This window comes from Bos javanicus, chromosome 8 (genome assembly GCF_032452875.1).
Source record: "Bos javanicus breed banteng chromosome 8, ARS-OSU_banteng_1.0, whole genome shotgun sequence".
NCBI lineage: Eukaryota > Metazoa > Chordata > Mammalia > Artiodactyla > Bovidae > Bos > Bos javanicus.
In genome coordinates, this window is record NC_083875.1 from 22,471,746 (window position 1) to 22,615,924 (window position 144,179).

General features: G+C 39.1%; 1 long non-coding RNA gene across 1 annotated transcript; it reads right to left on the reverse strand.

The window, feature by feature from the left end:
* Positions 1-23,045: 23,045 nt before the first annotated feature.
* Positions 23,046-96,281, reverse strand: LOC133252496 (uncharacterized). The gene is made up of 3 exons (XR_009737954.1): positions 95,257-96,281; positions 47,298-47,419; positions 23,046-23,382 (listed from the first exon to the last, which is right to left on the reverse strand). It is a non-coding gene; the product is annotated as an uncharacterized LOC133252496 (long non-coding RNA).
* Positions 96,282-144,179: the final 47,898 nt, after the last annotated feature.

Consider the following 144,179-nt stretch of genomic DNA (forward strand, 5'->3'; position numbering starts at 1 on the left):
CAACACCTGGAGAGATAAAACTGACCGAGAAAACAGTCTCTCATTCCACATTAGCCTTTCAAGGTGAGTAGGGGAATTTTCAGCATTTATTTTCATTTTGTTCACCAAAGACTCACAGGCTTTAATCTTGATTTCAGACATAGTTGTGTCTGACAGTCGAAAACAATTTCCAAATTAAGTGATAAAGTGGCATGGACCAAAGCTTTCTTCTGCCTGGGGAGGGAAATTAAAATGAGTCAAAGATGACTTTATTTGGGGCCAGCAAGAACTGAGGTTTCTGTGGTGGGCATACCCTGTCTGCTGGCAGAAGTTTGCCCCTTGCCCCTCAGACCACCCCTCCGCTCATACACCTAACCGGGCCCCAGTTGCCTTTCAGGGACTTGTCTTCTTCTCTGTCTCTCTCAAGGATAACTGAGATGATTTTTGTGATTAAAGTCTTTCTGAAGGCAAGCAATCAGGGAAAGAAAAAGTATGGTCCACAGAGTCTAATCCATAACCTACATGTTAACTAAACCCGTAGAAATGATCATATACCAGCACACCTCTTCTTTTTGTATGAGAATCAGAAGGGAAAATGAACCAAGAAAATACTTTTCTGAAATTCTGGAGTCCTGAATTTAGAAACCCTAGAAGTAGAAGAAAACTGTACACACAAAGAAATAACCACCTGTTCAACTCTTATGTCTAAGAGAACAGCTACCATTAATCAAGCACTTAAAATATCCCTGGCTTGGTGCTAGGACCTCCACAAACTTTAATTAATTTCATGATCTCAACAGCCCTACAAGATATATATCAATTTTTAAACTGAGACATAGTTGACAACTTTGTATAAATTTATGGTGTACAACATATATAAATACACATTTATATATTGCAATGTGATTACCATTGTGTATCATTATTATCTCCATTGACAAGAAAATTTTTGCTCAGAGAGATTTAAAAAAAATTTTTTAAGTAGACAGCAATTTCTTCTGACAAAATTTGAGATCCTCACACTGTCTGAGAGCCTTGAGAAACGGGAATTAGGAGAAACTCAGCATTTAGATGGGAGATTAGGCCATTCATTAATTTTTGAATCTTCAAAAATGGAAATGGTATTTCTCAATATACAATGGGGGGAAACATACTCTCACATCCCCTGTCTTTGTCTTTCTCTTTTTTAGAATTGTATCCATATTCTTTCTCAGTAGCCCCCACTTACCACTCAATGGCACAGAGCTAGTGGATTTGAATCCAGGAAGATTCAGTTCAGAACCTGGACTCCTGTTTACTTTGCTCAGCTGACTCAGCCTGTTGGCAGCTCACTGTGTCCCCTCCCATGCCACTGCTACTGAGACTAAGTTGAAGGGTAGAGGACTGACACTTTTAGAAATAACTGTGCTCTTGTGTGAATGAAGAGGAACAACTGTGAAATGACAAAAGAATGGAGCAAGACTCACTCCCATAGCCAACTTCCATTAGAAACTAGCTTGTCTGTAGCACTATATCCCATTTGAAACACATTCCCTGAGTTTGGTGTAACTCAGTGTGTGCCAGGGTTCTGAATGAAAAAAGAACAAAAATTCGGTAGTACCACATCATCCAACCAAAAGATTCTAGATTTTCAAAATTATCTGTCTGCCACTGATTGGAAATGGAAACAATTGGTCCTTCAAGACAAACAGTTTAAGAAACATTAATTTCATTAGGATCTTTGTAGGTGTCTCCAGGTCTCCCTTACAAGGCCTATGAATCATTCAGCAAAACCTAAGTTTGTTGTCTGCCTCTCCAACTAGAATCTAAGTTCCCCAAGGATGAGACTTTGTTTTATTCACTGCTCTACCCCTAATTCCTGATGTTCAATCAACCTTGGTTTAATGACTAAAAAACACTCATTTCCCAGTAAGAAATGCCCAAAGTCTTGTTTAAGAGTTGCTCTGGATCACTTTGAGAATGGGTCACAGGACCCAGGTGATGGCAGTCCTCTGTCCCCAGCCTGCCTCCTCACCTTCCTGTCATCTATGTCTTGTCACTCAGCCCAGACCTTCACCTCCCCAGGAGGACAGGTAGGAGAAATTATTTCCATTTCTTTTCCCCAGATGAGCTTCAGAATCATTTGGGCATATTTTCCACAGAGTTCCATTGAGATTTTGATTGACATTACTCTTCATATACAGATTAAAGATACACATCTTTAGAACATTGAGTCTTCTCACATGAGCATGATATGTCCCTTTTCTTGTCTTCTTTTATAAATCATAGTAACATTTTATAGTTTTTGTATCATTTCTACATATTTATTGACAAGCTAATTTTAGGATGCTTTATTTTTATAGCTGCTATGGTATATGGGCATCTCCCCATAACCTTTTATTTCCTAATTATTGGTATAAAAGAAGAAAGGAATCATTTTGTGAATATTTACTTTGTATTAATTCAGTTTAAACTTTTACTAATTCTAAGAACTTTTCATTTATTATCTTCGGCATAATATCAGTATCATGTTATCAGCAACTGATCACTTTATCTTCTTCGGTTTCTTTCCTCTAGTTGTATCTCTTTTTCAGCTCTTTTTTTTTTTTATGCACTCAGCTGAGTGAATTCTTCTTAAATAAACCTTATAAAATAAAGGAAAAATAGAAAGCAACCTATTTTCACCTGGATAAAAATTCAGAAAGTGAGTCATATGTCACAGCAATTTTTTTTCCCCCTTTGGTCATGCTGCACTGCATGACAGATCTTAGTTTCCTGAAAGTGAAAGTGAAAGTCACTCAGTTGTGTCCGACTCTTTGTGACCCCATGGACTATACAGTCCATGGAATTCTCCAGACCAGAATACTGGAGTGGTTTACCTTTCCCTTCTCCAGGGGATCTTCCCAACCCAGGGATTGAACCCAGGTCTCCCACAATGCAGGCAGATTCTTTGCCAGCTGAGCCACAAGAGAAGCCCAAGAATACTGGAATGGGTGGCCTATCCCTTCTCCAGTGGTTCTTCCCGACCCAGGAATGGAACCAGGGTCTCCTGCATTGCAGGTGGATTCTTTACCAACTGAGCTATCAGGGAAGCCCTGACCAGGGATCAAACCCGTGCCCCCTGCAGTGGAAGCACAGAGTCCTAACCACTGGGCCACAGGGAATTTCCATGTCATAGCAGTTTAAATGGCATGGAAATGCTATATTAAGTCAAATCCCCCACTGTACACCTAAGACAAATGAGGATCAGAGACAGTAATTTTCTTTCCCAGGTTATTAAGTCTACTTAAGGAAAAGGACTCATTTCCTGTTTCCACTAATTTGTAGCTATACCATGTCTACACAGCGTGTCTTCCACACAATTGCTGCTTTATCTCATCAAATCTTTCCCCAAGTAGGCCCTGAAGAACTTGATCTGAGAATATAAATAACAATTATAGTAATTTACAGGAATTTCTTATTATGTACACCTCATTAAATTATGGCAAAATTGTGTATATCCCTAAACAATTCTCAGCCAAACACTGCTATAAGTTGTATTTTATCACAAAATGATATTGTCTTTGTGTACTTATTCTTCATAATTTCTACCATTTTTATCTGCTTTCAAGGAAATATTGATGCAACTATTCCTGAACTGCCTACCTACATGGTAATTGTTGTTGTCCATTCACTCAGTCATGTCTGACTCTTTGCAACCCCATGAATCGCAGCACGCCAGGCTTCCCTGTCCTTCACCATCTCCCAGAGCTTGCTCAAACTCATGTCCATTGAGTCAGTGATGCCATCCAACCATCTCATCCTCTGTCACCCCTTTCTCCTCCTGCCCTCAATCTTTCCCAGCATCTGGGTCTGTTCCAGTGAGTTGCTCTTCACATCAGGTGGTCAGAGTATTGGAGTTTCAGCATCTGTCCTTCCAGTGACTATTCAGGCTTGATTTCCTTTAGGATTGACTGGTTTGATCTCCTTGCTTCTCCAGCACCCCAATTTGAAAGTATCAGTTCTTTGGCACTCAGCCTTCTTTGTAGTCCAATTCTCACATTCATACATGAATACTGGAAAAACCACAGCTTTGACTATATGAACCTTTGTCAGCAAAGTGATGTCTCTGCATTTTAATACACTAGGTTTGTCATAGTTTTTCTTCCAAGGAGCAGGTGTCTTTTAATTTCATGGCTGCAGTCACCATGTGCAGTGATTTTGGAGCCCAAGAAAATAAAATCCGCCACTGTTTCCACTTTCCCCCTTCTATTTGCCATTAAGTGATGGAACCAGATGCCATGATCTTAGTTTTTTGAATGTTGAGTTTTAAGCCAACTTTTTCCCTCTCCTCTTTCACCCTTATCGTGAGGCTCTTTAGTTCCTCTTTGCTTTCTGCCTTTAGAGTGGTATCATCTGCATATCTGAGGTTGTTGCTATTTCTCCTGGCAATCTCAATTCCAGCTTGTGATTCATCAGCTCAGCATTTCACATGCTGTACCTATATGGTCAGAAGAGGAAATTGGATACCAGAACTAGGTAATGATCATTTATCCTAACTGAGTACGTCTAAAGTCCAAGGCATTGCATTGAATAATGTTTTTCCAAATTTTTTTACAAAGATTTGTAGTTACACTGTGAGATATGACATGCAACATACATTCAACACGTCTCCAAAGCTCATATTCAAAGCCATCGGTCCTGTTCTCCTGCCCAATTTAGAAGTGCCTCTGTGAACTTGCAGTTAGAATTCAGAAAGACTCTTCAGGAGTCCATTTGTTTATGGATAAGACATTTTCTAAGGAACAGGAGAGGTGCTGCCTTTCAAGAATCTGAGCCTTCAACATGTTAGAAAAATTCTTTTTGGACTGGAAAAGTGATTTCATTGTCAAATTTTTTCACATTATTTTTTAAATATATCTTTTTCGTAAGTTTTTAAAATCTATTTATATTCAAAAAAATCTAAATTTTAGAACTTTACTTTGAGAACTTTTAGCTGTCACCAACTACCTATAGCTACCTGGGTAACTCAGTTGGTAAAAAATCTGCCTGTAATGCAGGAGACTCTGGTTTGATTCCTGGGTCGGGAAGTTCCCTTGGAGAAGGGATAGGCTACCTACTCCAGTGTTCTTGGGCTTTCCTGGTAGCTCAAATGGTAAAGAATCCGCCTGCAGTGTGGGAGACCTGGGTTAGATTCCTAGGATGGGAATCCCCTGCAGGAGGGCGTGGCAACCCACTCTTGCCTGTAGAATCTCCAAGGACAGAGGAGTCTGGAGCGCTGTAGTCCATGCGGTCACACAGAGTTGGACACAACTGAGCAACTACACACAATTACCTATGACTAAAAGTCCCCATCTTTATTCTTTAAGAAATTAACATTTTCTGTCTGGGGACATTTTAGTATTTGCAGCCTGTAGCACAATCAACGGAGAAGGCAGTGGCATCCCACTCCAGTACTCTTGCCTGGAAAATCCCATGGATGGAGGAGCCTGGAAGGCTGCAGTCCATGGGGTTGCTGAGGGTCGGACACGACTGAGCAACTTCACTTTCACTTTTCACTCTCATGCATTGGAGAAGGAAATGGCAACCACTCCAGTGTTCTTGCCTGGAGAATCCCAGGGATGGTGAAGCCTGGTGGGCTGCCGTCTATGGGGTCGCCCAGAGTTGGACACGACTGAAGTGACTTAGCAGCAGCAGCAGCACAATCAAATACAAACTAAATCCATCACAGTGATGCATTTGAAATTATTTTACTGTATCTAACTAAACTCTGAAAAAGTGATATCTGTATACTTAACTAATACCCACATTGATCATGAGTCAGCCTTAGTTATTTTATGTTTACTTAGAACTATATGCTTCAAAAAATTTGTTTGAGATTTTTATTTCTCCTATCAACAGCATTTAGTTGATTGTTTTAAATGTGTCTCTTTAATTCAAAATGAGTATTTAAAATAAAGTTGGCTCAATTTTCTAATGATAAACCTTATAGATAAAAAGTGACTTGATTTTAAAATAATGAATTAATATAGACTGAAAAAAATTTTTTTAATAAATTAGCATTTCCCAACTACAGACTGACAGGAAGTAGCTTTTGGTATCTGAATTTACTTCATTATTAAGACCCTAATGCTCCCCAAATCAAATCATTTTTAATACATTTTAGTACATATATGATTACAACATAGTGAGAAAAAAAGAACTTTTAAATAGTTGTCTTCATAACAGGAGAGGACTATATGATATGACTATTATAGCAATGTAGATTATAAGAAGTTATTTCAACCTCTGATTTTAATACAGTCAACTAACTCGGGCTTCCCAGTGGCTCAGCAGTAAAGAATCTGCCTGCAATGCAAGAGCCACAGGAGATGTGGGTTTGATCCTTGGGTTGGGAAGATTCCCTGAAGGAGGACATGGCAACCCACTCCAGTTACCTTGCCTGGAGAATCCCATGGACAGAGGAGTCTGGTGGGCTACAGTCCATAGGGTCACAAAGAGTCAGACCTGACTGAAGCGACTGGGCATGCGTGCACACAACTAACTTTAGAGAAAAAAATCCTGCTCCTGGGAGTCACAGTCATTTTCCAGTTTTATGAATTAATTGACTCATCTTTTGTGTACCCATTTCTTCATTTTTAAGCATATGTATTAAGCACTCATTGGGTAGGATGTAGGCCCACAGCTAGGTACTAAAGAAAAAGAGCTGTAAACAGCATGAAGTCCTTCTCATACTACCCATCCCCCACCGTCCCATGGGGTTCACATTCTAACAGCAAAGAAAAACCATAAATAGAAATGTGTAAGGTAGTTTCCAGTTTTATGAAGAAAATAACAACAGAGCTACAGTGGGGAGAGTGATACTGGTGTATAAGGTGGCAGGGTAAGGAATCTTTAAGGCAGTGACTTGTGAAAGGAAGCCTGAAAGAACTGAACACACAAGCCAGAGCAAAATCTGAGAGAAAGACTTCAGACGGAAGGAATAAGCACAAAGGCCCTGAAACAGGAGTACTGAAGGAGGAGTCCCACTTTTTTTTAGGGGACTCAATCCTTTCTCTTTTTCACAATATTTTTTGTCTATATAATCATACATTTTTAACCCAGGATTGGTGCACACAGTCAAAAGATTGTCACCAAGCACCTACTATGCCAGAACCAGGCTGATTACTCTAGAGATGCAGCCCCTGTTTGAAAGAACTTAAGTGCAGCCTCTGTAAATAGGATGACATAGAACTTGAGTTTCACCAATCAGCCAGAATCTCTGAAACTGGAGGAAAATGTGCTCTTTTTTGCTTTGTGTAATCTATGTTTAATTTTTTTTTTAAGGGGGGATATCACTTGCAAAACAGAAATTGAGGTTTATCTTTCACAGTCTAAAGTAGTCCAGTAGGTCATAAATCAACTGGTCGTTTCTCCATTTAATGATTTACCACCTTATCAAAGGAATCTCCTTGTTAACTTTTTATGAGGCTTATCATCTAGAGCCAACCTCCAAAATTAGAGGCTAACAAATGAATAGTTACATGTCTAGATGTGCAACAGCTGATTGAGGAGTAATAAAAGATCCTTCCCCCATTACCTTTCAGCTGGGTGACTTGTCTGTGTCCACTGGCACCATCCTGAAAAAATCTGAAAATTACTCTGCTAATGTGTTCATAGGCAGCTACAGGCATAGGCCTCTTCAAAGTGGCTGTGGGGGAATCTCAGCAATCTCATTTGACTGCTTATGCTAATCACATTTTGAAGTCTCAAATTTCCACCTCCCTCTGCTATCTGTCTATAGACAGAGGCAGATATTGATATTTTTATTTCTATTTATAATTTCCAAAGTATGGGCTTTTCAAATGTGCTGTCAAACTTCACCCAGCTTGATTAAGATTCCACTAATTTTGGAAGTCCAAGTAATGCTGACAATAGCTGCAAAAAGATCATCTTTTAAAAGCCAAGCTTTTCTTTCCTGGTAAATTCACAAGCAGATTATATAAAAATATTTGTAAGGGGCAAAAATGTTTTATATTCCATTAGAAAGCAAAAGTTTTCATGTACTTCAGAAGTATCTTTTCTATCCCAATCTAGATATGTAGGTATGTCCTGCCTCGAAGGATGATGGATGGATGGATAGATACATAGATAGATAGGTAATGGATGGAAGGAAAGGAGGGAGGGAGGAAGAAAAGGGAGGAAAGAAAAGAAGGAATATACACATCACTAGGCCCAGGGACCTACTGCTCAGGTTTGCAAATGTAGAAACTTGATATGCTTGATTTTCTTAAGATTTATGAGCCTTTTGGAAGCTGACTCAGTCTAACAATCTCATACAAAAATATTTATTTAAAAAATTTTATTGAAAATCATTTTAAAAAAAATTCCCTAGAAGAAATCTCCCTGACCAAGATCTAAGGCCAACCACCTGCCTTCTTATGGATGCAAAGGATGTATTCAACAGTAAAGTTTGGTTGGTGGAGAGAGAATCGGAACCTAAGGAAATGGTATTCTCTCACAGAGGTCACTATTGTTATTGTAGAAAGAACAGAAAACAGAACTGCTAGAGTAAGTGAGCGGATGGCTGAGGCCAAGGATACAAATGACCCTCCCTTTATAAGGTCATCACATGCAAGATTTGGTCCTCAGATCTGAAAGTGCCATACCTCAATGCAGATGACACAATCACCGAAGATCAAAGACAGAATAACTCTTGTTAATGTAATTCACAATAGATGAGTGTATATGCTGGTAATCAGCACTCCTCACAAAATATTCCTGGCTCTTCACTTTTCTGATACGTGGTAGGACTGTTTCCCACCCTACTGATATTAGCCATGCTCAGTATTTCAGCTTAAAAAAAAAAAAATGAAGTGAAATGTGTCACTGTCATGCTGAAGGTCTAAGAAACAGAGTGTGATTTGCCACTTCCTCTGCTTGGTTACTGTGGATGTACAGGTTTTGGTGACTTGCAATGACCATGCCCTATAACAACCTTTGTTGAGTGCATGTGTGTGAAAGAAAAAAAAAAAAACATAATTGCTGGATCAAGCCACTGAGATAGTGAGGTTGTTTATTACAGAAACATAATCCAACCTATCCTATCTGTTGTGGTATACAGCCCAGAATTTTACATTAATCCTACTTGAATTCAGTGTATATTGACAACCCAACTAATATGCAGAAGTTGTCTTGGTGTTTCTATAATCAGAACAAAAGGAACTAGAGGGCGTTGTACAATGCCTAAAAAAGCACAATGAAATAGGACTGCATTTTAATCGAGCATACTCTGGTGATTCCATTAGACCTGCCTGCAAAACACCACAGCTCATTCACTCATTCATTCATTCACCAAATATACAGAGAGTGCTCACTATTAATATATACCAGAACCTGTTCTGGACCCTGGGGATACAACCATGGAAAGATTGAGACAGTCCTATACCTTTCAGATGTACTTATTATGTCAGCCTCTGTACTCCAATTCCAGATTCCATGACAATTATGTACATTTCACCAACACATAGTCCTTTATCATAATTGCTTAGGCTGCCACTTACTTGTTCTAAACATATCTTCTCATCAGTGCTTCTCAAACTATTGGGTTTCTTTTCTAGTCCATTCCAGACTAATACTTTTGTAAAATACATGGAAAATATAATAAAATGCAATAAAAATAAGTTACTAGAAAATAGGTCATGCAGTTGGATGTCAATGTAATGTCAGTAAGCTATAAAAGTTTCTAAATGATTACTTGCAATTTCTGTACTTATCTCTTCCAGGTGAACAAAATGTTCTCAGTCACTGATCTATGGACCACACTTTGAGGAGGACTACTGTGGACCAGCAGGGGAGGACTTAAGCAAGCTATGTGTTCTGTATTCATTTGTGAAACCATCTGCCTCTTATCAAAGTTATAAAGTTTTATATGCTGTGTAACCTCTTCAGGTCAATTCCCCATTGCCCATTCAGCTCACCATATGTATTATTATTTAGCTAATATTTTTAAAATCAACTCACTCTTTCATATGGATAAATTTTAAACTTCTCCATGTATATGAAAAAAGCAATTTCACTTGCCATAAATAAAATGTAACTGTACAAAGAAGTGCTTGGAGTAAGTAGTTATTCACGTCTAGGGAAGTGTGGTTGCCTACTCTGAGACTTCAAATCTCACTAATGTCAAAATGAAATTTCCTATTTGATGTAATCAGAAAAGTGAGAGGAAATTAAAAAGAAGGCCTTACTCATCATGTGTTTCAATGCTGTGTAATACACTACTTATGTTCCATCTAAACCATTTTAAGGATCAAATAGTGGTCTCATAATCAAATGGGTAACTGTGATTGAGCATGGGTGTCAAATATCACCGCTTCCTGTCCTGGTGCCTGTCCTACAGACAACTAATGCTGTGGACCATAGGCTCACTTCAACTTCTGAAAATAATATTTTTCCCCAGATATAAATAATATTTCTGAGGCTGGGAAGTCCTATTGCAGCATCTGGCACACCATAAGTATCAAACCAACTTGTATTTCCTTCCTTCTTCCATTAATAATCAGTTTCTTTTCCTGGTTTAAAAAAAAAATGTGTTTCTGCTATATTTAAAATGGATAAGCAACAAAGACCTACTTTACAGCACATGAAACTCTGCTCAGTGTTATGTGGCAGCCTGAATGGGAGGGAAGTTTGGGGGAGAATGGATACATGTTTATGTACGGCTGAGCCCCTTTGCTGTTCACCTGAAACCATCACAACATTGTTAGTCAGCTATACTCCAACACCCAACAAACAGTTAAAAAAAATAAAATACGTTTATCAACTTTTAAAAAAAGAGAAAAAAAGTGTTTAATGACTAAAATTCCCCCTTGGGCTCCCTCATAGCTACAAGGAGAAAAACTAATTCCTTCCCACTTTTTTTTTTTTTACTGTTGTAATTATTTAATCATAATCCACAACTATAATATTGGTGATATTATTATCCAACAGACCAGAGATTTAGCTTGCTCTCTATTTTCACATGGCTACAATTCTATCCAGTTTAGAGCCTTACTTTAGCATTAGGAAGCAGAGACTCCCCGGGACAGAAGAAGAGTCATTTAACCAGTTGTTTACTCTCTGTGTATTACTCCCAACTAAATGCGAGGTCAGGGCGTCTGCATGCGCTAGGTTAAGCTGTGAATACGCACAGGCTAAAGAATATGATTTATATTTCCAGAGACATGGCTATGAGCTGAATCTTCATAACAAAACAAAGTCCTTCCACATGTATTTCTTACCTAACACTGAACTTTTATCAAAGAATTATTTTTTTTCCAACTAGCTGTTTCAAATAAATGCTAACCATACAGTGTCTCTTCTCTCCGTTCAGGATATACAAACCACAGAATTCCGATGACTCACCCCAAAATAGCTTATGAATATGCCAGGGGCGGAAGGGCATGCTGTTTAGTTCTTTAAAACTTCCTGCCAAACTGAAGAAACTGAACATACACAGATATTTGGGGACTAACTATGAGTAATAATGAGAATTTAATCCCTTTTAGTCTTCTGGGTTAGCAACAGCTTGCCTAACATGTCCGGCAACATCCTGTTTGCTACATGTGACTTCTCAAAAAATAATAATATAATATTAATAGCACAGTGTTTCATTGTTAAGACTGCTGTTATCTATGTCAGTGGTTCCCAAACATTTGCAACCATTTGTAGATAAAGGCTGTATCTTGGAAGAACTGTCACTAACTGCTTTATAGAACAAACATGTTATCAGTTTAACTTTGAAATTTAAAACAAAGGACTTAATGCATAGAATTTTAAGTCTGCACCAGCCCTTAAAATGGGTTTGAATCTCAGATATGCCACCTGTAGCAGTTACTTGAACCCTAATTGAAATTCTAATTTCCCTATATGTAAGGTGAGGATGATAATGTTATTGTTAGACGTGTATGTAAACAAAGAGTACTGCTAAGTGAATAAGTTATCTAGTGCTAATAAGGAATCTGAAGTCCACAACCATTAACTGACCTAAGAAGGGTCACACACTCATCAGTCAAGGGCCGGACAGAGCGTTTTATAAAGCTGTGGTTAAACACAGTCTCCGGAGCCAATCAGCCCAAGTTCAAGCCTCAGTTTTCCTATCTGCTAGCTGCATCACCTTGAGCAGATCACTTTTCTGTGCTTCAATATTCTTCTCTATAATATTAAGATAATAATAGTTCTTTTTATCACTGGATTGTTGTGACAGCTTAAAAAGAATACATGTAGCAGTGCCTGGCACATAATAATTAATCAACAAATACTACCACCCCCAAATTGGAAAGTTCTGGTTCTTCCAAAAAAAATTTTTAAGTAAAATAAACATCAACAATGACAGACTTTTTTTTAACAGTGACAGTTTCTAAAAACTTGATCCAGAAAAGCAACCCAAACTTGAAACACACACACACACACACACACACACACACACACTTACTTAAGACAGTTTATAAAGCGATCAGAATATTTGCAGATGTCTTTACAGGTCAAGGTACTTGTGCTCTGCAGCCGTGTTGATGTGTCATCTTTCCCTTTTCCTGTAGAGGAAGGATACAAAGCAAATAAAAATATTACACACAATAACCCCAATTACTAAAGAGTCACCTTGATTAGAGTTTGAAAAGAATGCCATCATCCAGCTGCACTTGACATTCGTGGAAGAAGCTTAGTGCAATGGGAGGAGCATCAGACTCCCCTTTTCAGTCCAGGCTCTGCCACTTGACTAGCTATAGTAAGTTGCTCAGACTCTGAGTTGCCATCTGTAAAATGGGGACAGTAAACAGAGAGCACCTTATTATAAATACTATAAATTCTCTTGATACAAATTAGCACTAACCCCCGCCCCATATACACACACACAGAATAACTGCTAACGACATATTTGTTTAAATAATAAATAAGATACAAATTAAAGATTTTAGGATTTATTGTGTCCAGTCCCTAACTGACACCACTATATCCCTGCTCCCACCCAAATAGTACCTAATTTGAAAATCACAGATCTAGGCCCCGCCATTGATGGCCTCCAAGAGTTAAATGACTATAATCACTAGCTCCTTAATAAGAAGCTTGAAAAGAATAAATAACTTCTTCCCAACTCATCATTTGTTTTTCAAATAATAGACATTTGCATTATCTTAAAAGTTCTGTGAGTGATTTCAACCCCAATTTGAAACCAAGTGGTCAAAGGACCTAAGAAACCATACTCCCCACCCTCAATAGACATCATTTCCAAAAACGAGAGAAAAAAATACCCACATGGCCTTTGTACTCCATTTGTCTCTTGAAGCACCATAAGAAATAAATGGGAATGTTTTGTGATTCGGGAATAGGTTGTGGGTTTGGACAGGTGTGGGCTCTTATAGCTCCTTACACCTTCAAGGAGAAAACTTGCTGAACAGAACTCTGCTTAAAAACTTTGGGGATCACCACTGTTCAGACTACTTACTCTGATCATGTCACAAACAAAGATCAGACGGAGACCGCCCTTCAGGGTTGCACATGTTTGCTGGCACGGCATTCTTACTGCGTCAAAGCCTCACCTGACACTGACTCATTATTGGATGAAAAGCCAATGCCTGATAGTGTTGGTCATGTGTAACTTGCCATGTCCAGGCCAAGTATCCCGGGCCCTTTCAAAAATAGTCCACCAACTTGCTTCCCCACTATACCCTGAGATATTTCTATGACTGTAGCCATCACAGACTCCTAAAATCTCTTGTCACTATGAGCTTACTCCTGTCTCTTCTGATGGTTCTTTTCCTCCATTACAGCCAGTTTTTATATCAGACCTAATGCAGACACTGGGAGACTCTTCTCTGTGGGCTTTCAATAAATATTTATTCAACTCTATTTTGTCATACTCAGAGATAATAGGAAGCAAGGATTATTATATTTCCTAAATGCATCTGGAAACTCATTGCCTGGGGTCAGGATGATAGCCGGTTGTTTCCTTACAGAAAAACCAATTTTCTCAAATGCACTGCCTTCATCAGCCTCAATGCAGATACTGTATATTATTCAAGGTTTATAAAAAAAATTCAACATCTGCCATAACAGCTTAAGGTTCCAAAGCAGAAAATCTGAATCAGTAACAAAATTCTCCCCAAGTAATACATGGTTCCTAAATGTCAAATAGAGTCAAACCTGTCATGAAATATGTATTGGACAAAAACAGCATAGAACCAGCTCTTGTTTCTGGATATTTCAAACAGTATGCCCTCCCGTTTTCCATGGTGGATTCCCTGTCTTATTCCTTTGTATACACTCTGTGCTTGCAAAGTGCTGGGAGCATAGATACATATCTGGGGGCTTTTGTTACAGAAATAAAAAAGAATTAATATGGGCTTGCAAGAGAACCAAGAAAGGAAGTGAAAACGGAAGCAAAAAAAAAAAAAAACCCAAACCTGTGACTAATTAGCAATCTGTTCCTTTAATATAAACACTTAGGTATCGTTTTTTGTCTGTATTAACATCTTAAATTTAAAAGGAGCCTGTGAAGCTCAATTCTGTGTCCAGCCTGGACAAAGCTAAACTCTTATCTGTCCTCTGCACCTGTAACCATTTTGACTTATACATAGTTTGCCCTTTTACTTTGCTTCACGGTCAGCTGCACAGCAGAAGGAATGCCTGGGATCACGTTGCTTTTGTGACTAATCTCTACAAAGAATAGTGCAGGAGATGAAAGGGAAACCACCTCCAGAGCCCTCAAAACCAAGAGCAGGGAGCCCACCAGCCCAAGGTGGAGAGTCACAGTGCAGAGATGTTGTGATGTGACTTGCTGGGAAAAGAAAAGAAAATAAAGCAAAGGAAAAAACACTTAAAAGGATTTGAGCAATATAGGACAGAGGTGGTAAAAAGAAAATAATTGGCCAGTCCTGAGCATTTTTGCACTTTGAGGACAGATAGTACAATATCTTAGTATAAAGTTTAAAAGGCACTGTCCCAATTCAATCCCCTCATTAGAAAGTTACACAGCCTCAAAAATCATCATTATGAATTTTATGTGCTTAGTCGTTCAGTCATGTCCGATTCTTTGAGACTGTTTGTACTGTAGCCTTTCTCCAGACCTTCCCGACCCAGGGATCGAACCTATAGCTCCTTCCATAATGGACCTAACATTCTAATATAATGCTATGTCAAGGCACAGGATAAAATCCAGGGCAGCAAAAAGGAAAGAACATGAATTTTGGTGGTCTGGCAGATACAGTTTTTAATCTCAGTTCTGCCACTGACTTGCTGTATTGATGTAGAAGGTTAGCCTGCTCATGTTGCTTCTGTTTTCTACATTTATAACAAAGGGGCACATAAGCGCTATCTCACTGTATTATTGTAAAGATTAAATAAGATTAAAACCTGGATTTTTGGCAGTACTAAATCTGATGATACAGGGTCAGTGTCCAGAGAAATCCTCTCTATGTAGAGTATCTCACAGACACAGACACAGTCACACATGTGCACCTGCACACAGGCTTATTTTTTTTTTTTTTAACGAATGTATTTCTGCGTTAGGTGGTGCTAGGGGTAAAGAACCTGACTGCCAATGCAGTAGACTCAAGAGACGTGGGTTCAATCCCTGGGTTGGGAAGATACCCTGGAGAAGGAAATGGCAACCCACTGCAGTATTCTTGCCTGAGAAATCCCACGGACAGAGGAGCCTGGCAGGCTACAGTCCTTCACGTTGCAAAGAGTGGGACACGACTGAACAAACACACACAATGCATTTCTGAATATGCAAAAAAGCCAGGGAAATCCTCAGAGGCCAGAAACGATGAGAAAACATATATGCAAAGAGGGACGCAGGTGTTTGAGACAGCATTTGTATTCTGGGCATCTTTTTCTCTGATCCACCATCAAAGAACCAGCAAGGTGGGGGCAAAAACCTAAATCCAAGATTCTCAAAATCACCTTCAGAGGGGCATTAAGATATTTCCTGTGTTACCGTTAAATCTGAGTGATAAAATATGTATCTACCCAGAAGGTTACTAGCCATAATCTTGCACTCACAAAGGTTCACAATATTGTTTGAAGCTTAAAAATAAAAATAAAACTGAATATTTAATTTATGAGATTTCTGGATTGGTGATACCTCTCCTCAATCCTCCCCATCCACCCACACCTGACAGAAGTAAATATAAATTCTTTCTAGGGGAAAGTACTTTAAATTCAGGCCTCAAAACATTCCCACAAATAAGATAGCAAGGCATATGGTGTTTGCACACAGTAAAACCAGGCACTACAAATAAAAGTCAGTAGAAATAATAAATTTTAATTTAACAAGTAGTCAAAATATGTGTGATAAACACTTTAAAGAAATAAATAAGTACAAAAATATATAAAAGGAAATGAGACTTTAATTACCAGGCAGATTTTTGAAAAATAAAATTCTTAGAAATGAAAAATATAATCATTTAAAAATTAGAAATGCACTGGGGGACATGAACAGGCAACATATGGGAACATGTTTAGCTTTAAGCTTGTATCATTGATCCACATTTTTCTAGAATTATTCTTTTCAACAGCTTTATTAAGATATAATCTATATACAAAGAACTGCACATGTTTAATGTTATACAGTTTGAGGAGTTTGGAGATGGGCAACACCCATGACTTCATCACCACAATCAAGAGAATAGATACATCCAACATCTCCTAAAATTTTCTTGTGTGCTTTTTTACTCATCTTTTTTCTTTTTTTGTGGTAAGAACTCTTAACACGTGCTCCACCCTCTTACCTAATTTTGAAGGGCATAATGCTGTCTTGTTAGCTACAGTTACTATGTTATGGGGCTTCCCAGGTAGGGCTGTGGTCAAGAATCCACCTGCCACTGCAGGAGACACAAGAGACACTGGTTCCATCCCTGGGTCAGGAAGATCCCCTGGAGAAGAGAGTGGAAACCCACTCCCATATTCTTGCCTGGAAAATCCCATGGACAGAGGAACCTGATGGGCCGCAGTCCAAGGAGTTGTAAAGAGTCGGACATGACTGAGCGCACACACACTATGTTGCACAGCAGATTTTTAGAACTTTCACAACTTTCTTAACTGAAACTTGCTACACATTGAACAGTAGCTGCCCATTTTCCCCATCCCAGCCCCTGTCCCTGGAAACCACTATTGTATTTTCTGCTTCTATGCATTTGACTTTTAGATTCCTCATGTAAGTGGAATCCAATAGTATTTGTCTTTCTGTGACAAGCTAATTTCAGTCAGCATAATTCCTCCAGATTCATCCATGTTATCCTAGATGGCAGGATTTCTCCCTCTTTTTTATGACTGAGTAATATTTTAAGCATGTATATTTATGTATATAAAATGTATATTTATGTATGTATATCCATTCATCTGTTGATAGACATATTGTTTATTTCTGTATCTTGACTATTTTGAATAATACTGCAGTGAATGTGGAAGTGTGATCCATACATTTTTCATTGAGAAATGAAATATAATGATTTTTTAGAGCAAGGGTTCTTTTTCAACCTATTTATTTTTAGTTGGAGGATAATTGCTTTATAATATTGTGTTGGTTTCTGCCATACATCAGCATAGGTATTTTAATACATATGTCCCCCTGCTTGAGCCTCCCTCTCACCTCCCACCCCTTCCCACCCCTCTAGGTTGTCACAGAGCACCAAGTCCGAGCTCCCTGTGTCATACAGCAGATTCCCGCTGGCTCTCTGTTTTACATATGGTGACGTGTATGTTTCAGTGCTGCTCTCTCCATTCGTCCCACCCTCTCCTTCCCCTACTGTGTCTGCAAGTTTGTTCTCTGTGTCTGCGTCTCCATTGCCACCCTGCAAAATGTTCATCAGTACCGTCTTTCTAGATTCCATTATATGCATTAATATACAATATTTGTTTTTCTCTTTCTGACTTACTTCACTCTGTATAATGGACTTAGAGCAAGGTTCTTAACTGGGGTCATAACTCAGAGAATTCAGGGAGTCTGCAAACTTGAATTAGAAAGAATTTACATATTTATTTTCATTAACTGATTTAGCATGGCTTTCAGAGTGTAAACAACAAACCATAGTATCAATAGTAATAACTTTGACTTTTTTTATCAATATAAATCTCAGATACTTTTATATCACACAATCACTATTTCATATATCACAAAATATTATTTATTTTCATCTCACAGAATCATATTACTCATTGTGATAGATCTATATATTTCCCTGTTACTTAATGTATTAATTTTAAAATGTATATATTACTATATCATAATTTTTATATTTTTGAGAATTAAATTTTAATAGAATTGGGTTCTTTTATAGTCTATTGTATATTATCCTACCTGCTTTTAAAAAATCACTATTTAGAGAAGTCCCTAGGCTTCATGTGACAGCCAAAGGTGTCAGTGGCATAAGCAAGGTTAGAATAATACCACAAAAACAAACTCAGAAAAAAAAAATCTTATGACCATCTGCAAATTTAAATTAAAATGAATTCCCTTTATATTTTTTAACTCTAAAATTGCCCCTTAAATATAGTTCTTGAACAAATTTTACTAAGTATATTTTTGTTTGGGCTTTCAAGTTTTAATGTAAATGTTTGTCACAGTTTTAATAGTGAAAGAGGAAAGGAGTGAAGAAAGAAGAAGTGAAAGATTTATTTTGCAATTTATCAAGCTGTGTGCACTTACCTCCTATCTTACTAAAAAAGAAAAAAAGAATATTTGAATGTCTCTACTTTCTTTTAGTTGTTTTCAAATCACTCGTCTAAGAATTTATACCAGAAATAAAGCAAATTTTCAACCTCTTGAGGAAGTAAATCATTAGCATTTACTACCTGACATTTAAAATATTATCTAGTTTTCAGAAGTTTCAACATAAAACTCTGAGTTTATATATAATATAAAGGTATCTTATAATTTGACAAGGTTGCTTTATCTCATTCCATCTTAGATTCTTCATAAAATATAAAGTTCAAATATTTTATCTTCACTCTGATATTTTACCCACTTCAGCTCCCTCTGTGGACCTTTCTATGGATTCTGTCGTAGTCATCGGAGTTCTTCATGTTTGTGTCTCAGGTTCAGTAAACACCCCAACCAGAACTTCAAAAGAAGCTATGAGCAGCAGCACTTGTTCTAACTGGAAGATCATCCTGAGTCATGCCCACCCCCTCCAGCCCCTCCAACCCCACACCCTTTACTCTTGAAAGGTTTGGGCCTCCTTTCATCTCCAGTTCTCAGATTCTGGCATAATAACCCAGCCCTGACATCAACATCTAACCCTCTGAATCCCAGGCCCTTACCAAAATATGTATGCTTTGCTGTTCTGACTGCAGCTCTGCTCACTTAGCTAATACTGTCTGGGATGAGCCTTCAAATTCCCAGAGCACAGGGCTCAGGTCTTGAAGGATCTATGCCATTAGCCACAGTTGAAATAGGACTTTTAAATGACCCCCTGTATAATATCATTAATCCTCTCCTGAAACTCAAATAAAATTAACCTCTTGTTACACTTTCAAAGGTATTTTAGCAAAATGACATATCCAGTAAAACAGTAAAGTGACCTTTTCTGAAAATTTTCTTGGAGGATAGAGAAATGCAGTGAATTACACCTCACAGCTCCAGCTCCCCTCATAGTTCAGTTGGCAAAGAATCCTCCTGCAATGCTGGAGACCGGGGTTCGATTCCTGGGTTGGGAAGATCACCTGGAGAAGGAAATGGTAACCCACTCCAGTATTCTTGCCTGGAGTATGCCATGAACAGAGGAGCCTGGCAGGCTATAGTCCCTGGGGTCACAAAGAGTCAGGTATGACTTAGGGAATAAACCACCACCACCACCACCACACCTCACAACCCAGAGAAATACTTCCAAAAAATGTTCTCTATACATCTCTCTCTCCCGTGTCTGTATACCATACAGCAGTACCCCTGTCTCTCTCTTTTTCTCTCTCTCTCCCTCTTTATTTCTCTCTAAATCTCTGGCTCATTGCTACTTTCTGAATTGCATGAAGCCATAAAAAAGATCTCTGTGAACTCATGTGAAGCAATCGCCCAAAGATATTGTGAAGTGACTGACAGTATAAAGTATTAGAGGATATATAGTATGCTACTTTGGTGTAATAAAAGACAAGGATGCAAGAAATGGTACATATGCCTGCATACTTCACAAACAGAAACAAAAAGGAGAAACCTAAAAATAAGGAAGTTGGTTACCTACAAGGGGTGAGGGAAACAGTGGAAGGGATATGCAAGGCAGTGACATTTCCCAGTGAATTTCTGTGGTTTTTTTTTTAGTTTTGACTTGAAATTACATTAATATTCTACATACTCAAAGAATGAACATACATATTTTTAAAAGGATAAGGAGAAAAAAACTAAAACAAGTGAACTCCATTATTCAAAAAAAACACATAACACTATAAGGATGAGATGGCAAGAAAAGAACTTTTAGTTATGATCACAGTATTAGGCATATTATTATTTGACACTTGACATGATCACAGTCTTAGGCAAAGTATAAAGCAAAGGGTGGAAGACAGTAGACACATTTTGAACTCTTTTTTTAAAAAAAAGTTTATTGGAGTATAGTTACTGGGTTTGGGAGTAACAGAAATGTCAATATGCTTAGAGACACACTATACTGTCTACACCCGTGTCACCAAAGAAACTATTTAGGACATTAACTTGTAAATTGAGTAATCTTAGTGTGAAAGACATATCTATCTCTTTTTTTTGATAGATTTTTCCTCGATTAGGTAGAAGTTATTCAGGAAGGTCTCAGATTTGTGGGTTAAATCAAAAGTTTGTCACTAACGCTCTTCCTGACCTCCTTGACAATACTAAGTGAACATTGCTCTTAGTCCAAGAAAGTTGACCCTATAAGAAGATTCCAGCCAGACACCTTTTGTTCACCCCAGGCAACCTCCTGTTTTGCATCCTACCTCACTTGACTTAACGTTTTGGCACCAAACTTTTCTTTGTCAAAGTTTTCTGTGTCAAAAATAGTTAGCAGCCTTAGTAGACCAATACGTTTTGAAGAGTGGCTTCTTATAAAAAGTATAAGATCTTAGCCTGATTTTCTTGTAATGAAAACCTTGTAATGAGGTATGGCCATGGGTTCCTTCCTGGGACCGAGGTTCAGATGCTATCAGCAGCCAGCCTTGCGAAACACCAACACCCCCATCCCCCAACCCCCAGCCCCCACCTCTAACAAATGACTCATCCTGCTTCCTATTGGTAAGGTCAATGAAGAATGGAGTGGCCAAAGCCCCAACAGGGGGGAGAAAATCTGAAAGTGGGAGCCAAGGCACTATCCTAGGCTGTTAAACCTATATTCATTTGAGGATCTGACTATAATCAAGTTGACTATAATCAGCTTGCCAACAGTTCAGCAAGCATGGATGTCCTGAGAATTCAAAACAGGAAAGAGACTTGGATGTCATTCAGGTCCTAGCTCATTCTTAAAAGATCAAAAGTAAGGTTGCTCAAATGAATTGCTCAAGACAAAACAGTGGCACACCTAGGTCTAAAACCCTTTGGTTTAGATTCTAGAATTTTCTCTGAAGCAGAAGTTATGTGGTGATGATTTTTGACATAAGCTGTTTTAATCAGCTAGTGGATATAAGGCATACTTATTAAATTTTATATGAAGAAATTATTGAAGTAAAATTCTCAATTTATGAAAATCATTACAGATGAAAAACCAATGTGTTGTAAAGAAAATGAAGACAATTTAAAGTATAACATGTTAGCTGTGAAAAAAAACAGTGGAGGGTTATCTGCCTCAGCGATTTTACAAGGGGTTTTTTGCTGTTGGGTTTTTTGAGGCTAGTTTGTGGGGGAAGAGGAGAAGTGTTCTATCGTTATGTTTTGGTTTAGATTGTTTTTAAACAGCGGCCCCAGAAGCACCTTTTCATTCCTAGGAACTCAACCACATTTTGAAAATGCCCATCGACTTCAGTCCCCTCGTTTCACTGAAAGGAAACTGAAGGCCAGACACCAGGGCTGCTCGGTAAGAAGCAAAGACGTTTACTTCATTAGAAGTAACGAAACAAAAAGACTTTCTCAATCCATTCTTACAATGCTGCAAAGGACAGCAGGGAAAGGGCGAGAATGGGGAATAAGTCGGGGAAAGGGTCTATCTCCGAGCCTTGCGAGCGGGTGCCCAGCCTTTGGCGGGGCGTTCAGCCCCGGACCGAGACCGGCGAGCCTGCAGAGCTTAGCGAAGTCAGGCAGCCACCGAGTGTCAGAGACTGGCGACGCTGCGGGACTCCGCGGCCTCCAGGAGACTGGGAGGTGACAGCAAGGCCCGATCCACTCAGTGGCTCGGAGGGGAGGAGCGCAGCAAGGTGCGGGTTTAGTCATGGAGCAAGCCTCAGTATTCGTCACTCGAATGCAATACTGCTGCGGCCGCTGCTGCTGCTGCTAAATCGCTTCAGTCCTGTCCGACTCTGTGCGACCCCACAGATGGCAGCCCACTAGGCTCCTCTGTCCCTGGGATTCTCCAGGCAAGAATACTTGAGTGGGTTGCCATTTCCTTCTCCAATGCATGAAAGTGAAAAGTGAAAGTGAAGTCGCTCAGTCGTGTCTGACTCTTAGCGACCCCATGGACTGCAGGCCACCAGGCTCCTCCGTCCATGGGGCTTTCCAGGCAAGAGCACTGGAGTGGGTTGCCAATGCCTTCTCCAGGAGGTTGCAAAACCAGTGGAAGATCTAGTCCCTGTGAGGATGGAGTTTATAGTGGAGTTAGGATGTGTGTGTCCCCGGAAGCGAATTCTTAGGAGAATGTTGTTGAGATGTCCCAGAACTGGCTGGCATATATGTAAATCCTGCTGGATTGACAAGACATAATGCAATCTTCAAAGGTGTTTTGTAAAAAATGTCTGTAGGTTACTAGGGTTTGAGAGGTAACAGCTCAGCTGCATCACAGTTGTTTCAAAAGAATGATGAATTCAAATGCTTTGAATCCATTTTAATCCTGATCCTAGGGACCATGAGAAACTGATGTTCTGACTAGGAAAGTGACTGAATTACTTAAGTTATAGAAAAGAATCATCAACTGGAGGGTTTGTTAAAGAACCCTTCAGGTCCAGTGCTCTTTTTTCCAAAAGTTAAATATTTAAACCAGTCAAAACAGACATTCATTTATCTTAGAGTTACTACTTTCCCAGATATATTAATGACTCATTAATTGTTTATTTCATACAACAAATTTTATTGACTACCACGCTCAAAGCAATGTAAAAAATACAAAGGAAGACAACAAAAGGGTCCTTTAACAGTCTGCTAGGGAAAAAAATATGTAGACAACCCATTCACTTGTAAATCAATACACCATTATGAGCCACAGTGGACATAAAAGCTTGGTTGAAAAAAATCAGTAAGGAATGGAAATGTTACTTTTTATATGATATGGAGATGAAATGATTGGAAGAAGTCTTGTCAGCGCCTTCCATTACACCATACTCCTAAAATTAATTCAGAAGAAAAAACAAACTAAGCATTTTTAAAAAATCATAAATCAACATGAAGCAAATTTAAATATATATTATCTTAGGATAGGGAGGACTTTCTGAGTAAAATTTCTAAAGAAATAACAATAAAAAATACTGATAGGTTTGACTGTAAAAATTTTAAATTTCATTGGAAAAAACAAATGAAATTAGAAGATATTTAACAACACAAGGTACACAAGAAGTTTATGTCTTTACTATAAACAAAGTTTTTACAAATCAGTAAGATGAGCCCTGAAATAGAAAGTTGGTCCAGAATCATGCCAGGAAAAGAATTACAATTATAGATAGAAACATTTGAAAAAGAATTAAAAAAAAAAATTGAAAGATAATTCATTCTTACAAAAAGCTAATTGAAAGATGTGATATTTCATACATCATTTTATTAAAACTTACATGTTATATTTTATACTAATGAAGTTGAATTAAAATAAGTACTCAGTTTCTAGAAATTGAATTGGAAAACAATTTCTGGGGGATAATTGGGGAATGAAAAATCATTAAAAAAAATAAATAAAAATAAAAATCTTACAAGCATTCACACTCTCGAACACTGTAATTCTATTATAGGAAATCAAATTAAATAAATTTTACAAAAATTAAAAAGCAAAACCTATAAATTGACTTTCTAAAATAATATGCAATTAAAAGTAAACATTTTGCAACTTAATCTCAAAGATAATAATTATTTCTCCTATAATAGATCATGTCTGTCATTATCACCACCAACATTATCATTATCAAAATATTATTGCTAGATATGTTTCTTCAAATAAGTCTATTATAATTTCCAATAACTTCTCACATTTTTGCCTAATTATAATAAGTGAAATATGTTGTTTAAAAATATGTGAAATAAGCAAATCTGAATATGGGTTGAATGTTAAAATTGTTAATTTTATAAATTGGGATAATGACATGGTTGGTACATAAAACATACTCTTTCAACTAGCAATGCATAATGAAGTGTGTATGAGTGAAATGAAGCAATGTCTGAAATTTGCTTAAATACTAGCCCCTCCCTCAAAAAAAGTAAGGGTTTACACTATGAGGTACCATTTCACACCAGTCAGAATGGCTGCGATCCAGAAGTCTACAAATAATAAATGCTGGATAGGATGTGGAGAAAAGGGAACCCTCTTACACTGTTGGTGGGAATGCAAACTAGTACAGCCACTATGGAGAACAGTGTGGAGATTCCTTAAAAAACTGGAAATAGAACTGCCTTATGATCCAGCAATCCCACTGCTAGTCATACACACTGAGGAAACCAGAAGGGAAAGAGACACGTGTACCCCAATGTTCATCGCAGCACTGTTTATAATAGCCAGGACATGGAAGCAACCTAGATGTCCATCAGCAGTTGAATGGATAAGAAAGCTGTGGTACATATACACAATGGAGTATTACTCAGCCATTAAAAAGAATACATTTGAATCAGTTCTGATGAGGTGGATGAAACTGGAGCCTATTATACAGAGTGAAGTAAGCCAGAAGGAAAAACACCAATACAGTATACTAACACATATATATGGAATTTAGAAAGATGGTAACAATAACCCGGTGCACAAGACAGCAAAAGAGACACTGATGTATAGAACAGTCTTATGGACTCTGTGGGAGAGGGAGAGGGTGGGAAGATTTGGGAGAATGGCATTGAAACATGTAAAATATCACGTATGAAATGAGTTGCCAGTCCAGGTTCGATGCACGATACTGGATGCTTGGGGCTAGTGCACTGGGACGACCCAAAGGGATGGTATGGGGAGGGAGGAGGAAGGAGGGTTCAGGATGGGGAACACATGTATACCTGTGGTGGATTCATTTTGATATTTGGCAAAACTAATACAATTATGTAAAGTTTAAAAATAAAATAAAATTTAAAAATAAATAAATAAGTAAGGGTTTAAATGAAACAAGATGAGAAAAATATTGATAATTCTTGAAGCTGGATAATAGATTCATGAGAATTTATTATACTTAATTCTCTTCTTTTCTGTATGCTTTAGATTTTTCACAATAAAAAGCTTTTTTAAATAGTGGAATCGTTTAAGCAGCTACCAATAAACATATTTTACAAAGAGAAAAACACTGTCCTGAGAAATCATACAGAATGACACCTTCTAAGCAGTAGAATTTTTTTCTCAGTACTCTATTTTAACAAGTACATCTTGTTAAAATGTAAAACGTCTCTGGCTTTTGAGTTATCTCCCTTTATTTGGACCTCTCACACATTATTCTCCTTTTTAATAAGTTCATGTCACTGCATGAGTGCTAGAAGAGGGTCAAGAACCACAGTGGAAATCATTTTTTAAATCTCAGTACATCTTAATGCTGCTTATCATATTTTTATATTTTTACATATAGTGTTGGCTCATAGAGATAGCAGAGAAGGCAATAGCAACCCACTCCAGTACTCTTGCCTGGAAAATCCCATGGACGAGGGAGCCTGGTGGGCTGCTGTCTATGGGGTCGCACAGAGTCAGACAGGACTGAAGTGACTTAGCAGCGGCAGCAGCATAAAGATAGCAAGGGAATTTCAGAAAACAATCTACTTCTGCTTCATTGACTACGCTAAACCCTTTGACTGTGTGAATCACAACAAGCTATGAAAAATTCTTAAACAGATAGGAATACCAGACCACCTGACCTGCTTCCTGAGAAACCTGTATGCAGGTAAAGAAGCAACAGTTAGAATTGGACATGGAACAACCAACTGGTACAAAATTGGGAAAGGAGTACTTCAAGGCTGTATATTATCACTTTATTTAGTGCCTATGCAGAGTACGTCATATGAAATGCCAGGCTAGATGAAGCACAAACTGGAATTAAGATTTCCAAGAGAAATATCAACAACCTCAGATATGCAGATGATATCACTCTAATGGCAGAAAGTAAAAAGGAACTAAAGAGCCTCTTTATGAGGGTGAAAGAGGGGAGAGAAAAAGCTAGTTTAAAAGTCAACATTCAGAAAACGAAGATCATGGCATCTGGTCCCATCACTTCATAACAAATAGAAGGGGAAAGTGGAAGCAGTGACAGATTTTATTTTCTTGGGCTCCAAAATCACTGCAGATGGTAACTGCAGCTATGAGTTTAAAAGACACTTACTCCTTGGGAAAAAAACTATGACAAAGCTAGACAGTGTATTCAAAAGCAGAGACATCACTTTGCTGACAAAGGTCCATATAGTCAAAGCTATGGGTTTTCCAATAGTCATGTGCAGATGTGAGAGCTGGACCATAAAGAAAGCTGAGTTCTAAAATCATGGTGCTGGAGAAGACTCTGGAGAGTCCCTTGGACTGCAAGAAGATTCAACCAGTCAATCCTAAAGGAAATCAAATCTAATTATTCATTGGAAGGACTGATGATGAAGCTAACACTCCAATACTTGGGCCACCTGATGTGAAGAGTGACTCATTGGAAAAGACCCTGATGCTGGGGAAGATTGAAGGTAAAAGGAGAAGGGGATGGCAGAGGATGAGATGGTTAGATAGCATCACCAACTCAATAGCAATGGATTTGAGCAAACTCTGGGAGATAGTGAAGGACAGGGAAGGCTGGCACGCTGCAGTCCTGGCATGCTGCTGTGACCATGGGGTCACAAAGAGTCAGACACAACTTAGCAACTGAACAACAACAAATATAAATGTATGTACATATCTAGTATTTTAAATATATAACATTTATGAAAAGTATATTTTATATAAGTATATTGTATATTTATTAAATTGTTATAGATTTTTTAAAGCTATATGTTTTTAAATAAGTCAGTATTCCCATCAGTTACAAGTAGAAGTAAAGATTTATTCACACAACTGTGGTCAATGCCAGTATGCAAAAAAGTATCATCTAAAAACTGCTCCTACCACACTATATCCTGTAACATTTCTCATTGCCAGCTTTGGGGACAAAGTTTGAGAGACCATTAAGACAGAATGAAATGATATTTCTCTGATGTTATTTCAATTTTGGTCTTATACCACAGATTTGGGATGTAAGGCAGATAGAAATATAATATTATAAAAGATGAAAACTCTTGCTCAAGAAAATCTCTCATCACTTCCAAAGTGGTATGAAATTTCTGCTTATGTATGGCAAGCCCTTGTCTTTGTTAATAGAGAGCCCTGTCCTGGAGTCTCTCTTAAACTAGTTTAGTGGCAGATGTGCCGTGCATGATCTGCAAATACAATGGAATTTGAGACCATCAAGCTTGTTTGATTCTTCCACATGCCTATGATCCTTACTCAGCTCTGAACTCTTGACTCTATGACCCAGCCTTGCCTGTACCTCCATAGGTCTTGACATTTCTAAGTTCCCTCCCTGTTTGTTCCTTCAACTTCTCTCAACATACTTTGTTTTATCATGCTTTCAGTTATTCCCCTCTGCCTTTGCCTTGTTCTAATAAATTGTACACCACCACTCTTAGTTTTTCTAGCCTCTCTGCTTTCAGGCCCCTCCCCCAGCCACTCTGACCACAACCCAGTAGAGAGGTACATGGGTATCTGATGCTCCCAAGGCTACAGACTTATGAAGGCTCATCTACCAGCTCTAAACCAATGATTCTCACAGCCATATCACTTTGACTAGAATTTATAAAATAAATTCCGATGATATGTATTTTCTAGGGTGTTTTTACCATCACCTTGGCCAGAAGGAAAGGATGTGGGCTTCATTTGCAGTTGTGGGGACAATGAAGCACCTGTAGAATCTGGTGCATTGCAAAGGTATGACTTTCCTCTCACCCACTAAGTTCAGATATTGCTTCCTGGTAATCAGGAAAATAAGTAAAACTTAAACCTGAAGCTAAAACCAAAAGTTTCATTTGAGTCAATAATTTTTAACATTGCCATAACTAAATATCACACTAGAAAAGCTGACCAGATTTTTTATGTTTAATTAGAATTTTATTTCTTTTTCCCCAGTTTGCATTCAAACATTGTATAACTTAAAATCCTTTCTTTTCAGCTATTCACTTTTCCATGAAACATGTTCTTCTTGTAGCCTAATGACTCTGTTCAACTCAGCAAACATTTGGTAGGCATCAATTATCTTCAAAATATTATAAATGCAAAGTGAGTCATAGTAAATATAGCTAACAGTTCTTGACTGCTTACTCTGTTCAAGGTACAACAATTGCCATATATTATTTTATTTAACCCTCATAGCAACAGTATGAGACAGAGGGAATGCTATTTTCAGCTACCAAACTAAAAATTACCTGTAAAATTATAAAACCTTAGACATTGAAATTTAGATGTATTCTAAAGTATTGTCAAAATATATTTATCAAACTGACAAATGACATATGAAACACAAATAGGCAAATACGTAATCTTAGGGGCAAATGTGCAGAAGACTACTGCCCACTTACTTAGACTTTGAATTCACGAACAGTCTTTGCCATTGATGTCCTACTATAGGCATTTCATTGTTTGTTAGCATTTCTTCCAAGATTTGGAATGGTGTGAGGATAGGAAAAAAAAAAAGGAGAAAATAGAATTCAGCATTTTTCCACAGCTACACTCTGGTGAGAAGTTTGTTAGGGATAGTTGGAATGACAGATTCAACTAAGATTTTGAATCCCCATAGTCCCTGAGATTCAGATTTACATGTTGAATTTGGAATTGAACTAGAAAGCACTCAGATTTTTTGACCACTTGTAAAATCTAAAGGCTTTCTGTGCATTATCCCATTTAGTGATTACATCTATATGACATAGTATTCATATACCAGTTTTATAGATAAAGAAACCAAGATTCACAAAGTTACAGTAATATGTGCAAGTTATCAAACTTGTGATAACTTGGAGGAAAGTAGCAGAAAAGCCTCAATGAAATAATGAGTTTTGAAGTCAGGTAGATATGGGTTCAAATTAGAGCTCTGATATATTTCTGCTGAGTAAACTTGGACCAGTTCCTTAACTTGCTTGAACTCTGCTTCTCTCAGTTCAGTTCAGTTCAGTTCAGTTGCTCAGTCGTGTCCGACTCTTTGCGACCCCATGAATCGCAGCACGCCAGGCCTCCCTGTCCATCACCAACTCCCGGAGTTCACTCAGACTCACGTCCATCGAGTCAGTGATGTCATCCAGCCATCTCATCCTCTGTCGTCCCCTTCTCCTCCTGCCCCCAATCCCTCCCAGCATCAGAGTCTTTTCCAATGAGTCAACTCTTCGCATGACGTGAGTTTCGCATACTGGAGTTTCAGCTTTAACATCATTCCTTCCAAAGAAATCCCAGGGCTGATCCCCTTCAGAATGGACTGGTTGGATCTCCTTGCAGTCCAAGGGACTCTCAATAGTCTTCTCCAACACCACAGTTCAAAAGCATCAATTCTTCAGCGCTTAGCCTTCTTCACAGTCCAACTCTCACATCCATACATGACCACAGGAAAAACCATAGCCTTGACTAGACGAACCTTTGTTGGCAAAGTAATGTCTCTGCTTTTGAATATGCTATCTAGGTTGGTCATAATTTTCCTTCCAAGGAGGAAGCATCTTTTAATTTCATGGCTGCAGTCACCATCTGCAGTGATTTTGGAGCCCCAAAAATAAAGTCTGACACTGTTTCCACTGTTTCCCCATCTATTTTCCATGAAGTGATGGGACCGGATGCCATGATCTTAGTTTTCTCAATGTTGAGCTTTAAGCCAACTTTTTCACTCTCCACTTTCTCTTTCATCAAGAGGCTTTTTAGTTCCTCTTTACTTTCTGCCATAAGGGTGGTGTTGTCTGCATATCTGAGGTTATTGATATTTCTCTCGGCAATCTTGATTCCAGCTTGTGCTTCTTCCAGCCCAGCATTTCTCATGATGTACTCTGAGTATAAGTTAAATAAGCAGGGTGACAATATATAGCCTTGACGTATTCCTTTTCCTATTTGGAACTAGTCTGTTGTTCCATGTCCAGTTCTAACTGTTGCTTCCTGACCTGCATACAGATTTCTCAAGAGGCAGATCAGGTCATCCGGTATTCCCATCTCTTTCAGAAGTTTCCACAGTTTATTGTGATCCACACAGTCAAAGGCTTTGGCATAGTCAATAAAGCAAAAATGGATGTTTTTCTGGAATTCTCTTGCTTTTTCAATGATCCAGCGGATGTTGGCAATTTGATCTCTGGTTCCTCCGCCTTTTCTAAAACCAGCTTGAACATCAGGAAGTTCACGGTTCATGTATTGCTGAAGCCTGGCTTGGAGAATTTTGAGCATTACTTTACTAGCGTGTGAGATGAGTGCAATTGTGTGGTAGTTTGAACATTCTTTGGCATTGCCTTTCTTTGGGAAGCTTCTCTAAGTAACTATAATACTATTTCATAGGCTTGCTGTAATAATGAAATAAGGTAACATATGCTGCATTCAACAGGATGGCAAAGAGTCAGACGTGACTTAGCGACTGAACAACAGATGCTCAATAAATGATAGTTCTTCAAATGCCCACACTTTGTAATTACTGTAATAAGGGAAAATGCAGGCCTGCCTCAGCTGAGCCCAGGATCTTCCTCAGATGGCAATCACTATGTCCTAGAGGAAGATGTAAAGAATGACAAAAAAGAGAGTAAAATTTATATGAGGAGAGGATAAAGGTAGGAGAAAACTAAGGAGGGCCAGAAAGAACTGTTCATATTAAATGATACCAAATCAGGAATTCTTTGGTTTTTAAACAGCATAAACCACATTTTTTTAATGAGTTTATTGGCAAGATACGGGATGAAATAGCTCACAGAATCAAAGGAAACTTGAATAACTAGCTTTTTGCAGGACATAGAAGGTAGGGAAGGCAAAACCTGTCATTTGGCTGGTTGGATAGTCTCTTCAGGACATGACCATAGGAATGAAGCCTCCAACTATTTCTTTCCCTAAGACACTCTCAAAGATTCAAAGTCCTAAGACAGAGTGTGAATTAGCCTACATTGTATCACATACTTGCCCCCTTGGTTAAAAGAGTCCAATCATCTTGAATGATAGTTTCAAATGACAGATTGTATTGGGAGGCAGGATTTACCAGGGAAAGTTGGGGTCCTGTAAGAGAAGGAGTCGGAGAAGGCAGTGGCACCCCACTCTAGTTCTCTTGCCTGGAAAATCCCATGGATGGTGAAGCCTGGTAGGCTGCAGTCCATGGGGTCGCTAAGAGTCGGATGCGACTGAGCGACTTCACTTACTTCTCACTTTCATGCATTGGAGAAGGAAATGGCAACCCGCTCCAGTGTTCTTGCCTGGAGAATCCCAGGGACGAGGGAGCCTGGTGGGCTTCCTTCTATGGAGTCGCACAGAGTTGGACATGACTGAAGCGACTTAGCAGTAGCAGCAGCAAGAGAAGAAGTAAGGAAGTCTGAGTCAGCAAAACCTACAGGGTCCATGACAAAGTATTTCTGGGTATGTGAGAAATGGTACAGGAGAAAACCTAATTCTGGGCAAATCTCTTTTATCTCATTGATCAAAATACTTTACAAGTGTTCCTTTATGTTTGGCCCCCATGACATTATGAACTCCTTGCAGGCAGGAGGCTGCTTTGAATATTTGTCCTCAGTACTTGTCACGTAGGGAGTTCTCCTACAAGTCTTAGACACAAAAAGTTTCCATTTCACCATGCAATAAAGTTTCAGTAGAACCATTATGGGTTAGGTCCCATAAACAAAGGAAGAATATTAATTTGTATGAATCCTGAATATAGATGATTAAGTTCATAATTAGATGATGCATCAAATTAGTTAAAAGTTCAGTTTTCAGTCTTTAGAATCTGTGAGTAATGTAGCAAACAAGAGTAATAAACTTTATTGTGTGCTTTGACATGTGCAGCAATAGATTTATTCCGGGCTAGTTGGCTTCTTTTTTTTTTTTTTTTTTTAAGGAGGAGGCAATGGCACCCCACTCCAGTACTATTGCCTGGAAAATCCCATGGACGGAGGAGCCCGGTAGGCTGCAGTCCATGGGGTTGCTAAGAGTCAGACACGACTGAGCGACTTCCCTTTCACTTTTCACTTTCATGCATTGGAGAAGGAAATGGCAACCCACTCCAGAATTCTTGCCTGGAGAATCCCAAGGACGGGGGAGCCTGGTGGGCTGCCCTCTCTGTGGTTGCACAGAGTCGGACACAACTGAAGTAACTTAGTTGGTTTTTTTAAAAACTCAAAATCTCATTTAAAACATAAATAAGATACATAAAGAAAGATTCTGGCCCTTCACATCCATCCCTGATCAGGGAGTGATGTAATTTATCCAATACCACACCCCAACAACCTACAGTTCTGAATGGTTTTCTCACAGGAGCTTGTGTGTATATCGATTTAGCTATATCTCTTACCAGGTTCCCTTAGTGAGTAGGATATATTTCAAAGGCTTAGAGATATAGTCTAAAACCTTGAGATGTAGTCTAAAATATGGCCCTTAAAACCCAAACTCATGTTTATTAGCATTGAACACTAGCAATTGATAACATACTTGGTAGTATTTGTTTTGTTAAAGCCTGAAATAAATTAAGTTTTAGGGTCAGAGTTTAAAAGAAAAGTTATGGAAGATTCTTAGAACTGTTATGACTATTTTTATTTCAAATAATTAATTGCAAGTGACCTTCAAATTTTATGTAACTAAATAATGAGTCAATTTTTCAAAGAAACTAGAACTTTTTGGTCATCTGTAGATGATATATAATGAGCTCGGGACTGTATCTTTGTTTCTCTGTTGTTGGTGTATTTCCACCATGGCTCCAAGATGTACTGGGCAAGACTTTAAAAACTAGAAAATAGAAAGGAAACTCTCCCATTTATGTCACCAAGCAAGATTGTTAACAATCTTCCACAACCCATCCCAGTATCATTTTTCATCTTCTGTAAACACAATCATTGATGTTTTGTAAATATTTCCTCCTTAGAAGAAAACAGTTGTTCACTAGAAGTAGAGACATTCATTTTTACATGGAAAATTCCAATTAATTAAGGCTTCCCTGGTGGCTCAGATGGTAAAGCGTCTGTCTGCAATGCAGGAGACCCGGGTTCGATCCAATTAATTAACAAAACATCAACTAGTAGGTTTCCACAATGTCAGTGATGAAGCTAAAAGTCATTAGCCCTTATCACAAAGTTGTCAATAAAGGGATTGTGTGATATAGGACAAAAAGGGAAGTGTTCAAATAGCGGTAATTATCACTTGGATTTCTAGAGGGCTGTAAAATACTCCTGTTACCTTATGCCTCCCCTTCCAAGTGTGAAGCAGATAACAAGAGTGGTCCTCTCTCTTAACTGATTGCAAGCCTAAAGCAAAATGGTCAATTGACTTACCTGGGCTAATAAAATCACTTCTAAACCAAGGGTAACATCATAAATCTTTACTATCTGCAATGGTTAATATTATGTGTCAACCTGGCCCAGTTTTTTGGCCAAAGTGAAGTGAAAGTAGCTCAGTCATGTCCAGCTCTTTGTGACCCCATGGACTATACAGTCCCTGGAATTCTCCAGGCTGGGATACTGAAGTGGGTAACCTTTTCCTTCTCCAGGGGATCTTCCCAACCCAGGAACTGAACCCAGGTCTCCCGCATAGCAGGTGGATTCTTTACCAATTGAGCCACCAGGTAAGTCCAAGCATATGGAGTGGGTAGCCTATCTTTTCTCCAGGGTATCTTCCCAACCGAGGAATTGAAACGGGGTCTCCGACATTGCAGGCAGATTCTTTACCAACTGAGCTACAACTGGCACAGCTTTTTGGCCAAACACCAGTCTAGATTTTGCTGTGAAGCCGTTTTAGTTGTGAAAGTGAATGTCGTTTCGACTCTTTGCGACCCCATGATCTACACAGTCCATGGAATTCTCAGACCAGAATACTGGAATGGGTAGCCTTTCCCTTCTCCAGGGGACCTTCCCAATCCAGGGATTGAACCCAAGTCTCCTGTATTGCAGGTGGATTCTTTATCAGTTGAGCCACCAGGGAAGCCCAAAAATACTGGAGTGGGTAGCCCTATCCCTTCTCCAGCAGCTCTTCCCGACCCAGGAATCAAACTGGGGTCTCCTGCATTGCAGGCGGATTCTTTACCAACTGAGCCATGAGGGAAGCTTAACATTTATTCAGTAGGCCTTGAGTAAGACAAGTTACCCTCATAATGTGAGTGAGTTTTATCCAGTCAGCTGAGAGCCTTAAGAGCAAGGACTGAATGGAAGGACTTCTCTTCAAGACAGCCACGTAGAAACCCTCCTGAATCTCCATACTGCTGCTCGGTAAAATTCAGACTCAAAGTTATAACATCAACTCTTATCTCAATTTCCAGACTGCTGGCTTGCTCCTCACAATCACAAGAGCCAATCCAGTTATATATATATACATACATACATTGCTGCTACTGCTGCTAAGTCGCTTCATTCATGTCTGACTCTGCGATCCCATAGACAGCAGCCCACCAGGCTCCCCAGTCCCTGGGATTCTCCATGCAAAAACACTGGAGTGGGTTGCCATTTCCTTCTCCAATGCATGAAAGTGAAAAGTCAAAGGAAGTCGCTCAGTCGTGTCTGACTCTTAGCAACCCCATGGACTGCAGCCTACCAGGCTCCTCAGCTCATGGGATTTTCCAGGCAAGAGTACTGGAGTAGGGTGCCATTGCCTTCTCCACATACATACACACATATATGTAAATATTCAATTGAATATATACATTTAAATGTATAAAATTTAAACATATATAATCTTAATGTGAAATATGTGTTGGTCTGCTTCTCTGGAGAACCCTGACTAATACATTATCTTAGAGTGTTTCCAAAGTTTTCATAAATGGAAGTCAAGTGGCTCTTAAATTTAAATAGCTAAAGTAGATGATTTTTTTCTAATTTCATATTTTATAAATCTATAAACAGCACCACATTTTCTCTCACTTCCTTATTTAAAACCTACAAATGGCTTTCCAACCCCCAACATCTGTGTTTTCTGCTCCCAGACAGAAGGTTCATCTTACAAGATAACCAGCATCAAGCATTTACCAAATCACTTCCTTCTCTTGGGCGTGAACAGTCAGTGGAAAAAAGAATGCCCTAGTCTGTGCCCTTGTGAACACAGAACGAAAACATCTGGGAATAGATGCTTTTAATCATTTCAGAAAAGTGTCTGAGCAGATTGTTCTAGCCCATACTAGATATTTCTGCCCAGACAACTGGGGTCTACCCTCCATATCAGATTACTTTCTACTCTGAGGACTGCTGGCTACCTAGTGAGAAGGTTTTAACCATTGGCGCTCATTTCTTCAAACTCCCTTTCTATAACTTGAGCTGTTTTCACAGTACAATGTTTCCCTAGATGTGACGCAATACTTACTGTCCTGTTTTCCTAGGGTATACTTTGATGTACCTGGTCACTTTGATGCAATTTGAAAAATACTCTGGTGCCTGTAAATGAATACAGAAGACACATTGGTCTCATTTGTTGTTGCTCAGTGGTTTCTGATTCTTTTGCGACCCCATGCACTGCAGCCCACCAGAGTCCTCTGTCCATGGGATTTCCCAGGCAAGAATACTGGAGTGGGTTACCATTTCCTTCTCCCGGGGATCTTCCCAACCCAGGGATTGAACTCACAACTCCTACATGGGCAGGCAGATTCTTTACCACTGAGCCACTCGGGATGCCCCTTGGTCCCATTAGCAACACATTTAAAAATTATCTTTGAATAAATAAATAAGTAAAAATAAAAATTATCTCTTTGGTTACTGCTGTAGAGGGTACATCTACTTTGGCTCTATTGTTATTTTCTTCAGTGTGAGTGGAAAACGTTTCCTGACACAGTTCCTACAATCTGAGAATAATGTTCCCATTTGGTATCTGAGGTTCCTGTGTGCTACTTAAGCTGTCCTATTCCTGAGTAATCTGGCCATGTGATTTGTCCCTGTGTCTGAGTTATTCAGCATCCAAGTCCTAAACCTAGTAATCCTCTGTTGTCAACATGTTGGAAAGAACTTGGGTTATTCCATTCCCACCCCTCACTAAGCATTGTACACTGTTTACCTTTTGAGACAGTAATAAAATGTCCCATAACGGAAGCAGAAATCTGTAAAAATCTCCCAACAAAAGATTAGTCATAAAATGAGTGTGTAGAAAGTTGGGCTGCATGGAAGTCCAACAGGGTGTTTCACTTCAGGGTTCCAACGCATAGGCATGACGGTGCCCACCACCGCCACTACCATCACAACAGCAAGGAAAAGACAAGAAAAGGGGGGTAAACCTCACACAATTCTAATCAATTATAATCACAGGAGGAAACCTTGACCTGATTATGTAAAATCTGGATTGTGTGCCTGTATTAAATCAACAGAAGGAAGAAGGTCTATATAAGACCTAGTAAAAGAGAAGTAAAAAGTAAGAAGTGGTCAGTGTATCTCACGCATCATCCACAGGGGAAATGCCTTAAACTTTGGGCTTGGAAATTTCATTCCTTTAGGCAGAAAATAAAGATAAAAATTTACACCACATGGTTCTTAGTCTGGGGCAGAAAACATTCTAAGCACTCTAACTCATTTGATATGCATCAGTCAGTCACTCAGTTCAGTCACTCAGTCATGTCCAACTCTTTGCAACCCCATGAATCGCAGCACACCAGGCCTCCCTGTCCATCACCAACTCCCAGAGTTCACTCAGACTCACATCCATCAAGTAAGTGATGCCATCCAGCCATCTCATCCTCTGTCATCCCCTTCTCCTCCTGCCCCCAATCCCTCCCAGCATCAAAGTCAATGTATAGCAGGCTATAAATAGGAAGTATTATTATCCATATTTTCATATAAGAAAACTGAGGGACAAAACTTGCATTTATATCACTTGCCCAAAGCCAAGAGTGGAGCTGAACTTGAATCTAGAGAGCCTGACCCCAGGATCTGCTCTCTAATATTAGAATATAGTAAAAGGGGAAAGACTGCTTCACTTTCTCTTTGAGAAGAGAGAAGAGTAAACTAGCATTGTTGCGCACCTGCTTATTGCTGAGGACTGTGCCAAGAGTTTTACGTACATTGTGCTGGAAACAATCCTATGAGTCAAACCATCTAATCCCCATTTTACAGAAGTAGAAACTAGGCCTCAGGGAGGTCCCCGTAGAAACAAGTACTTTCTAGGGGATCATCGGGATCTTGTCAAAATCAAAGCTAGTGTGTCTGCTCCCTTTCACTCATCTGGAAACTAAGCAACAAACAAATTTTGTATGTTAAACAGGCCTTGACAAGAAACGCAATCTTGAGACTGCGGTCCATTTGTTCATCTGATACGGACCATTGGACCAGTTGATAAAACGGACACACATACACACCACACACACACACACACACACACCATGTGCAAGAAACAAAAACAGGAAATTCAGTTTGGCCGTCTTCTGAACTAATCAAATTGAGCTGAGCATGACTCAACTTTAATAGACCTCTTTCTACTGATTATGTGAGTCAACAGAGAGTGTTATGTTTAAGGAAAAAGGAGTCTACAGAACTTAACACATTTAGAATCCCTACAATTGTTTGGTTAGCTCCATAAAGACTCATTTAGATATAGGAAGGAAGATCCAAAGTTACAATAGAAGTCAAAGCCAGAACTAAGATCACCACCCGTAATTTTCTTCAAGTATGACTTTCCCAGAAACCTTTCCTTTAAATAAACTCACATTTTCTTTTTTTAAGTCTGACTATATAAATATATATAAACTTTTTATTTTGTATTGGAGTCTAGCCTATTAGCAATGTTGTGATAGTTTCGGGTGAACAGCAAAGGGACTTAGCCATTCATAAACATGTATCCATTCTCCTTCAAACTCCCCTACCATGATAAAAGTAATGTATTTCATAGGAAGTTCTATGGAAAATAAATAAAGAAATTTTAAGATTCTAAAACTCACTATCCTATAATAATCAGGTCAATATCTGAGACTGAAATAGGACTTTGCAATGTATGTATTATAGATATTTGGATCATGCTACATGTATATTTCTATGTCCTTTTTCATTTAATACTTCATCTGAAATATTTTTCTATATTATTAAACATTCTTTTATGTTTAAAGATTGCACAGTATTTATAACACAAATATATCACAGGATATCTTCTACTGCTGGACATTCATGTTGTTTCTAGACTGCACCATTATAAACCAATGAATAGAAGTAGCAAGAGCATAAACACATTACTCTGAAAATTGATAAATAAGAGAAAGAATCAAGGACATGTATCTTACCTGTCCTGCATGAATTATTTTAGAGTAACCAAATTGTTGAAAAAGAGAGGTTTATCTTTGTAGAAAATTTCTAGTTAATTAATGCAAAAGAATTGGCAGAATTAGAAGAATATCATTTTGTCTTCTAAAGAACATTTGGGTACATATATCTTTAGAAAACAAAATAGTTACTAAAGGGGAGAGGCAAATTAGTAGTATGGAATTAAGATACAAACTACCATATATAAAATAGATAAACAACAAGGATCTATTGTATTTAGGGAATTATAGTCATTATCTTGTAATAACTTTTTCTAACCTTTTTATTTTGTAATAACTTTTAATGGCATATATTCTTTAAAATACTGAATCATTATGTTGAATACTTGAAACTAATATTGTAAAAAAACTATACTTTGATTTAAAAAAATCTAATGAAATAATGAATGTAGGCAATGATCATTAATGAAAGTTATAACTAACAATAATGTAAAAAGTCAATAAGGAAACTGATAAAAATAAAGGGGGGGCTCACCAGAACCTATAAATCTTCAGTAAAAGTGGGGCAACCAGAAATTTTATGCATGATACAGCAGGAAGTACAAAACACCACACATACAGTACTCTTGCCAAAAAATAAAAATAAAAATGAGCCTGTCTCTAATAAGCCTCACCCTAAGTACAACTTTACAGGAAATAAGTGGGCTAGAAAAAAACTGAATGAAACCATGAAGCAAACAACAGCTAAATCTAGAATGAGGAACATTCTACAGGACAGATAACCTAATTTATTTATCCAAATAAATAAAGAGGAAAGAGGAAGGGGGCAACTGTTATACATTAGAAGAAACTTATGAGACATAATGTCAACCAACATATGCATTGTGTAGACCTCTTTTGGATTCAAATGTGAAGAAAACAGGAGAAAAACATTCTTGGGACAATGAAGAAATTTTAGCATAAAACCTGTTCAATTCTCTAGACTTAATAACAACCTTTGAATAATTTTTAAAGATTTTATCATGTTCAGGTATTTACAAAGAAAATAAGATTTCTTGGATTTGCTTTAAAATACTCCTGGAGAAAGAGAAAGAGAGGAAACCAGGGACAGAAATAGAGCAGAAATAGATGAAACAAGACCTGGAAAATCTCACCAACTGTTGAAGCTGGATAAGGGGTACATAGAGATTTGTCGTAATAGTTTCTCTATGTTGGTATAAAATTTTCCATAATAAAAAAATCCTAAAATATTGATATAAAACTCTTTTTGTGTGTGTAGCTTTGAAATTTTTACTGAAACCACAGAATATATTCCCAGGAAGAGAACTATGGGGTCAAAGGCATAAGCTTTTTGAGGTTCTCAGAAAAAAATTTTAAGTGCTCTCCAGAAAGTCTGTACCAGTTTATTAACTGCACTAAGATGTATGTGTCCATCTCACCAGACCATCACCAAATTGAATATATATTTTAAAACATTCATTCTATTTTGATAGATAAGGGTATATTGTTTCAGTTAATGTTTTTTCAAGAAATGGGTTGAAATCTTTTAATTGTAATTAGTCATGTATTTCTTCTTCACCGAATTGTCTGGTATATTCTTTGTCCATTTTTTATTTAAGCCTTAGTGATTTTTGTTCTTTGATTGTAAGGTGTTTTTAAATAACAGCTCTTCTTAATCTGATGCCAAATATTTCTCCTTTATTTATGTTTTAAATATTCAGAAATAAATTTTTTATGTAATCAAATCTATAGACTTTGGTCTATGCTTTTTTTCATTTTGTTCAAGCTTAAAAATTTTTGTCCTCCCTAAGATGAGGTAGATTCACTTTCTCATAGTTTTATTTTAATGACTTTACCTTTTTAAATTTTTTATTTATCTAGATTTCACCTTGGTGCATGGTGAAATGCACATTGTGAAATGCACATGGTGAAATACAGGCTTACTTTATTGTTTACCAAATAATAAGCTAGTCATTTTTTTTCTTTTTCATTAAAATTTTTTTCTTTTATTATACCATCTGACACATAATAAGTCTCTTCATAGAGTACTCTCATATGTTCCTGGTTCTCTTGATAACATGGCTTCCTTTTACTGTTGAATTTTGTGCCTATACCATATTATTATGGCTTTGTACCTGGTGAATAGACTTGTTTAACTAGATAAGAAATGAGAGAAACAAGAAGAGGGCACGTAGAATATATATATATATATTATATATATAATGTATACAGTAGATTTTTATCAGATAGAGTGTATCATCTATATCATCCAGCATTTTGTTAGCATCTACACAAAGTCTGTATACTATAGAAAAGAGAGCAAAGACTCTGGAGTGAGTATACAAAGATCCACAGTCTGGTTTTGTTTATTTACTGGTTGTGTGTTCTTGGATGAAGCACTTAACTTCTCCGATTCTGTCTCCTCCATTGCAAAATGAACATAAAAACATCTATACCATGTGAGACATCCTTATAAAATATAAAACACCGTGTATTTTTAAATTAAATGTTGACAATGCCCAGGATACTTAAAAAAAAAAAGTAACAATGATTTCATTGGGAAGATGCTGAAGATACTTGACATGTCTTTTTCAGTAATTTCTGCAGTAAAGATGTCCACTTTTAATACAAATGCGTATTATTCAATCTGCCAGTTATGCTGAAATGGGTTTAAAAAAAAACACACACAAAAAAAACTTTCTTTGGCTTTTGGAAATTCTGCATCATTAACGGAATTAAACATTTTCAATTAATTTCAATCTGGTACGATCAATTTGACTGACATATGGGATAGACAAAAATCTAGCTTCATTACTTTGTGCCTCTTGGCAACTGCTTACAGACTTGGCTTCACCTACACACTGAGGCATTCTAAGTAGAAGAGGAAAAACTCCCCACCACAGTCGTAAACAAATAGGTCAGATACTGTGCTTAAAATGATCTTTGAAAATACTTTCAACAAGCAAGCTCTGCATAAACTCTCTTTGGTATCGGAAGCTGTGGTCTGTGCCTTTAAAAAGATGGAGAGACCACAGCCCTTGCCTTAGTGCAGCAAGGAGGGATGAAACACAGCTGGGACTTGGGGAAGCTGCCAGGTTTCCAGCAGTACTTTGGAGTGCTTGCCCTCCCTCCTTCTGCGTTAACAACTTTGCGGCTACCTACAGCTGACAGCCCTGCTCTCATAACCTTCAACCCCCAATTTTACCCACGCTGGCTGTCTTCTCTCACCCAGCCAGGCGATGGTTCCTAGCTGGCTTTCCAAACTTCTGTCCTCGCTTGGTGTGCCTGGCTTCCTCCCTTATGTCAACAAGTTCTAGCAGGTAGAACATGAGTAGGAGCAAGCTTTCAAAATATACTTGGTGAGTAGAACTGAACTTCAAATGAATAGCATAAAAAGTGCTACTAGAAAGGTGAAAAATGCCAGACTTAATGTGAATAATACAGTCTCATACAGCTACCACCAGTAAATTTTATGAGCACTGAATTCTAGTGGAACATAGATTTCTTGACTATTCATATTTACATATCTTTCAAAGCGGAGAGAAGAGATTTAAGTGAAAAGCATATGTACTGTACTAAAGCAGTACAATTAAATTCTCAGCCCAGCTTGGCTTTTTTTCCATGCAAAAAAATAGAGGAAAACAACAGAATGGGAAAGACTAGGGATCTCTTCAAGAAAATTAGAGATACCAAGGGAACATTTCATGCAAACATGGGCTCGATAAAGGACAGAAATTGTAGGGACCTAACAGAAGCAGAAGATATTAAGAAGAGGTGGTAAGAATACACAGAAGAACTGTACAAAAAAGATCTTCACAACCCAGATAATCACAATGGTGTGATCACTGACCTTGAGCCAGACATCCTGGAATGTGAAGTCAAGTGGGCCTTAGAAAGCATCACTACGAACAAAGCTAGTGGAGGTGATGGAATTCCAGTTGAGCTATTTCAAATCCTGAAAGACGATGCTGTGAAAGTGCTGCACTCAATATGCCAGCAAATTTGGAAAACTCAGCAGTGGCCACAGGACTGGAAAAGGTCAGTTTACATTCCAATCCCAAAGAAAGGCAATGCCAAAGAATGCTCAAACTATTGCACAATTGCACTCATCTCACACACTAGTAAAGTAATACTCAAAATTCTCCAAGCCAGACTTCAGCAATACGTGAATCGTTTATTTCCAGTTGTTCAAGCTGGTTTTAGAAAAGGCAGAGGAACCAGAGACCAAATTGCCGACATCTGCTGGATCATCAAAAGAGCAAAAGAGTTCCAGAAAAACATTTATTTCTGCTTTATTGACTATGACAAAGTCTTTGACTGTGTGGATCACAATAAACTGTGGAAAATTCTGAAAGAGATGGGAATACCAGACCACCTGACCTGCCTCTTGAGAAACATGTATGCAGGTCAGGAAGCAACAGTTAGAACTGGACATGGAACAACAGACTGGTTCCAAATAGGAAAAGGAATACGTCAAGACTGTATATTGTCACTCTGCTTATTTAACTTATATGCAGAGTACATCATGAGAAATGCTGGGCTGGAAGAAGCACAAGCTGGAATCAAGATTGCCAGGAGAAATATCAATAACCTCAGATATGCAGATGACACCACCCTTATGGCAGAAAGTGAAGAGGAACTAAAAAGCCTCTTGATGAAAGTGAAAGAGGAGAGTGAAAAGTTGGCTTAAAACTCAACATTCAGAAAACGAAGATCATGGCATCTGGTACCATCACTTCATGGAAAATAGATGGGGAAACAGTGGAAACAGTGTCAGACTTTATTTTTGGGGGGCTCCAAAATCACTGCCGATGGTGACTGCAGCCATGAAATTAAAAGACACTTACTCCTTGGAAGGAAAGTTACAACCAACTTAGATAGCATATTGAAAAGCAGAGACATTACTTTGCCAACAAAGGTCCGTCTAGTCAAGGCTATGTATGGATGTGAGAGTTGGACTGGGAAGAAAGCTGAGCACCAAAGAATTGATGCTTTTGAACTGTGGTGTTGGAGAAGACTCTTGAGAGTCCCTTGGACTGCAAGGAGATCCAACCAGTCCATTCTGAAGGAGATCAGCCCTGGGATTTCTTTGGAAGGAATGATGCTAAAGCTGAAACTCCAGTACTTTGGCCACCTCATGTGAAGAGTTGACTCATTGGAAAAGACTCTGATGCTGGGAGGGATTGGGGGCAGGAGGAGAAGTGGACGACAGAGGATGAGATGGCTGGATGGCATCACTGACTCGATGGACATGGGTCTGAGTGAACTCCAGGAGTTGGTGATGGACAGGGAGGCCTGGCATGCTGCGATTCATGGGGTTGCAAAGAGTCAGACACGACTGAGCGACTGAACTGAACTGAACTGAATGAAATCTCCCGAGATATTTATTAGTTTCAATATGAGCACAATTAAAAGGAGAGAAGATTGGTATCAAGTTTATATAGCTTTAGGTGTGAACTATCATGGAAATCTATATACCATCCCATACTTAAATTTAATTCATTCAATGTATACCTTGTTGATATAACTATAGTAGATTTATACTTATATGCATAAGATTTAGTTGAATATAAACAAAATAGTCATGTATAGTCTACTCTACAATCACCAAGCATAGACCAGAACCCCAAACTGACTATAATTCAAATAAATAAATCCTTTATTCTTATGCTTTAAGTCTTGAAATTAAAAGTCCTTTATATTTTCATCTAATTTCTCAAACTCCTATTAAATGCCTCCCGTGTGATAAGCATAGCTAAGCATTTAGCCATACATTTCCTCTTTTAAATCAGATAATAACCCTGGGAAATTGGTATTATCACGATTTAACATTTTTTATTTATTTATTTTTGGTTGCTCTGGGTCTTCATTGCTGTGCCAGCTTTTTTCTAGTTGTGGTGAGCAGGGGCCACTCTCCAGTTTGGTGAGCAGACTTCTCATTGTCCTGGCTTCTCTTGTTGCAGAACACTGGCTCTGGGACGCGCTGGCTTCTCTCTAGTTGTGGCACATGGGCTCAGTAGTTGTAGCTCCCAAGTTCTAGAGCACAGACTCAATAGTGTGGTACATGGCCTTAGTTTCTCTGAGGCGTGTGGGATCTTCTCAGAACAGGGATCAAACCCGTGTCTCCTGCACTGGCAGATGGATTCTTCACCACTGAACCACCAGGGAATCCCTGTATTATCACTTTAAATTCACCAAAGAACACAAAGCTGAGAGAGCTCAGGCAGCTATAAAGAACAGAACTGGAGTTATAGCTTAGGTCTTCTGATTCTCAGATTTTCCATAGTTTATTGTTCCTTTCCTAAACTTCTTACTAAGCTCAATTGGTAACAATGGTTGAAAAGTATCATTACCACTAAAAAATAACAACAAACGTTCAAAGAGAAAGTGTCATTATAGAATACACTGAAATATAAGATATTATGTCACCTCATATTTAAAAATAGATCATGGATTTTCAAAAAGATTCCAAGTCCAACCACTCTCATCATGTGAAAGCAGAGTACAGAAAAAGCCCAGCAAAGGCAAAGCTCTAAACAGACACAACAAAATTTGACTCTGCCATCATTCACTATCTCTGTTTCTCTGGGTAAGTCACTTCATATCTCAGAACCTCAATTTCCTCATCTATCAAATGGAAAAAGTTATTTCTCCCACAGAGTCTTGACTCAAGGATTAAATTAAATAGTATATAAATGACCCTGGTATATGCCCAGAAAACTGTAGTAAATACGGTAAACATTACATTTTCTAGGGGCAAGTTAGCTGATTTACAGAATAAAGATAGATCAAATGAAAAACACATTCATATGCATAATATGTGTTTGTGTGTCTGTGTAAATTAGAAGGCACATGATATTTGTAGCATGTGTTGGTAATTGCTGCCCCTGGCACCAGTTGATCAGTACATTGACCTACAACTGCAGCCTCACCAATTGCCACTTTATCTGTTCAGCCTCCATTTGAGCTCTTTCCCTTCCTTCGGTCTTGCTGTTTCCCCCACCCACCCCACTGCACCCCACTCTTCCAATCCTGGTTAAGATTACTTCTCTGTTTCATAATAGCAGCTACCTAACCTGCCCAGTTATACAGGTCAGCCATGGAAGTGATTAAGGTCCAAGTCCCCTCTGTACCAAACAATAGTTAATTTGCACCTGTAAGATACAGAGCTAGTATGATTACATTCACTGATTATTTGGGATTGTTTGTTACCTTCCAACACCTTACCCCATTCCAAGCTTCCATACACAAACACACTTTCCTCTCAGTTAATTCATATTTGACTCATATATTTCTACACCAGGCCTTCCAAGTGGCTTTTTGACTTAGGTCTCTAGACCCTAATAGCAGGGAAAGAATTTCTTCTTAAAGGTGTATCCTATTTTGATAACTCTGAAAATTTCCTTTCTCATACTAAGCCAAACTCTCCTTTGGATAAGATTAATCTGAGCTTTTCTTCCCTTTAATGATCCTTTAAAAAAAAAAAAAAAAACACTTCTCACCTAATCCTTTTTCCATGAAATCAGCCCTTCAGATAAGATTCTGTATAAATCAGATTGTACCACAAAGGCATCATGCTAAATGAAAAATGTCAGTCTCAAAAGGTCACATACAGTATAATCCCATTTATATGACATTTTGAGAAAGGGCAAAACCACAGGGACATAAGACACATCAGTTGTAGCCAGGGGTTAGGATCTGGAGGAGATAGGGGAGTGTCACTAGCATCTGACTAGAAAGAGGCAGCGTAAGTGAATTCTTTGGGTATTGAAATTATTCTGCTTCCTGTTGTGTTGGTGATTATAACATGCATGTATTAAAATTCATAGGACTATACACCAGAAAAAGGTGAATATGACTATATGTAAATTTTGAAGAATTACATATATTGATCTCATGTGTCAAATGCTTATCATGATTCTTTCATTTTAATCTTCACAATAACCCCGCAAGATAGATCATTTTATTATCATCCCTGTTTTAATAACACAAATAAAACAGCAGCACAGAGAGGTTAACTAACTTGCCAAGGCCACGGAATTTGATAGAGGCAGAGCTTTGATTTTAACCCTAGCAGTCTGACTCTAGAACTGAATATTTTTACCACTGTCCTACGCTGGCTCTGCAAAGAGAGAAAGTGGCTTCATTTTTCCTCTATCAATGAAAAACACATGACCTCCTTGGCAAGGAAAATATCAGCTAGAACTATTGAGTGAGCCAAAAAGTTTGTTCGGGTTTTTCTGTATGATGCAATGTAAAGCAAACTTTTTGGCTTGCCATATGTAAACGGATCAGCTTGCAAATGCAGCAGAGCATGTGCCACCAAGACCAGCGTGTTTCTGGGCCACAAAATGTCATAATTGTTGTTTTAATAACTTATATTTAAACTTTTCAATTTCCAATTATCTTTGAAATAAAATGCCTTTTTGTTAACATACTAAAAACTTCCAAAATCAACTCTCTAATGCCTATGGACACTGGTTTGAAAATCTTTAAGAGTCCCTTAAAAAATTCTGATTCTGATGCAAAGAAAATAGAATGTACCAATAGGAAGCTCAAATAAATTGTTTAAAAATTTAAAAATCTTACTCCACTCCTTCTCCCTCCCCACTTCCCCAAAACTAAATCCTTCCGGATATTTTTTGGAACTAAAACCTCTTAGTAATGAGACAAACGGATAAATACACCCACGCCTGGTGCCTTGTGGTCATTCTTACACATTCATTTAGGTCTTTCAGTGACTGCAGGCTACAACTTCATTCTATGCACTTTGCAGAAATAAAGCTATCCACTGAAGAAGTGAAGCATGGCAAGCCTCATAATTCAGAAGCAGCAGCAGCTGGAAAGAGAAAACAAAGGGAAAAAATTATGATGGCTTTTAGAAACTAAGAGTCACAGAGAATGCCTAAATTTGGTGAGCACAAACTTGAAATAATAAAGGTTGCTCAGTTATTGATTACAGAAAATCTGCTTCTGGATTTTTAATGTTTGGGACTTGTTTATGATGGATTTAATCACTTTAAAACTGTGCCCAAGACAGGTTATATGCACAGCCACGTACACATTGTCTATCTCCACATGAAAAGGGTCTGAGTTCTATGTGACTTTTCTGCCTTAGATCCACTTTCTCTGAAATATTCAAGAGTTTAATGTATCTATTCTCAGCTCACTACCATCATTTCCCAAACATCTTTAGCCCAAACCCCTTAATATACAGAGGCAGTTCTTCTAATAAATTCTACTAAACCTTATGTAACCTACAATTAAACTTCATCCAGAGTAACATCAAAAAAGGAACCAAAGAGAGATCAGGGCAATATAGGACACATTATTTGAATTCTCTGGTCATCTTCCATAAAATTGCTTTAGCTATATTTATCTTTCAGGGTTAGCATTAGAATCAAATAAAATGATACTGACCTAACAAAGGCCTTGCCATATAACTAGGCTTCCTATAAGTAGTGGTTATAATTATGATCAAGGAAAGAAATCCCGCAGATGGAACATTGTTCATCTATGGCCATTTGCAACTTTATTTCACAATATTTCCTTAGGCAAATTTCTCTACTCCTTGCCTCAATATCAGGTTTGATCTTGCTGTAAACTCATGGGGTTTGCAGTGTTAATTATCAGTTACCAGCATACCTCCTATGAAATACAATGGTTTTGGTTTATGAAATTAGGCTTGCTAGAGAAGTGTTGAAGAGATGTGAAATGACTTTGCAACTTGATGCAGCTAACCCGGGAGATTGCACAATCTTAATTCACAGGCGCAAGCACACACACCCACGCACCCAGGAAGTGCGGGGGGTCTTGTGGAAATCAGTAGCTTATCTATTATGTGCACTCCGGAGCTGTAAACAAGACCATGTGAAGACTCAGCTAGAATGTTTCCTCTGAGTCAGTATTAAACAAACTTCCGAAATGTTAGAGAAGGAAATAAAGCCAGTGTACCCTGAAGACACCCAGGACAGAGAGCTGGGGATGTAGAAATTGTGTTCAACACTGTTAGAGACTGACATAATAAAGTAAGTTCTGTAATAAAAAGCAAATGCTGCTTAATAATCAATAGCTAGTGTGAAATAGAACAGGCTGTAATCCATCAGAATTTACATGACTTATATGTGGACTGGCAAAAAAAATTTTTTAAACCTTTGATGTTTTATTCCATGAGAGTGATAGCACGATTTTCTATTTAGTAATAATAACATTATGTAATAGTCTCAGTATAATTTGGTTCAGAATAAATCAGAGGGAAAGAGCTCATCAATGGTGAGAAAATAAAACCCCAGAAAAGCAAAGATTTTTCACAAACAGCATAGTGTGATACAATGGAAAAGACACAGGCTTTGAAATCAGAAGTGTTCTGACTCTACATTTGCAAGTTTTGTGATCTTGGGCAAGTTACATCTCCTTATTGAGATTCCATCTTCTTATCTATAAGATCATGACATTCATGAAGTTCTTATTATGATCAGATTAGATATTAACTGAGTAAGCAGTCTGACAAATATGGAGAGCTCTACAAATATGAGAAAATGTTTCACTGCTTTAAACTGTAAGTGTCCACAGGTCAACAAAACAGAGTCGGAAAGAAATCAAGTTTAGAATACCCTGGAATTGTTTTTGCTTGACGTAGATAATGAGTTCTACAACTTACATTCCTTTTGACCTGCAGAACATTTTGGTTTTTAGGAAGGAAAAGAGGAATGTCACCTGTAACTGGAAATCTGCAGTTATAGCTGAATATAGAGAACATAAGTAAGAATATAGCTCTTATTTACATATAACTATATTTGAATCTTAGAAGATTGAATATAGAAATGACAAAATAAGAGGAAATAGTTAAAGCACTTTAATCCTTACCAATGTCCGCAAAGTAGGATGTTTCATTAAGTGCTGTCTGGGTGCTCAGACAGTAAAGGACATTACATTTCCGGCAACCCAAGGATTGACCTCACACTTGGACTTCTGAAGGTAAACTTCCGGAGAGGAAATTAAATACAGAGAACCTCTTCCAGTTTGGAATACTGGTTCTGCCAAAATCACTAAGAGAAACATGTAGACGAAGTTATATTTTTAAATTTTACACTAAAAATATTTAAGCCAACAGAAAGGTTGATGTTTTTTCGAAAAGTTACTTAAAATAGAGAGTGAACTCAAAATCAAAATATCCAAAATGTTTTTTTCTCCTTACCTATTCCCTATAAAAATAGGCTCTAAAGTAAGATGAGTTCTTCCTTCCCTCCCTACAATATTATTTCTTAAGCCCTAAACTCCAGGCCTTAAAAATTAAAATATTCAACTGACAGGAAAAGAAAGAACTATAGCTATCGTAATTTACATATATGATATATGTAAATCAAATAAAACATGAAATTTATTCACCCTATTTTTATTTTCCAAGCTACCCAGGATAATTCAAGCTCATGTTGTTCTCTAAGGTGTGTGTACCTTCTGGGTTCAGTGGATACTCTGAAAGGTCAAATAGAGTCCATCCTTCAGGCAGACGAGATGCTGTTCTATTTTTAAAAAACCTCTAGAGAAGGAAATTCCACAAGCTTCCCCAGTTACACATTCCAGTGTCTATCAAATCTCACTGTCTGAAGATTTTTCCTTTTCTCTTATCTAAATCCCTCATGCTGTAACCTAAGCCGATGCCTCTAATCTGGTCCCTAATGGAGATGGTCATCATCCTTCATAGACCAACCAATAAAGCTCTTTTCAGATTCTGTAAGCCAGAAACCACTTGATTTCTAACTCTCTTTATTACAGCTCTTTAGTTATTGTCATACTCATCTATCATTTTTTTCCAAGTTTGCTTCCTCCAACCTTGTATTCATTTCACATATCCTTTGAAAATAATGTTTTTAAAAAGCAAAAGAAATAAAAAAATTATTCATTAACCTTACTGTACTAAAACAGCCTATTTTAACTTTTTGTTCTTGCTCCTAATTACATATACATGCATCATTATAACCATAATGTATAATTGTATTACATTTATTCCAAGTTTTAAAATTACTCCTTTAGTGTCATTACCCAGAACATGCCTAGAATGAGCAAGCTTATCATTATGACTTTGATGATGTTGGTGTAAAGTTCATGATTTGAGGACTTTCCTTTGTCTAATAGAATTAAATGATTGATTACTAAGTCCTGAAGCACTCTGCTAGGTTCTACAGATTCAAAACTTTTAACATTCAGTCCTTACCCACAAGCAAATCATTACAAGACACACAACTTATTAATTGGAATGAAAAAGATCTTGTGTAGATGATTCCTGCATCTACCTATATTGTATATATATTGGGTTGGAAATCCAACATCTTATGGAAAAACCCAAACAAACTTTTAGGTCAACCCAATACCTATATAAATTTATGGGGTCAATTGAGAGAGCTAGACCTCAGGGGACAGTTGACCCTGAAGAAGCCAGAATGGGGGAGTCACCCAGCAGGTGATCTGGAGGAGCAGGAGCTGTGGGTAAATGGCCATAGCTTCTCCCAGCTACCATCTTCCACTATCTAGGCCAGAGCACCTGGGAGAGAGTACTTGGTACTATCCAGTGTTTCTGTGATTTCATCAAGAGGCTCTTTAGTTCTTCTTCACTTTCTGACATAAGTGTGGTGTGATCTGCATATCTGAGGTTATTGATCTTTCTCCCAGAAATCTTGATTCCAGCCAGTGCTTCATCCAGCCCAGTATTTCTCATGATGTACTCTGCATATAAGTTAAATAAACAAGATGACAATATACAGCCTTGACATACTCCTTTCCCGATTTGGAATCAGTCTGTTGTTCCATGTCCGGTTCTAACTGTTGCTTTTAGAGGACAGTGAAAAAGTTGACTTAAACTCAACATTCAGAAAACTACAATCATGGCATCTGGTCCCATCACTTCATGGCTCATAGATGAGGAAACAGTGGAAACAGTGACAGACTTTATTTTGTGGGGCTCAAAATCACTGCAGATGGTGACTGCAGCTATGAAATTAAAAGACATTTGCTCCTTGGAAGAAAAGTTATGACCAACCTAGACAGCATATTAAAAAGCAGACATTGCTTTGCCAACAAAGTCCGTCTAGTCAAAGCTATGTTTTTTCCAGTATAAAGAAAGCTGAGTGTTGAAGAATTGATGCTTTTGAACTGTGGTGTTGGAGAAGACTCTTGAGAGTCCCTTGGACTGCAAGGAGATCCAACCAGTCCATCCTAAAGGCAATCGGTCCTGAATATTCATTGAAAGGACTGATGCTGAAGCTGAAACTCCAGTACTTTGGCTACCTGATGTGAAGAACTGACTCATTTGAATAGACCCTGATGCTGGGAAAGGTTGAAGGTGGGAGAAGAAGGGGACGACAGAGGATGAGATGGTTGGATGGCATCACTGACTCAGTGGACATGAGTTTGTGTAAACTCCGGGAGTTGGTAATGGACAGGGAGGCCTGGCATGCTGTAGTCCATGGGGTCACAAAGAGTCAGACACGGTTGAGCAACTGAACTGAACTGAACTAAACTGATCCAATGTTTAGTTGGGCCTTTGTAGAAGGAATGTAGGTGAAAGGGTGAACTCAATGGCAGCTGCTTCCCAAATCTTTTGTGAGTTATAAGAGCTTTGGTTACCAGAATGAAATGGCAAGTTTGTACAACTGACAAAAAAGATATAAGGGTCAGGTGACTCTGGGGTAAATCTGACTTGAGGATTCACTTAATAATTGATGAAACAATCTAATATTATTAAGAGAGCAAAACCATGAAAGGAAAAACTGGTTGCAGTACCACAGTATCCTTGAACAATTACTCTTCAGATCTGATCCTCAGTTTCTTCACCTGTAAATGTTATTTATAGTATATTCCATGATTTAGATTCCAGGAAATAGCAAGTATTAAAAACAATGCATTGTATTTCCCCAAACAAAACATACAGCTACTTCTTTAAAGAAAAAAAAATTGATGTCCATTTTCACTATTTCTTAGATTAAAAAAGGAAACACACAGGTTATGCTATCCTGTCAAGATGTTTAGTTCTTCAAGAAGGGTAGAAAATAGAGGATAGAGCCATGTTGGGATTTAAGGACTCTTTTTTAGCTTGAGTTTTCCCAACGGTAGTGCCTCAGGTAAAAACATGTAGATAGGGAACAGGAGTAAGGAACAGTGCAAAAAGCAAACACAGATGCATTATTCAAATCACTGTTGCAAGTAACTGGCACTCAAACCAGCATGGAATCATCTAAAGAGGATGTAGAATATCTTTTGGAACTGTGTTCCTGAGGATTGATGTCTTTTGTCTGTAGCTCATATTCCTCATTAATTGAGATCTACTTTGAGTTAAATAAATTCCTATATACTTCCAGACTCAGCATGCCTGATCGACCAGGGGGCTTCCCAGAGGCAACTGTGGCACTGGAAAAGCCTGAAGGCAAAAGTACAAAACATCCAGTACTTGAAAGAAGATGTCAGCATGAGGTAAGCCAAACTATCACTACATGTGTGCTGACATCAGAGATGAGATTAAGACCAAGTGAGTCAGGAATTCAGAAGCAATCTGTATCCTTTGTACCACTCAGATACAGCTGTGCCCTGTAAAAAGTCCCATCTGCCTCTAAGTCTTCAAGGTGGTGGCCAGCCGTAATCTCCACAAGTGACGTTATAAATAAAGATTAATGTAATAAGCTGTACTCTTCACTGCTGAAACTGATCTTGAGGTTATAAGACCTATTTGTCTAGGTTTCTATCCCCGTGGAACGATGCCCACCTTCATCCCTGAGCAGGTTGAACCCTTGGCTATCTTCAGCCCTTGGCTAATTTCAGGCCATGGTTGCTAAAATTTCCATTCACCATTATCACTGGGCATGTGAACACCAGAAAAAGCTAATGATTGACCTATACCTTGCTGATGCTTTAGCTATATCAAATTGCCCAAAGCTTCAGTTTCTGACATCTTCTCATCCTAATTTATCCCCAGTGAGAATCTAATAATATATGTCTTAGCTTTGATTCTACCAAAAATCAAAGCCTCTGTCCAGGAGATAATCCCACAGCACAAATGGGGAACCAGATAGAATGGGAGAAGGAGGAAAAGTCTCAAGAAAGGTGTACTTTTGATGTCACAGCTTTGAGACCCTCTGGCTTAATGCTGGCCTCTAAGAAACACCAGCTCAAAATGTCTCAGAGCTGATTTCATCCCTCAGGGATTGAGGATTTACCTCAGAGTTAACTTTCATAAATTTGGGGACTCCATGAATGAGCTCAAACAAGTAGAATCCCATTCCCAGCTATGGCACTGGAGAAGTCCTAGAGCAAAAAGTGAAAATCACATTGTGTCCATTTGAGATAAGATTCTTTTGAGATGAGTCAAAGCCAGAATGCCAATTTCATCCAGGCTGGAATCAGCGGTGAGGCTGAGAAGATGTGAATTAGGGTTCCAAAGGCTCTTCCTTAAAAGCTTCTCAGGGAATTTGGACTGAATTGGATAAAACATAGCAAATATCAAAGACATTTAAGTAGAAGAGACATAATTAAGTTTGTATTGCAGGAAGATTACACTGGAGGTACAGAGGAGCATGAAGTAAGAAGAGAATGGGATGATGAAGGACAGGAGACAATTTTGGAGTCTTAACCTATAGCTAATTTTGCAGTGTCAGTGGGGATGGGAGAAGGCAAGAATCAATGAGTGATTTGAGATAATGAATCAAAGTTGAGAAAAACTTCACACTGATAATTTGATCAAAGATATTATAACAAATTATCAGCTTTTAGCTGTTACAGGTCATTTAATAGTAATAGTTTGTTTATGGAATCAATGTGGTTTCAAATTTAGGCGAGTGAATGGTTCATGAGGCCAGTCATAGTATATAGATGGAAAAAAATAAACTCATGTGTTCACTGTGGTATATCCAAGGAGGTGGGTAGAGGAAGAATTCATATGATTTTGCACTTTCATTTTCTAAATTATTATCTTTGTGTCATTTTTATATTTCAATATGAGATGATAGGAAATTTGAGGGAATGATTTTGAAATGTGCTATCTCAGAATCACATATATTCACATTTTCTTATTAACATTTTAAAAATTTTATTGAAATATAATTGATTTATAATGTTGTATTGCTCTTATTAACATTTTTAATGTGAGGACTACTTCAAGAAAGCTAGATACTTCACTGATAATCAAACTGTTTGTTGATTGGAATTCTGTGGAGCATTTCATAATATGACAGCATGAGATGTCTGTGATATTTGTTTTGATATATGCATTACCTGATTTCTGAGACTAAACCCCACATGTATCTTTACATTATAACATGTAATATAAGCAATAGCCTTGGCATAAAGTTAATGGTAGAGAGATTACACTCATTTTGCTGATAACAACAAATTTAAAGGAAGAGAAATATTTTATTAGGAAGTCAACAGCTTCCAAACATCCTTATTTCTTCCTCATATTCGTAGGATTCACTCTACATAAACATTTTTCATACCACTTGTTATCTGCAATCTAATGTCAACTCTCTGCTTGAGTAAGGCTTTATTATAAATATGTCCACATACATACTTTATGACCTCAAGAAATTTGAAAATCTCTCACAGATACCACCTGTTCTCTTTATCATCATGTCAATTTCAAGACTAACAAGCAGGAACAGGAAGTAAATCTTAATAGAAAATGCAATAGAATAAGAATTAAAAGTTATTGGACAGACCAAATAACTTTGGAATGAGTGGAGTCTTTAAGACTTGAAATGAAGGATATTGCACATAAACACTCTATGCTACTTGATAAAGTTGTTTTCCACAAGGATCTTGGGTTAACAGTTCTGATACATGTATGGTGTAATTGGCAGATGATGGGAGCAAGATTTCCCATTGTTGGAGTAGGAGCATACAGATTAACAAAAGGAAACTAAAACATACAAAGGGTAATGGATTAGAATTGGAAATGTATATGTGAACTTACGTTTAGGTTGCTTTTGATACCAGTGGGTTACATATAGAAATATTTATATATGTGTGTTATTATACACCTTAGTAGATACACATGCATTACCTTGCCCTGTCAGCTGAGGGGTCCTGGAAGCAACTGCACCCTGTAGAAGCAGCAGCAGCAGTGATCAATCTTGCTTTCTAATAAAAGGAAACTAATTATAAGGAAATTGGAGCTCCTTGGAGAAATGGCTGATTCTATTGCAAAGGCAGCAAATATGCAAGATAAACTTGGAGCTTCTTGTTGTGCCAGAAATTAAGAAAGTTCTCTAAAAAACAAAACAAACAAGCAAAAAGCCCTATATTGACAGAGGTATGTCAAAGAAATACAGGAGCCAACTGAAAGAGCTCCCAGTAGCCAAATCTGGAACAATTTGAGCTACAAAAATAAAGAGAAGTGTTAGCTTATAACCCAAAGTGTGATAAATATTCATGAGTACATAGTGATATAAAGAAATGATTGAATAAATAAATAAATGCCGAAGTAGAAAAAAATATTCCATGCAGAGGAATTCCAAATAATTTATGTAAGTACTCCATCCTCAAGAAGGAGGAAAATAACTCCATATTCCTTTTTATTTATTTTCTAATGTTTTGAGCTTTTTTTAATTTCATCTTTTTTGAGGTATAATTGACATCTTAAATTGTAAGATATTTAAAGTGTACATTATGATGATTCATATGTGTGTGTGTGTGTGTGTATATATATATATATATATAGGCCTACAGTCCATAATAAAAATTTTTTGCTTGCTTGTTGATGATGCCTGGATAAAAAAATAATTTTTATTAAAAAAATAACAAGATATTTCCTAAGCATGACATACTAGAGAAACTTAAAACTCAGAAGCTTTGAAATAATTCACAGCGCAAATTTTATGTAGATTAAATAACTCAAAAGTTTCAAAATAGGTTCTCAAAGGGAAAAAAAACAAAACCTAGAAAACATATTCAAAGCGAAAACAATAAATGAATTGATATTCTAAACTGATACAGAGCCCTTACAAATTTACTTTTTAAAGGAGATCTCTGTTTCAAAATGGGCCAAAGCCAAAAGAAAGCAATTGAGAAAAGAGGAAATAAAAGTGCTTAAAAAGCAGTGGGAAATTATTTTCACTGCTACTCAAAGAAATAAAAATTGAAGCATAAAAGAGATACAATACTATTGCCTACTAAATTCTAAAATTGTATGTATTTATATATAATGTATATGTATAGCTGGTTATAGACAAACAGTAGTCTCATCAGACAAATGCTAGGAAAAGTGCCCGTGGATACATAAACTTTTAGTTTATGTTTATAAGAGCCTTAAAATGTTGTTCACATGTGACTCTAATAGTTATCCTCATGGTTGGTAAGCTGTTTTTGGAAAGAGCTGGTGTGCAAATATTTTAGGCTTTGTGGGCCCCATAGGCTCTGTTGCAAATACTCAACTCTCCCTGAAGCATGACAGCAGCCATAGACAATTCTGGAAGTTAATGAGAGTGGCTGTATTCCATCAAAACAGACAGTGCACCAGATTTGGCCCATAATTTGCCAGCCTGTGGTCTCTCCTAAGGAATAACATAGTGAAAGAAAATGCATGAAGCAAAATTACATGTACCTTATGAATTCCGCACAGTTGCACACATCTCACATGGTAGCAAAGTAATGCTCAAAATTCTCCAAGCCAGGCTTCAACAATACATGAACCATGAACTTCCAGAAGCTCAAGCTGGATTTAGAAAAGGTAGAGGAACTAGAAATCAAATTGCCTACATCTGTTGGATCATTGAAAAAGCAAGAGAGTTCCAGAAAAACATCTACTTTTGCTTTATTGACTACGCCAAAGCCTTTGACTGTGTGTATCACAACAAACTGTGGAAAATTCTGAAAGAGATGGGAATACCAGACCACCTGACCTGCCTCCTAAGAAATCTGTATGCAAGTCAAGAAGCAAAAGTTAGAACTAGACGTGGAACAATGACTGGTTTCAAATCGGGAAAGGAGTACATCAAGGCTATATATTCTCACCCTGCTTATTTAACTTATATGCAGAGCGCATCATGAGAAATGCCAGGCTGGATGAAGCACAGCTGGAATCAAGATTGCTGGGAAGAATATCAATAACCTCAGTTACACAGATGACACCACCCTTATGGCAGAAAGTGAAGAAGAACTAAAGAGCCTCTTGATGAAAGTGAAAGTGGAGAGTGAAAAAGTTGGCTTAAGACTCAACATTCGGAAAACTACCATCATGGCATCTGGTCCCATCACTTCATGGGTAATAGATGGGGAAACAATGGAAACAGTGACAGACTTTATTTTGAGGGGCTCCAAAATCACTGGAGATAGTGATTGCAGCCATAAAATTAAGACTCTTGCTCCTTGGAAGGAAAGCTATGACCAACCTAGACAGCATATTAAAAAGCAGAGACATTACCAACAAAGATCTGTCTAGTCAAAGCTATGGTTTTTCCAGTAGTCATGTATGGATGTGAGAGTTGGACTATAAAGAAAGCTGAGTGCTGAAGAACTGAATGTTTTTGAACTGTGGTGTTAGAGAAGACTCTTGAGAGTCCCTTGGACTGCAAGGAGATCCAACCAGTCAATCCTAAAGGAAATCAGTCCTGAATATTCATTGGAAAGACTGATGCTAAAGCTGGAACTCCAATACTTTGGCCACCTGATGCAAAGAACCAACTCATTGAAAAGACTCTGATGCTGGGAAAGATTGAAGGCAGGAGGAGAAGGGGACAACAGAGCATGAGATGGTTGGATGGCATCACCAACGCGATGGACATGAGTTTGAGTAGGCTCTGGGAGTTGGTGATGGACAGGGAAGCCTGGCATGCTGCAGTCCATGGGGTCACAAAGAATTGGACACGACTGAGTGACTGAACTGAAATGAACTGAACTGTACTGAACTGTACTTATGAATTCAACTATGTAAAAAAGCATTTGTGATTAAAAAAAAAGTTAGCAGAAACAGCATTAAAATATTAACCAGAATTTTTCTTGAAAGGCGGAATAAGGACTTTTTCCCTTCCTCATTCCTACCACTCCAATTTTGCATGTATTAAAAATAAGAAAAATCCTAAAGCCATTTATCTAAGTTTTTACTTTATCAGTAAGCTAAAATTTCCCAGACCAGTTTAGGATTTGAAAGTATTCTTATTCGTGTTATTTATGTACATTCAAAAAATATTCTGGTTAATCTTCATCCAGTTCTCCATAATAATGGGCTTCTTTGACTTTCAGAAATTATATTTTAAAATATTGCCTGCTTCTAATCAATTCAGATTAGGATTCTGAATCCACTATTAGTTACTCATGAAACTGCTTCACCTCTTTTGGAGCTTCTGATACTTTATAGGGATCGCCTAAAGCTACAATATTGGAAAATGTTGCCTATTTTTCTAAAGTTCTTTTAATGACTCATGTTCTAATAGCCTCTGTTTAAGTGACAAAAGAACCACTGTTGTTCGGAGGGATGTACAGTATATTACACAAGTTTACCCTGGCAGGCCACAGGCCCTGATCTGCAATCCTGTGTCAGCACTTTTCAGTCCTACTAATATGGATACAGATGGGTGTGTGAGCTGCTCCAGGCTTCTCACGGGGCCAAGGAAAACATGGAAAACAAAGGCCTTTATGAGCTCCATGCTGACCACAGTCCCTGCAGTATTGCTAAAATCACATTTTTCTCTGGACTTGCCATATACAGAATACTTCTCACCTGAGAGAAATCAAATTTCATTCACAGCCTAGGACCTAAGTTTGTTGTTCTAGTAAGAGTAAGTAATTGCTCCCTTTGGAAAAGAGAAAATAAGGCCTTTTTCAGCCTTTCTCTACAAACTTGCAAAACAGCTCAGTAGCTCTGAACACACAGAATGCAAACCATGGACAACTAGTTAGACTAGAGCAAAGGCACACGGTTGGGCTGACACTACATATATTTAGAAAAATGAAAAAAAATGAAACCATTATCTGCGACCATTCAAGCGAGAGAAAGACGTGCTTGCACAGCTCCTCTGTCACCTCCAAGAGCCCCACCCTAGCCACCACCAAGGTCGTCATCTCCTGTCCTTCACCGCATCTATTATTCTCTCTCGGAAGGACATGTGTGCTATTATAAGAGTTTCTCATTAGATTAGGTTTAAATTTACTTGCTTTTGTCCACTTCCTTCACTAGAAATAGTTTCTTCGCAAAGGCAGATGCCATAGTCTGTCTGAGCTTTGCTGCTGTTGTTGTTCTGTCTTCCGTATTAAATACATGATGAATTTGTGATGAATGCACAGATGAATGGCAGGCTAATTTAGTAGGAACACTAGATTGCTATGGATTACTGGATTACAGACAATGTGTGTTCTACTCTGGCTGGACCATCAGCCTGTTATTAATGAGGTTCCCACTGTGATAGTGCTGGGTGACACCCACCATAAATCTCAGCGACCTACATTAGAAAGCATTTTACTTGCTCACAAGTCTGCAGGTTCTCTGGGGATCTGCAAGGCTTGCTTACAGTCAGATTACGGGCAGGTTGGCTTCACACATCTCTGCGTTCTGACACCAGCAGCCACTTTTAACGCGTGTTTTCCCAGTAAAGGGCAGAAACATGAAGAGCAGATTTTCTGTCCTTCCTTTGTCCCCCTATTCATGTGCCTTTCAGGTTTAGCCGCATAATGCTCTGCCTCACACCAGCCCACGCTGGTGACTCACCATCCTGCCCTACTGTCTTTTGTAGAACAGTTTCATCATCCACAGGAAAAAAGTTCTGGCTTCCACCACCACTCTTTTTTGGATGGCAGTGTTTTGCCCTGAAGTTGATTTTTAACCCCAGGCTTTTCAGAAACTCACTTGAACACCAGGATCCAGTACCAGCGGTCTGCCTCATATGTGCATCTCTGCTTTTAGAAAGTTCCTTACTAAACTCTTCATAATGTATGGGCTGCTTAGGCGGAATATTCAGTCCCTCATGATCTATCTTTTAGTTTATAAAAGTAGCATATTATCTCAAGTAAGTTCTTAGACTACTTGGTACATGCCTTATTCTAGCAAAAAGCTTTTCTCTTCTAACTGTATGGGCTAGCTCTTGTCAACTTTTCTATTCCCCCATCTCACACCATCTCTCCTGTGCTCACTATCCTCAAAACCCACCTCTTTTTGTTCCTTCAGTATGCCAAGACCTCTTATTTTTTAGCCTCCAGGACATTCCACTAGATTCTTCTTCCAGTTCCTCAAAAGTCGGCTTATTCTCAAACTTCACTCTCACTCTCCAATACTACTTTTTGGAGATGTTTTCTCTGGCCATCCTATCTAAAACAACTTCCTTCCATTCTCAAACTTATCATGCCCTTTATTTTCTTCTAGAGTCATTTGTCCATTTCTACATTTCCTGATTTATTGTGTGTCTCCTTTAAAAAGAGATAGCATGTCTGCCTAGTTCAGTAATAGTCTCTGCTGCTCATACAGTGCCTAATATGTAATAAGTGTCTAACAAATATGAATTAAATGAAAAAAGAAAACTTTGGGCTCAGATCTTTCAAAATCTTCATAAGTTTGGACTCTAAGAGGGAAATGTAGAAACATTTGACTGTGTTGCCTATTAGTGCTGGTGTCCTAGGTTCTGTGACCCAGATTTTTTTGCCTGGATTTAGAACACTGACACAGTATTCTAAAGTCTCTTATCTTGGGCATTTAATTTAGCTTCAAAGTTTTGTGTTCCCGACTCTGTTTTCAAGAAAAGGGACCTAGAGTATCAATTGGTCCTCTTGCTTACTATTTCTGAACCTGACCTCTTACACGTTATTACAATAACTGCTGTTCCTACTATTTTAGAGTTCAAATACAGAATGACCCCAAAGCTGCCCAAATCCTCCTTAGACAAGGATTGATTTCCTGTCTTTCTCATCTGTTGTCTTTCCACTCTAAATCTTCCTTCTTCTATTTCTACCCTGATCGTGGCATGACTGTAAAAATAAGCAAGGGGTTAATGTGGCACATTTTTAAAAGCTAGTCATTCCAACTCACAGTACCCTCTCTATTAGAGGCTTGTGCAAAACTCCCATGTACTCATCTCACTGGATACAATAAACCTCCACATCAGCAATTAGGATTTAGGCACTGCCAACTCTGATATAGATAGGAGCTAAATCTGAATGTTTTCAGCTTTGGGTGCTTTTAAACAACTTTTTGATACAGTTGAGACCATTTATAGCATTGACAGTGGGTATGCCTTGAAGACTCTCCTCTGTAAACCTAATTTTACTACTTTCCTTAAAATCCAGTGTCTACAAAGCATTTAAGAAAAGCTACTGTGAGTTGCCTGGATAGTTTCCAAGCTCTGGATACCATAGTTAGTCACATGGAATGTGGAATAGGCTAGACATCTTGGAATTGTTCTTGTTAAACTGGTGTAAGCGATTGACCCAATAGCTTTAATAATCGTTATTTGTTTAACAAGTTCCTGTGAGGAAAGCTATGCAGTTGTCTTGTGAAGTAGCTTCTTAAAAGGCTTTTATTTTGTCTGGATATGATAAGGATCATACATGGTATGTCTAACTGATGACTTAGTGCTCTTTCAGTGCATAGAAACTTCTATGGGAAAAAGAATTAGACAATAAGTACCAATGACTTAATACATGCCATGTTTCCAATTCAATTTGCTTTGATAAAAATCAAATAATCCCCAGGAACACAAATATTTATCTACAGTCATTGGACAGTCTGTTAAAATTGGCATTCTCAGTCCCTCCAAAACATTCATTTGTCCTTTATACGACCCACACATTGTCAGGAGGTTAATAATGTTGAAAAATTCCTGTGGTGTTCTTAGTTTTTGTGCTATCTGGCAGAGAAACATCAGAATCTTTAATTTTCTTTTCAACATAGCATGTTCTTTATTCACAATCAATGCTCTTCTGTCTTAATCAACAAAATAGGAAACAGATTTTAGAATTCTAAAAGCACTATAAATTCATAGCATTTTTCCTTTGAAGTATAATGTTTTATAGGACTACAATGAAACATGAAAAGAATTCATATGATCAGAAGGCTCTACAATTAAAAGCATAATAATCTGTTCTCCGTGGCATAGTCCAAGATTTTAAGGGCAAGCAGCTATTATTAAAGAGTTTGGTAAAGTGATTTTTTAATGTGCTAGGTTTATATTATAGAATATATTTTAAAATATGATTCAGCTCTAAATATAATTATATACCACATTTCCTACTTGCAAAGATTATTCTTTCCTACTTAGGCTTTTTTTTTAAGTATTAACATTTTGCCTTAGTATCAATTACCCTGGCACCAAGGAAAAATGTACCTGAAACAAAAGATAAGTTATCCACTCTAATAAAACCATAACAGATAAACCCCTTTATTGAAGGTCAAGTACATGTTAAATGGTAAAATATCATAGGACTAACTATAGAGGACACCTTCATACTTTCATGGTTATTATCTTTCTACACATGCCTAATGTGCTTTCAAACAAGACTTTAAAAAAAGGAAAAGTTGTCACTTTTTAGAATGGCAATTAATATTAGTCGTCAAAGTCAAAAGCATAGGAATGTTTCACTTTCTTCAGTAAGTTTCAGGTGTTTAGAAGAAAAGTATAATAGGAAGAAAACTTCTCAGATCAGAACCTCAGGAAAGAAATTTAGATCCAGAACTCCCCTGGTGGTCCAGTGCAGAAGCATGGGTTTGACCCCTGGTCTGAGAAGATCCCCTCTGAGAGCAGCTAAGACCGTGCACCTCAACTACCGAGCCAGTTCTCTAGAGCCTGCCAGCCACTATTGAGCCCACGTGACGCAGCTACTGAAGCCCAGGCAGTCTAGAGTCCATGCTCCACTAGGTGACAAAAGAAGCCACCACAGTGAGAAGCCCATACACCACAACGAAGAGTAGCCCCCACTCATTGCAACTAGAGAAAGCCTGTGCACAGGAATGAGGACCTAGCACAGCCCAAAAGTAAATAAATCAATCTTAAAAAAAAAAAGAAAGTTAGAACCCAGTTCTAACCTATCACAGAGATGGAACATGAACAGTATATTATATAGATTATATGCATCATATAGATTCTCACTAGTCTATATGGTAAGAATGTTGCTATTAAAAGGAAAGCAATAGACCACTGTTTCTCTTAAACTGACTAGTAGCCTAGAGATGTTTCCATTGTCATCTCTTGTCCCCAGCTTCTTTCTTAGACCTTGAAGTCCCTCCACCTTTATCTAACTTAGCCCTGACTACCCTTCCTCTCCTCTCTACCACTAATTTCCCATGACCTTTACCTCCTTTGCTGATCTTGCACACTGAGCCCATTCTGATTAACCCCAATCAACCTTATTTATGTCTATGTCACATAAGCACTACAGCTTCACTCTCACATGCTGCTCCTCTAATCACAGATGTTTTGCCTGGGATCTACATTCAGAGGCTTCGTAGGTTGCTCAGTGGTAAAGAATCCATCTGCCAATGCAGCAGTTGCAGAAGACTCAGGTTCAATTTCTGGGTCAGGAAGATCCCCTGAAGGAGGAAATGGCAACCCACTCCAGTATTCTTGTCTGAAAATTTCCTTGGACAGAGGAGCCTGGTGGGCTATAGTCCATGGGGTGACAAAAAGTCAGACATGACTGAGTCACTGAGCACCCTACTTCCAGAAATTGTTCCGTGGGTATGTGTAAGATTTGAGCTCTGGAGCTATTCTGCCTATGCTCAAATTCCAGCTCTGCCCTAACTGCTGAGAATCAAGTTAACTGATCCCATTAAGCCTCAGTGCCCCTACCTATAAAGATTATAACAATTTATTAGTACCTAATGAGGATACTGTGAAGACAAAATAAGGTAATGAAAGTAAAGCAAGCATTCAGTACAGTGCTGGTAAAGAACAAATCAATACTGGTTATTATTATTGTCTTTTTTATTATTTCACCAACAGAAAGGCAATTCTCTTCAGTGCAAAGGCAAAGTACTTCATATTATTTTGTATCATCCTGTAAGTATGGTGACTGCATTGCTTGAACTTAAATCTGAACAAATGCTCCCACAGATCACATACCCTTATTGGCAAAGGAATAGAAGCATTGAAATGAGAACAGTACCAGTTGATTCAGGGTGGGGAAATCACTGTATGTGTAAGTCTTGTGCTTTGCTTTTTTAATAGATTGAGTCCTCAGATAAAAGCATGCCAGGGACAAGTGAAATACAGGAGTGATTTGTTTGAGATAAGATTTTTGAATTTACAAGCAAGTTAAAACAAGTTGTTTTCCTTCCAGCTTGGAGTGCATAAATATAGACACCTATGCAATGTACTAGGCTATTGTTCTTGCTGCTGCTATTTAGTCACTAAGTTGTGTTCAACTCTTTGCTAGCTCATGGACTATAGCCTGCTAGACTCCTCTGTCCATGGGGTTTCCCAGGTAAGAATACTGGAGTGGATTGCCATTTCCTTCTTTAGGGTATATTCCTGAGGCAGGGATTGAACCTGCGTCTCCTGCATTGGCAGGCAGATTCTTTACCACTGAGCCACCTGGAAAGCCCCAGGCTACTGTTCTTAGTGTGTTAGTCACTCAGTCATGTCTAACTCTTTGCAACCCCATGGACTGTAGCCTGCCAGGCACCTCTGCCCATGGGATTCTCCAGGCAAGAATACTAGAGTGGGTTGCCATTCCCTTCACCAAAGGATCTTCATGATGCAGGGATGGAACCTAGGTCTCCTGCATTGCAGGCAGATTCTTTACCATCTGAGCCACCAGGGAAGCCAGCTAGGGTAAAATAAAAGGGTTCAAAGTAACTGAATGCTAAACTATTAGAAATCATACAAATGATAGTTTACTTTCACAAAGTCTAGTGAGGAAATGGAGACAATATTTCCAATTAAGTGACTGAAGAAATTTGTGTTTTTTCTTCTTATAATTCTCTATCTGTCCTCTGGCATTTAAGAGGTGGATCTTCATGAGTGTTTCAATTTACAGTCTGGTTCTTGTAAAGTATAGCAGCAGGAATCCAAAAAGAGATGCATAACATTTCCTTGTTAGGGGCCACTTTTCTTACTACGTGAACTGAACTACATGCCTCCACGGAGATGTCTAACACAGTTCCAGCTCATTGCTGAACATCCTTAGCTAGATTAGCATCTTTGGAAAAGCTGTGACAGTGCACAATGGGAAGGAGTTCACTGTCTCACGGCTGTCCGTCTAAGAGTGCTTTGAAAGTGCTGAGAAACTCAATAGCCTTTGCTGGCAAATTCATGACAATGTGCGCAGAGTGTTTTCTTTCTTTTGACAGTAGTCCCAGCTGCTGCATTAACTCTTCTCTGACTGGTCCTTGCAGGAAGTCTTTCCTATCCAAGTTAAAGACTTTAACCTTCTGGTTCACTTTATGTAATTTACAATTGTGCACTAGCCATTTATGGGATTCAGGATTGAGATCATTAGCAAACACAGGACAGTTTTCGTACAGAAAACCTTATCTTCATTTACCAGAATTTGTTGTGAGGGCAGTATCAGGAGAAAAACCTTCCCAGTACCAGGGTGGAAGAAGTCAGCAGATGAAACAGGGGGGAAATAGACTTACTATCATGTGAGAACCAAATCTGGAGGGATACTGTTGATATAACTGGAACCCCTGTGGAAATAGAAAATGGTCCAGGATGGTCATGGTGTCTAAAGTGTGTTAGTTGCTCAGTCACGTCTGACTGCTTGTGACCCCATGGACTGTAGCCCACCAGGCTCCTTTGTCCATGGAATTCTCCAGGCAAGAATACTGGAGTGGGTTGTCATCCCCTAGTAATTGTGTGAAGACTGACTTGACTTGGAAAATCCAAGCTTACCTCTCCAAATCTCATCTATTTAGTTGAAACTTTATTAATATTAATATTTGAAAGCTATGTTTATAGTACTAGGACCTTTTAAAACCCTGTCATTAAGGTAACACGAGAGTGACAGACAGACAGAAATAGGACAGAGAGCGTCAAAGAGAGATGTGTAGCTAAAGGAAACAAGAAAACAGCTCCAACAGGCCCTAGCTGTAGCAGAATGGCCTCCTGTTCTATGAAGGGACTTGCCAGATAGACACACCCCCTGGACAATTTAAGTACAGCAGTACATTCCAAAGTCTAATACAAACGCTTTTTATTATCTTCTATCTTTCATAGTCCAATGTTCCCAAGCATTTTGGTGGATAATTGAAAAATAATGTAACAAATTTCTTTCCTGAGTCTCTCTTTCTCTCAGGGCAGAGCAGCTATCGTACCCAATGCAGACAGACACTCCATGTAACCAAAGATAATTATGTCTCTCAGGTAATCCAGTGGTCTTAACCTGATCATTGTGCCCTTTTACTGTCCTTCCCAACCTTCAATGAAACCCATATACATACACTCATGGGAACAGAATGGCTCCAAATGATCTTTTGTTTTCACAGTCCTAATTTTCAGTCTTTACACACTTCTCCTGACTTTGCTTTCTTTTCAAGGTGAAATATTTACATCCCTACTGTATCTTAGTCTGATAGCTGAGTTATTGTTATCTCATATATTGTGCTTTTTAAAACGTTGGTGCTAGTCACCATTAAGACTTGGTATTGGAAGGAAAAATATTCATCCTGTACTGGGGTAAGAACCTGAGGCTAACCACCAGAGACAGACACACCATAATTTATGGCATTATTATACAGAGCATAAAATCAGGGCAGATAATATTGGAGCCAGGTCAACATACCCAGGTTTTTCATAATGCTATTTCCTCTACTTTAGTGTATGCTTGAAAATCTCCGTCATATAAAACTTCAAAATTTTATAAGAGATCAGTGGGACAGTCTCAGAAAAGGGGAAAAAGTGATCTGAACAAGAGGCTCTGAGTTCAGATTACTCTAGGAAGCACTCAGGTTTAGCAGAGATCCTGAGTTCCTCTCTTAAACCTTGGGAAGCTCATGGGAGGAAGAAGGGTATTTATTTTTTAGTGCAAGCTACTTCAGTGAGAGAGTACTCAATTGTTTTGTTGAGGTGATCCAGACATGAAAAGCTGTATATTTAATTTTCAACCAAGATGGAGACCAGGTAAAGAAAAGTCTGAAGACTTTGGTGGTAGACAGACTAGATTCAAATCCTTCTGTTCATATAATTTACAGGAAATGACTAATTTCTCAGACTTTTTATCCCTTGTAAAGTGCAGTTAATATCAGCCTCACAAAGTCATTATATGTAAAGCACATTCTGATACATCTGGCAAATAATAGATTCTTCACGTTTATTTCCTTCCTGCCTGCCATGGTTTCAGTTGCTTACCACATAACGTATTTGAGAAACACTGAAAACTTTCTGGATATAACTTTGAAAATATTTTCAGTTCTCCAAAATACCAGCAAGAACCAACCATATTCAGTCACTGAACATTATTAATAGAAGGGCTATTAATAGATGAGGAACCCATATCTTTAGACAGATTCTTCACCAGATTCTTTGGTGTTTTAGAAAGGACAATGAGCTCCCTGTTAGGGACCTGAATTCTCATCTCCACTCTCCCACTAAGAAGCTGTTGCCTTGGAAAGGAATACCTAATCACCCCTTATCCTTGGAGAAATTCTCAAAAGGATTTTTTAATTCTCCACTTTCTAAGACATAAAGTATAATGGGCACAGAGACTGAAATATATGAAATTAAGAATTTTCTATGTTATATATTAAATAAAGATCACTTTTGTTTTCCTCAGATATTAAAACTTCACTTATTTGGGTTTGACGAAGTAAAAAACACAATACGAATGTGAGGTTCTGACTCTGAATCAGTGACTTTGGCCAGAAGCCACTGCAAATTGTCATGCTGTGTGTGTTGTGTGATTATTATTGCTTTTACTATGATGAAAGTAGCATCACGAATTTAATGCAATCACTGAACAGTTGCACATTAACTAAAGTTCAGCACAGAGACTAATTAAGAGTATGGGCTCTCAGGTGTCAGACATAGCAGGCCTCGACCTAGTTCTGCACCTTTGGCAAGTTACTTCACATTTCAGAACGTAAGTTGCCTTGTATCTAAGATAAGATATAACTATATTTAACCCATCACAACCATGGAAATCAAAACTGTAATCAAAAATCTTCCAACAAACAAAAGCCCAGGACCAGATGGCTTCACAGATGAATTCTACCAAAAATTTAGAGAAAAGCTAACACCTGTCCTACACAAACTCTTCCAGAAAATTGCAGAGGAGGGTAAACTCCCAGACTCATTCTATGAGGCCAATTCAGTTCAGTTCACTTGTTCAGTTGTGTCTGACTCTTTGCGACCCCATGGACTGCAGCACATCAGGCTCCCTGTCCATCACCAACTCCCAGAGTTTACTCAGACTCATGTCCATTGAGTCAGGGATGCCATCCAACCATCTCATCCTCTGTCATCCCCTTCTTCCACCTTCAATCATTCCCAGCATCAGGGTCTTTTCAAATGAGTCAGTTCTTCGCACGAGGTGGCCAGAGTATTGGAGTTTCAGCTTCAACATCAGTCCTTCCAATGAGTATTCAGGACTGTGAGGCCACCATCACCCTAATACCAAAACCAAACAAAGATGCCACAAGAAAAGAAAACTACAAGCCAATATCACTGCTGAACATAGATGCAAAACTCCTCAACAAAATTCTAGCAAACAGAATTCAACAACATATTAAAAAGATCATACATCATGACCAAGTGGGCTTTATCCCCAGAATGCAAGGATTCTTCAATATTTGCAAATCAATCAATGTGATACACTGCGTTAACAAATTGAAAGATAAAAGCCATATGATTATCTCAATAGGTGCAGAAAAGCCTTTGACAAAATTCAACACCCATTTATGATAAAAACTCTACAAAAAGCAGGTATAGAAGGAACATATCTCAACATAATAAAAGCCATATATGATAAATGCACAGCAAACATTATCCTCAATGGTGAAAATTGAAAGCATTTCCCGTAAAGTCAGGAACAAGACAAGGGTGCCCACTCTCACCACTACTATTCAACATAGTTTTGGGAGATTTAGCTACAACAATCAGAGAAGAAAAAGAAATAAAAGGAATCCAGATTGGAAAAGAAGAAATAAAACTCTCACTGTTTGCAGATGAAATGATCCTCTACATAGAAAACCCTAAAGACACCACCAGAAAATTACTAGAGCTAATCAATGAATATAGCAAAGTTGCAGGATATAAAATTAACACACAGAAATCCCTTGCATTCCTATATACTAACAATGAGAAAACAGAAAGAGAAATTAAGGATCACCATTGCAATGAAAAGAATAAAATACTTAGGAATAAATCTACCTAAAGAAGCAAAAGACTTATATATAGAAAACTATAAAACACTGATGAAAGAAATCAAAGATGACACAAATAGATGGAAAAATACACCATGTTCATGGATTGGAAGAATCAATATAGTGAAAATGAGTATACTACCCAAAGCAATCTATGGATTCAATGCAATCCCTATCAAGCTACCAATAGTATTTTTCAGAGAACAAGAACAAATAATTTCACAATTTGTATGGAAATACAAAAAAATGTGAATACCCAAAGCAATCTTGAGAAAGAAGAATGATACTGGAGGAATCAACCTGCCGGACGTCAGGATCTACTACAAAGCAACAGTCATCAAGACAGTATGGTACAGGCACAAAGACAGAAATATAGCTCAATGGGACAAAATAGAAAGCCTAGATATAAATCCACGCACCTATGGACACGTTATCTTTGACAAAGGAGGCAAGAACATACAGTGGAGAAGAGACAATCTCTTTAACAAGTGGTGCTGGGAAAACCAGTCAACCACTTGTAAAAGAATGAAACTAGAACACTTTCTAACACCATACACAAAAATAAACTCAAAATGGATTAAGGATCTAAATGTAAGACCAGAAACTAAAAATCTCCTAGAGGAAAACATAGGCAAAACACTCTCCAACATAAATCACAGCAAGATCCACCTCCCAGAGTAATGGAAATAGAAGCAAAAATAAATAAATGGGAACTAATTAAACTTAAAAGCTTTTGCACAATGAAGGAAACTATAAGTGAGGTGAAAAGACAGCCTTTAGAATGGGAGAAAATAATAGCAAGTGAAGCAACTGACAAAGAATTAATCTTTAAAATACACAAGCAGCTCATGCAGCAGAAAAATAAAAGACCCAGTCAAAAAATGAGCCAAAGAACAAAACAGACATTTTTCCAAAGAAGACATACAGATGGCTAACAAAGACATGCAATGGCACCCCACTCCAGTACTCTTGCCTGGAAAATCCCATGGATGGAGGAGCCTGGTAGGCCGCAGCCCATGGGGTCTCTAAGAGTCAGACACAACTGAGTGACTTCACTTTCACTTTTCACTTTCATGCTTGAAGAAGGAAATGGCAACCCACTCCAGTGTTCTTGCCTGGAGAGTCCCAGTGACGGCAGAGCTGGTCGGCTGCCGTCTATGGGGTCGCACAGAGTCAGACATGACTGAAACAACTTAGCAGCAGCAGCAGCATGGAATTTAGAAAGATGGTAAAGATGATCCTATACGAAAGACAGCAAAAGAGACACAGATAAAAGAACAGACTCTTGGATTCTGTGGGAGAAGGCGAGGGTGGGATGATTTGAGAGAACAGCATTGAAACATGTATATTAGCGTATGTGAAATAGACAACCAGTCCAAGTGTGATGCACGAAACAGGACACTGAAAGCCAGTGCACCGGGACAACCCTGAGGGATGGGAGGCAGGTGGGAGGGGGATTTGGGATGGGGGAACACAAGTACACCCATGGCAGATTCATGTCTATGTATGGCAAAACCACCACAATATTGTAAAGTAATCAACCTCTAATTAAAATTAATTAATTGATTTTTGAAAATATATATATCTATATTTAAAAGTTGGTAAATGAGAGGATGCAGGTAAAATGTTCTTGGCATTTAGGAAGTGCTTAAGAATCTATTCATGAATTTCCACTGGTCATTCATCATTCATCACTGTGTGTTTGTGTGTGTAAGAGAGAGATTACACATTTATATGGCTTTAAAAATGGCAAAATCTTTACAAAGTAGTAGAAGGACAGTATTCAGTAAGGCTGAGCAGTCTGGGAGGCAACACGGGACTCAGAACAGACTAAAGAGATTTAAGATTAGGTGATTCTCTGTAGGAAACTTCCTTCCATCAAAAGCCACAGATATCTCCAAAGCAGACCCAGTCGCAGTCAATCTGTGCAGGCACATTGATCCAGACAATTTGCAAATCACCTTTGAATAACAGGAATCTCACCTCCAGCATATCACTTATCTAGACAATTCAAAGCTAAGAAATAACCTGCACAATACATTTGAGTACAGCTGATGCTTTTGAACTGTGGTGTTGGAGAAGACTCTTGAGAGTCCCTTGGACTGCAAGGAGATCCAACCAGTCCATTCTGAAGGAGATCAGCCCTGGGATTTCTTTGGAAGGAATGATGCTAAAGCTGAAACTCCAGTACTTTGGCCACCTCATATGAAGAGTTGACTCATTGGAAAAGACTCTGATGCTGGGAGGGATTGGGGGCAGGAAGAGAAGGGGACGACAGAGGATGAGATGGCTGGATGGCATCACTGACTCGATGGATGTGAGTTTGGGTGAACTCTGGGGGTTGGTGATGGACAGGGAGGCCTGGCGTGCTGCGATTCATGGGGTCGCAAAGAGTCGGACATGACTGAGCAACTGAACTGAACTGAACTGAAGAGTCTATATTTGAGAAGATACATTTGGAACAATTGTCAAAGGAGACAGAATTCTACGTGGAAAAATCAGCATTGATTCAAGAAAGTGACCCCTAAAACCTGGACAGTGCAGGATGTGACCCAGCACTCTTGACACTGACACAATTCAGCAGGTGAATCAAATTCCAAATGACCAGAAGAAGCAAACCCACACCCAGAACAACCCAGACCAGCCATTCCCCGACCACATTTTTCATCATCCTAGTGGAGTTACATCAAAGGACAAGGTATTGTTAGTATTCAAAGCATTTTGTGGTGGATGCTGACTTTGCTATACATAAATTAAATGTTGGAAATGAGTGTATTTTTTCCATTATTTAGGTTGAATATTTCTCAAAGATGGCCTGTAGTTTTGTTAAGAAAAATCAGGTAAGCTGGTGCCAGGACACAACATTCACAGAGAAACATGCCCATAACATAAGGTGACCAAGACAGGCCTTAATGCTCTTCAAGAGCACCACCTCTTAGGCACACACTACAAATATTGACTCTGGATATTATAATTTTCCAGGGATCTCACCGCAAGATGAGATTTAGAACACTTATATAAGTTGGCTATCTTTATTTAGGGGGCTCGATAAAACCATTGGTGCTCCCAGAGCACAACAGACACTAGGGCTTTATTGATTTGGAAAGAAAAGATTATGTCACTGTCTGCATTCCAAATTGAAAAAGGCAACTATCTACCTTTGCACTTCATCTATCTCATTTTCTCAATGTTATCTTCTCATTTTTCTTCTTCCCTTATATCCTCGGTTTCTTTCCCCAAAAGCTATTCATCTTTTCCTCACCTCATATCAGCAAGGAAATCATTTAACTGATGAGACTGGTTGCCCCAGTTTACTATTTCTTTTAAAGATAGACTTTCCCCACGATGGAATCCATGCCAGAAAGACAGCTCCACAACCACCCCCACCACCCGACCACCCCCACCACCTCAGCCTTGGATAAGAAAACCCAGACATTTATCTGGACCTGCCACTGCCCTGGCCTGAGAAAGCATGAGCCCTGTGAGACAAGAGAGGAAATGCTGCAGACAATAGCAGAAGCTGCACAGTCCACATATGCTCAACTGTTCACCACACCCATTGGTGGAATTTGTTACCAGTAAACATGCATTGCTCAAAGCACCGTTATTTATTATAGATGAAAGAGAAAAATCATTTACTTTTAAAGTCAGCTCAGCTCCAATATGATACCTATGAAAATTGGATAGTTTTCCTTCTCTGAACTTGAAACTAGAAAAGGTAGCTTTTTCTTACCTAGAGACGGCTCTTTTCCAAGCACCTTGGATACAGTTTCTCTCTTAAAACTCTAAAAGGGGCAATCATTTCAAATCATATTATAAATCAATGGAGGGCAGGGAAATATGGAAAACCATGGAACACCAGAAATCTTACAATCCTCTAGAAATTACATGTAAAAAAATGAAATTTTAGTGTTTGTAATTAGCCTTACTAAGCAACAAGAAGTCTTTAGCATCTAACCTAGGTAAAATGATATTCAAAGAATAATGAAGAGTAAGGAACAAGGACAATGTACCAGCCATACTCCACATCCTGAAGAGGTCTGCCCTATCTTATCCTATCTTGTCTCCATGTTGGCTGTAACTCTTAGCACTTCCAGAAATCTCTCAGGATCCTCTTCCTCCCTTCCATGGTATCTCTCAGTTCAGTCTGGTAGCTATATATCTGCCTCTCTCTAGCTGTGTCTAATGACAAGCAGATCATTCAGTCTTCCCAGCTGTCAAACATAGTTCTCCTCCAGAGTCTGTGGGTCTCCCTGGGTTTCACACTTTGCAGCCTATGAGCCAAACAAATGCTGCTCCCTCTCACTCTGGAATCTGATTCATTGCTTTATGCCTCCAGTTATCTGGAAGAAAGTCAAAACTTGAACTTCCCGCTTATTCCCTTAATTAACCTCTCTGACCTTCAGTTTTCTCATCTATAAAATGGGCTAGACCATGCCCTCCAAATTGCTATTAGGTTTATAAATGCTATGGATAAAACACTTAAACCCAGGTTTAAAACACACTAGATACTCCATAAGGAATGATAGTAATAACAAAAATAATAATAATTATACTACACTGGAAGTAAACAATGACATATTATAAAACAATACCAAGTTTGTAAGCAAGAAGTTCTTCCCATATAACAAAACATGTATTGAGCCAATAAAATTTATAGGAGTCAGAAATTTTTTCTGTGTTGTATCTTAGTTTAGAAATATCCCATGAGGTAATATGATTACCATTTTCCGAAAGAGGATATTGAGGCATGAAAGGATTAAATAATTCACCCAAGGCTAACCAGTTGTAATGTCCTAACCCTTTTTTGAACCCAGTTCTCTCTGAGTTCATGCTCTTATTGAATTGACAGTAAATTCATTTGGGTTTTTCATAAGCTGTAACAGAAAGAGCTGAACTACCTTTTCGACCAACCTAATATTTCACCATTCTAGTCCCCCTAGATTGAGAGAGTGCCTTTGTTTCCATACTAGAGATTAGAAAAGTAGATAAAAGCCTTCTGCTGTTGAAACCCATCTCACTTTAGTTTCAAGTGACCCACAGAGAGTTTTCATTGTTCAGCATCTCATTCAGTGAATCCACAGTCCTTCGCCTTGATAACCCACCCTTGTTAAAACCATGATGGGGTCAAAACTGTTCCTCCTGCCTCCCTTCCTCACAGTATTTCTTTTCCCCCCTTCTCTATCCAAGATCCTCAGTGCCTCTATGCAGAACACTAAATGCCCTCCAAGCTTCCCCCCAAAACATAGATGCTATGCTATGCTAAGTCACTTCAGTCATGTCCGACTCTGTGCGACCCCATAGATGGCAGCCCACCAGGCTCCCCCGTCCCTGGGATTCTCCAGGCAAGAACACTGGAGTGGGTTGCCATTTCCTTCTCCAGTGCATGAAAGTGAAAAGTGAAAGTGAAGTCGCTCAGTCGTGTCCCACTCCTAGCGACCCCATGGACTGCAGCCTACCAGCTCCTCCGTCCATGGGATTTTCCAGGCAAGAGTACTGGAGTGGGGTGCCATTGCCTTCTCCGCCAAAACATAGAATTGCCCCCCAATTCATCCTTTCCTTTAAAATGACCTCCTTTCTTTCCTCATTAAGCTCTCATAAACTCAGCATCTCACCACTAAACCAACTGTAAGAGAGGGAGGTAAGTTAATGAAACTAATTCATCCATAAGATTTACTATGTGACAATGTCCCAAGCACACTTACTTTACTTTTAAAGAAAATGTTTAGTACCAAAAAGCTAATAATTGGTCAAGTGTCCAAAAATAAGAATTTCTTGTTTAGTGTTTAAAGTAGAAGAGATCAGACAGTGTGAAAGATTTGACACAAAATGTCATTATTCTAGGCTCAGTACTTCACCTTCAAATAAAAAGCTATGACACTTCTTTCATATTCTGATTTGATCACTGTTTTCACTACTTCCCAGAACTCACATCTTCCCCTCTACCAAAGTATACACAAAAACAAGAATCAAAATTTACTTCTCCACTTCTGAAAGAAGATTAAATCTTGTTCTCAACCATACCTTCATCAATACATTCCTCCACTGTATATTTCATCTTTTAAAATTGTTTTTATTATTTTGAAAAGAATAATGCACATGATTAAATAAAATTAAACATACAAGAGAGTATACCATAAAAAGTTATTTTCTCACCTATAATAGACCTCTTATTTTATTCCCCCAAAGTAATTCCCATCACATTTTCTTATGTACACTTCCAGATATTTATCATGAATATAGACATACATGTATGTGGTTTTTCCTCAATTGAGAAATATAAATAGTTTTTTACTTGGCTTTTTAACAATACGTCTTATAGATCTGCATATACAAGCTATTTAACTATTTCCATTGTTGTGTATTATTCTATTCTTCAGATATACCATAATTTAGTGATCAGTTTCCCTATTGATAGACATTTGGTTTGTTCTTAATATTTCCTGAATACAAACAATACCGCAATGAACTTAATTTGCATATGTCTGTATATATTTTTGAACATATCTATAGAAACATCGGAGAAGGCGATGGCACCCCACTCCAGTACTCTTGCCTGGAAAATCCCATGGATGGAGGAGCCTGGTAGGCTGCAGTCCATGGGGTCACTAAGAGTCGGACACGACTGAGCGACTTCACTTTCACTTTTCACTTTCATGCATTGGAGAAGGAAATGGCAACCCACTCCATTGTTCTTGCCTGGAGGATCCCAAGGACGGGGGAGCCTGGTGGGCTGCCGTCTCTGGGGTCGCACAGAGTCGGACACGACTGAAGCGACTTAGCAGCAGACTTAGCAGCATAGAAACATAAGGCGCAAATCACAATTGTTGAATAAAACAGTAAGTGCATTTTGAATTTTGATATTCTCAACTTATCCTTCCAAAGTTTTTCCAATACACAGTTCCTACAGTGAGTGTATAAATGTAACTGCTTTTTCTTATCTTCATCAACACAGATTTACCATAGATCTTCCTTACCTCTGGGTGTGGAACTACTGATTGTGTTTTCAGTGAGAGAAGCGACAAGAGGGTAGTGATCATAGATTAGGAATGAAATGATACCATGAAAAGTGCCCTAAACAAGTTGGACTATGAAGTGAATTTGATTAGTTTTCACTTTATAAATATTTGAATAATTATACCTGTAAATATATCCTTCAAAATAGCATCTTTGTTGTTGTTCAGTTATTCAGCCATGTCCGACTTTTCATGACCCCATGGACTGCAGCATGCCAGGCTTCCCTGTCCTTCACCATCTCCCAGGACTTGCTCAAACTCATGTCCATTGCATCGGTGATGCCATCCAACTGTTATTCCTCTGTCATCCCCTTTTCCTGCCTTCAATCTTTCTCAGCTTCAGGATCTTTTCTAATGAGTCAGCTCTTTGCATCAGGTGGCTAAAGTATTCGAGCTTCAGCTTCAGCATCAGTCCTTCCAATGAATACTCAGGACTGATTTCCTTTAGGATGGACTGGTTGGATCTCCTTGCAGTCCAAAGGACTCTTAAAAGTCTTCTCCAATATCACAGTTCAAAAGCATCAATTCTTCGGTGCTCAGCCTTCTTTATGGTCCATACATGACTAGTGGAAAAATCATTGCTTTCATTAGACAGACCTTTGTTGGTAAAGTAATGTCTCTGCTTTTTAATATGCTGTCTAGGTTGATCATAGCTTTTCTTCCAAGGAGCAAGCATCTTTTAATTTCATGGCTACAGTCACCATCTGCAGTGATTTTGGAGCCCAGAAAAACAAAGTCTGTCACTGTTTCCATTGTTTCCCCATCTATTTGCCATAAAGTGATGGGACTAGATGCCATGATCTTAGTTTTTTGAATGTTGAGTTTTAAGCCAGCATCTTAGAAAGCTATTCTCTTATGCTAAGGATACTACCAATATTACAAATATCTTTGCAGCTTTTCTTTGGATATGGTCTCTGTAGTCACCACCACATTACCTTTTTCCCTCTTCGGTGGTAATAGTCTTTTAATGATGGATTTGATTTTTATAATAGCCAGAAGCATTCACAGCCAGTCCTCTGGGAAATAAAACTGGTTATCAAGCAAGATAAAACATTTTGGCTAAAAATGAAGTATACCTTAAAATACTGTGTGTGTGTAAGATAGAGAGAGAGGTAGAAAGAGAGAAAGTGGGCCCAAAGGATGTTTCCAATAAAGAGTTTAAATATTTTATGCCAATATATGTGAAAAGCTCCCCAAGGTCACTGCTCTGAAGGACAAGTTGCTTTTGGATGTAGACATTGTGGTATGTTTGCTTTAAAAGATTGATTATTTTATAGCTGCAACTCATAAAGCTGGTGATTGTAAAACACCTCACTCTTTTGGAGGCAGACCACAGTTGTTATGTAAATAGTGGTATCAGATTCTAGCTCAGCTAAGACCACTTCTGACCCTAACACAGCTAGATTCCACTCTGGACCCAAGTAGCCAGGACCACGTCTATTCCCACATAACAAATATGACTTCTAATTAACATCGAAAAGAAGAGAGAAAGTATTCTTTTGTTTCAAAAGAATAACTATTCTTAAAGGATAAAAAGTTACTAAAAAACAAAATAGCTTAAAAGATACAAAGCTAAAGCTGCTCAGTTGTGTCTGACTCTTTGTGACCCCATGGTCACATGGTCATGCCTATACAGTCCATGGAATTCTCCAGGCCAAAATACTGGAGTGAGTAGACTTTCTCTGCTCCAGGGGATGTTCCCAACCCAGGGATCAAACCCAGGTCTTACCAGCTTAGCCACAAGGGAAGCCCAAGAATACTGGAGTGGGTAGCCAGCCTATCCCTTCTCCAGCAGGCCTTCCTGACCCATGAATCGAAATGGGGGTCTCCTGCATTGCAGGCAGATTCTTTACCAACTGAGCCATCAGGGAAGACACAAGCATAATATTGGTTGGTGGACATTTTTGTTTCTTATAAGGACTTTAAAATAAAGGAGGAAGGCCACACTCTATCTTGATTCCACATCCGCAGCTTGCTAGGATGATCATACCCTGGCTGCTCAGCCACCAGTAGCCCTGCTTTGTCACAGTTCAGTTCCAACTGACTTAACTGTCTCCTTTATCACTTTCTTGTTATACTCCCCAAATCTGCTATTTGCTGTTGAAATGCTCCTAAGTGCCTACAACATATTATTGTATACCTACTACCTCCATATCTTGTCTACTTTTTCCCTTCTTAATTCCATAAAAGGTAGGATTGTGGTTTCCTGAAAAAAAAAAAGATTAGACTTTAAGTCAGAGATGAAGTCAAATCTTAGCATTTAGTTAAGACTTCAGTAAATGACAGGGACCAAGAACATCCCCAAGAAAAAGAAATGCAAAAAAGCAAAATGGCTGTCTGAGGAGGCCTTACAAATATCTGTGAAAAGAAGAGAAGGGAAAAGCAAAGGAGAAAAGGAAAGATATACTCATTTGAATGCAGAGTTCCAAAGAATAGCAAGGAGAGATAAGAAAGCCTTCCTCAGTGATCAATACAAAGAAATAGAGGAAAACAATGGAATGGGAAAGACTAGAGATCTCTTCAAGAAAATTAGAGATACCAAAGGAACATTTCATGCAAAGATGGGCTCAATAAAGGACAAAATGGTGTGGAACTAACAGAAGCAGAAGATATTAAGAAGAGGTAGCAAGAATACACAGAAGAACTGTACAAAAAAAGATCTTCACAACCCAGATAATCATGATGGTGTGATCACTCACACTCTCCTAGAGCCAGACATCCTGGAATGTGAAGTCAAGTGGGCCTTAGGAAGCATCACTATGAACAAAGCTAGTGGAGGTGATGGAATTCCAGTTGAGCTATTTCAAATCCTAAAAGACGATGCTGTGAAAGTGCTGCACTCAATATGCTAGCAAATCTGGAAAACTCAGCAGTGGCCACAAGACTGGAAAAGGTCAGTTTTCATTCCAATCCCAAAGAAAGGCAATGCCAAAGAATGCTCAAACTACCGCACAATTGCACTCATCTCACACGCTAGTCAAGTAATGCTCAAAATTCTCCAAGCCAGGCTTCAGCAATACATGAACCATGAACTTCCAAATGTTCAAGCTGGATTTAGAAAAGGCAGAGAAACCAGAGGTCAAATTGCCAACATCCACTGGAATTTTCCTTGGAAGGAAAATTATCACCAACCTAGACAGCATATTAAAAACCAGAGACATTACTTCACCAACAAAGGTCCATCTAGTGAAAGCTATGGTTTTTCCAGTAGTCATGTATGGATGTGAGAGTTGGACTATAAAGAAAGCTGAGCACTGAAAAATTGATGCTTTTGAATTGTGGTGTTGGAGAAGACTCTCGAGAGTCCCTTGGACTGCATGGAGATCCAACCAGTCCATCCTAAAGGAGATCAGTCCTGAGTGTTCACTGGAAGGACTGACGTTGAAGCTGAAACTCCAATACTTTGGCCACCTGGGGCAAAGAGCTAACTCATTTGAAAAGACCCTGATGCTGGGAAAGATTGAAGGTGGGAGGAGAAGGGGACAACAGAGGATGAGATGGTTAGATGGCATCACCGACTCAATGGACATGAGTTTAGGAGTTGGTGATGGACAGGGAGGCCTAGCATGCTGCAGTCCATGGGGTTGCAAAGAGTTGGACAGGACTGAGTGACTGAACTGAACTGAAATGTAATTAACCTTGCTAAGATTTCCTAAATTATTATATGATGTTCTAAATTTGTATTTAATATATGTTCATTAAAAAATAAGAAAAATTATTATACAAGGCAAGTGTTTGAGTTTGGTATATTTTTACATGCTTATGATACATATCAGTTCAGCCTACCAGGCTTCTCCATCCATGGGATTTTCTAGGCAAAAGTACTGGAGTGGGGTGCCATTGCCTTCTCCAGTTCAGTCATTCAGTTGTGTCCAACTCTTTGTGACCCCATGGACTGCAGCACGCCAGGCTTCCCTGTCCTTCACCATCTCCCAGGGCTTGCTCAAACTCATGTCCACTGAGTCACTGATGCCATCCAACCATCTCATCCTCTGTCATCCCCTTCTCCTCCTGCCTTCAATCTTTCCCAGCATCAGGGTCTTTTCCAGTGAGTCAGTTCTTTGCATTAGGTGGCCAAAGTATTGGCATGTCAGCTTCAGCATCAGGCCTTTCAATGAATATTCAGAATGTATATAAAATGGGAATATGATATAGTATTTATTGTTATGCAGTTTGGTTTATCTCCCTCTACAGTGTTACCAGTAATCCTGTCTCTGTTTACATATCTATCTATGGATCAAGAGGAATATGATTGCAAAAGTAATCCTTTTTGTCCTTGCTGTTATTATGCTATATTATAGTTGATATTGAACAGTTCTTCTCCATTTTGATTTTAAATCTTCCACCTTCTACTTGCATACATTTTCCCTACTTCTGTCCCCTAGAACAACACAGATAATCTAATCCCCTTGCTACATGACAACCATAAAATATTAAAAGTAAACCTTTGTATCTTTTCTTCTCTAACCTAAGCAGGCTTGGGGTTTGGGGATTTCTTTATCCATTTCTCATCTGACACTATTTCTGGGTCCTCAGTCTACTTAAAATTAGCACATGCCAACTCTTTAGCCTCTCCCACCTCTTGAGGCCTCCTCCAGTCCCCATCTCTCACCTGAAACTCTTACCTGTTCAGTGTAAATTCATCTCTCTTCAACTGGAAGAGAACTTCAACTGGACTTTACTTTGTTTTCATTTCTGTACTCAGTTAGACTGTAGAAGATATGTCTTGCAATTCTTTTGGAACAAATCTTCTATCTACTCTTCACCTCTGCCATCATCAGCCTCATAGGAAAATATCTCAAAGCTATCTCTAAATTAGTTTGGTTGACTTTAGCAGCTATTTCCTCTTTTTATGTAACCAATATATTGAATGTGAATCATTTTAATCTTTAAAACATTCTCAAAAGTTAAATAATAAGGGCTTCCACGATGGTCCAGTGGTTAAGACTTTGCCTTCTGATGCAGCGGATGCAGGTTCAATCCCTGTTCCACAAGCCTCTCAGCCAGAACATAAGACAGAAGTAATATTATAACAAGGGGCTCCTTAGGTGGTGCAGTGGTAAAGAACCCATCTGCTAATGCAGGTAACACAAGAAATGTAGGTTCGATCCCTGGATCTGGAAGTTCCCCTGGAGCAGGAAATGGCAACGCATTCCAGTATTCTTGCCTAGAAATACTACAGACAGAGGAGCCTGATGGGCTACAGTCCACGGGGTCTCAGAGTCAAACATGACTGAGCACACCCATATATATATTGTAACAAATTCAATAAAGACTCTTAAAAAATGATCCACATTAAAAAACAAAAAAAAACTTTTGAAAAAGTTAAGTAGTAAACTAGAATGTGTTGTGAAGTGAAAAAAGACTCAAAGAGGGAATTCTGTTGAAATCAAGTGGTTAGTACTCTGCTTAGGTTGCAGGAGGTATGTGTTGGATCCTTGGTTGGGGATCTAAGATCTCATAAGCCAAAAAAAAAAAGGAAACATACAAGAAAATGGTATTCATCATCTAAGCCCATATTTATTTTTAAGTATATGTTTGTACACCATACACATACACATACCAAATACACTGTGAGCTAAGTCACTTCAGTCACGTCTGACTCATTGTGACCTTACGGACTATAGTCTGCCAGGCTCCTCTGTCCACGGGATTCTCCAGGCAAGAATACTGAAGTGGGTTGCCATGCCCTCCTCCAGGGGGTCTTCCTGACCCAGGGATCAAACCCACGTCTCTAACATCTTCTGCACTGGCAGGTGGGTTCTTTACCACTAGCACCATGTTGTCAAAATGATGACTCTGGAATCAGACTGCTAAGGTTCAAATCCCAGCCACTTGACAGCTGTTGGGACCTCTCTGTGCTTCTGCTTCTTCATCTGTAAGATGGGATAATAGTAACCACCTCATAAGGTTGTTATGAAGATTACCATTTACCAGAGTTACTGGTGATACATATAAAGTGTCTAGATCAGTAATTGGCACTAGGCAAGCACTAGATTTGCTGCTAGAAAGAGGATGAGAATGATATATATGTTCAGGAAAATCAATTTTTGTCTTTCTAGATCTCAATTCCTAACCTGCAGAATGAGAAGGAAAACATAAGTCGTGACAGTAGTGATAATACCACACAATCCAGAGCCCTTAACATCCAAAGAAGCACTTCCATAGGCTTCATATTTTCATTGGGAAACACTCATTAGGATCCCCCATAATCTCAATGAACCTGATTTGCTGACCCTTGTACTGCAAAGTACAAATACTAATTCTGGTCTCTGGCCTTCATTTAGCGAAAAGCTTCAAAGTTCTCAAATAGCTTGTGCCTCCTCCAGTGTCTGACTTGCTGTAACAAAATAACTTAGGCCTGTAAAAGCTGGACTCTCAAATGGCACTACATGACTAAGAAGAAAGAGATAGGGAAAGAATAAAACAAAGACGTTCATATTTGTTAAACACCTACAATATAGATCAGTTTTTCAATCTCACTGAGTTCTCACTACCTCTTAAGGAGAAGGTTTTATTGCCCTTATTTCTGAGATAATCTCCTCACGGAGTTCAATACCAGAGCCAAGGTCATATTGCAAATTTCAACCAGGATTTGAATGGAAGTCTGACTGAGCCCAAAGCTTGAGCTGATGCTAACATTCATGCTGCCACACTGAGACTTGAAGTCTACAGAGACTGAAATACTGGTTATCATTTTCATTCTTTTGCTAAATCTTAAGCCCACTAAAAAGCTCTGCTGGGTAAAGGTCCCAAGAACATGATGCTGTAAGGGAATTTATTTTATTATGAACAACTAGTCTAAAGATGGCGCTGTCTTTCAGTCATGACTAATTCAGTCTGGCACCCATCATGAAAGCTTCAGTGCAAGAATGGCACTGTATTTCGAAGGCACCCTGAGACACCTGCACCTCACAAATCCTGGTAAGAGACCAAGACAGCTGTTGAGCAATGGTATTTCTTCCATATTTACAGTTGAACAGAGAGCAAATACATCTGACGAATGATCACTGTATAATAAATATTGCCAGTGAATAAACTCATGACACTTTTTTTTGTCCTTGTTCTTCCTCATTTATTTCTCACCAACACACTTCTTTGCTCCCACGATTTTATAAATGAAAGCCTGAGGGCACATGAGGGTGAGGTCAGCATAATGTATACCTGCTGAAAAGTCTTGAGTCATCAGCTGGGATTTGCTGGCCTGTTTAAAAGCAGTAGCGTAAAAATGAGGGAGCAACAAAGCTATGGTCTTGACATCCTGGAGACTTCATTTTGTTTGGAAAATTCTATTAAGTTAAGATACTTGGCAATGGCACCCCACTCCAGTACTCTTGCCTGGAAAATCCCATGGACGGAGGAGCCTGGTGCGCTGCAGTCCATGGGGTGGCTAGGAATCGGACACAACTGAGCGACTTCTCTTTGACTTTTCACTTTCATGCATTGGAGGAGGAAAGGGCAACCCACTCCAGTGTTCTTGCCTGGAGAATCCCATGGACAGAGGAGCCTGGTGGGCTGCTGTCTATGGGGTCGCACAGAGTCAGACACGACTGAAGTGACTTAGCAGTAGCAGCACTTGGCCTTGAGTAAGCAAAATTGCAATTATGTGTTAAGATAACATCTGCATTATCTTTGGTGTCATTTTAACCGTACCAGGCAGGGTACACTAGTTATTTTGCACTTGAGCCTCACAATAATCCTATGAGGTTTGCACAATTATGCCCATGTTTAATGAGGAAACTGAGGCACAGAAATGTTATGTAACATTCCCATTGTCATAGAGTGTAACTGTGGTAGCCTGAGGATTCACACCCTCCCAACCTGACTTGAGTGCCCATGCTTTCTCAAAGCAAGGTACTGGTAACAATGGTCAGATATGCTGTAAACAGGAACTGTGTAGGTTAATGGTTTTCATGAGATCTTCCAATCCACTTAACTCTGTACTAAGTATTTGGTGTGAAGAAAATGAACATAACAATTCATATATGCCATGAAAGCCAAAGCCACCATGACCAGTGAATTTTCTCAGTGAGGTCACTTATCTGTTGGGTCACAGACCACAATTGAGTTGGAATCACAATGACAATTTTAGTATGGTTGGAGCAATGTGATAGTCAATGTACTTCAGGGATTACATTATATACTTAACCATTACTTTTCTTCTACGTCTCCGACAATGAGATGTACAACTGCTAGAAAGATGAGGGGAAAGTTGTCAGTCTATGGAACAACTTGTCACTGATTTGTTTCAGAGCCTAGAGTGCACACACCTTCCCCTTCTTTTTTTCTCCACAAAGGTTCCTCTTTCAGAAAGTTCCTCTTCCCAAAGCCAAGGGCTGATAAGGAATGAGGACAGAAGAGCTGGTGCCTTGTTGTCTCAAGTGGCTTTTTGACATCGCTAAGATTTTTCAGGCTAGAAAATACCCATTGAGTTTTTTATGTCCCTCAGAGCAATAATGTTCTTTCGGGTACTTTCTCCCTGTTGAGAAGGAGTGGGGTGGGGTGAGGTAGGGAACCTGCCATAAAATGTCAGGCATTCTCTCTCTCTCTCCCTCACCCCCCAAATTCAAGTTTAATGTGACTCAACCTATGTCAAACAGAGATGACCCCAGTCCAGGAGCTGACAGAAGGTAGCTATGAGGTACAACTGAAAAGCCAAGGGAAAAGAACAGCTCATGACAAGCGAGCTAGGATACCCCATGCTGGGCAGCTTTCCTCTGTGTTGTAAAGGTCTCCCAAGGAGTAGTGATCAATGGAAGATGACACAACCGTAGGAGTCAGAAAGTCTAGATCCAAGTGCTGTTCCCACCATGGTCTTAGGCAAGCTGCTTCTCTGTCGAGGCACCAGCCATCTCTCTGTTAGAAGGGATACAGTGTCACCAGAGGGTTGGGAGGAACCGGTGAGCTGTCACACAGGCAGAGTGACTCTAAGTCACTGTAGGGACTTATGTCAAGTCCCAGTTGTGAGTTTATTTTTTGGAGTCTGGCCTTGCCTCTCATTCTAACCAGGAGCATATCCTTGATCTTTGAACCTCTCCCCAAGCCCAGGAGAGGTAAAGCCCTGATATTGCCTTGGGTGTGACCCTGGTCAGGCTTATTAATAAACAACACTTCCTGTTTCTCTCCAGTGAGCAAGGAGAAGGGAAACAAGGTCTGAAGAGAGCGACAGGGGCCACACTAAGAGAGGACCTCAGCAGAGACAGAAAGAGCTCACTCAAGCTGAGTCAGTCCGTGTTTTTTCCTGTTAAATGATTCACACGCCGAGGCAAATTGGTCTGATATGTGCAAACTCTACTCTGCCTTTCATGAGTTTCTAAATGAGTTGGTGATTTTTGGTTTTGTTTTTCCCATCTCGCTTCTCTTTCCTTGGAAACATGATTGCAGGTTAGAGTTCAGGTTAGAGTTCACCCGCTCCTCTTATTTAATATCATGGGGAGGAGGAGTGATCATATCAAAGAAACAGTGTGATGATACGCTCAACTTTTAATCTACTGAAGTGGTCGTTTTAAATGTTACTCAGATTCCTTAAACTTCCTTGTGATTTTGACTCAAGTGGGTTAAATTATAAATAAACAAAATTTCCTAACATATTATATACAATGAAGTCTGAGCTCTTTAGAAGTCAGGCTCTAGATATGTGAATTTTCCATTTATCTTAAAAGGCTTATTGTTATAAACATCCTAGACTTTTTTTCAGTTATTTTGAATGAGAATTCCTTTTGGATTGTATAACATACATAACATTCTTCTCCATAATAAAATTTAACATTTTATTCATTATTGAAAGTCATCTTTACATCCTTTAAACATTGCTAGCTATCATTTCATCTTCCTCTCATGTTGAAGTGAGGTCAGTTTTAATTGGAGCCCCTTCTTCCATGTTCCACTTAATTGTCATGCATATCCATAGCCATAATATCCTTTTTTGCCAAGTAATTCAGGAAGAGATGGTTTTACTATTTGGGTAATTTGGACAGTGATGACATTCCCCAGCTAAGGCCTTCCAGTAAATTCTCAATGTAGTTAGAATGTCAGCCAAACTGTTTTCTGTGAGACTGAGCCCCAGCCCTTCTCTACAACCAAGCTCCCCTTCATCCACTGTGCCCCACATGCAGGCTTCCTCTCTGTCACTCCAAAGGGTCCAGTTGTCTCCAGTTCCTTGCACTCACCATTGCTACTTCCTGAATGACTCTTCTCTCATTTTCGTCAGACTGACTGCTTATTTCTCTTTATAAGATCAAATGTCACTCTCTCAGAGAAGCTGTCACTGTATACCACATCATAGAGGCTAGAACACTTTCCTGCTTTATTTTCACCCCATCAGCTAAAGCTATTGGAATGCTTTATTTTCTTATGTATTAGTTTTTACCAATATTTGTTGTCTCTCAGGTTTGTTATATTGTGTGAGAAGAAGCCATTTATCTGGCTTGTTCCCTGCTGTGTCACACTTTCCAGAAGAGCTGCCGGTACATAGGCACTCAATAAATACTCTTGAAGGACTAAATCGTGGCTCATCTCCACACCTACTTACAACCCATTTGCATCTATCCTGGGGCATTCTGGCTGCCTTGAGTCTTGTTACACATTGGATAATCTGGACTGAATTATCAATTACAATGATATCCTTAAATGGCTGTCAAAACAGTAGGAAGCTGGTACTGTCCAATTTTGGAAAGAGACAGAAGAGCTAAGAGAATGTTGAAGACACACTCTAATTTCTTGGGTAGGTCTTTTTAAACTTCTCCGATAAGATAGCTTAGAATAGTGAATAATAATACTTAGAGGAAGATCTAAACAGGAGTATAAAGTGGCCCCTAAGGACAATACATCTTTGAAGTCTCATAATTTATTTTTAAAATCCAGATGAATTTCACATTCTAATCCACTAGTATGTATCTGGGTTTGATTTAATATAAAAGAAATTTCCCCTCAAATTACTGGGGGGAAAAAAAAAGTGCCTTTCAAGAAGATGTGTCCTGTTTACCCTGGAAAACAACCAAGAATCTCCAAGTACATATGGTCCAAGATGATAATCACTTAGGAACGACACTGGAAAAGCCTTGAAGGGAGCACAGCCCCCACACACGCCTTGATGGCCCACCCACCTATTCCCATCTTTGCCCCTACAAGGAACAGCCCTGGAACAAAATCACCTCTGTGAACTGGGAGTTCCAAAAAGTGTCATATCTTGAGAAGGAAAAATTGATAAAAATTCTTTCTTTCTGCATCTCTCTTAAAAAAAAAGAGAGAGACATTTCTCTTAAATTATTGCACTGCTCTCTTTCTTACCATGTGCTTGGTGAGATAAGAGGTTCAAGTCTCCTTCACTCTTGAGAAGAGAGACCTTAGAGTGAGCTTTTAGTCCAGTTTTCTCAGAACCATCCTGGTTATGATTGTTGTCTTGGCAATGTTAATAGTGCTTCTTTTTAACTTGTGCAATATACGGTCACTCTAAGGGATAGCTTTCCTGCTCTTCCCTCCACTTAAAAAGACAAGAAGGAACCAAACTAAAAGAATCATAGACAATAGAATGTAAGTCTTCTCCCAGGTCAATGTCAGACCACAGGCAAAAAGGAGTCCTTCTGACTCAGATCAGTTGTCTATTTTGTCCATTAAGGAAATCCCAAAAGAATTTGGGGTCCAAATCCAAGCTCATACTAATGAAATTTTTTGTCTGATGTATTTGTTAGGAATCTGTAATCACTTCTGGTTGCTCACTGAAGATTAGAGGTTTAGGATCCAGGATACGGTGCATGCCTTACAATAATATTTATAAGGAGACAGAAGAAGGAACCAGGATGATAATGGTGAATTGGGTTAATTAGTAAAAGTATTTTTAAATAAAATAAAATGTGATGAATGGAAAGTATTCAGTCAATCAGAGATGCCACATGAATTTGAATGACCTAGCCTTTCAATGACCTAGCATTTGAAGGGATGAAAGAGGAGAACCTTATCCCATGGATGTACCAGAAAACGGATTGCTAGGATAGTAATTATGGTAGCCGCTGCAGGAAACATAGTAGACTGATGGTTCCAACTACTGCCCTCTGAAATTCATCACCACATTTGTTCTGAGGCCATGCTTTCTGTGGCTGCCCCCAGCCATGACTAAGCACAGCAATGCTGCTAAGGCAGGCGCATTCCTGGAAGATGCAGGATTCCTCTGATGGACAACTTTAGCTTAAGGACTCCAGATAGCCTGGCCAAAACTTTCTCGGAATTGAATCTTCAGGCCTTTCTTCCTTGCCTTCCCTGCCTCACTCCTTCACAGGGATCAGCCCTGCATTGTGCTCTGTCAGCCCTCCCAGCTGCCACCAGGTCCCACCCCATTTTCTCCCACAAGGCCTCCTTCAGCAAATCTCTTGCATGTCTAATCTCACCTTAGCACCTGCTTCTCAGAGGACTGGATGGTGGGAGTGGAGATAAGAATAATCAGGGTCTGAAGTTATTAATTTGCATATCTGATGCTACATTAAGACCAAAAACCAATTTGAGAATTTAAAGAGATTTCACTGTCTTTCAGAAACATGGATAGTTTAGCTGATATATGTGGGCCGGAGCCTTTTAAAATAACTTTTTTTTTTTTTTTTTTTTTACTTTGGAGTGTCTTGCTTACTATGTTCATAGCTGGAGGGTTTTGCATAATTAGAAAGTATAAATCACAAAGTTAATTCTTTGCATCAGAACACATTTTCAAGAAGACAGAACACCCATTTCCTCATGTTTATTGTTTGTTTGAAAATATTTCAGGTAGATTATATGTAAAATAATTCAAAGAGAAAATATGATAAGATTAAATTTGTTGTCATAGCTTGGGATCATTTTTTACCCTCTTTATAAAATACTGAAAATATCATGGGGATTGTTTAAACTAGTGAAAAACTATTATTTTATCTGTCCACTGTACCTCTCTCTATAAACTTTACTCCCATTCTTTTGGAAATGCTCTTCCCCGAGTCAAACCAAGTGGTTCTGAGAAAATGTCCATGTTCATCTATAACTCCATCCTCCCTTCCCCAGAGAACAGAAAACTGGTCTAGAAATGGACAAAGTCTTCCGGCTGAGGCAACAAATCTCCCTCCCCTGGTAATTTTTAACTTTTCACTGGAGAAAGTATAATTTAATCCATCATCCATCAGGATGTAGAACTCGGGAAGTGTGATAGCAGTGTTTCTTACCATGAAGAAGAACCCAATTTCCAGAGAAAGAGAAGGGAGCCATCGCAGAGAGAGAAGCAGAAGAAGGAGCTTTTGGAAAGAGAGTCCCCAAGAGTTTTTGACCGGATATTTCAGTTTTTCTGGACAATCCATCTGCATCCCTGAAGTTCCCATGGTTTGATTGTTCAAGTCTTCATGACATTCCATGAATCAGCATTTCTCATTTTACCTAAACAAGTTCAAGATGAGTTCAGTCATTTGCAACCAAGAGAGATGTGACTCACAGAACGGAGAAACTTCATTTCATTTTTCCTTGAGAACATTTATCATCATGTAGTGGGAAAAACTTCTAGCAAAGAAACTCATTCAAGTGTCTCCAGGACACTGATGATTCAGCAGGACTTACAGTTTGATTCCTTTCATGTCATCATCTGCCGTACTTGCTTGGTTGTTTTTGCTCACCACACCAAATACTCCTTCCCAAATGCTTTGCATATGTAAAAGAACTTTTAAGTTATTGCTGCTGTCTTGATTATAGCAGCCTATATTCTGTCAGTGCCACATCATAAACATTTATTAGATACATGTCTCCCTTAATAGTACATCAACTTTTGAAAATCTTTAACTGACAGTGAACTTAAATGTTTACAAGTGCTAAATGTTGCTAAAGAGATTTGGCAGGCTGAGACAGAGAGAGGGAGAACTATTCCTCTAAAAAACCTGCTTTTCTTTTCATCTTTATTCATATTCTTAAAAGAAAAATACTATAATAATTTCATGTCATATATATATGGATAATGTGAAATTATATTTTTACATTTTGACATCTGATCACTTGTAAAGGAGAGATAAGGGTGCTGAGTATTGGGTTGGCCAAAAAGTTCATCCAGGTTGTTCCATACAGTGTGACAGCAAAACCCAAACGAACTTTTTGGCCAACCCAATATAATTTCATTCATCTGTGAGTCGCTAAGAGTCAGACACGACTGAGCAACTTCACTTTCACTTTTCACTTTCATGCATTGGAGAAGGAAATGGCAACCCACTCCAGTGTTCTTGCCTGGAGAATCCCAGGGATGGGGGAGCCTGGTGGGCTGCCGTCTCTGGGGTCGCACAGAGTCGGACACGACTGAAGTGACTTAGCAGCAGCATCTGTGAGTGGTTAGTTTCACATATGAATCATAATATGTGCTTTAGATGATACAGAAATAATGAAAAGCATTAGTTAGGTTGAACTTTGTTGAGTCTCTGCTCTTTAAGCAAGTGATTTAAATTCCCCAAGGCCTAAAAGTGGGGATCCATAGCGTGTTGTGGCTAAGGACACAAACTCTGACAACAATTTGTGGTTCAGACTTTGTCCTCATCACTCTGACCTTTAATGAGTTGTTTGGTGACTGTGGGCATTGGTTTTCTAGTGTGTTCTAAGTGTATTCTAAGACAGACACATACACATATACACACATATATACGTGTGTATGCATATGTATATATGTACTTATACACACCAGGAATATATAAGGATATTCAAAGCCACGTTGTTCATAATGCCAAAAAATAAATAAAAGGAAAACAAGTCAAATATCCACCAACAGTAGAATAAATTATTGTAGCAAAGTCATCCAGTGGAATATTATTCAACAGTAACAATGAAGAAAAGCTTTGCACATCAATAATGATAAACCTCAAAATAAGATATGGAAAAGCTAGTACATTCTAGAAGAATACATTCTATAGGAGTCCATTTCCATCAAGTTTTAAAACAAGAACAACTAAATCTAGGGATACATACAGGGATGGAAAACTAAAGAAAAGCAAGGTAATGATTTACACAAAATCCAGGATAGTGGTTGCTTTTAGAGGTAAGAAGGGAATGTGAGTGGAGAGGGCACACAAGGACATCTAAGGACTGATAAAGTTATAGTTTTTAAACTAAGAAATGTGTATAGGGTATTTGCTTTCTAATTCTACAAATTGTGTGTATTTATGATAATCATCTATACATGATAATTTCAAAACAAAAATAATAATTATAAAGTGGCTCAGACAGTAAAGAATCTGCCTGCAATGTGGGAGACCTGGGTTCAGTCCCTGGGCTTTGAAGATCCTCTGGATAAGGGAACAGCTACCCACTCGAGTATTCTTGCCTGGAGAATTCCATGGACAGAGGAGCCTGGCAGGCTACAGTCCATGGGGTTGCAAAGAGTCAGACACGACTAAGTGACTTTCACTTTCACCACATTTTGAGAACCAAACAAGATTATAGATGTTTAGCAGCAGTGTCTAGCATATAGTAAGCTCTCAATAAGTGATAGGAGCCATAATGATGTTATGACATGGAGATGTTTTTATCACTTAGAAGACGAAAATACCAAAAAGTGTGTTTTCATCTGTTTACACTATTATATTCCAAAGTGCTTGAACACCTATTTTAGAACCACAGTCCTCTTAGAAAATGAAACTTGATGGCTTTTAACCTTCACTAAACCCAAGGGATTATACCAGAGGGAATCTTAGAGTCTCAGCCACAGGGGAGCATTCTGCTTGGTTAAATATCAGGTGCCTAATGGATATCTATACTAATGAATATGAGGTATTTAGTTACCTAATACCAGAGAATTAAGCCCAATCTTTAAAGAAAAAGTGATTAATATATGCATCTTATTAGAGGATTAAGTATTGAACTTAAGGTATTGTAACTAGTGTCTAGTCAAAGAATAATAAAATCATAGAATTAGTAAAGCACCTTGACCATCATCTCATCCAGTTATTGTATGGCTAAAGAAGCTAAAGCTCAGGGATGTTAACTGACTTCTGCAAGGTCAACAATAAGTTTGTGACACACTCAGATCTAGAACAGGAGAAGGCAATGGCACCCCACTCCAGTACTCTTGCCTGGAAAATCCCATGGATGGAGGAGCCTGGCAGGCTGCAGTCCATGGGGTCGCTAAGAGTCGGACACTACTGAGTGACTTCACTTTCACTTTTCACTTTCATGCATTGGAAAAGGAAATGGCAACCCACTCCAGTGTTCTTGCTTGGAGAATCCCAGGGATGGGGGAGCCTCGTGGGCTGCTGTCTATGGGGTCGCATAGAGTCGGACACGACTGAAGTGACTTAGCAGCAGCAGCAGCAGCAGATCTAGAACACAAGTTAAGATGGAAGCTGCAAAAAACATTCTACTATTGATGTTCACCAGACCAAATAGAAGGGAAGATGGAAGGAGGATGGGAATAGAAGGGAAACTAAGAGAGATCAGAAACACCTAGTTCCTTTCAAAGGAGCATAGCACCGGAACCCATTGAAACTTCCCTAGGTTACAGGCCTAGCTTACCACTTTGGTGATAACACCTCTTTATGAACTCCTTTTGAGCCAAATTCCTGGGAAGAAGACAGACTCTGCTCATTCTAATAGCAGATAACATCTCATATGCAATTTCAGTGAGCTCTGGCAGCTTCAACTTTACCCATGTCTCCACCACCTGCAACTAATCCTCTTGATGGGCATATACAATACTTGCTCTTACTTATTCTGCTCTTGAATTATGTTTGTCCCCAACTAGTCAACAATCTAAGGCTAAGTTTATAATTATTTTCTTCAATAGTACTTACAGGAAACCTGTTAGGGGTAAAGGCTCTGTACTGGCTACTAGAAATTTGATGAAAAGTATTTACTCAAACTCCTTGTAACTTGTCCAATCAGGGAGACCATGATTTATTCAAAAGAAAAACAGACCAATGAGAAGTAACTCTGTGCAGACTAACCCCCAACCCTATATCACACGGACAATTAAAGTCATAAAAAGTCTTGCTTACTTCAGGACCTTATCAGCCTGAGCCAGCTGATAGGGAAAGTAGGTCTTATGGTTGAACTCTTGAACCAGGAAAGGATCAGTCCAAAGTTTCTAACAGGTGATGTGACCTACAAAAGTATTCCCATTCCCTGGCTTATCTTTATAACCGATGAATGATTGCCTCTTATTTGCCTTATACGCTTGGAAAATGTGGTTAAATTGTTGAAGCTGTCCCAAGCAAGAGGTTTCCTTCTGGGACAAAAGAAAAGTAATCCCCTAAACATAAGGTTTAATTAATGCGAAAATAGCTTAGATTATCAAAATGTGCCTTTTGTTGTCTGATGTTTGATGGTTTGGGAGCTTTTTATTAAACAATCAAAAAGACCTCTAAGCAGAAACTAGACCCTTCTCTAGCTTTTATATTCTAATCTGTTCCCACTCTACAGTGCTCATAATAACATACTTTCATACTTTCCTAACAAGAAAGTCTGACTTCATTAGTTGTTCACTCGTTGCCATTCACCAATTTAATGTTTCATTGGAAACTCCCATTTAGGGAAAGTTTCTAAATCATAAAATAGCTCGCTTTTTTTGTTGTTCTTTATAAATAAAAAAACATTAAATTGTCATTGAGGTACAGTGGATGATTTCTCGAAAGGGATAATTTAGTGGGCAAAGCCAAGTTTAAGCCTGCTTGATGATTAAGGGAAGCGATTTGAGATCCTAAAGCAAGACTGTGACCAAACTGTGTGTGCAGCTAGTGACCTCATGCACTGGTACAGCTGTGCTAGCTTATGCCTTCGGAGACTGACAACAAATGGCAGACTTAATAACTATCTAGTAAATGACCAAGCAACGTGCATAGACAAGTGTTCAAACAATGAGAGCAATTCTCTCTCCTCAAGTGATTTATTGTCAGAAACACTGAGTTAAATGGAGCTCCCACTATACGTAAATGTACCAGTCAGTGGACTAAAGCTGTTCAGTCAAATGCCAGCCTCCATTGTTCATTGCGAGAGGCAGTAATTTATTCAAAACTTAGCATCAGAATAAAGTTACTTTTCAGAAATTAATCCTATTATAAAGGAAACAGAAGGATGAGACACAAGCAAGTAAATAAGAGTAAATACATCTATCACAAAAGATCATGGCAATATTTTTAATCTTAAAAATTATTCCAATTTTAAGGAAGTAATTTGAAAAGACATATTTTCCATACAGAAAAACTAGGTTTAGGGGGTTGTCTGTTGGTTTCTTCACTTGTTTTAGTTTTCATCAAGGGCCAGTTTATTTCTTAGACCTTGACCCAGCAACAGATAAAAGTCCTTAATCAGAGACCTGGAATGCCTTACCTAATGACACATATTCTGTCTCTGTCTTTCAAAGCACATATTGTCCCTCTGAAGGAAATTCACATGAAGCTAAATGACACGGTCAGTAAGTACCTTATTTGGAGATCCCCCTGCTTCCTGAAGACAACATCACAGCACTGGTCAGCATCCTTTATAAGAACCAGCTGATTGCATGTGTAGTTACAGCACTGGATAGAGGAAGTAAGGACAGGAGAAAGCAGCCTTAGGTCATCCTCCCAAGGCCCCTGATGTGGAAGGAACAATCGCCTAGTGCACACAAACGATCATTGTAATCCCCAGTACAAGGGTTTAGGGTGTGGGAAAGGAAGCCTGGCGTGGAGGTTGAAAGCCAGAATTGCAAGGTGAGAGATCTGAGAGCTTCAGGAGGAGTCTGTTTTGTTTGTTTTCAGTCTAGACTGAGAGTGGAAGGACTTAGGAAATATGCTTTAGGTTAGAAGGCACCCGGGGGGTTGTTTTCTTTCTCTACTTAGAGCCCTGAGTAATAATGCACATGCCAGTGCCTGCACGCAGCGCTGATGAATGATGGCAGAAATTCCCTCTCCTTTCCACATCCAATCAAAAATCAAGGCTGACTGCCACTACCCTCATAGGACCTCCTCCACTTCTCATGTCTCCCACACTACTTTTATCTTCAATATGTTACATGTCTCAGTATTTCTCACCTGGACTAAAGCAATCATCTGTTAAATGTTCCTCCCTGTTTTCCACGCTGATGTCTATGGAGCAACTTTGACCACAGGACTGCCCAGTTTAAAAATTTTTAGTAGCTTCCAGTAGCCTCAGGTTAAAATCCCAACTGTCCTGGTATAGGCTTTGGTAATGCAATCACCTTGATTCATATCCTGTCACTGCTACTTACCAACTTAGGAACATTACTTAACCTCTTTGATCCCGAATATCTTCATCTATAAAACGGGGTCACAGCCGTCCTTCACCATAGGTTTGTTGTGATGATTCAGTGAGATACACCTTTGAAAGAGCTTAGCACTGTGGCTAGTTTTCAGTAACTTTTAGCTTTTAATATTATTATAGTTTCACCAGCTTACTATTAGCTATGAAATCCTACCCCCCACTTGACCCATTCTCCCTCTGCAATTCTCTCTCTTACTACTAGCCCATCAGTAATCAGAGGTCTTATGAAATATGTGCCAATCCCCAAGCCAAAGGATTTACATATATTCTTAATCATTAGCAATTCTGTAAGATCAGTCCTAGCTTCCTCATTTTACAGATAAGAAAACTGAGACTCAAAAAAGTTAAGCACCTTGGCCAAAGTTGTGTGAAGTCCATCGTTGAATCCAAGCCCATCATAAGCCAACTCTATTCTTTAGGACCAACTGTGCTGCCTTCACTTCATGGGAAATAGATGGGGAAACAGTGGAAACAGTGTCAGACTTCATTTTGGGGGGCTCTAAAATCACTGCAGATGGTGATTTCAGCCATGAAATTAAAAGACGCTTACTCCTTGGAAGGAAAGTTATGTCCAATCTAGATAGCATATTCAAAAGCAGAGACATTACTTTGCCGACAAAGGTTTGTCTAGTCAAGGCTATGGTTTTTCCAGTGGTCATGTATGGATGTGAGAGTTGGACTGTGAAGAAAGCTGAGCGCTGAAGAATTGATGCTTTTGAACTATGGTGTTGGAAAAGACTCTTGAGAGACCCTTGGACTTAGGAGATCCAACCAGTCCATTCTAAAGGAGATCAGTCCTGGGTGTTCTTTGGAAGGAATGATGCTAAAGCTGAAACTCCAGTACTTTGGCCACCTCATGCGAAGAGTTGACTCATTGGAAAAGACTCTGATGCTGAGAGGGATTGGGGGCAGGAGGAGAAGGGGATGACAGAGGATGAGATGGCTGGATGGCATCACCAACTCGATGGACGTGAGTCTGAGTGAACTCTGGGAGTTGGTGATGGACAGGGAGGCCTGGCGTGCTGCAATTCATGGGGTCGCAAAGAGTCAGACACGACTGAGCGACTGAACTGAATTGAACTGAACTGATGCTGCCTTTTATCCTACTCTACTTCCACCCCACCACCTCCCCCTAAAAGAAAAAAGTATGCAACAGTACTTCTGTCCCTATGCTTTTCCAGAACCTTGCTATTTGTCCAGTAAAACCTACAATCTGTGTCCCCTCTACTTGACCCTGGGCAGGATCTTTTGACTGCCTCCACTAATGAGTTCTGGGATAAAGTCAGGCTATATGATTTCTATGCATGCACCTTAGAGCCCTAGGCTTCCACGTAAGTTTAGTTCCTTGAAGCTGCAGTGTCTGAGACACTACGTGAAGAGATCACAGAAAGATAAAAATTCGTAAGAAGCCCCAGTTGTTCAGGCATACTTGAAGCAGCCCCAGCAATCAGTGCATAGACTATAAAGGGGCTGTCCCCACCAAACCCTGACCAACTTGCAGATCTGTGAACTAAATAAATGATCATGATTATTTAAGCCACTAAGTTTGGGAATGTTTTGTTATGCACCAATAAAAACACCAGATCACCCACAGAAACCTCCAACACTATTTAATCATTTTCATTTCCCCTGACAACACACCTCCCATGGCCTTCAGATATGCAGCTGCCTCTGCCTACTAATCACCACCAGCCCCTAACACCCCAGCCAGCCCACCGATATCCTCATTTAGAGAGTTAATTTGCTTTCAAGAGTCATAGTAGGGTAGTTTTGTTGTAGTTTTAGTCATCTTTCCCCAAATCTGGAAATGTGTGGCTAAGGACCAAGTGTCAAGTCAAAGTATCTAAGCTTAAATTTTTTGGTTCACTGCTTCCAGGCTGTAGGAGTTAATCTCTTCAGCCTTTGTTCCTCCAAAAGGAAGTAATGACCAAACCCCTATATTGGTATTCTAAGGGTTTATAGCTCCAAGCAAAGTTCCTGGTATTTAATACATGAGTTCAATACATGTTGCTGTTATTAGAGAACTAAATGTATTTAATTGTAATTATCTATTTCTTTCTCTGCTTCCTCTTTTGAATAAGAACAGTGTATTCTCATGCTTGCCACCTAGGATATGCAAGAAATATTTTTATTAATTGAATAAATGAATGAACAGATGAGTGAGTGAGTATGTATACTCTAGCCTCCCTTCAACTCTTTTTGTCCACATGTCAGAGAGGAAAAATTGATAGAGATCTCCCACCCTGTGGGAAGCAGTCCTAGTGCTGACTGCATGCTTTTCTTCCAGTCCAGTTCTTCTGTCTCTTCCTAGTGTTGCTGTAGTACCACAGCTGTGCAGAGAGCATCCTCACTTGACTAAGTAAACCTTTTTACCCCTGAAATCCAAATCAGATGGCAGGACTGTAAGGAAAGCCAGTGCCAAAATCCCAGGTGGCCTCCAACTACAGATTCCCTTCCCTCTTCTAACCATTTTATAGCATGCCATCCAGATACCTGACCTTGCCAAATAAAACCTGTTAATCTTTTACAACGTCAGTCCCTTTTATGGACTCCACAATATGCCAGTGCCATATGGTGGCAACACTGGAAGGGACTCTGCTCTTAGCCGACAAGCAGGTTTGTGCTGCACTAAGCAAATAATTCACCTCTGGCCTCGTGCATGTATTTCCCCACTGACTTCTGCTCAACAGAGAGAAATTGAGAGGAATTACTAAACAGCAACACAAACCTGATTAATAAGATGATAAGAGGGGATTTGCCTGGTAGTCCAGTGGTTAACAATCCACCTTGCAGTGCAGGGGATACAGGTTCTATCCCTGGTTGGGAAACTAAGATCCCACAAGCCTTAACTAAGACCCGATACAACCAAATGAATAAAATAAATAAATTAAAAAAAAATAAGATGAGAAGAGATAGTCTACACTTAATTTTCATTTTCACCGTAGAATTTACATATATACAAAATGTATACATAAAATTCTAACTATAATAGCTAAAAATCTAGATACACTGGCTGAGTTCCAGTTGGAACTCAGTGCCAGCCAAGGATGTCAATGTCATTCCAGCACATTTCAATGTTAATATCCAGAAGACCTCAAAGCCCCAGTGGGTCCTTCAGTATGTCCTCTTGCCTCAGCATAAAAGGAAAAGTTTAAATATTTTTAAAATGAGTGAAAACCAGGGTGCTGGCTGTCCTAAATTACTTTAAAAGTGAACATGGAGTTTATCTTATTATTGTAGATTCTATGCTGCTTATGAGTTTAATCATTTCTGCATTTTTTCTCTGGACGGAACTATTTGAAGGCTGCAGAATGCTGAGGGTTGGAAAGATTTCTGAGGTGTGGCACCAACTTCTCTGATTGGGCAGCTGATCTCGAACGATGTGGGCCTTTTGCCGTTGACTCACCAGAGGGCAGCAGTTTTGCAGCTTGATGTCAGCAGGCAAGAATGTCAGACGCCTCTCTCTGCCAGCCGCTCCCCCAGCCCCCAGCAGTAGCCCAGAATTAAGCAAAGCTGTTGGGGTTAGCCTCTGACCAGCCTCCAGGGCTTCTCGCTGCCCTGGTTACCATGCTCCAGCTAAGAAAACCCCCACCAACTCTCTGCAGGGGAACGCTAAACTCTCCCAGCTATGTGTGTCTAGGCATTTCAATATAACTGCCCAGTGACAGTCTGGATGTTGGGGAGACTAAGTATGGTTTCCCAGGCATCCCTCTTTAACATACACACACACACACACACACACACACACAAGTTTTTTCTAGAAGTGAAATACCAATAAATCTGTAAACAGGCACTAGAAAAAATTCTAGATTCTAGACGGATCATGTGCAGTTTGGACTCCTCACATTTAATCTGCCTCAATTTTCCCCATATTTCTGACTGTTTCAACTGAAGCCTCTAGAACTATCCCTGAAGCTCTTTATACCCTAACTTTCTATGACCCCAGGAAATTAGACAACTAGGAGCCTTCTGAGAGGACTGGCTTTCTGGTGCTCATGAGATGTGGCAGAACTGCCTGCTCCCCAGGAACTAGTCTATGAGTACATATTTTTATGTAATATTTTATGTTTCACATCTATTCTCCCACCATCTTTCTGCTAAGCAGAAAAAAAAAAGACTTGGTTGTAAGTTAATTAAAATATTCATCGTATTTGTTTTACCTTTTCAATGAGTTATAGTTTTAGGCAACTGAAAGCTTGCACAGATAGTAGATCACACACCTAGTCAACATCATCACTGCCAAGGTCAAGCAGACAATTAAACTAGTATAGCTAAGCCAAGGTGAAATTGATGAATCTCTGAAACTTAGCATCTGCCAATTCAATTTGCTGAAGGGTAGGTACCCCAGATTTAAGGCTGTCTGATTCCCTCATTATCCTGAGACCTGAGGCAGAAATGCTCTCTACAGTCTTGTCCTCATTTCATTTCTTTATCCTGATAGATGGCACCAGCCTTAACTCCCCATCCTGTTTGAATGTCCTCCAGGATCTTCTAGTTTGATTACCGTAGTGGTATGTATAATCCCTAACAAGATATGACCACATCCTAATCCCCAGAACCTGGGAATATGAGCTTTTTTGGAAAAAGTTAAGATCTAGAGATGAGATCGCCCTGGGTGATCCAGGCAGTCCTTTTATCCAATGACAGCTATCCTTGTAAGAAACATACAGAAAAGAGACACAGGGAGATGAGGACAGGCTCTACAAAGATGGAGACAGAAGAGGAGTGATTCAGCCACAAGCCAAGAATCTCCTGGAGCCACCAGAAGCTGGAAGAGGTGCGGAAAAGGTTCTCCAGAGCCTCTACTGGGAGCACGGGCCCTGCTGACATCTTTGATCTCAATTTTTCTGCCTGCAGAATTGTGAATACACTTATGTTGTTTTAAAGGAAAAAGTTTGCAGTTATTTGTTACAGCATCCATAGAAAACAAATACATTTACAAACACAAATGCCTTATAGGAATCATACAAATAATGAAATGAGCAAGCAGTCTAGTTGGGGAAATTCTAGTTTTAGCAGCCCCTAAACTTTTGTCTCAAAGCAGGGAAACAACAGAAAGTGCAAGTAGTCTGCAGCGAAAGCGAGAACAAACATCCTAGCCAAAAGAAGTACAGCGCATCACTCAGATCCATCCAGTTGGTAGTATGTGAAAATAAGCCCGGTATGGCCAGATCTTCCCATTTTTACTGCCTTTTTTATTTTAAATCTCCTGCATTTTAAGTGTTGGTTCAAAAATCAAACAGGCAAACTGCGCTCTGTGGGCCCAACCAAATATGCTTAAGGTCTGAATTATGACCACAAGTGGCCAGTCGCTGCCTCTAGAGCCAATTGACCCTTTAACAGTATTTAAAGCATGTGCCACAGACCAGTTAAGACAAATCCAAGAGCAGGACCTTTTTTGCTCCTACTGAATCTGGCCTGCCAGCCTAGGCCACCTGCATTCAAAATTTCTCCCACCCTTGGTGTAGGCAGAGGAATTTTTGTACCCCTGACCATGTGAAACCTAGGAGATATGTGTGTGTGTGTGTGTGAGAGAGAGAAAGAGAGAGAGAGAGATTTTAAGAGAATTAGGGGTAGAGACTCTGCAATGTGTGATTACTTTAGAAGGAAAAATAAAAGAAAAAATTATTCATCAGGAGGAATTAAAAATCAAAAGGCTTCTTTGGTGGTTATTTTATTACAGAGCATTAAAATATATTTTACTAAAAGGATTAATAAGTCAGACAAAGCATGAGATATAAAACTGAAATATAGCTTAACATTGACACAGCCTCTATATTTAATTTACTAAAGGTAGCTACTTCTGTGATCATTTATCACATCTCTAGAGCAACCTATTTCCTAATTCCATACAGTCAGTGTCCTTTGGAGCACAGCAAAGTAAGACATAGTTCAAGTAGATTAAATTCAGTCTGACTGTGAAAATGATTATGAAGACAGTTAAGAGCTTTGGAAGCATTACCAAAATGAAAATAATACAAAAATTTATATTATAATTCTTATTGAGTCGGCAGTGAGAAAGAGTTGTGACCAATTTTCATGAATGATCCCTGTGTTCTCTTGGAAATAATCTAAAAATAAATAGAGGAAATTTTCGAAGTGCCCTCTAAAAGGTACAGGAATTTAAGGTTTTCAGGAATGGATAGAAAAATGAGTCTCCTTACTGGCAGACAAGGATCTTTAGTCAAATTAAAGTATAGGGTACAAAGAACGCTAATAGCTCAACAAGAAGACAACTCAGTTTTTAAATAAGCAAAAGATTTAAATGGACATTTCACAAAAGAAGATGTATATAAACAGCCTACAAGCATATGAAAATGTTCTCAATAATCATTAGTCATAAGGGAAATGCAAATCAAACACATAATGAGGTACCACTTCACACCCATTAGGATCATGTCTGTCAAAGAGATAGACAATGACAAGTATTGACGAAGATGTGAAGAAGCTAGAAACCTCATACATTGTTGATGAGGATGTAAAATGATACAGCCTCTCTGGAGAGCAATTTGATAGTTTCTTACAAGTTAAATATTAATTTTCCATTCAACACAGCAGTTCTATTCCTAGGTGTCTAGCCAAGAGAAGTGAAACAATACTCTCACGCAAAGACTTGAACATGAGTGTTCAAAATAGCTTTATTAATAATAGCCAAAAAGTAGAAACAACCAAAATGTCCGTCTACTGGTGAATAGGCTTCCCAGGTGGCACTGGTGGTAAAGAAGCTGCCTGCCAATGCAAGAGATGTAAGAGATGCAGGTTCGATCCCTGGGTCAGGATGCTCTCCTGGAGGAGGGCTTGGCAATCCACTCCAGTATACTTGCCTGGAGAATCCCAAGGACAGAGGAACATGACGGGCTCTGGTCCATAGGGTCGCAAAGAGTCAGACACCACTGAAGGGACTTTGTACCACACACTGGTGAATGGATAAACAAAATGTGGTATATCACATAATAGCATATTATTCAGCCATAAAAAAAGAATGAAGTACATCTGAAAGACATGGTAACATTTATAAACCTAAAAAACATTGTATTAAGAGAAAAGAGCCAGACACAGAACATCCTATATTATCTGATTCCACTTATATGAAATGCCCAAAAAAGGTAAAACCTTAAAAATAGACATGAGTGGTTGTCTGGAGCTGGGATGGAAATGGGGATTAATTAAATGAGTGTGAGGATGAAAATGTTCTAAAACTATTGTGGGAATGATTACACACCTCAGTAAGCTTATTAGAAATCATTGGATTGTCCATTTAAAATGGATAAATTTATGGTATATAAGTCATATTTCAATAAAGTTGTTTTAAAAAAAAAACCTAGAGAATCATTAAAAGAATAAAATATAAAAAATTCTCTCTCCTTTATTTCATATCACATTCTGTCAATAAATTCATCCATTTCTCCTATCAAGCACCTTCTTTTTTTAATCTTTCCAGAGCATAATACATATATTATACTTCAAAATACATGTATAAAATGGAGCACAGTGGAAAGTTTTTCTTCTGTTGTCCTTCAGCCACCCAATGCCTCTCTCTGGAAGCAATGTTGCTAGTTTCTTGTGCATCATTCTTGAGACATTTTATGCATCTCCAGAAATGTGTGTGTGTGTGTGTGTGTGTGTATTCTACCCCCAGCACACACACACACACACACACACACACATACCCCTACCTTTTATTCCACAACTTGTAGTGTTCTGCACATTTCTTTTTTTACTTAATAAATAATTAGCACCACATCAAAATCTAAATATCACTCAGTTCTTTCCCCTCTTTACTATCCCATAGCCAGGAAAATGGGTAGGACCCTTAATTACCTCTTGCCTAGACCAGTATATTTCATCTAACTTGAGACCCATCAGTGGTAAGACATATTGGTATTTGGGGGCCAGTAAGAGAGAAAATAAAACTGCCAATTAAATTATGACATACCATTGACTGTAGAATGCATCCCAATGTCAGAAAACATGATTAACTATATATATATATATATATATATATATATGCATCTAGAAATAAAATATATGACATTCTCTCAACCAGTTCTCCAAAATCATACCTGACTACCTTTCACTTCATAGCCTCTAGATAAACAACAAGGATTTATTACATAGCACAGAGAACTGTATTCAACATCTTATAATAAACTATCATGGAAACCCCCAAATATAGATATATGCATATATGTGTGTGTATAACTAAATCACTTTGTTGTACACCTGAAACTAACACAATATTTTGAATCAACTGCACTTCAATTTTCAGAAGTTAAAAATCAATTTATAGGACTTCCCTGGTGCTACAGCGGATTAGAATGTGACTGCCAGTGCAGGGGACATGGGTTCAATCCCTGGTCTGGGAAGATTCCACATGCCTCAGAGGAACAAAAGCCTGTGCACCACAGCCTCTGAGCCTACACAGTTAGAACCCATGCTCTGCAACGCAAGAAGCCACCACAATCAGAAGACCACACACCGTGACAAAGAGTAGCCCCTGCTCACTGAGAGAAAGCCCATGCATAGCAACAACGACCAGCAAAGCCACAAATAAATAAATAAACATTTTAAAACAGAAAATCAATTTATAGGCTCCTGTCAGAGTGATTTTTCTAAGCTCTGGGTTTAATCTTTTCACTGCTTTATTAAAAATTCTTTATGGTCTCCCACTGCTACAGGATGAAGTTCAAATATGTTAGTGTGACTTATAAGACCCATTCCTTTTCTGGCCTAATTTCTCTCCACTATTCTATGCTCTAGACATGCCCAACTATTGACTATTCAATTCCTCAAAGAGGTGGTGCTCTTTCAAAACTGTGTGTTTTGGTACATGTTGTTCCCTCTGCCTGGAGTACACTTGACCCCTTTCCTCCTGACTAAATACCATGCGTCCTCCAAGACTCATCTCTGGGAAAACTGCCATGAGCTTCCAGAGTTCAATCAAAAGTTCCTTCTGGGATGCCACCCTCTGTGCTTAATTCCATTAAAAGCACTTTTTGCCTAGTACTAGGCTCCATTGTTTCCTTGTCTATCTTCACTACTCTTGTTTTTCTTGAATCACAAGGGATTGCCACTTTGCCTAGTCCATGGTCAGCACTGAATACATGTTTACTGAATAGATCTGTGCTTTGGACCCTGGATAGAATCATCACAACGGCAATAGTGGAGGTGTGGTCAGTCAGTGTAGGGGACGGACACTGGGTCTGAAATCACAAGATGCGGGCTATAGGTTCTGATACCTAAACTTTCTGATCTCAGTTTGGTCAGTTAATGTTTTCAAGGCTTGGTTTCTTCGTGCAAAAACATGAACATCGTTAGCTTCCTAGAAGGACTGCTGAAGAGATTAAATGAAGCAAGCATCTGAAGGCCCTGGCATGGGGTTGGCACTCTGAACACAGCAACTTTTTTTAGAGTGATCAGAACACTCTACACTGCTGAACAGATATAACATCCCCTGAAAACAAACACACCACTAACTTATTTTAGTCCTGAAAGGACTTCACTTTCCCCATTGTTTTACTTCAGTTTTGAAGAAAGTGGTATATACCATGTTTCAGAAATAAGTGTGAAAAAAAAAAAAGAAAGAAGTGTGAAAAAAAAACACATACACACCCAGTTCTTGCGATGTCATTACCTCCAACCCCTGTCAGTAATTACCTTTAATAGTTTCTTTTAAATCTTTCCCATATTTTTATCATTTTATTTTATCCCATATTTTATTATTAACACAAAAACAAGCACATAAAACTGAATATTATTTCCCCTTCTTTTTGACACACAAGGGACTGTGTTTTTAACATGTGTGTAAAGAGGTATAATACACACAAACACACACTGTTCTGAATGTTGCTTTATTCACTTAATAACTCAGGGGCTTTGTGAACTTCTAAGTTTGCTCAGAAGAAGTCCAATCAAGTAGACAGGTATGTTGAAAGAGAGGCTTTATTCTTCACATCACAATTCTGAACTATAAGCAAAAGGTTACAGTTTTGACTCACAGCCTCATCTCCTTCGAAAGGGAGGTGAGACTACTGACTAAAACAATGAAAAGACCAACCGCGGGTGGAAAAATCGCAACCAGGCTGAATCGGCAACGGCAACTTCTCGCTGTATTGCCTGGAAATCAGAAGAAATCTGCAAACAGCAGACTAGTAAGTCTTCCGCACTGCCGTGTCCTACTGGTTTTTCACCAACGACTGATATGCCTTCACTTTTAAATGAAAAGATTACTTTTGTATTTGCAAACAGTTTCCATTTTAGGACTCTGGTTCAGATATGGAACAAGATCTGCATTTTTTTTTTTTTTAAGGCAATGTCTGTTTAGAAATCAGGAGATGGCAGTATAAGGAGGTGGTTTGGGCTTTATAAATAGTTCTTTCAGTTTTGCTGATCACATAAATGATAAGATTATAAGTACAAGGTTATTAAATATGGATATTAGAATAACAGGCCTTTGTTTTGTTGGCAAGTTTAATTATGGCCCAGAGTACCCATGTCCTCTCTCCCTTTCTCTGACTTTTTTCTCAGGCATCCATACCTGAGTTGATGACCTGAAAAGTTTAAACTCTCATATGAATGGCCCCAATTTAATCACTATGTTCCCCATTCCCAAGTCCCTGTCTGCCCACTGCCTTTACTGAAGCTATCCACGTAGGCAGGAAAACAGATTCATCAGGAGATGCCCAATGATTCAGTCAGTACAGACAGCCGATTCACCGTCTCATGCCCGGTAGATTACTGTCACTCTGACCCCATCGTCATGTATACACAATGCAAAAAAGTTAGCGGGATTAAGAATGAGCAGGGGAAGAGCACAGAAACTCCTGATGGCCTTGAGATGGGAGCACAGCACTGTGTCTTACCACATGAGCCGAGAGAAGTGGAAGCCTGAGTCAGCTCTCTGCACTGTACTGGCCACAAACACTGCAAACCCAGCAAGGCAAAGAAAAATGCAGGGAGCTATGGAAGCCAGAAAGCAAAGACATAAAGTCTAACAAGGGGTGGGGCAGGGGAGTAGGGAGGGTTGTTAGAGCAATCAGGTAAAGCCCATTAACAGCCGATTTCTCAACAAACCATAAAGATACTGGCACGGTATATTTACTATTTGGTGCTTGAGCCATAATAGTAGAATAGTCTAATGAGTGAGCTGGAGACGGCCAGATGGAGGAGGGCAGAGGTCGCAAAAAGTATTAAGTCGGTGGCAAAAAGTATTAAGTCTCTAAGACTTGAAATAACAAGGTCTTTAAATAACTCCAGATAGTTCCCTGTGAATGGATGGAAGAAGAGGCAGACAGGGCCAACATCATGGTGAGAGATGAGATGAGGATGGCCAGAGGCAGATAATGAAAGATCCTGTGAGGTCATGCGATAGATCTTGGATTTCACCCCGAAGCCAGGACTGTGAGCCACTGCAGGATTTCAAGTAGGGAATAACAAAATCGAATTTAAGTTTTGGAAAGGTCACTTGTATATAGATCATGGGTTTGAGTGCTGCTTTCATAGCATTCACTATACTATGCTGTAATAGGCATTCATCTGTCTCCACACTAGTCTGTAACCTTGGTGAGAGCAGAAAGCATGACTGCTTTCTCGTTATTACACCTCCCAATGGCACCTCACTCCAGTACTCTTGCCTGGAAAATCCCATGGACGGAGGAGCCTAGTGGGCTGCAGTCCATGGGGTCGCTAAGAGTCGGACACGACTGAGCGACTTCACTTTCACTTTTCACTTTCATGCATTGGAGAAGGAAATGGCAACCCACTCCAGTGTTCTTGCCTGGAGAATCCCAGGGACGGGGGAGCCTGGTGGGCTGCCATCTATGGGGTCGAGCAGAGTCGGACACTACTGAAGTGGCTTAGCAGCAGCAACAGCAGCAGCAGTACCTAAGAGTCAGACATGACTGAGCGACTGAACTGAACTGAGTACCTAATACAATCCCTAGCACACAGTTAGCTAAGGATGGATGTAGGGTATCTAATCTCATTCATCTTTTTTTTAATTGAAATGTAGTTGATTTACAATGTTGTGTTAATTTCTGATGTACAGCAAAGTAATTCAGTTATATATATATATATATACACACACATCCTTTTATATATATATATATTATTTTCCATTATGGTACATCACAGAATTTCGAATATAGTTCTCTGTGCTATACAGTAGGAACTTGTTGTCTATATATTTATATATAGCAGTATGCATCTGCTAATCCCAAACTCCCAATCCATTCCTCCTCTACCTCCCCTCCCCCTTAGCAAGCACAAGTCTGTTCTCTATGTCTGTGAGTCCATTTCTGTTTTGTAGATAAGTTCACTTGTGATTTCTTTCTGTCCTCTTAACTTTTATGTCTGCAGATTGAAGTCTGATGAGGAATCCTCATAAGCATCTCCTTTTTTATTTGCCCTTCAGATCTTACCTTTATCTAAACTCTCCTATAGGTATAAAGGCTAAAACCATACAGTATTCTAGGGACATACATAAGCTCCCTATCATTATACAAATAGAGGGTAATATATTTTTTCCTCATTTTCAAAATTTTTCCAGTGATGATTATGATTTTGTTGGCTTCTAAAGTAAAAGCAATAGATCAAATTAGAGTCTTTGCAATGACTGCTCAGCCTCCTTTTCATAAACAAGAGCTCAAAGCCAGTGCAGTGTCCCCTGACAAGTATCTTTTTCCTTAATTGTGACCATGATCACCCACTCTCTGCAAGGATTTCTTCCAGCCCTGGTTACCCTAGTCCTGCTCAACAACTTATGAAGTACAACTTACTCTTTCCAACTAGAATATGTGGGGGAAAAAAAACCTAGAAACCACTGATTTTCTGTTTTCCCTAAATTAGCCATTTTCCATCTTGCCATCTAATTTCCTCTCTCAACATTTAATAATTGTAATTAATGCTTATAAAGTGCTAGATTTATATGGGGCACTGTTCTAAGTGGTTCTCATTATATACAAATACTCATTTAATCCTCACAAAATCCATATGGCATCCATATCATGATTATCCCTATTTTACAAATGAAACTGAGGCACAGAGCAATTCAGTTATTTGTCAATAACAAATATTCTGTAAATAATATATGGCAGAGTACAGCTTTAAACCTCTGCAATCTGACTCTTAACCTAGAGCTAGTGTTTGGTGGAGAGGGAGAGCAAGAGAAAAGACAAAGAGTCTTATCTGAGCCCATCTACTATTAGCAGACACTTTGGGTGAATCTGTTGAGTCTCGTTTTTGACATCCGTACTGTGAAGATAATAATTAGATACCTCACAGTTTGTTAAGAGTAGTAAATATAACCACGTATGCAAAATATCTGGCTGACAGAAAGTGCTTAACAAATGTCATTTCTCTCTCTCCTCCACCCAGTTAGTTCTGTTTTTAGGGTATCACAACCATTTGCAAGCCACCATTAGAAATTGTACAGTTTATTTCTCAGCTCTGTCCTGTACTAATGGTGTGAACTGAATCCCCATTTCCTTTACTGTAAACTGGCAATCATAAAACCCATCGTAAGATTAAATGAGATCATGTTTGAAAGGCAATTAACACAGTGCCTGGCATATGGTAAATGCTCAATAAATGATAGCAGCTATAAGGATGGTGATGATAAGGAACAGGAGGGGATTATTAAGAATTATGGTGATATTTCCAGCTTAATTCTCTCTCTTCACCTAAAAAAAAAAAAAAAAACACTGCCATCTGCCTCCAGGACTATAAGAAATAGAAAACCTTGACATTGCTACTTCCTTGAGGGAGACACTTGAGTCCCCAGAGACTATCCTCAAACACAACAGTCTCAACCTTCTAGTGCATACGATCATTTAGGAGATTTACTAAAATTTCAGATAGCAGGGGCCACCCAGTAATTCTGGTCAGTAGGAAAGGCATGGGGTCCAGAGACCCAGAGATCTACACTTTAAACAAGCTCTCAAGTGACGTTGAGTTGGGAGTCTTGGGATCACACTAAAAAACATTCCTGTGATTAAATCAGCATATGTATTTTCCTTGAACCAAGATCATTCCTAAGAATCTAAGTGAAAGTTTTAATGAGATTTAAGATTGGTTGTTACTTTAAAGGGATTATTTATTGGGAAATATTTATCACTGCTTGCCAACTCAAAATATTTGTTTGAATACCTCACAATTTTATTCTTGAGAATAAAAGAATAAAAGAATAAAATATATGTATACACACACATATATATATGTATACACACACATATATATATGTATACACACACACAGAGATTAGTATATATACACATGTGGCATCGATCCCAGCAGTTTGAAATATCCTTAAAGAAACTTCCAGTCTATTTTCATGATCTCATACGGCCTAGTCTTAAATTTTAGTCCCTGCCAGACAGATGGTGTCATTAAATATTAATCTATTGTTACTTGAAGGATAATGAATTTGTGTTTTATGTAATCCTGAAAGGGATAATCTTGTTTTGTTCAAACTGTATTCCTCACACACTTATCAAGAATGCTTTAATGCACTTCTCAAAGTTCACCAGTGAACAAGTTTCCAATACTAGTAGACAAAGTTATGTGTAGATAGTGCCACCCTAAAGATTAAGAAGCTGAGAGGGGAGAGTTTGCATTTTCACAGACCACAGAGAAACGCACCGTAATAATGTAACTATTATCAAACTGATTCTGTGCGCAAGTCACTAGACCTTGTCTGCCATCACCTAAGTTTGTTCAGCTTTGGTTGGCTTTGGAGAAAAAGAATTTTCAAAGAAAAATATAACATTTGCATAATATTTTTCTTATGGCCTTTGTGACAGCTTCCACGGTATTATTAAGAAGTTAAATTTTAAATTCTTCCAGATACAGAATTAAGTTCACACCTCAGTGAAGCAGATGAACTCATCTTTACTGATCTCAAAAATGTTTGAGACATCTGATATTTTTAGATGTCTCTGGCCAAGTGTTAAGTAAACTACAAGCTAAAGGAAAACTTATTAAAGGTCCTTCTTAATATAAATCAACTAACTTGAAGATAATGAAAAACTCACCTTTCATATTTTTTTAGTATTTTTCCAGCATTTGTTATGTAAAGAATTATATCAGATAACCTTCACTAATTAGATCTCCTCTTTAAGACCAAGAACTTTTAACCTATTTTTTGCAATGCTTGGAAGAAACATGTTTTAATTAATTAGCTCAATCTAATACCAAATTTAAAGGAAAAAATAAGAAGCTTAGTTTGTGGTTTCAAATCCGTTAAAATGTGTTCCAAAAACTATTCTAAGTCTTATTATATATTTAATGTCTTGTTAGTCATTCAGTCATGTCCAACTCTTTGCAATCCCATGGACTGTTGCCCACCAGGTTCCTCTGTCATGGAATTTCCCAGGCAGGAATACTGAAGTGCGTTGTCGTATCCTTCTCCAGGGGATCGTCCCTGACCTAGGGTTTGAACCTGGATCACATGCATTGCAGGCAGATTCTTTACCATTTGAGTTAATGGCTTAGTCCTACTATTAAATGTTTTTAATATTATCTTTTGAAATTAGAGGTTAAAATGGTCTTTTTCATCTTGCTACTCATTCTATGCCTTTTAAAGGTAAAGCTATTTGACTGGAAAAAAGAGGAGAGAGTATTTTTAAGGACTGAGGGGCCATGATAAATTAGAATCCTGTGAGAGCCTTGCGCAGTTGATTGTGTAAGAAACAGGTGCCTGTTGGGTTTCTCTTTGCTTTGACAAGCAGGTGTGTGGTTTGCAGCTTTTGCTGATCTATCCAGACACTCAAGTTCAGACAAAAGCAATCCAAAGTTCCTGTCATTTTTTGTTTATTTTACCTAAGTAACTCTTGTGAACTCCACCCAGGCCTGGGAGTCTGCTTGCCCAGGAATAATTTTACTGGGTACATTCAGTGGCATTTCAAATTTCAGAAGGATGACTTTATAGAGTTGGCTAATACTCTTTTCGTAGAACCTGGCCTTGTCTCTTAAAGCCTCCTGGAAGGTAATATCAGTATAACCTACGTCTATTCAAAGTAGATATTTAAGGGAGAATAAGTCTCTAGTCTAGTGCATTTAAATTAACTTCCTACTCTTACTCACTCATAGACATATTCAGAAAACCATGTTTTGCATTTTCCTGGGTAGAAGAACCACAATTTCCCAAAAATTCTCAATGGGTCAACTAATTTCAAAAAGTAAAAAACAACAGACATAGAGAAAATAATAAATGATTACTTGTCTTTGCTTTAGTATAAAGTATGATAAAACACTGTAACATTGACTTCTTATGTCCTTTTATAATCACAGCAATCAAAGGCTGATTATTAGGCCTTTTTTCCTCTCCTCAAGGTTGATGTGAGCATCTGCACAGGAGGTATTGCTCAGGGTGCCAGGCCCTTGAGAGGGCTGTCTGCCAAGCCAGTTTTAGGGGCAATCAGAGCACTGGTGGATTATCAGATGACTTTAGATGGCACCAGCTTGATATTTAGGTAAATTCAGCTAGTCATGGATGTCTCCCTTGACATACTCTTTTAGTGCTTCCGGTTACAGCAGGAGCATGGTACCAGTTGGCATAGGGATTATTTCACCACTTCAGTGACACTCCCTAGTGTCTCCTTTCAACAGGAATAGCAGGCCTCCAGCTCAGTCTTCACAGGAAACTATATCTGACAAGAATTTAGTAACATTACTTAGCTCATGGTATTTTTTTTTGGGGGGGGGTATTTCTTTTTATATTCTATTTAAGGCAAATAATCCTGGTTTTCAATTTTAGTTAATAAGAAAGTTTATTTTTAAAATAAATATACTATTAAATAGGAGGAACAACTTAAAATGTTTTTATTAGTACAGATGACACAAGGATATGATAAAATCATAAGATTGGGATGTAAATAATAGAAGTTTGAGGAGCACCAGACTAAACAATTGCTAATCAAGTCATGCCTTTTATTTTTACAGAGATTAACAACCTTTTAGAAAATTCAGTCTGTTTAGGATGTCTTATAACCAGCAATAGCAATTTCTAGTAAGCTTTCCTGAAAAAAAGTATTTGTATGAGAGATGCCTTTAACATTAATTACTTAGGATGCTTTTAAATGCTTATAATAGAAAACATGCAGGGTTTCCCAGGTGGCTCAGTGGTAAAGAATCTACCTGCTAATGCAAGAGACACGGATTTGATCCCTGCATTGGGAAGAACTCCTGGAGGAGGTGGAAACAGCACCCCACTCCAATATTCTTGCCCGGGGAATCCCAGGGACAGAAAAGTACAGTCCGTGGGGTCACAAAAGAGTCAGACACAGCTTAGTGACTAAACAACAACAATAGGAAACATAACTAAAAGTATCTTGAAAGTGAAAGTGAAGTTGCTCAGTCGTGTCCGACTCTTTGCAACCCCGTGGGCTGTAGCCTATCAGGTTCCTCTGTCCATGGGATTTTCCAGGCAACAGTTCTGGAGTGGATTGCCATTTCCTTCTCCAGGGGATCTTCCCAACCCAGGGATTGAACCCGGGTCTCCTGCATTGTAGACAGACGCTTTACCGTCTGAGCCACCAGGGAAGTTCCTAAAAGTATCTTAATAAGGACTAATTCCTAATAGTTCCAGCATGGATTCAGGCAGTGACTCAGTGACATCAGGGGCCCAGGTTCTTGCCATCTTTTCCTCTGCCATTCTTAGCATGTCAGTTTTGTCCTTGGATTTGTTTTCTCATCTCAGGAGAGCTTCCATGGCACCAGCTCTCATCCAACAATAACCAGATGCAGAAAAGTATGAAACTTTTGTCCCTTTGCAGAGCAGACAAAACCTAAAAGTTCCCTTATTTGCCTCCACATTTCTTAAGCAAGATTACACCTGTATAAAATCAAACATTACCAGGAAGAAAAGGAATTACATCAGGATTGCCTTAACCTAATGCTCATTCATCCACCGAGGCCAAGGAGGGACCAATCAAGATTATGGGCTTTCATAGGGTATATAAGGTTTTCACAAAAGCTGGTCAGGGTTCTTAGCTAAGAGGAGACTCTGCCTTGGGCCCACCGGTGTAATAAACTGTGCTCCACTATCTGAAAAAAAAAAAAAAAAAGATTACGGGCTTAGTAACTGAACAGTGTTGGGATTCTCTTGGCAAGGAAGTAAGAGGGTTATGGCTGTTGAATTTCAGTCCACATTGCTTGCCATGAGCTTGCATTAACACAAGACTTGAACAAGTTAGGACATGCAGAAAGCCTCAGGATTAATGTTGGAGAAAACTCTTATTTCAGAGTCACAAGTAATAGAAACCTTGGCCGAACTGACAAGATACACACAGAAAATGGAAGCTAACAGTTTTGTTTTGTTTTTAAGAGTCCAAATAGAGTAAACTCTCAAAAAATTATATCTCAAGGATTTAAAATACACTGATTGGTTGATAATCATTCTCCTTTATTCCACCCGCCTCAGCTATTGTGAGCAGAAAAGACCTGAAGGGCAATGCCGGGCCAATTTTTAAAGTGGCTATTACTTTTAAGAATACGATATTGTTTAAAGCTGCAGAGTAGAAATCATGGAGGGAAAATAAGAACACTGTTTGAACTTCATTAGACATTTTTTTACACTTTAACTTACATGTGGAGTATGTGAAGGGGCATCTTTATCTTGTCTGTGCAGAGGCCTTGGCCATTTTTAATCTGGTCCTGACAGATAACTTTAGCTCTAGCAAATGAGATGTTCTGATAGCCTCCAACTCACCTCAGTTGAGTTACTAGTGTTATAAATGCACTCTAAGCATAATTCTTGGCTTTATTCCCCATTCCAGAATGAATGGAATCAAATAAATGACTGAAGCTGGATCTGGACTGAGACATGAGATAGGAAATGGCCATTCAACAAATATTGAAATATTGTTTGAGCACATAAAGGGTCCCAAGTTCTTTGTATTTATTCTGTTTTCATCCAAACAATTACTCTATAATAGTCATTTTTTTAATTTATTTTTAATTGGAGGATAATTGCTTTACAATATTGTATTGGTTTCTGCCATACATTAACATAAATCAGCCATAGGTATACATATGTCCCCTCTCTCTTGAACCTCCCTTCCACCTCCCACCCCATCCCATCCCATCCCACTTCACCCCATCCCTCTAGGTTGTCACAGAGCACTGGTTTGAGCTCCCTGAGTCACATAGCAAATCCCCACTGGCTATCTATTTTACACATGGTAATGTAGGGCCAAAGAAAGGGAGTGATTTCTTTGAGTTTACAAAACTGGTAAGTATGGAACCAAGACTTGAACTTGGGCTTTTCTAACCCTAAATCCTGTCTTCTTTCCATTGAACTATCCTGCCTCCTGAGGGTCTGTGCAACCAAATACCAAAGAACAAAATTAAGAGGTTATGAAATGAGATCCAAGGTACAGGCTGAGATGTGAAGGAACAGAAAAGCAAGAGTCAAAACCAAATCAAGGCGACAAACAGATATTTAACCCCTACTATGTGCCAAGCCATGGAATAGAAGAGAGGTTGGCATACATGTCTAGACATGATGGAAAAGGGAGAGTGGGTCAAGAATCAATAGTGACTCCAAGACATTCTGCGATCTCAAAGGAGGGGCTTTTTATATGTTCCTTGGTGTGGGGCCAGAACAGGGAGTAGGTGTGGCTGGGACTTGGGGATAAACAGGCACACCTGGGCAATAGGAATGCACTTGGCTGGGTGGGGTTGGGGAAAACAAACTTATTGGTAAGCTTGCCTTTTCACAGCTGGGTGAGATTTCCCTTACTGTATACTTATGTGCATCTGAGGGCAAATTCTAGCTACCCAACTCTTAATTAACTGACAGACATTCTCTCCTTAATCATCACCCAAATATTTCCATATTTTATATCCTGGTAGAATTTATTTTTATCTTGAATTTTAGTAACCAGAGTGTATTGGGGATTATTAAATCTCTAATAGTGTTACCATAGCTGAGATCCCCCTGGAAAGAATATTGCTCCATTAGCATTTATTCTGTTCTCATTCCAAAAAGCTGGGCTATTGTTCCCTGAGTTGTCATCTGGGTGTAGTTGTTATCTTAGATATCTGTCACTTGGAGGGTAAATATTATTATTATGGTTGTTGGCCCAGATGATACCACATAGTTTCAGCTGTATGATTCATCTTGCCGAAAAGAATGTAATTTCTTTTAGTGTATCGACTCTAACCTGCCAGTCTTCATAGTGGCCTGCATATTTTTGACCAGGCCTTCTCATACTTGGGCTTCCCTGGTGGCTCAGAGGTTAAAGTGTCTGCCTGCAGTGCAGGAGACCTGGGTTCGATCCCTGGGTCAGGAAGATCCCCTGGAGAAGGAAATGGCACCCCACTCCAGTATTCTTGCCTGGAAAATCCCATGGGCGGAGAAGCCTGGTGGGGTCCACGGGGTCGCAAAGAGTTAGAAACGACTGAACGACTTCACTTTTACTTTCACTTTCTCATACTTATCAGTGCTACCAAGACAATGTGGCAGATGTCTGTATCTAGCCAAATCTAAAGAAAAACAATGTTAGTGCTGAGACATACTTTCAATTTGGGCGTACCTAGAGCCCATTTTGGAGAAGGAAATGGCAACCCACTCCAGTGTTCTTGCCTGGAGAATGCCAGGGACCGCGGAGCCTGGTGGGCTGCCCACAGAGTTAGACACGACTGAAGCGACTTAGCAGCAGCAGCAGCAGCAGCAGCAAGAGCCCATTTTAGTTTCATTTATGGCCCAAAGTTGGATATATAACCCAAAGCAAGTTGGAAAAATCCTGGAAGGTCAATCCAGACAAAAGAATTTCCTGAGCCAGAAAAACCAACGCCATACCCCTTCCTACCCTCTTTCTCTGAGAGCACAAAGGAAACTACCCTACAGGCTACTGGGCAAAGGTCAAAAGGTACATGGATCAGTTTAATGCTACTGACCTCAGGAAAGTACACATAAACTCATTTTACTAAATATAGTTGTGTCTCAAAAGCATTGAGCTCATTTTTTTAAATGTATTTTTCTGTATTTAAACATACTTTGGAGTTAGCCTGTAAAAGTATCAGTTCAGTTCAGTTCAGTCGCTCAGTTGCGTCCGACTGTTTGCAACCCCATGAATCACAGCACGCCAGGCCTCCCTGTCCATCACCAACTCCCGGAGTTCACTCAGACTCACGTCCATCGAGTCAGTGATGCCATTCAGCCATCTCATCTTCTGTCATCCCCTTCTCCTCCTGCCCCCAATCCCTCCCAGCATCAGAGTCTTTTCCAATGAGTCAACTCTTCACATGAGGTGGCCAAAGTACTGGAGTTTCAGCTTTAGCATCATTCCTTCCAAAGAAATCCCAGGGCTGATCTCCTTCAGAATGGACTGGTAAAAGTATAGGTAATGTGAATATTGTCTGCTTGACTTGGGAGCAGCTCTAATTGTGAAATAGCCAGAAAGCGCTGAAGCTGGAGTCAGAAAGAATCTTAGGTTCAAATTCTGACTCAACTATTTGATTCTGCATTACTTTAGGCAAGTTACACAATTTCCCTAAATCTCTTCATCTAAAATATAGGGATAATAAATTTTACTTTAGCAAATCGTTGGTTTGAATCCAATGAGATGATGCAAATGAGTACTTATAACAGTGAGTGACTCTGAAGGAACTATAAAGTGGCATTTAGATTTAAAAAGCAATAGACTCAGTCACGGGTCAAGAAGTGAATGTACTTAACATGTAGAGTGACTATTTGATTATTGAGAAAAAAATTGGAAGTTTGGATATTTTGAAAATTCCATGTAAGATATATAGCAGAAAGTGAAAGTCCCTCAGTCGTCTCCGACTCTTTGCGACCCCATGGACTATACAGTCCATGGAATTCTCCAAATACTCCAAATACGGGGTCATTGGTATTTGGAGATATACAGCAACCACCCTCCAAATACCAATGATCCCCGTATCTAAATTCGCAGCCTTGACCTCTCCTCCAAGTTTTAGACTCTGATATCCAGCTCCCCACAGGACTACTACATCTCAACATGTCCAAAACTGAACTCAGCATCTTCACCCTTCAAAACCATTGTTATTTCCTAGCTCGGTGGAGTGTGCCCATAATTCACTCAGTCACAAAATTCAGAAATTTGAATGTCGTCCTAGAATCCTCCATCTCTCATGTTCCACCCTAAACATCTGAATCAAGGGCAGTAGAACTGTGTTTCTTAAACCTGGCAGAGCTTCAGAACTAGGGTGCTTTGGAAAAATATCAAGTCCTGCCCCAGAGGTTCTAATTCAGAAGGCCTGAGGTATATATACTGTGGGAATCCACTTTCAAAAATAAATATGCTGAACTTCCACAAAGAACTGATACTCTTCAAGAGTTGGAAGCCACTGTGGTAGTACACAGTCTTACCAGATTATGCATGTATCTTCATCTCCATTCCTGCTGCAGCTCCTTTACTTTATACCCTCATGTCTTTTTAAAAATAATTGTATTTGTTTATTTTTGCCTATGCTAAGTCTTCATTGCTGTAAGGGCTTTTCTCTAGTTGCTGCGAGAGGGGGCTGCTCTCTTGTTGCGGAGCATAGGCTCTAGGGCACAGAGGCTCAGCAGTTGCAGCTCCCAGACTCTAGAACACAGACTCAGTAGTTGTGGCACATGGGCTTAGTTGCTCCATGGCATGTAGGATCTTTCTGGATCAGGGATCAAACCCATGTTTCCTGCATTGGTAGGCAGATTTTTTTTTTTTTTTTTTTTTACCATGGAGCCACCAAGGAAGCCCCTTGTCTCTGTCTTGAATACAGAAATCACTGAATTAGTGGTCACTCTGCATCCAATCCCCCAGCCACCATCCCATTTTATCTATCTTTCCAGTGCTGCCAGATCTATGTGAACCTAAGCTTTAGAGGAAAACACATCTCAATTCAAATTCCTGCTTTGCTAATTACATGTCTATAACCTTATGCAAATTAGTTCATCTCTCTAAGATTCAATTTTCTCATCAGGAAAATAAAGATAATACTAATACCTATTAAATGAGATTTGGATGGATGAAATTTATAAATCTCTTAATATAGGTACAGGGACTGGCATATAACAAGCTATTAGAATTATTTAGCTAATATAATTATTTTTGCTATTATGGCACTGCTGCTACTGCTGCTAAGTCACTTCAGTCGTGTCCAACTCTGTGCGACCCCATAGATGGCAGCTCACCAGGCTCCCCCGTCCCTGGGATTCTCCAGGCAATCCTGGAGTGGGTTGCCACTTCCTTCTCCAATGCATGAAAGTGAAAAGTGAAAGTGAAGTTGCTCAGTCGTGTCTGACCCTCAGCGACCCCATGGACTGCAGCCTTCCAGGCTCCTCCGCCCATGGGATTTTCCAGGCAAGAGTACTGGAGTGGGGTGCCATTGCCTTCTCCGTTTTATGGCACAAATCTATGTAATTCCTGTTTCATTTTCTCCTCTGGCTCCTAGTTTCCTTTTCAGCGAATAAATCCTAAGTTAGGCTTTCTTCATCCCAATTGCCTTTCTCCTACCTGGACCTCTGTGCTTCCCTGATAGCTCAGTTGTTAAAGAATCCGCCTGCAATACAGGAGACCCCGGATTGGTTCCTGGGTTGCAAAGACCCTCTGGAGAAGGGAAAGGCTACCCACTCCAGTATTCTGGCCTGGAGAATTCCATGGGGTCGCAAAGAGTCGGACACAACTGAGCGATTTTCACGTCACTTCACTTACCTGGACCTCTAGTGATCACCAGTCCTGAAACATCCTCTGATGTGGCATTTATTCTTCTACATTTCTTCCCACTCATACCTGAGGCCTGCACAGATTATACAACTCAGCCAAGTGGGAATTGGTGTGATTTGGTTCATCCACTGCCTAGGTCTGACTTACCCAACTACCACCTAACCAGAGTTGGGTGCCCTGACACTAAATAAAGTTAATAAACACAATTCTCTATACGTTTTGTATAGGCCCAATTTACCACAGATAAAGGGCATACAGTACATAACTGTACTCTCCTCTCTAAACATAAAGTTCTGAGTGTTCTTGCCTTAACAATACCTAAAGTTTAAGCTCAGATAGAAGTAAAGAAAAGTAGACGCTCAGATAAGCTCAGGCAGAAATAAAGGGAAACAGTCTGGAGAGAGTTCATTTTCTGGAGGTGGGCGAGTTTGGTGGTCAGATCAGCTTTGTTCTTGTTGTTCAGTCACTCAGTTATGTCACTCTTCACACGCCAGGCTTCCCTGTCCTTCATCATCTCCTGGAGTTTGCCCAAACTCATGTGCTTTGAGTTGGTGATGCCATCGAACCATTTCTCCTCTGTTGTACCCTCCTCCTCCTGCATTCAATCTTTTCCAGCATCAGGGTCTTTTCCAATGAGTCTGCTCTTTGCATCAGGTGGCCAAAGTATTAGAGCTTCAGCATCAGTCCTTCCAATGAATATTCAGGATTGATTTCCTTTAGGATTTTCTGGTTTGATCTCCTTGCTGTCCAAGGGGTTCTCAAGAGTCTTCTCCAGCATCACAGTTTGAAAGCATGCCAATATTCTTTATCAGGGTGTAAAACATCCTGATTCCAGAAACTCTGTGCCTAGGGATATTTGAAGGACTGGGGAGGCAGAGTGAAGCCCTTGGGAAAAGAGATTAGCAAGACACAGCAACAACTATCATGATGATGATGCTTGCTAACTTTTATTGAGTTTTCATTTTAGACTAGGTGCTATGTTTATTCTTTTACAAACATTTCCTCTAATTGCTACATCAACCCTTCAAGAGGTTAAGTACCAGATGGAAAAACTGAGTCTCAAGGGGTTAAGAGACTTGCCCAAGATTACACCAAACCCACTCCCCACCAACTCAATTCCCCCGCAAGAGACTAAGTGTTAAGTGCACTTAAAGCAGGGATTTCAGTTCACTGAGCGCATGTCCCAGGGGCTCTCTTGAATCAATTTGCATACTTCACTCAGAAGAGCAATTAGTTCCTGTTTCTTTCATCCCCAGAATCCCTTCCTCTTAGTCCAGCCAGACAGGTCTGTGCCCGCTGGTTGTAAGTGAGGCTGGAGCAGAGAGTGACCTGGGTGATTCAAGTGCCACTAGGTGGACAAGACAGTTGTAGACACTGGCCTAGACCACACTATGCTCTTAAATCACACAAGAACTCTATCATAAATCCACTAGACTCTGCCCATCACAGAAAAGTAAATAGCCTCCCTAAGAATTAATTTTGAGGAATTTATCCAAAATAGTCAAGATACGAGGCCTCAGTAGTTATAATACCAAAAAAAAAAAAAGCCTAACATCATAGGAATGAATAAGTAATTTTTGACTCAAACTTACAAAAGCAGTCATTAAAACTTACATGACAAATTGTGCCTGACAACTTTGAAACAACAGAAAATAGACTTTGATAAGCTAAAATTTCAAAAGGAGTCAAAATTATATCTACCATATGGACATAGTTATGTTTTTGTTCAAAGCATAGAGAACAACTCTGAAAGAATACACCACAGTATGAATGGGTGGTGGAAGCAGAAATCATACTGTTTATTTTTCATAAGTGACATCTTACAGTATTTTTAATGAGCATAATTATTTCTCAGTGCAAAAAAAAAAAAAAAAGCCTTATTTTTTAAAAATAAAAAGAATAGTCTCCTAGAAAGTCCTAGCACATTTTGGAATTGTTTCTGAGTCTAACTCAGCCCACCTCCTATTTTCTTCATCATGCACCCATGATCCCATGACCAAACAGCCTGGTGGCCTTGTGGTAATCAGAGCTGTTAAGTAACTTCCCTGAAATTTTGAGGGTTTTGACATTTTCTCTACTACCTTACAAAGAACGTTCAACAGGTTTTTGGCTTCATAAACTACCAGAAATCCATTCTTCCTCCCAGCTGTCCATTTTATTAGAATGATGTGTTGAAACACAGGACCACACAAGCAAGGGCTGGTTTTAATTGTTAAACGTTCCCCATTGTGTCTGGTTTCTCTCTGCTCCCTGATGGGCTCCACTAGAACTCCTGTAACCTTGTGTTCCTGAGAGACTCCCAATGCAAATAGGACTGCCCCTGCCCCATGCCAACAGTGCATCCTGAGCAAATGTCATGTCACAAACTATGTGACAAACTTGCATCAGCTAATGATATTCCAGAGTCCTTCCCTAAGAAGGAAGTGGATGCCAGGTGATCACAGTGAACACAAAACTATCAAAGGATCCTTGTTACTGTCTTCCAGCGATTGGTACATTTGCAAGTTCTGTTCCAAATACACTGGCAGCCATTTTACTCCAGGAAGCCAGGGAGGGGAAAGTCTGTTCTTGCATCATTACCAACAGCCTGGGGAAAACCCAGTCCTTTCACACACAAACCAAGCTGGCTGCATTTGATTGCACAGAGCCTAACTGAGTCTCCTTACCAACCCATGCCTTTGGCAGGTACTCACTCAGCACCCCTCTGAGATTTAGTCAAAAAGAATACTCCAGTGGCGCCTTTCAGACATGTAGGTGTGAAACACATGTGATTTTCCACCCCCGCCCCCCGAAGATTCAAGTTCATTTCCATAAAGCAATGTTGCTCTATATGACTACAGAAACCACACTAAAGGTATGAGTGAGGGCTATCTGTATTACTAGAAAGACACTTTGACATACAGTAGATTTTCAAAAAAAGTGTGACAAATGCAGTGCAGGGCTAGATGAAACCAAGAAGATTGAGAAAAAAAAGCTGTAACAGCGGAGAAAGGACAGGGGAAATGTAGATCTGTAGATGATAAAGGAGTAAAAAAAAAAAAAATGGAAAGAAAAGAAAACCTGGGGCAAATTTCCATTCTGAAGAAAAAAAAAAAAACACCCACTTTTTACCTCACTTTGGGTCTACATCTGAGAGTATAAACGGCACTGAGGAACCCAGAACCTTCTAACCTGGTAAATTCACTTTTCCACAAATTGTTTCCTCATCTATAGCAACCTTCACATCTTCTTTCAGCCTTCCTCTCTTGCCCACACAAATGAAAAGAAAGGATCTCTGATATTTATGTTTTGCGTTTATTTCTTTTTAATTTTAATGAAATGAGTTAAGACTGAGGAAATCAAAAATGCCATAAAGCGAATTGGAAAAATACTGTGCAGAGACTGACAGCCACCTTGGTGTTAGTTACCCCCGCCTCCTCAGTAAGTGTTGCATGACCGTGGCCTTGTCCAGCTCTCACCAGGGAGCCAAACAAACTCAGTAAAAATCAGCACCATTTATTAACACTTCATTTTATCAGACTATGAGAAAACCCAGAAGAAGAGTGTACATGGCTTCTTCCCTTAAGAAACTGAGAATCTCAAAATGCTGCACACATAAGCCCCAGCTAAGATTGTAAAGGATCTCAGAGCTGGTTAACAGTAAGAAAATGCACATTCATCATATAATAAAAAAAATATGGAAGAAAGATTGGAAGAAAAATATGGAAGAAAGAAAACCCTTCAGATATCCTAAAAGATTTTGTAGTACAAAACGTGATCCATGGGAGCTTATTAGAAATGTAAGGTCTTGAACCCTACCCCAGATCTCCTGAATTAGCGTTAGCATTTAACACAATCCCCAGTATAGATGTGTGTTCACTAAAGTTTGAGAGGCATTTCACTAAGACTTCTCAAGCCACTTTACACCCGCTGTTAAAAGGAGCCCAGTCCAGCACTCTGTAACAATCTAGAGGGGTGGGAGGGAGAAAATATGACTGTTTTTTGTTGTACAGCAGAAACCAACACAACATTGTAAAGCAGTTACCTTCCAATTAAAAATTAAAATTTTAAAAATTGAGCACAATTTGGCTTAAAACTTTAGATGGGTAAAGTGACTGAAAGTCGCTCAGTCGTGTCCACCTCTTTGTGACCCCATGGCCTATACAGTCCATGGAATTCTCCAGGCCAGAATACTGGAGTGGGTAGCCTTTTCCTTCTCCAGGGGATCTTCCCAACCCAGGGATCAAACCCAGGTCTCCCACCTTGCAGGCAGATTCTTTACCAGCTGAGCCACACAGGAAGCCCTAGATGGGTAAGAAAAGGTATCGATAGTATAGAGAGAAGACCAACTGTTGGGGTTTCTAGGGGGTTTTTTGTTTTGTTTTGTTTTTAAAAAAAGGGGGGGAGGCATTTCAGAAAGTGCAACAAAATTAAACAAGTACAGGAAGAGGGAAAACAGGGGCTTCAGTTACTGATAAGCTTGATATGAGTCAAATGTCTGTGGCTACCAAAAAAGAAAAAAACTGAAAAGCAAGCAAGTACAAACGCTAGAGACTGCATTAATAGAAGCACGGTATCTAGATCAGGAAGATGACTGCCCTACTCTACCTTATACTTGTCACATCTTATCTTAAGTGCATTCAGTTCAAGACAGTGCAATTCAGAAACAGAGACAAACGCAAGAACACGTTCACTTGAGAAGAACCATGATCGTGAAATTAAAATAATGCCCTGTGGAGGGGAAGGGGGAATTGTGGAAGGAATTAGAGTCGGCCAATTTATTTAAGAAAAGTTTGCATAAAAAAGAAGCTCAAAAATATGGAGGAAAATCATTTGGCCTGTGGACAAGCTTTTGAGAACCAGCTGTTAAGATACCTGAATACCATTCAGGCCCCATAAATTTGTCATTCAGGACTTCACTGGATCTTCAGAGCATCTTTTGCAAAACCCACCAAGGAGGAGAAGCAGGTGTCATTTGCCTCAAATTACAGGAGAGCATGATCAACAATGGAGCTTGGTCTAGAGCAAGGTTTTCTGAGCCTTTGTCTAATGTACTTTCATCATCCAGCTTGCTAAGAAATTCCTACTTTGGTAGTCATTACAGAAGAAAAGGAATGAAACGTGACCCAAAAAGTTTATTTTGGTTTTTTCTTCTACGCTGTCATCCAGATACAGTTGCCCCTGCCTCTTGTGCAGTTGTGTACGTGACACACGGAGAGTGGAACTGAGGCACTGACATTTTATTTTCTTTTAACTTAATTGAAAAACTATAATTATTTTATTTAAACTAATATTTAACTCAGGTCTGAGAAAACTTTAAGACATTTTAGATACATAAATTTAGTTTTTCAACATTATGAGATCTAAATATTATTTTTAATGACAATTTAGCACCTAATTGATGTGGGCTGTATGTGGAAAGTATGCCCCAGATATCAAATATTTACATGGAAAGAAATACAAAATATTTCAGTATTTTATATATATTTTAAGCTAAAACATTTTAGATATATATTGAGTTAAAATATATTATTAAGATTAATTTCACTTCTTTCTTCTTACTTTTATGATGTGTTTATTAAAAACTTATAATGATCTATGCAGCTCACATTATATTTCTATTAGACACCCCTGTTCTGTGTCATTCTGAAAAAGTTTGAAAAGGAACCCAAACCTCTCTCTCCAAGCTAAGGCTGCCAGTAGTTGACTTTTCTACCAAACATGCCTGACTTCATAAGGAAAGATGCAAACCCCACTGAGAAGAGCATGCTCTCCAACATTTGTTCCTCCATCACCCCTCCAAGTATTGCAGAGGTTTGAGTCGAGTCCCTTAGGAATGCATAGTTTCCTTGCTGTGAGGCACTCTCAAACAATGAAATGAGACATTTCTGGAATGTATTAAATATAAGGAGAAATCCCTTCTCATTCCTGCTCCTTAATTTCGGGTGAGTGGTGATCCCTTAGATGATTCACCTCTTTTGCTACTTCCTTGTCACCCTTCGGGTGAAACTGGTCATAGAGGAGATCACCACCCTGTTCCATCCTCTGCAGGAGAATCAGTAAAAATCAAGCTACATACACTTGAATAACAGGAATGAAGTTACAGATAGCCCAACTCTTCCCATCTCCCCCAGACAAAGCCCAAAAGCTCACAACTGGGAGCTGTGACTTAAGAAATAAGCTTAGACTACATCATTCCTTTCTTCCCCACCTGGCTAACTCCTGCTCGTCCCAGTAAAGATTTCTTCTTTCAGTAAACATTTCCAATATCCCAACTGCTAAATGTCAACGTCCTTTCCTCTACCCGTGTTGCACCTTGCGACTCCTTCTTTCATATTTATCACCATTCTCTATGTCAAAGATCTCCTAGAATCTCCTACGGTGTATTTCCTCATCATTGCCTGACATTCTTAAGGTAAAGGCCAACATGCCAAGGACATGCTGACTTTTTGAGAGAATCTGACTAGTTTATGGTTCTAAGGGTATAGGAGTATATAACGGTGCTTCCCAAACCTCAAGTAGCTACATGCCAATTTCATGTTTTTTTACCATACCTGAGATATTATTAATAAACCTCTTTAAATAACTCATGTTTTTCATTTAGATGTATTTAAGGAAGGAACTTTACATCACTGTCATAGATGGAAACCTAATACGTTTATACACATTGATAGTATTTAGCAATTAGACATTTATCCATTACCACCTAAAATGTTCTCTTCCGCCACCAGTGGTATATCCATTGAGGAATAATGGTATAGAACCTCATGGCAGAACAGACGGAAGTCTGAACTATGGATACAAGCTCATGAAAATTCCACAGAAAACTTATTTGGCTTAGGATATCAGCTTTTTCAGAACAAAGATTTTCTCTGAACCAAGATCCCTAAGTATGAAGATCCTTTTTCTGAACTCAGAGCTGAGGACAGGATGGGGCATAGGGAAGTGCAGGAACCCAGTAAAGTCCAAGAAAAGTAAAATGGTCCCAAGAAACTCATTCTCCAACACATTCTACCCCCAGGCTCTAGCTCCCAGCAGTGGCATCTGGGTAAGCAGCACCCAGTGAGTGTTGACATGGAGAAAGAGTTTAACTGGGAGGCAAAAAGAAGCAAATAGATGAAGTCTGAAGTTTAGAGTGTGCCATGTATCCCAAAGTGACCAGACAGGTTTCTCAAGTGCTTCACTTCCTCCTCTATCAAATCTTTTTTGTGTGTGTGTGATAGTTTCATAATCTCCCTTAAACCAAGTTTTGCAGATAAAATAAATTCAGCTTGACTTTTTCTTCCAAGTTCCCCTTTCTTATTTGGGAGTTACAATTTTTACCAGCACAGTTTAGTTGTTCTGTATCCATGCACATGGAATGAAATAAAGCTTCTCCCTTCAGAAAAATCACCTTAAAATTCTAGGACCTCAAACTTTATTACAATCCTCCAGGTATGTATAATGACTTTAGATCTAGACTACATGTAGTTTTCTGTACATGATCTTATTTCAGCCAACTCTCAAATGGGAAAAAAAAATGATGGTATTAAAAAAAACTAAATAAACATGGATTTTACACAGTATATCCATAGGGATTTAGGCAATTAGGATGGCAAAGAAAAAGAGCTTCTTTTAGCTAAATGGGTGAGAAATAAGCAGTTTCCTTCGCAGCTAATAAAACTAAGGGTGCTGCAGAGGTTATTTTGAAGGCAGATTTCCACGAACTGTCAATCACTTTCAGTTAACAGAAATTACACCCATATATTCTTAGAAATCTCTGTTTTCTTCTTACTACACAGTGCTAGGGTGATAACGTTCCTCTTTGAGGTGGTGTATATTAAATACACGTGGCTTGACATGAAAATGCTAGGGGATTTTTGCATACTTTCCTAGCCTAGATGCACATATGCTCTTAGAAATATTTTGCAGAGGGAAATGTTTTATGATTTAACACATGTTCCACACAATCTTTTTGAGTAGTAAAAATATTTTTCTAAAAATTAATGGCTCTTTAGAAAGAAAGGATTATTTTCTTGGTAGAAAAAACATATATTAATGATTGCTATGTTTAACATGTATAGCTATTCCCTTTTTACTCTTTTGCCTGAAATATCTGACAAATATTGCCTTTCTAGGACTCTTTATAAAGTATGAAAGCAATTTAGTCTCACAGAAATTAATAAGCAGAGCAAATAGTATTTTAATAAACAGTAGGGCCAACACATAAATATAACTATTTTTACTATGCAAAAAATGAATGACCTGTAATATTATTAACTTTTAATGTTAATTGTACTAATAATAGCATGCACTTTCACATTTACATTTTCGAGTCTCATAGAGTGCAGAAGGCAATGGCACCCCACTCCAGTACTCTTGCCTGGAAAACCCTATGGACAGAGGAGCCTGGTAGGCTGCAGTCCATGGGGTTGCTGAGGGTCGGACACGACTGAGCGATTTCACTTTCACTTTTCACTTTCATGCATTGGAGAAGGAAGTGGCAACCCACTCCAGTGTTCTTGCCTGGAGAATCCCAGGGACGGGGGAGCCTGGTGGGCTGCCGTCTATGGGGTCACACAGAGTCAGACACGACTGAAGTGACTTAGCAGCAGCAGCAGCAGTCTCATAGAGACTTTCATATTCATTATCTTCTTTCAGTTTCTATGAAATAAGATAGCAATAGTATTCTTAATATAACTATGAATAAGTAAAAATCTAGAAAAGTAAAATGGGCTTCTCTGGTAGCTCAGATGGTAAAGAACCTACCTAAATACTTTTCCCAAAGTAACAAAGTAAGGTAGTAATTAACTAGGACAAATTCTACCAGTTTATCTTACGGTCAAAGGAACATATCAAACTATGGTACATCTTCATACTGTGTATCTACCTTGAAAATTAGACTGTCTCATGCTTCTGCCGTTCTTCCTCTTTGGAACCTAATGTGTCACTTGAACACAGTCCCAAGAAAACCTCACTAATAATTTATTACCCAGTAACATCCAGGCTATGCTGTAAATGATCACTGTGTTGGATAGTCTTTTGAGGGAAATATCATTATTCCCATTTGACTGATGACAAAACTGAGGATTAGAGAGCTCAGGTCGTGATTGCATGGCCAGACAGGCAAGAAATAGACAAGAAATGGAATCTGGCTCTAGTAAACTACAAAGCCAGCCAGCATCTTTGTCCCTCCCTAAGACTCCTCAAATGAGGTCACAGAACTCCAGGGTCATCTTCCAGCCAACGGAATTGTTAAAATGGGGACAAGCTAAGAAACTGACTGAAGTTGGTCTTTATATAAGCTGGAAAATTACTTTGGTGAATCAAATGAATCATTATATTACACAAAGATTATCCAAAAGAATTCATCAAGCATTAAGTGTTCATAATATCTTATAAAGAAAAATATTAGCAAGTTGTTGTTAACGTCACAGGCAACTACTCTGAAAAGATAAGTTATCCACAGTGATCACTGTGGTGCAGATCTGTGGAAGACTACTGGTTAAAAAAAAAAAAACCATTCTGTGTGGGCAAGAATGTGCTTTTGTACACATGTGTGGTTCCCAATCTGCCTGTGCTTCTTGGGACTCTGCTCTGTCCCTCCTCCTGACTGCTGAACACTGGGCATCACCTTTCCAACTGATGCACAGTGATAGGTCTTTCCTCTGTCTAATACCACTCCTATCTGGAATCACACATTTCCTGGATTAGAAGGCATTGTTTAGCACTTTGAAGCTGCCAACAATATCAGATTGCATATGAGAATACAAAAGTACGTAAGCAATACTGCTTAGAAATATTCTCTTTTGCAACACCTATCCCTTAATTAGTGTTAAGTAAGTATCTTTGAAGCTAAACCCAGTAATATCAAAACAGTTCAAAAGGAAGCTTTCCTCAGGGAATAGAGCCATATGTAACATCCACAATGGATAATTGAAAATTGGGTGTATTTATGCTTAGAATCATAGAAATGAAAGAAGATTTAGAGATAATTACGTCTCATGAACCACTAAGGCCCAGAGAGATAAGCCCAAGGTCACAAAGGTAATTAGTGGCAAAAGTGGGCCATGAACCAACAATGTCAGTGTCTTGGTTGAATGCGCCCTCTAAATCAGTTATGTAGAAATGCATTTTTAAAATAAACTCGGTCACACTCTCAAATATAAGGTTACTGCAAAAAAGATTTCTAAGTATATGCATATTGAGACCCTCACATTGCAGACAGTTTTTAAATGCTGGGTATTCCTAAGTCTGACCTAAGTGAAGAGACCTGAGTTCAAGTCTCAATTTTTAATGAGGCCCTTAACAACAAGTCACTTTGCCATCCTGGGTATTAGTCTCCTGAACTATAAAATGAAGATGCCAGGTTCATTAGGTAACAACTGACCAAAATGGAAAAAAAATAATAATAATAACTAACTTAAGCAAAAACTTCAAACTGGTTTGTGTCCAGGAGTAGACATGTTTCAGGTGAGTCTTAATCCAGGGGTGGAATCATGTGGCCAGGACCTAATGTTCTCCTATCTGTCTGCTATGCTCCTCTGTATTGCTCTGCTTTCAGGCTCCATGTGTCACAAAATGATTACCAGAAACTCTAGGCCTATAGCCTCCACAAGTCCTCTGAGTCAACAACTATCTTGGACAAAATGCCTTTAAGGTCACTGGCATTTGCTCTGATTCCTGGTTCTATGAGATCCTACTAAGGTCTTACTTAGAGTATCAGGATATAGGAACTGTCTGGAGGATCTAAGTACCTCTCTGTACCCCGCAAAGGAAGGAATCTGTTACACTTCCACTGCCATGGCCTTGATGTGGCTGGTGCTTCCTGGTGTGCCCCACACTTCAGCTCCTCCCAATTGTAGTTTCCTCCGTGTAGTTTATTGTCAAATGTCATTTTGCCTTTTAATACACTCTTCCCTCCATCTGGGATGCCCTTCTTCCTTATCTGTCTGCAAAATGCTTACTCACTGAACAAAACATCATTTTTCCTCTGAAATCGTCCCTGATTACAGTACTCCCCTCAAGTGAAATTGATCACTCAGTTGTACTTAGGCCTTCCTACCTACCTAGACTGGAATATATACTATGCTATGCTATGCTAAGTCACTGCAGTCGTGTCCGACTCTGTGTGACCCCATAGACAGCAGCCCACCAGGCTGCCCCATCCCTGGGATTCTCCAGGCAAGAACACTGGAGTGGGTTGCCATTTCCTTCTCCAATGCGTAAAAGTGAAAGTGAAATCGCTCAGTCATGTACGACTCTTAGCGACCCCATGGACTGCAGCCCACCAGGCTCCTCCATCCATGGGATTTTCCAGGCAAGAGTACTAGAGTGGGGTGCCATTGCCTTCTCCGACTGGAATATATACCATATTGTATAGTATTCATGTATGTATATGTCTTCTCTAAGGGGGCTTCCTTGGTGGCTCAGGGGTAAAGAATCCGCCTGTGAATGCAGGAGACATGGATTCGATCCCTGGGTCGGGAAGATCCCTTGCAGAAGGAAATGGCACCCACTCCAGTATTTTTGCCTGGGAAGTCCCATGGACACATGAGCCTGGCAGGGGGTCACAAAAGAATCAGACACAACTGAACAACAAATTCTCCAAGGAGTATTTCCACTGCCGTTTGCAGATGAGGGAGCATGCCTTATTTATCTTTATGTGCTCAGGGCCAAATACAGTTCCCAAAACATAACAATCATTCGATAAATTTTGATGAATTGATAAAATCTTGTTCCTTTGAACTAGAACATTACTGACTCTCATTCTGTCACCTACAATTTAAAATAATGCATCTCCCTCCCACACGCCAATCCAACTATCAATAACAAATGATTTTACAGTCTTATGTGTTCATAAAGTAGAGTTAATCCTGCTTTCTAATCATTTTTAGGACAAATGTTTATTTGGTTTTCACATAGTGAATGAGATTCCATCACTAAATCTGAGGCATCTGAGCACTAGAAAAGGTGCTCCCTAATACCCATACAGTTATACAATGTATCTCAGTGTTGCATTCATTCTCCTAGGAGTTCTCTGAGGCCTATGCTGAAGAATGCTTTTTAAATTATTTTATTTATTTACTTATTTTTCGCCTGTGCTGGGTCTTTGCTGCTGTGCAGGCTTTCTCTAGTTGCAGCGAGAGGGGGCTACTCTCGTTGCAGTGGGCTGGCGTCCCATTGCAGTGGCTTCTTTTGTTGCAGGCAAGGGCCCTAGAGCACCCAGGCTTCAGTAGTTGTGGCGCACATGCTCAGTAGTTATGGGGCACAGGCTTAGTTGCTCTGCACCATGTGGAATCCTCCTGCACCAGGGATCAAACCCACATCCCCTGCATTGGCAGGCAGTTTCTCAACCACTGGACCACGAAGAAAGTCCTGGAGAATACTTTTAATGAAGTTTGTTGAGTGTACAATTTATGTTTCCTATCAATATTGCCCAGCTATTGTGTTTAATTTGAGAAAAAATGTCTCTGTGTTTTGGGAATCTGTTAACTGATAATATTCCTGCTCACCCTCCGTAGCCAGAGGTTATTATGCCAGAGGACTCTAGGGTGCAAAATCTTGCTGTAGGGAGCTGCGGGACAGGGACCCGGGTGCAGGGTATTCACTCTATGTGCCACACCTATATTCCACTTCATTATTTTTATACAGGGAGAATTGAATTTTTTAAAACCTAGGAAAGGAAAGATAATGTTCAAAGAGGACGGCAAGCCATTCCTCTTGTCTTCAGTTACAGGAATGATGACATCTACAGCTACTAGCAAGGGAGACCAAGGCCTGGGTCCCTGGCATAATTTGCAGGACTCACTGTAGCCCAGGAAAAGCTCCGCCTAATGGGTTGCATTATCGACTTGGGTGTGGCTATTACTTCTTAGACCTCAATTATTAGGTTGACCATCAGTTTACTGCCAGCTTTGGAATTTAAGGAACTTAGTGGGAAGTATTATCTAAGCTCCATGAGGCTTCATTTACTTAACTCACTGACCATGACTTGGAAAAACAAGCCAACAAATGAGTTCAGAAAGCGTGTATGTTTACCAGAAGAGTTCACATGGTATTGCCATACTGATGTTATTGTCACTGCAAATCCACTTAGAGACCACCCACTACAGCACTGGAAAAGAGTTACACCCTCATGCTCCTGCTGTGGAAAGTCCACTTCTCGGGTTTCTTGAATGATTCATGCTCTCTCTCAAATCCTGTCTGCCTGGAATACACTTCTCACTGGCATTCTGGTTCCCCAGTGTCATCTAGTCAGCCTTGTTTTCCTTCAACTTGCAAGTTCTCCAGGAATACTTCTCAAGATCTCTTGGACTCTATCATACCTCCTCACGTCTAGAACTTTCCTTCCCTAGAGTTCAGTTGGTTGAGGCCTGTAAAGTCCTCAATGGCCAGGATCCTTTCTGTCATGTTCACAGATGGGAACAAGAAAATGGGAATGTGGAGTAGTCTTATCAAATTTGGGGAAAATGAAGAAAAATTTTCTTTTTATGTTTATACAAATGAAAAAAGGGGAATATCTGGGAAAGGAAGAGAAAATAAAAACCAAACTAACATCCCACTATATTTAAATTCCCTCTTATGTACCAGGCACTAGACTATGATGTGCATGGGGGCTACAAAGTCCAATAAGTCATGGTTCCTGCTCAATGAATTATAGTTGTCTTGAGTCAAAATACAAGAGGTTGATGAACCAAAAGAAAATTTGTTGGATTCCTGAAATAAGAAGAGGAAAATGAGAGAAAGAAGAATTGGGAGGTGAGGGGGAAAGTAGGCTTTGAATGTTTTCAAATTTCATTGATTCCTTTTACCTTCTTCATCTGCAACCCAACAAATACTCTGAATTCAGACTTGTGTTTTGTAACCGAATATGGAAATGTTAAAGCCTGTTTCTTACACTTTATAAAGACATTTGGAGGCTCTTTGCTTTGTATGCTACAGTACTATTTTTAAAAACAGCTCAATCAACAAACATTATAGAACCATTGTTATGGGGCCAGCACTGTGCTTACTGCTGTGGGCTGTATGCTTTAAAAGAGAGGCTTTATTCTTCCTTCATATCTCAGCTCTCCACATCCTTCCAAGATGCATAGCTGTTTACATTTGTGCAGTCATCCTTTTCATTTTCCCTTTAAATCAGCACTCTGTAATTGCAGTAACACATTTTAGTGCTGTGTTAGGTGAGGAAGCTGAAATAGTTGCCTGTATGACTCAACCAAGCTCATGTTCTCCCAAGTTTCTTTTACTTGAAATTCCATCCTCATTCTGACCACACTGCCTTGGCAGAACCACTAAGTACAAAAGATGACAATGATTAAGTCCCATCTCCTAAACAGAAGATACAGTACAGATTTTCTTCTTACAGTAAAAAATTAATACTAGTCTCCATCTGAATGTTAGAGCCCATAAAATTATGCAAAGAATGCTCACATATTAAATTTCCACAAACTTACAAAAAAAGGAAGACGATCAAAAATATGTTTATCCTTGGCAATTGGGGTTTTCTTCCAGAAGATGACTCTGCAGAGGGCAACTGTAAAAAAAAAAAAAAAAAGTCATCTCTTCCCTATGCATTGATGGGTATACCCCATGGAGCCTAGAGTGGTATGATACTAAAAAAAAAAATAAGAATGCTGCAGGAAACCTGGGTTTGACCCCTGGTTTGGGAAAATCCCCTGGAGAAGGGAATGACTACTCACTGCAATATTCTTACCTGGAGAATTCCATGGACAGAGGAGCCTGTCAGCTACAGTCTGTGGGGTCGCAAAGAGTTGGACACAACTGAAAGATTAACACTCACTCATCAGAGAAAGACGGCAGTGGGATTTATCCGCCTTCCAGGGAAGCATTTAAAGCCTTAAAAAAAATATCAGTGACAGTTCAGAGAACTTCTGCATACAGGGTGTACTCCTAAGGCAGTTTCTACATGAAGTCAATAAAATGGCCCTTTTGCCCAGTATAAAGGGATGGAGTACAAACAGATGCTGAAGAAAAAAGTATCTTCTCCTTCTATTCAATTCTCTGGAATGTTGTAAACTGTTGTAAACATATAGCTTAGTTTTTTCTCCCAAGACTGACTCACATTTTACTAAAAATAATTTGTACGCCTCTTAATAGTTGACCAAGTGTGTTATATTGCACTGAACAGAAAAGTGATGACACAACAAAGATAATGAATTACTTGGGAATTAACACCCCCTTGCCTAAAAAAATAAAGCCTATGCAACCACAAGAGTATACCTGTGGTGGATTCATTTTGATATTTGGTTTTAAATTATTTTTAATTAAAAAAAAAGAGCTTCTTTCCTCTTCCAAGAAAATTTAACATCTAAAAAGTCAAGTACAGTCTCAGTTAAATTTCAAAGGGAGATAGGGGGTTTAATAAAGGAAGGACTTTTTCTTGGCTAGTATCATATCTGCCTCTTTCCAAGAAAGTCTGGAAGACATTGAACACTGTAAAACTGCAGTTCTCAGAATCTAGTACCACTTTCCTGTGGATGCCTTTCTATCAAATCATCAAGCAGTACCTGGAAAACTAGACTAGATTGGCATCCCTTGCTTAGGTGTGTCAGTCAGCTCTGTTTTACAAATGAGCCTGGAGCTGTGGGCACCCTTAAGACTGGAGCAAAGAACTTGGTGGGTGGCCTAGAAGAGAGTCTGGGCGTTGTAATAAAAAGACACAGAGATGGTGCATCTGGCCATGAGAAGCTGCTGAGGAAGATACTCAAAGGTCCAGGGAAAGATGCCAGTCCACATCAAGACTACATAAACACTACAGAGAATCAGCCCAGGTGCCAGGCTAACACTGTAAATAAAGTATCTTGGCTTTGTCTTTATTAGAGGAAAGTCCTTATTATCTTAAGGAATATGTTACAGTTACATGGAAAAACATAGAAATACATCAAAGGTGTGGGGAACACTAAAACTTAGCAAACTTATTGTGATTATAGTTGTTAAAGTGCTTTCCCACAAATGATTGTGTTGAATCTTCACAACTCCAGGGAAATGAAATGTTAAATGACAACTACCCTGCATGTGGCCACTCGGTGCATCTTGAGACCACGCCAGGGAATAGAGGCCAGGTCCTCCATCCTGCACACAGAAGGGGGTCCATGTTCAGATGCTTGATGACCCTAGTCCCCAGACAGTGAGTTCACCCACACATGACTGGGCCAGACCCCACCTCAGACCCGACATCTTTGTTATGACTAATTCCACCTTTGGAATGTCTGTGGTCAATTAATTCCAATTAAGGCTTCCGTCCCTATAATCCTCATATGCCAAAAGGAAGTCAGTTTCCCTCCCCTGTTCTTAACCCCTTCATGCTCTGTACCTCTTCTCTCTGGCTTCTCTCCTCAAACCACTAAACCCTCTGGAATCTTCATCCTTTATGTAAAAGAAAAAGAACCAATAAACACAACATCTCCCCACACTAACTGTACATTTCACCTACCATAGAACTAAGGATAGGGGTGACAATTTATTAACCCATTAATGCTACTTTAGAACCACCACAGCTCCATCCTGGCATCTTTGACATCTGACAATACTACTATGTACACTTACATGTTTCTATCATCTACTGACCTCTGGTCACATGCTTTAAGACAGAACACTCCTCCTCTCAAACCCAACTTCTGCCATTGTTCCAGAAAACTTCAGTGTCTTTGGGAGCAATCCACCTTCAATCTGCTGTTCCTTGGCCTCAAATACGTAATAACAATTCTCACCTCCACTCCAATTAGACTTCCCCACACTGCCAGCATACACCCTGAGACTTGTCATCAACCAGAATGGTTCCATACCATTAACTACAACCACTGTAATTCTCTAACCTAGCCATCTTTCCCTCAAAGCTCTCAGGACCCCCACTTGAACATATCTGCTCTTCAAATTCATTGAGTCCTCCAGCTCCTGGGTCTTCATTTCCTCAGAGTCCATGAGCATTCCCCTAAAAGGACTCTAAGTAGTTGGCTATCTGAACTACTCACCACCAGTGCCTTCAGCTAGATGTCTCTTCTTATGCTGCATTTACCTGGCAAATTCCCAACACAGGATCAATGCCATCTTGGTACCTAGAAGGTTGAACCCTCCCAAGTAAAATGTTAAGCCATTCAGATTATTGTCATAACAAACATATGGTCTCTGATCTTAAAACTTTAATACATCTCAATCTTTTCACTTGATTAAATTTCCTCCCTACTCTCCTATACATCTCTATTGAGGCTATAATCTTTTTCTTCAACTCCCCCCCCCTAAAAAAAGATGTCCAGAGACAGAAGAGGAAAAGGAGGGGATATGGTGACATAAAAGCTAACTTTTGAGGGAAGAATCCTCTACTCTCTATAGAGTATTTATTTATTTCTTAAATAAAGAAATTCTTAGGGCTCACCCTGAGCTCTCTTCTCTGCTCATTTTGAGAAGTATCTCTCATCTACTTCTACAGTTTCAATTATCTTCTTTATGCAAAGGACTTTGAAACCTCTATTATCAGTCCAGGTCACACGCCTATGTATCATTAAAGTAAGCTTTAATATATCTGGAGAATATTGCAAATCCTTATGTTGAAATTGATCTCTCTCTGTCTCTGTCACACACACACACACACACACACACACACACACACAAATTGCTTCTCTTATCTTCTCCTCAATAAAATGCATCATCACCCATTTGTCAGGATAGAAACCTGGTGGACATCCTTGCCTCTTTCCTCTGCCTCACCCAAGTCATCAACAGCTGCTACTAATATCATCTCCTGGCTTTTTCTCAAATGCAGCCACTTTTCCCTGTTCAAATAATGAACAATAGCCCTGTTCAAACAAGGAAACTAAAGTTGAGAGAGGTGAAGACATTGTACAATGCCACACAACTAGTAAGTGACCAAGCCTACTCATCTGCCTCCAAAGCCCATGATAGAAATTGGAGAAGAATTTTGGAGGGGGCCCTCAGAGCCAAAGAAGCACAACTTAGACCATTCCAACTGCAGAATGGCCCAAAACCAAGGGGAAAAAGGCACTGGGGGTAACCAGTCTTCCAAGGAAGCATTTAAAGCCTCAAACAAAGTCAATCAAAGAACTTCTGTGTGCAGGGGTTTCTCCTGAGGTAGTTTCTACATGAAGCTAAAAAATGACCCTTGTGCCCAGAATGAAGACATAGGGGTTCAACAGGTGCTGGATAGATGGAGAATATATCATAGAATGTGGCCGTTGATGGCATATGTCATGAGTGAGTGAGCACTCTTTAAGGCACTGAGATTTTGAGGTTGTCACCATAGCATAACCTGGTTTATCCTGAGTCAATCTCGTTTTGTTTTCATTCAGGCTTACGTGGTACTCTCACTGTCAAGTACAAAGATCGAAATGGCTGCAATGAATGTTCTTCCTCTGAGAAACTTTTCTAATAATTCACTTCATCCTCTCGTTAGGTTCATGTTTGTTCCTGGTTTCTCCCTTTACAGTTTTGAAGTCAGTGAAGTCGTCCATTAGAGAGACTGAGAAGAGATGAATGTTAAAGGAAAAAAATAAATGAATGGCAATTTTTCAGCACCCACAAAGTGAAGTTACCTTGGAAATTATGTAAAAATAGACCATGAGGCCTATAGAAAAGTGACGTAAAAAGGTCTATTTTATTATATTATATGATCTTTCTAGAGCTAATCTTTATATCTTACTGAGTGTGGCAGACAAAATATTCTTTGCAAGAGAAGATTCAGTGGTTCCGAATTTTAAATTATTTTTGGTTAAAAACATGGGCTTTGGAGTCTGGCAGAAATAAGTCTATATCCAGTTTCTCTGCCACTTTCCATCTGTGTAACCTTGGGCAGGTCTAAGATGAGGACAGTAATAGTATCCATCCCAGTGTCACTGTGAGGGCTAGACCATCAGTGAATCTACAGTGCTTTCTGCAGTGCCCACAGGTCTTAATAGGTGCTAACTATTAATAGTATTATTAATACTATTGTTGTCATCATTATTGTTATTTTTACTATGAAACAAGTTTTTAAAAAGGGCATATAGGTCTGTATCTAATCCACAGCATCTAGGTCTGAAGGGTAAGAAAATATGAAGGCCCTTAAAGAAGTTGGGAAAAATAAATTCCAATGCATGTGCAAACTTAAGAACACATGGGTCTTCTGGGTAATTTAGGAGCTAATTGCTAGAAAGGAATCAAGAGACAATCTCTATAAAGGTAATATTTTAATTTAATGCTTATTTTTATCAAGATAATTCATGTGTGTTTCGAGTCAAATCTTACTAACATAAAACATGACAAAAACCACAGTCACTTGTTTGGTGTGGGATAGAAGTGGACTCAAAATACTTGTTAGTATATGGTGAGAGTGAGACAAAAGGCTGTCTCTAGAACAAGTCTTCGTTTGGGGGTGGGGAGGAGCTAAGCAACTAGGTGGATGGCAGGCTCATTAACTAAGATGGGGAAGACTAGTAGATGAGCAGGATTGCCACAGAGGGGGCAGGCAAAGAACCAAGAGACCTGATATTTAGCCTCAAAAGTGAAGATGCTGAATAGACAATTTGATATACAGCCTAGAGGTCAGGGCATGGGTCATGGGGAAAGTTAATGAATTGCAGGTTACTGGCAAGTAGATGTTAATACTTAAATGATAGCAAGCGAGGCAAAGACCCGGGTTTGATCCCTGACTTGGGAAAATCCCCTTCTTCCACCTGGAGAAGGGAATGAATACCCACTCCCGTATTCTTGCCTGAAGAATTCCATGGACAAAGGAGCCTGGCTGGCTACAGTCCACAGGGTTGCAAAGAGTCAGACACGACTGAGTAACTAACACTTTCAGTATTACTAACCCAGACGAAGAAAGCTACAAAAAACTGATGCTGACACCTTTCAACATGTAGAGCTCAGGCTGAGGAAGGACAGCCAGGAAGGGTAACTGAGAAGCAATGGCTGGTAAGATTGTCAAAGAGCCAGGGGGCACTGTGACTCTGGAGCAAACAATGGTTCAAGGAGGAGGGCTTAAAATACCCGATCAAAAAATGGGCCAAAGAACTAAACAGACATTTCTCCAAAGAAGACATACAGATGGCTAACAAACACATGAAAAGATGCTCAACATCACTCATTATCAGAGAAATGCAAATCAAAACCACAATGAGGTACCGTCTCACACTGATCAGAATGACTGCGATCCAAAAGTCTACAAACAGTAAATGCTAGAGAGGGTGTGGAGAATAGGGAACCCTCTTACACTGTTGGTGGGGATGCAAACTAGTACAGCCACTATGGAGAACAGTGTGAAGACTCCTTAAAAAAACTGGAAATAGAACTGCCATACAACCCAGCAATCCCACTGCTAGGCATATACACTGAGGAAATCAGAAGTGAAAGACACACATGTACCCCAATGTTCATCCCAGCATTGTTTACAATAGCTAGGACATGGATGCAACCTAGATGTCCATTGGCAGTTGAATGGATAAGAAAGTTGTGGTTCATATACACAATGGAATATTACTCAGCTATTAAAAAGAATGCATTTGAGTCAGTTCTAATGAGGTGGATGAAACTGGAGCCTATTATACAGAGTGAAGTAAGTCAGAAAGAAAAACACCAATACAGTATATTAACACATATATATGGAATTTAGAAAGATGGTAACGATGACCCTATATGCAAGACAGCAAAAAAGACAGATATAAAGAACAGACTTTTGGACTCCGTGGGAAAAGGCGAGGGTGGGATGATTTGAGACAATAGCATTGAAACATTTATATTACCATATGTGAAATAGATGACCAGTCTAAGTTCAATGCATGAAACAGGGCACTCAAAGCCAGTGCATTGGGACAACCCAAAGGGATGGGATGGGGAGGAAGGTGGGAGGGGAGGGAGGTGGGAGGGAAGTTGGGGAGGGAGGTGGGAGGGAAGTTGGGGAGGGAGGTGGGAGGGAAGTTGAGGAGGGAGGTGGGAGGGAAGTTTGGGATGGAGCAGACACAGGTACACCCGTGGCTGATTCATGTCAATGTATGGCAAAAGCCACCACAAATTGTAAAGTAATTAGCCTACAATTAAAATAAATAAATTAATTTTTTTTAAAAAAGGAGGAGGGCATGGACAGCTGTGTGCACGCAGCTCAGAAATCACGCTATAATCCTGCTGCTGCTGCTAAGTCACTTCTGTCGTGTCCAACTCTGTGCGACCCCATAGACAACAGCCCACCAGGCTCTCCCATCCCTGGGATTCTCCAGGCAAGAACACTGGAGTGTGTTGCCATTTCCTTCTCCAAAGCATGAAAGTGAAAAATGAAAGCGAAGTCGCTCAGTTGTGTCCGACTCTTCGCGACCCCACGGACTGCAGCCTACCAGACTCCTCCCATGGGATTTCCAGGCAAGAGTACTGGAGTGGGGTGCCATTGCTTTCTTCACACTATAATCCTAGCCACCCTTTATTTCCCTGCTTCTGCCCTTAATGGACCACTGTGCTTTTTCTATTATTATTCTCTTGCATTAGAATGGCTCTTCACCTGCCAAAATCCTACCTGTCTTTTGTGACCCAGCAAGAATGCCATCACCTTGGTAATGCATTTCCTATCTCCATTAATAAAAATTGCCCTCTTGCTCCACAATATTCCATAGCCTGTTGTATATTATAATTTATTCTGCTTTGTGCTGTATGTATAGGTGTTCTCTCTTTATCCTTCTTGTCTTCCAATTAGACAGTAGTCCCCCAACCCCTATTATTTCAGCAGAGTGCTGTGCATGTGATAGGTACTCAGTAAAGATTTCCATTGAGTCAAATCCAGAAATACAGAACTCAAGCCTGAAAAAGTATCTCCAAAGGACAATCTGCTTTAACACTGTAGATGTGTTTGCCAGCATATGTATCTTCTGCACCTAACCCAGAAATTACTTATACATTTCCCGGACCCTCTATAGAAAAATAGTGGGAAGAATCATTTCCAAAAAACAAACTTTTTAAATGACACCTTAAAAAAACATGTGATCAAAAAAGTGTAGTGTAGGCAAAGTTCCTGTCACACGCATGTCTCCTGTCACATAGCTTCTGTTGGCTGTGTATCTCCTGAGTTAATGGTTATTTTAGAAACTATTTAGACTAAGCTTTCCTCCAGATCTCAGGTATGAAAATAACAAGTTGCAAAAATCTCGTGAGTGAAAAAAAAAAAAAAATTGTGATCCCTGAACTTCACACTAAAAAGCTAAAAAGATTGTTCTAATCCAAGTGCTGGGTTAGCAGGCAGCAATTCTTGAATCTTCTTGCTTCAAACATCACATGCTCGTCCTCTTATTCTAAGGAGGAGGAGTGTGGTAGAAAGAGGGCATCTGGAAGGTAGTTTGGCTAAGAGCTGGAGAAAGAGAAGAGAGAAAAACAGGTAATCCATGGTAAACACATTCACAGTCAAAACTTGATATACCAAGCAGAATTTCTACAGACCTAATTTCTCCTAAGGGAGAATTATTTGCCAAGCTGCCATGTGCAACCTGCTATTAAAAACAACTGGGACTCTATGGCAAAAGTGTTAATTTTTATGATTTCCTTTATCATCTCTTCTGTTTTGTACCATGTTGCAAAACAGTTGTCTTTTGAAACTAATCATTCTTTCGTGGCCAATGGTGATTTACAAATTAGACCCTCAGACCTCCCCTAACAAACTTAGGTCTTTACAGATAATCAAAGATAAACAAATAGCCTGGTGATTAATATGAATACACATTCTTTTTAGTTTCATATGCCAGATCTACCACATATTTGTGATCATCCAAACTGGTTGTTTTTTGTTAATATTTATACTTCCTGTACCTTCAAACCCACATATTCAGAGGGAGAAAACTTTTTTTTGAGAGTACAAGGTGATGATTTGCAGACGCTCAGCAGTAGACTAAGTGAAGTCACTCAGTTGTGCCCAACTCTTTGCGACCCCATGGATAGTAGCCTGCACCAAGCTCCTCCGTCCATGGGATTTTTCAAGGCAAGAGTACTGGAGTGGGGTGCCATTTCCTTCTCCAGGGAATCTTCCCAACCCAGGGATCAAACCTAGGTCTCTCACATTGTAGACAGATGCTTTACCATCTGAGCCACCAGGGAAGTCCAGCAGTAGACTACATAAGAGTAAATAATCAACCTAGGGACTACCCTGGTGGTCCAGTGATTAAGAATCCACCTTCCAATGCAGGAGATGCTGGTTCAATCCTTGGTCAGAGAACTATGATCCCACATGCCACTGGGCAGCTAAGCCTGCACACCACAGCTAAAGAGCTGGCACCACAACTAAGACCCAATGCAGCCAAATATATGTTGATTTTTAAAAAGAGTATGAGAATAATCAACCTAGCTGCCCTTTGCTGCAACATTAAATAGTCCCGTAACCTCCTTTTCTTAATGGTGGCACCAGTTCAACCACACTCTGGAAGGTATTGGTTTCCTAAAGTACAATGTGGAAGCATCAGAATAAAAGGACAGTGTGAGGAAAACTGACAGTGGGGACTTTGTGGTCTCTAGATTCAGTTGCTCATACAAGAACCTGGGAGGGGGAACCCCCAAAAGATTAGTCACTTCGTTTTGTGTTGCAGAACTCAATTCAGGTTAACAAAGCATTTGCCAACTAAGGAGATGGGAGAATGGCAGTATTCACTTGCTCTGGTCTGAATAAACAAATGTGGAATTTGTGGGCTGACTAATGTCCTGGGATAAACCAGGCAGTCAGCCAAATCCTAGGAGTTCTGATGCAAAGACAGCAAACCCACACTTTTCTTTTTCATGGAAAGTGCTCCATGGGAGTATTAATGTCCACAAGGGCAGCCTGGGTCTTCAGCTTGCCTTAAAAATTCACCAGTATTCATCCACAGGGAATTCTCAGTGCTTCCGAAATTGAAAACCTAGATCAAGTGATAGAAGCAGAATCCCTTCTCGGAAAGTGTCAAATATGCCATTTAGCTCCTTCTAAAAATGTGTTATCATGGTCCCTTTTTAAATACATTACTCTGAAAATATATAATTAGGCTACTAAAATATGACTCTGGTTCTATCTTTCCTTTCATTCATTCATTTTATTCATCGAGTGCCTTCATTCATTCATTGTATACTCCCAGCATATAGAAACAATTTAAGTTTCTATGGATGAAACAGTCTCTGAGTCAGACCCAGTCCAGCTCTTGGGGAATCCTTGGGCAGTCTTTGACAATTTCCAGGGCGTTGGAAGAGTATTACATTCTTATAATTTTACTTTTGTTTAGCAGAAAGTATTAAAAGTTGTAATTTTTTAGTGAGAGAAGCAATAAGCTCTTAAATTAAGGTCACAGCATAAGTTTGTGGGGATGTCAAAAAAAAAGAGTAAGGGGTTTCCCTTTATTTGCCCACCAGGGTCCCTCACCATGCTATGAGGACCAGATTTTATTACCAATAACAGCTACTGGAATATCAAGGACTAAGTTTCACAGG